Source organism: Squalius cephalus, assembly GCF_949319135.1.
Source record: "Squalius cephalus genome assembly, chromosome: 14".
NCBI classification, from domain to species: domain Eukaryota; kingdom Metazoa; phylum Chordata; class Actinopteri; order Cypriniformes; family Leuciscidae; genus Squalius; species Squalius cephalus.
In genome coordinates this window covers 21,907,603-22,024,256 of record NC_137135.1, presented here as the reverse complement: position 1 = coordinate 22,024,256, position 116,654 = coordinate 21,907,603, and the positions used below count along the sequence as shown (strand labels likewise).

The 116,654-nt window shown below is 37.2% G+C and overlaps 2 protein-coding genes across 4 annotated transcripts; one reads left to right on the top strand and one right to left on the bottom strand.

Annotated features, from left to right (window-relative positions):
• Nucleotides 1-11,013: 11,013 nt before the first annotated feature.
• On the bottom strand, nt 11,014-31,911 carry glrbb (glycine receptor, beta b). Of its 2 annotated transcripts, none has more exons than XM_079892840.1 (10): nt 31,506-31,911; nt 27,993-28,135; nt 27,545-27,651; nt 25,155-25,222; nt 22,590-22,816; nt 19,235-19,317; nt 18,746-18,886; nt 18,444-18,596; nt 16,112-16,383; nt 11,014-11,820 (listed from the first exon to the last, which is right to left on the bottom strand). In XM_079892840.1, the coding sequence occupies exons 1-10, from the start codon at nt 31,506-31,508 to the stop codon at nt 11,524-11,526; spliced, it is 1,494 nt and encodes a 497-aa protein (XP_079748966.1). In that variant the 5' UTR covers nt 31,509-31,911; the 3' UTR covers nt 11,014-11,523. The 2 variants fall into 2 exon arrangements, with proteins under 2 accessions (XP_079748966.1, XP_079748967.1); XM_079892841.1 differs by having other exon boundaries at nt 16,097-16,383; nt 31,506-31,910.
• A 4,989-nt stretch (nt 31,912-36,900) lies between these two features.
• On the top strand, nt 36,901-89,138 carry pdgfc (platelet derived growth factor c). 2 transcript variants are annotated; one of them, XM_079892856.1, is made up of 7 exons: nt 36,901-37,509; nt 37,613-37,679; nt 65,456-65,651; nt 75,403-75,583; nt 84,804-85,011; nt 85,110-85,330; nt 86,450-89,138. In XM_079892856.1, the coding sequence occupies exons 1-7, from the start codon at nt 37,507-37,509 to the stop codon at nt 86,561-86,563; spliced, it is 990 nt and encodes a 329-aa protein (XP_079748982.1). In that variant the 5' UTR covers nt 36,901-37,506; the 3' UTR covers nt 86,564-89,138. The 2 variants fall into 2 exon arrangements, with proteins under 2 accessions (XP_079748982.1, XP_079748981.1); XM_079892855.1 differs by having other exon boundaries at nt 36,901-37,679; nt 86,450-89,137.
• The last annotated feature ends 27,516 nt before the right edge of the window (nt 89,139-116,654 follow it).

The window sequence follows — 116,654 nt, the reverse complement described above, 5'->3', positions numbered from 1 at the left end:
TTGGTTTTTGTTTTGTTTTTTTGTTTTTCAAATATTAATAAGATTTTTAAACAAAATTGCTTCAAATAAATAATAATAAGAGAATGCCAAGCTACATACCCCATACATTTTTTATTGTCAATAATTTCAGCATTTTATTTATTTAATTTTTTTACGAACTCTGGGCATATAAACCACTTTTTATTCAACAAATATATAAAAGAAAGAAAGAAAGAAAGAAAGAAAGAAAGAAAGAAAGAAAGAAAGAAAGAAAGAGGTTAGTTATTTTAATGTATCCATTTGAAAATGGACTTGGCTGATAGATATTCTGGTCCATTTCCCCTTTTAAAATGTGATGACTCACTCAATGAGAACAGGCGATCATAAATGAATGAATATTTTATAGTCATACAAAAAGTGCTAAATGAGACAGATTTTATTTTACCATCCATATAGGCTAAATATAGAGAATATCTCCATGGAAGTACTGCAGTGTATGTAAAGAGGGCTGTATCTAGGCATTCTGGGCCTCTTACGTTTTCAAAATAAAATTGGAATTTATTGTGAGCCCCATAAAATTAGAAATTGGATCTGTGTGCCCTTGAGTCATTCCCACCATTCACCCCACTCGCTATATATCCTGTTCTAGAATACTGGACTTCCTAGATTTCAGCCAAATCTCTGATGTATAGAAGTTGCATTGCATTCAGGACCATGGACAGGTCCCTCTCACCTCCTCAAAACAAATGACATGAAAAGTGACCTGATTTGATGAGCCGAACATATAGCCACACTTCGTTATTTCTCTGGATGTCCATGTCTGTGATGAAACAAAGTATTTTGCATTGCACAGCTTTGAACCTCCTGTGAGACCAGTCATTTTTTTCACACTATTTGTGCACTCATATGTGTATATATATGTGTGTGGATCATTTGCATGATGTTTATTACACCTGTCCCAACCAATAACCCTAGGTATAGTTTGTACCTCTGTACTACAACTCTTTGTGCCATAGTTTTGCAGTGTACATCACAGCACACTAAACCCCTGACTGCTTTCATTGCTGAATATATAATGGCAATGAATCTACTAATACTGCTCACAGATATCTGATTGGATTTTGGAAACTGTTCTGTTTGCCTCCACCTCCTTTTAGCACAGACCACAAGCAACACCTTAATCATCATCTCTTACAGCTCCCCAACTTCCATGTCCCAGTTTCATTCCCCTCGGCCCAAGCTCCATACTGCATGAGTTGCTAAAACAAGATCCCAGGCTGCAAGGTCTTCCAGAGTTAAATTGCAAATATAAAAACGGAGCTCACTCAAGTGATAAATGGAAAATTAAATATTTCATGATGAAAAAAGGACAATGTGTTTATCTAAAGAAAGGTGAGGATAACCATAACCCAAGAGGGGGCTTTTAACCACATTTAATCATCCAGGCTCAGGTACAGTAACTTCTAACCACAAGCATATTTTAACTTCAATCAGTATGGCTAAAATTCCCTGGAAGATCTTATGTCTGAACTGAAAGACAGTTTAATATAACATGCTGAATCTCTGTAAACAATGCTATTTAGTCATCAAGCCACACAAACTATACCATGTTTGCCCAATATATGTCTTTGTAGAATTATGAATGACAAGCAAAAACTTAGTCTAAACTATAATTTGATCCATTTAAGCTTTAGTATATGTTGTTGTGCATGACACATTCATGCTCTCACTTTCTCTCTCTGTGTCTTCTAGCAGTCTTCAATGTCCTTTTTCATGCTCATGGCTGTTTATCAAGTGGGTCGTCCTCACATTAACACATTACTGCTCTATCCTCTCTTCTCCTCTTGGATAAGCCACCGTGAATCTACCCATATATGAGTAGAAAGGTCATGCAGTGGGCAAGGAGATTGGCTGCAGGACTAATGGCCATTTCGCATGGCATGGACCTAAGTGTGACACACTGACAGAAGTTCACATGATATAGCATGATTTAGCCAAGCTATATCACAGGCTAATGTGTTTGTCTTTCTGGCTTTGCTTTAGAAAATTTTACACAAGACATACATTGAACATGATATTGGACAGTTTGCTTAAATCTTATCAAACTCCAATGGTTATTATTTTAAAAAGAAATCAGGATTCTTTGATGAATAGAAAGTTCAAAAGAACAGGATTTATTTGAAATATAAATCTTTTGTAACACACACACACACACACACACACACACACACACACACACACACACACACACACACACACACACACACAAGTGTTATACAACTGGTACAATATATATATATATATATATATATATATATATATAGTACCAGTCAAAAGTTTGGAAACATTCTTATTTTTTCATGTTTCAATTCATGTTTTTGAAATAAGTCTCTAATGCTCATCAAGCCGGCATTTATTTGATAAAAAAAAACAAATAAAAAAAAAAAACGGTAATATTAATATTAGTAATATTAGAAAAATATTATTACAAATTAAAATAATGGTTTTCTATTTTAATATACTTTAAAAAATAATTTATTTCTGTAATGCAAAGCTGAATTTTCATCAGCCATTACTCCGGTCTTCAAACAATATAAATCTTTACTATCACTTTTTATCAATTTAAAACATCCTTTACTGAAAAAAAGTATTAATTTCTTTCAAAAAAAGAAAGAAAAAGTTGTTATTCTTTTTAAAATAAATGCTGTTCTTTTTAGACTTTTTATTCATCAAAGAATCCTGAAAAAAAGTATCACAGGTTATAAAAAAATATTAAGCAGCACAACTTTTTGTGTAATTTGACACAAGCATTTGGTAATATTTAAGCATATGGACCTCCCCCCATATATGTGTGCTGCAGACTGCAGCTGCTCTAATCCATGGTGACATGACATTGAGGCCATAATCAGCAGTGTCACCCATGCAACATGCAGCCATACTGGTCAGAAAGAGAGCGACAGTGAATTGGGGTTTAGAGGAAGAGATGGAGAATGAAAAAGACAAAAAGAGGGAGAAAAAATGAGCTCTCATCATCCATTTCCTCCACACATTATTCCGTCTCATTCCTGCCCTATCCAGTTCTGTCATGCCCCCATTTGAAAGATGGCAGCCGTTTCAAACACCAAGACCAAATTTATGCACACACTATATATTGTGCGCACAAACTCCATATCAAACCTTATCATCAGTCTCAGCTCATGATAAAATTTGACCACTCTGAATTCACTCATGCGTGGATAAGAAACAATGACACTGTAAAATTCTGCATTGGGAACATTGCTTCAAATACAATTTTTCCAGTGCCACCCATTCTGATTTACAGAAAAACCTTTGAATGAAATATTGCCAGTTTATCATAAATACCTAATGACTTCAGCCATATTAACATCAGCTAAAGATATGTAACTATACACTCTTAGAGGAAATAGTTCTATATACTGTAGAACCTTAATGGGTCCTGTCAGGCACTTCATATACTGTAGAACCTATGCCTGTTGCACATTGTACGATTTTTGGCTGTCCCAGATGAAATTAAGATGACCAATCATAGCGATTTCTGTGGTCATGGCTCCTAAACTGTGCATGGTCCTACATCATACAGTGAGAGAGGTTCAAAGACGGCCGTTGTCATGGTCTTGCGGCCAAAGAAAGCCTGCAATAAATTTCTGACAGTGTCAGAAATTTAGCATGATCATCTCAAAGTGCTGCGTCCCAAAATCATATACTCTCTTGAATAAGAACTTATTTTGAATAAGTAATTACTTCACGACTGTATGAAGTATGTTGTAGTATGAATGGGTGTAGTATGAATGAAATCAAGACATAGGCTATTACTATGCTGTCATTATCATGTGACCTACCAGCATCAGTGCATGGCTTTATTGCCATTCATAAATCCTCTCCTGGGGCCTCATGGGATAGTAAAGTGTCCATTGTATGCACACTTCAGAATCCCGACGGACGAAGTGGGTCATCTGGGTACTATTTGCCTACTCTTTTATGAGTACTGTGAATTTGGATATACTACTTTTGTCACATACTGTTTTTTGGCCTACTATGCGCTACACAGTAGGAAAGTATGCGATTTCTGATGCAGCAGTGTGTTTGCTGCTAGGACCTACGTCTACTAACTAGCCAATAAAAATGCAACATGAAATGGCGTATTGATCAACGTGACATTACGCTAAAACTTAAAGGGTACATATCATGAAAATCGGACTTTTTCCATGTTTAAACGCTATAATCGGGTTCCCGGTGCATCTACCAACCCAGAAAAAGTGACAAGTGACAACCCAGTAACTTTGTTTTGGTAAGCCTTTCTCTGCACGCATATCAAAAAAAATAAGCATCATTCTACAAGTCACCATCCTCTAACCATCATCTGGTTCCCGTTGTTCCACCACCACTCTGCTTTTAATAAACACTGTGTGCTCCTAAACCTGTCTGTCTCCTCCTGTGTTTGTGACAGAAGACCAGAACATCCTGCAAAGTCCTGTTAGAACCAGCAGGGAGCATCCACCGGATCAGTTTGCCGAACCTGTGCAGGCGGTTCAGCAAACTCTCTCCTCTTCACCACCCGCTCCTTCGCCACCTGCCTCTGCCAGTCCCATGGCCTGACCAGCGACATACGACGGTGAGGCGGAGGATTGCAGCGGATTCCTTTTACAATGTTCACTATATTTTCAAATGCAACCACAGCTTTTCTCCACCGAACAGGCGCGTATCGCCTTCATGATTTCCCTGCTATATGGATGTGCACTCCATTGGGCCCAATCCCTCTGGCACGCCAAAAGCCATGTCACGACTTCATTGGCATCCTTCATCAGTCACGTCCAGGAAGTCTCCGGTCAAACTGCATCAGAATTATCCGTCCATGATCGCTGTTCAAACCTCCACCAAGGTAATACTTCTATAAATGCTTCTGCTCTGCAGTTCCGCACGTTGGTGGCATGTAGCTGCTGGAATGAGACGGCCCTGTTGACAGCCTATCGCCAGAGTCTGAACCCGGAAGTGCGCCACCATCATTTATGATAACACCGTCGGTTTGGAGAGTTTCATTCAAAAAGCTGTGCGTATCTCTCAACGTCATTCAGCCCACTCATTGGATTAACCCGCTTCGCATCCTCCGCCCATCTCTCATCTGTCGCCCTTCCACCACTAGAACCCATACAGGTAAACACTTACCATCTGTCCAACACTGAACATCAAAGAAGACTAACATAGCACTTGTGTCTGTATTGTGGGAAAGAAGGTCATATCATCACCAACTGTCCGATACGACCACCACGCCCAGCGGTGAGTACCATCCATTTTCTGCCCAAAGTTGCACTTCTCACTTGCACACCTGTCCAAATTCTAACCCCAAAACTTCTCATTTCAGCGCAAGCGCTCATCGACGCCGGGTCTACAGGGAACTTCATCTCTCATCAACTTCTCCAAAGACTCAACCTCCAGAGGAAACGCTGCTCACAAGAATTAGCCATTTACACCATCCTCGGCAAGCCGCTGGGTCGTGGTCGTGTCTGCCACTTCTCGCCCACAGTCATGCTACGTGTCGGCTGCCTGTATGAGGAGAAGATGCAGATTCTTGGTGCTGGAAAGATCCACCGCTGACATCATCCTGGGCCGCCCTGGATGATCCAGCATGAACCCACCATCAATTGGAACTCTGGAGAGATTCTACAATGGAGTGATTCCTGCTTCCAGAACTGTCTGTCATCTGTGATCAAACCGTCTACACGTCAAACCTGTCAATATCTCTCTAAATCTTCATCCAGTCTCCAGTTGAACTCCACCTCCGTCGAAAGCCCAGAGACTGAGAGTAAAACTGAAATCCCTCCAGAGTACCGGGCATTCCAGGATGTATTCAGCAAACGGTTGGTGACCCGTCTACCACCTCATCGGCCATGGGACTGTGCCATCGACCTGCTGCCTGGGGCGACGCCACCTAAGGGTAAAGTCTACCCACTGTCCATCCCGGAACAGAAGGCCATGGGGGAGTACATTCAGGAGGCTCTCAAAGAACGTTTCATCCATCCATCGACATCCCCTGCCGCATCCAGCTTCTTCTTCGTGGCAAAAAAGGATGGAGGCTTGCGGCCGTGTATCGACTACCGGGCCCTTAACGCACAGACTGTTAAATACAGTTATCATCTTCCTCTGGTCCCTGCCACGTTGGAACAGCTCCGTGGGGCTCGCATCTTCTCCAAGCTGGACCTGCGGAGCACCTATAACCTCATTCGGATACACGAGGGTGACGAATGGAAGACGGCGTTCATCACTCCGGCAGGCCACTACGAGTACCACGTAATGCCGTCCAACTCACCCTCCGTATTCCAAGGCTAATATCTTTCCAGTTCCTCGGGTACATCATCGACCAACAAGGTATCCAGATGGACCAGAGGAAGGTGGACAACATCCACAACTGGCCCCAAACTGTCATCCTCAAGGAACTTCAACGCTTCCTTCTATCGAAGATTCATCCAGAATTACAGTCTCCTCAGCTCACCTCTCACCTCACTCCTCAGGAACTGGCCCAAGTCTCTGTCCTGGAACCCCTTGGCCACAGAAGCCTTCCAACACCTGAAGAATGCCTTCACGACCGCTCCAATCCTGCTGCACCCTAATCCAGAACTCCTATTCATGGTCGAAGTCGATGCGTCTACCACCGGGGTTGGAGCGGTGTTATCCCAGCGGCAGGGTGAGCCTCCTTGACTCCATCCATGTGCCTTCTATTTCAAGAAGCTGTCCCTGGCGGAGCAGAACTACGACATCAGAAATTGTGAGCTGCTCGCAATCAAGCTCGCCTTGGAGGAATGGAGACACTGGGGAGCTCGGGGAGCTTAGGGAGCTCATCACCACTTCGAGGTCATCACCGATCACCGGAACCTAGAGTATCTCGAGAGGCCAAGCAGCTCAACCCACGTCTATCCCGTTGGGCGCTATTTTTCACACGGTTCGATTTCACTGTGACCTACCGACCCGGTACGAAGAATTGCAAGGCGGATGTACCGGGCGGCCGCCTTGAGTACCTGATCGACTGGGAGAGATATGGTCCAGAAGAACGCTCATGGGTGTCTCGGGATGACATCCTGGACCCGTTGCTACTCACCCAGTTCCATGAAGATCCCCCTGACCGTCCAGCCCCCCGAGGTTGTGGCCGACCCCGTCGCAGAGTCCGTCCGCTGTCAGGAGCCGGCCATGGAGGAGGGGGTACTGTCACGGAGTCAGCCACACCGTCACAGCCCCAATCATCACTCAATCACCAGGACCCGCCCACTTGTTCACAATCACTCGCTGCACCTGCACTCCCTTATCTACACACCCTTTATATGCCCAGTTCACCTTTCACTCCTTGTCTGGTCTCGTTGCAGTATATACTGCTTTATGTCAGACTCCTTACCAATCTACTCACCAGAGATCGTCTCGTCCTTTATCCAGTCTCCTATCCGTCTTCCATCCATCATCCTGATCCAGATCGCCTGTCTTCGTGTTCACTCGTCACCTACACAGAGAATTCATTTCAGTCATCGCCAGCTAAGTCACCATCATCATTCTACAAGTCACCATCGTCTCACCATCATCTGGTTCCCGTTGTTCCACCACCACTCTGCTTTTAATAAACACCGTGTGCACCTAAACCTTTCTGTCTCCTCCTGTGTTTGTGACACAGGCATTAGGGGTTCCTATTATGGATCATTTTATGCATTTAGTTTTAATTTTTATAGTTTTAATTAATTTTATTTTTAATTAGTTCATGTATCAAACATCTCGCAAAATCCTTTATCACAAGAAAAAAAAAAACATTAAATAATCTGTTAAACATCTATAGAATTATTCATGGATAATCACATCATTCCTTTTCTTAAAAATGCTTTAAATGCTGAAATGCGAGGTTTATCATTTTATAAAATGATTTTTATTTGAACATTTAGTGTGTTAATCACCCAACCGACAAATTTTGTTCATTTAAGACCCGACTGTCATTGTTAATGTTATTATTTTAATATTTATGCAAACAAAAATAACATAGAAAACAAATTAACAAATAAAATGATCAGCACTGTGTATTAGTACTTTTTGAACATTTCCAGACCATTTTAACCATACCGTGTTAATTCTGATAACCACGATAATTGTAAGTCCCTATAATCGTGAAATGAAATTTTCATACCATTTCATTATAATGAAGGGTGTTGGGTGTGGAAACTGCAAGGAAGAAGAGGCAGTCATTCCACCCCCACCCCACCCCACCCAGTGTGTGTTCAGGTTGTATTAGGCAGTAGTATATGTGATATAGGTTACAGAGTGAACTGACCTGTGGGGTGGGAGGACAGATAACCAGCAGGAATCAAGACAAGCTGCTTGAAACAAATGTGTGAGACAGCAATCACGGAGAAAACGCAGAGGCGAACGCGTGTGGGTGGGCTTGGAAACACATGCTGAGTAGTGTCATGCTCAAGCACACAACTGCAAGCTGAAGCTGCTGAAAATAACTTTGAAACCTCTGAGACACATTTCTGAAAAGATTTTACCTTTTCAATCTGGCCTCAACCTTCAATCTTCGACTGTCAATAGACTATATAAAATACATAAATGGAATAATTCTTGTGATGCAGGTGCTTCTAAGCTAGTGTCAGGTTATATGAGAATGTGCTGTCTTTTTATGTTTCGAAGTCTATATAGAAATCTTAAAATATGTATTTTCTTCAAAAGACAAATAAAATTGTATCTTCATTTTAAATGGACAGCAATATATTTTAATCATGTCTGGAGAAAAAAAAAAAAAAAAAAAAAAGATAATTTATTTAATGATCTATAAGCCTTCCACATATTTATACACCAATTATATAAAACTACTGTCAGTAAACCATAGTAGTATACAAATGAACTAGATCAATGCATTTCCATTCAAAGGGATGGAAACTGATAGGAAAAACATAAAAAGATCCTGTGGCCCCCACTAGTGTATAACATTAATATCACAACCTTCATCTTTCATTTTAAATAGCTGACCGTTTATAATTTGCTGTTAGCCTCCCAGGCATTATTTCTCCTTGCAACGTGCTGATTTGTGTGCACAATCATATTTTTTTGTGCTCGAGTTTGGGATTTGTTGTTATTATTATTGATATTTAGCAATAAAATGTGTTTATATGAAAGGTTTAAACCCTACAATGATGCCATAGTATTTATTTTTTATTTTTTTATTATTAAGACGCCATTTTAAATAGTTTTCTTTAGTCTGTTCATTTGTTCGGACAGTTGCACCACCTGACATTTTGGGGGTTTAAGATAAAACATAAAATATTATGTAAATTTTAATTTACTAAAAAGTAATTCTAACTAAATATAGGTTTTATATAATAAAGTGATATAGCCTATGTCATGAATTTATCAAATTATTTTAAAAGGAAATAATGCACTTGGACACAGAGTGAACCATTTCACGAGGGCTGCTTTATGAAACTGATATCCATATACTGTAGCCTATTCAAAGGGTTCCACCTCCATGTTAGTCTGTCTAGTTGCACAAAGAGCGGCGCTACCACAGTAATTAGTCAAATGACTGTGGAGGAGGATGCAGAAGGAAGAAACAGGCCACATATCAAGTAATTGCCAGATAACTGAGAGCTTCATAAGTCTGCGAATAGTTTTTTCACCACTCTCAAATGCACATTGGCATGATTTTGCATATAGGTTTACTGAGCTTTACTTCATGATTGTCTCTTTTGTGAGTTAGTTCATAAGTTGTACCCCTAGGGGGCTCTATAGTGCATCTTAACATTTGGAAGTCTGAGGCTTTTGATAAACCCTAAGTTATACTAAAGTAGGCTACTTAAAATACACAATGGCTAATCAAAAACATGTTCAGATGATGGTCTTTATAAGGAAAGAACTGGCTGAGATGACTTCCTCCAGCATCTAATGTGACTGCTTTAAAGGTTTCAAAAGCAAACCTGGCTCCAGACACAGTCAAATATATCAGCGAAATCACGCAGTTGCTGTCTCTGTGTCTGTTGCCATAGCAACTAACTAACCATTCGCTCTGCAACTCTGTGTATACCACCACAAAGATAACATGGGGGTTGTGGTCAGGTTTAAGACAATTTTCCTTTCAATTGCCCTTCCCTTTTTATATAAACAACTCCAGGTTTCTCTTAGATTTATTGGCATGGCCTATTTGTTGTGTGAATGTGGCAGGGAGGGGTGGGGCATTCTCCATTCACCACGCTTCATTACATTCCAGACAGATTTCATATTCCAACTAGTGCAAAGACACCCGTGGGTCAATCTGCCAGCATATTTCACAGCATAATGAATACTGGTTCTTGGGTTGGGTGCAGGAACAGGCCAAACCATGACATCCAGAAAGATGTGTAGCCTATTGTGTGTCTTCGGTCTCAAGTACATGCTAGGTCAGTATAACACATTAAAAGAGCCATTATATAGAAACATACTGATAGTTTTCAGCTAAATTAACTATAATATTATGATTTATCGCCACAACACTGTAAACAAAAAAAAAAAAAAAAACTTCTATTTTTATCAGACACTAATGTTGATTGAACTATATTGATATCCGTTTGGTTTAAATGATAAAACATTTATGCAGTTTTTTTTTGTTTTGTTTTTGAGACACCATTAGCATTATCAGGGTTTGTTCAATTGAACATGTTCAAACTGCTAAGAAGTTTTTGGTTAAGTGGACTTCAGAACCACCCGTTTTGAAAACGTTTCCTAAAGTTAGCACAGTAGCTTTTTCAGTCCCTTAACTTTCAACAATAGTTAATGTACTTGCAGAGGACAGTGTCTGTTAAGCATTTACAAACATTATCTAATAAAAGTACTTAAAAAATTTAGGGATTTTTTGAGGGTTTCATTTAGGTACATTCTTGAAAATCATTATATATATATATATATATATGTTTTGTTATATATATATAACATATGTTTTTATTCTATAAGTTGCCTTTTCAAGATACGATGAGTTTGAGAGAGGATTTAGCAGGAAAGAGAGTCATAGGTCAGGAGGTCAGCTGAGCCATTGGGCCATTTATTGATGGATGATTCACAAGCACAGGAGATGGGTTTTTTTATATATACATTTGCTTGTAATTTCTGGAATGCTTGTAATAGAAACATCATCAAAAGACAGTTCTTATGGCAGTGTTTTTCAGTACAAATGTCTCAGCATCATCTTAACAGCTGATGATCTGTAGGTTAAAAATAATATTAAATGTTTTAAATATAATATATTAATATCCATATATTCCATTTTCACATGCAAGTTAATAATTTCTCTCTTTTTTGTGCATAAATATAGTCTGAAAATCAAACATGTTTCAAGCAATGCCTTCGCTCTTTTTTTATAAGAAAATGTTGCTTTTGTTTAGCAATACTGTTTCTTCCCATAGTTTCGCTCTGCACACCATTGGCATAACTGTTCCGTTTGATATCTGGGGTAAAAAATTATATGGACCGAGACGTTACGAAGGAGAGAAAAAAAGTTAGCTGAACAAAAGCAGGTTGAACTTTACACAATCACAAATACACAGACCAGTAAATAACATTAAAGAATAGGAAGGTGAAAGGGAAGATCGCACGGGCATATAGATCTACACGCTTAGCTGCCGAGGGGATGACAGGTTTAGGAGGTGGCGGCTTCTTGTTGTTTTTGGCTTGCGATTTACCCAAAGCAGCGCCGACTTCGATGGGTTTGCCGTAGCAGTCAAAGTTTGAGAGTTCAAAGTCCCGTGGCAGTGAGCCTACGATGCTGAAGTCATTGGAGCGCAAATCTGACTTGGAGGTGCATACCTTTTTGCACCTTGTCTCTGTAACCTGAGAGAGATAAAGAGGGAGAGAGTGAGAAAAAGATGAATAAAGAGACATGTCAGATCCCAGCAACATCTGGTATGATTTTTCCTGAAACAGTATAAGGATAGTTCTCCCTAAAATGAAATTCTGTCCTCATTTCCATTCATTTCCTCACCCTCATGTTGTTCCAAACCTGTATGACTTACTTTCGTCAATGAAAACCAAAAGGAGTTATCTAGAAGAATGTCCAAGCTGCTCTCTTCTATACAATGAAAGCAGATGGTAACCAACAAGGCTGTTGGTCATCAACACGACTTCCCAGTTCCCACCCACACAGTTTGTTCGAAGATTCAGTCTCTCTAAACCCCTCCTTTCCACAAGCATACTCTGCTCTGGTTGGTCAGAAGGCCCAGTCTGTTGTGATTGGTCTACCACTTACACAGAGTGATACAAACAGTAATGATGGCATCGGTTTTTCCGTATCAATTCTAGCGTGAGTCCTGATCCTTTTGAAGTGCATGTAAAGTGGATTTCTTGATCCGTGAAAGTCTTCTTGACATGACGACAACACGAACCAAACTCTTCCAGGCCTCAGCTACAACTACAGTGTTTGAGGGCGGGTCAAAGTAGTCATTGTTCACGCGCAGCCAATGAAAACCACAGGCTGGCAAATTTGTTACATTGTTACATAGGTATGTAACAGGAAGTGGGTCGTGAACTGAAATGACTCATTTCAACAGTTCAGAATCGATTCTTTCTTTAAGCAGGCAATAACTTTATTTGTCATGCACTTAGATCTCTAAAACTTTGCAGACCTTTTACATTTGCAAACAGCTATATTTTACACTGCATGATAGAGGCACTTTAAACACTGAAAGAGTAACTGATTTACATTAGTGTTTTCCAAAGTGTGAATTAGGGTTATATACAGTATGAACAAGAAAGAAAGAAAGAAAGAAAGAAAGAAAGAAAGAAAGAAAGAAAGAAAGAAAGAAAGAAAGAAAATCATACTGGTTCGGAACGACATGAGTGTTATTGATAACAGGACATTTTAGACTGAACTATCCCTTTAATTTCACACTTAGGTATTTTCATTTATATAATTAGGAAATGAACAAACAATAGCTGGCAGGCGGATCATTTATGCATTATGATACTCATTCAGGCATCAGACATGGACAACTCAAACCAAATCTGATTAAATGTTTCCTGCAGAACTGTGTCCCTCATGTAGAGGCACATGCACTATCTATCTCTTTCTTGTAGCATTTTCCTTTCTCTTGACACTCTGAGGTGCTGGGAGAGGGAGAGTTTGAGGACAGGCAATTATTTTGGGCTCTTCCTAAAGCCCTAACAGGGCAGAGGCAGTGTAGCATGGCCCTCCCACGCAGGAACAACAAGAGAAGAAAAGAAGTGGTGAGTAGAAACACCTACCTCGCATCAAAATAGAACAGGACAAGACAAGCATTAAGAACTGATGTGACATTGCACTGATTCTCTCTCTCTCTCTCTCTCTCTCTCTCTCTGACTAACAGAGCAGAGGGATGTCTGGAGTGATGTCTGATGGTCTAATGCCAACTTGTCTGTTGTATTAGTTCTGAATGTGTGGAAAGGGGCAGAAGCCATGCAGTGCTGGACCGTACTACTTCCCACTGGGCACACAACACTTAAATCCTCAAACAGCTTGATATATTTTCTAGTGCAGAGATTTAGGAAACTGTCTGTCAAATACAATATTGGAGCTTTCATATCCTTCTAATAAATATTGTCTGCTCAAAAGCTTTCAGCATGTCTGAACAGCAATTACATGGCTGGAGAAGCAATGGCAGAAAACAAGCCTTGGGACAATTCCAAACAGCTCTAATTCAGAGCAATGAATGAGGTTTTCTTGGAGGTCAGTAATTTTCAGGGGTTGTGCAAAGAGCAGGTGGGTTAATTTCGGGTCAGATGTTCTTCTGCTGTCAAGTTCCAGTCTGGGAGTAAATGTGTGACAGTGGTTGCAAACACACTGCATCCTTAAGCCTCCCTCTGGGGCCAATTTAAAGCTTATAATAGACTTCAGCAGACCACATTATTCAGCCTATTTCTCCTGTCTGTCAGGCAACCCTTGCCTTCAAGCTCCTCTTCCAATTGTTGCTATAAAGCTGTCTGTTTTCTGAAGAACATGAAGTACTGTGATTATACCACCTACACTTTTGCATGCAGACCTGACATTAGCAGTGCATGATTTTAGATTATATAACTACAGGGACAGTAATGCAACTGAACATAATAAAAACAGAATTTAAACAATGATCTCTTTGTACAGGCAAAATTACCCATTTAAACATAATGTGTGTCCCCATGTGCTGCTTAACGTGTGTCTCTATTGTATGCTATCATGAAATAAAACATACTTGGAATGAATACAGATGTGTCACATTTGTATTTCAGAGTCGAAAATATAGTAAACAAAATAAATAATAATTAACAGAATATCATATTTACAATAAATTATTATAATATATTTAATTGTATATTAATGTTAAAATATTTACACTACTGTTCAAAAGTTCTGGGTCAGTAAGATGTTTTTTTTTTTAAGTAGGCCTATCTTATGTTCACCAAGAGTGCATTTATTTGATAAAAAAAAAAAATAAATAAATAAAAAAAAAACTATTATTACAATTTCAAATAATTGTTATTATAATTGTGTAATTTGAATATTTTTTTAAATGTATTTTATTTCTGAGATGGCAAAACAGAATTTTCAGCATCATTACTCCTTCAGTCTTCAGTGTCACATGATCCTTCAGAAATCATTCTAAAATGCTGATTTGGTGTTTTTAATATTTCCTAATATTATCAAAGTTGAAAACGGTTGTGCTGCCTAATATTTTTTTTGTGGAAACTCTAATGATGGATTATTTGATGAACAGAAAGTTCAAAAGAACAGCATTTATTTGAAATAGTCACATTATACTGTGACTTTTGTCACATAGAAGTGCTGAATATAAGTATTAACTCATTTAAACTTTTGAACAGTAGTATATTATATAAAATATATAATTACATACATAATTATATACATTCTTTAAGTATTTTTAAATGTACAGTACAGGCCAAAAGTTTGGACACATTACTATTTTTAATGTTTTTGAAAGAAGTTTCTTCTGCTCATCAAGCCTGCATTTATTTGATCAAAAATACAGAAATAATGTAATATTGTGATATATTATTACAATTTAAAATAATTGGTTTTCAATTTATTATACTTTAAATTATCATTTATTTCGGTGATGCAAAGCTGAATTTTCAGGATCATTACTCCAGTCTTCAGTGTCACATGTGACATCCAGTCAATCACATGATCCTTTAGAAATCATTCTAATGTTCTGATTTATTATGAGTGTTGGAAACAGTTCTGCTGCCTAATATATTTGATGAATAAAAGGTTAAAAAGAACTGCATTTATTCAAAATAATAAAAACATTTTTTTAATATAAATCTTCTTTATTATCACATTTTATCAATTTAACACATCCTTGCTGAATAAAATTATTGATTTATTTAAAAAAAAAATAAAGAAAAAAATTACTGACCCCAAATTACTGTCCAGTAGTGTATATTGTTGTTATAAAAGATTTCTATCTTGAAAACATTTGCTTCTTTTTTTTTTTCTTTTTTTTTTTTTTATTCATCAAAGTATCCTAAAAAAGTATCACAGGTTATGAAAAAATATTAAGCAGCAGAACTGTTTCCAACTTTGATAATGAATCATCATATTAGAATGATTTCTAAAGGATCATTTGATAGACTGGAGTAATGATCCTGAAAATTCAGCTTTGCATCACCGAAATAAATGATAATTTAAAGTATAATAAATTGAAAACCAATTATTTTAAATTGTAATAATATATCACAATATTACATTTTTTTCTGTATTTTTGATCAAATAAATGCAGGCTTGATGAGCAGAAGAAACTTCTTTCAAAAACATTAAAAATAGTAATGTGTCCAAACTTTTGGCCTGTACTGTATAAAAATTCCCTAAAATTCTATATGAAATCAAAAATTCAAATGAAATACTGCGACATCACCAGGATACAATGGTATCCTGGTATTAGATGGTATTAGATGGTAAAACAATGGTACTTTAAGGTTATGGTCGATGTTCAAAGAAGTGATATTGCCGTGTCCAAAAACTATAGTGTTATCATAGTATTATCACTACCAGTGGTGCTTTTTATTAGTTTTATGAATTGTGTCAGCATACTATATATTCATTTTGTTTAAATAGAGTCAGCTGGTTGTTTCTGACCTGTAGCGTACTGACATGTATAGGGGTGCTTCCCATGCCGTTGATAGTGTTCTTGGCAGGGGTCTTTCCCTCTGCTTTCTCTTTGCTGGCAATCTTTGCTCTCTCCGCCTCCAGCCGTTTAGGGCTGTTAAGCATCACCTGAACCACAGCATATTCGACCAGAGAGGCAAAGCCAAAGAGCAGGCAGGCAATCAGCCAGATGTCAATCGCTTTTACATAGGAGACTTTGGGCAGTTCAGAGGCCAGGGACGTGCACTCAGAAGAGAGCGAGAGCACTGATAGTATCCCTGCAGACAAAGAGAGGGGTCATTAGATCACATGAGCTGAGGCGAGATGAGCTTAAACATTGATCTTAAGTTGTTCACACTAGAGCAGGCTTTACAACATAATGTGAATGCATCTGTGACAGCATTGATTTGAAAATGCCATCCATGTATTATAAGTTCTTTGCAAATTATGTTAATTTCCTTCTGTTTATACATTACAGTTTAAAATCTGGTGTCGGATGTTTTGATGTTTTTGAAAGTCTTTTAAGCTCACCAAGGCTGCATTATTTGATCAAAAATACAGTAAAAATAGTTATGTTGTGAAAACAGCTGAGTTGCTTAATATTTTTTGTGATGCATTTTGGAAACCATGGTGCATATTCTTTAATGAATAGAAATTTCAAAAGTACAGCTTTTATTTGAAACATTAAACATCTTTATTGTCCCTTTTGATCAACTTAATGCATCTTTGCTGAAAATAGAAAATATTACTGACCCCAAAATTGCAAATGGTATACTTATATCAATACAATGCTGCTTAGAGAATTTCATCTATTTTATTAAAGATGCATATATTTATTTCAAAATATTTTATTTTATGAGCAGGCTCACATGGAATCACACAGAAGCACATCCCTGTCCCGTATGTGTTTGTTTACTACACATTTGAATTTTATTTAATAATAATTTATAAATATTTCAATCTTACAGCTTATTCTCATATTTTATTAAAATTTAAATATTATTAACTCTTTCCCCGGCAGTTTTTTTTAAGTTGCCAGCATTTTCACAAAAATGTGGCCCCCAGAATATTTTGTTGTAAGAAAATTGTCAAAAGAAATAACAGAGCCTTTTGCTTTTAAACAAAACAAAACAAAACAGATATTCTAGATTCATGCATTCTTTTATAATCAACACTTGAATGTTGATAAGTTTCATAAAAAAAGCAACATTTTAAACTCAATTTTTTTTTGATAAAGACTTTGTCCAAATCGGATTCAGAACGATGATCAAAACAGACGGATCAGATCGAGTCGATCAACACCCTCAAAGCTTCACAGTCATTACCTCTTCGTTAAGCAGTTTTGATTTATATGCTATCGAATGTTTGATGTTTTCTTCTATCGGTCGTTCTGCTTCTTCTTCGCTTGTTTGTGGATCTGGAGATTATGTACTCTTTTAGAAGATACATGATAGCGCCCTCTAACGTATAACAGTGAAAACATAGATTGCCGGAAAATTCTGTCAGTGGCGGGGAAAGAGTTAAATATTTAAATTCATTCAGCAGGTTTCCCCACAAAATCTGCAAAAAAAATATCTGTAGATTCCATCTAGGCCTGTGTATAATCAAAATGACACACACATACAAACCAAACACTCACAAACTGCATTAACTGACTGACCTGAATTAGTATGGGTTTGAGACCATGGACAGTGGTTTTTTGAGATGACACACTTGATGTAATCACGTTATACTGTGACAAGGACAACAATGTGGACAGAATGGTGGTGTTACTGGCATCCCCAATGGAATCGCAGATTGTAACCAAATCACGGCAGAGGATTTGCAGACATTTTGTAATGTCCACCCATGAAACAGAACTAGCACAAGGAATAAGCGTGTTCCATGAAAACAGTACATGCATTTATCAGCAATATCAGGCTATAATTGGAAAACACAAGAAATTGTCACATTTCACGGCATCTTGCGTAATCTTCATCGTATCTTGGATAATCTTCTCTCACTGAACTCTGCGGTTCTAATAGCGAAATAACGCCTGTGGGCTGCAGCTGAGGCGGATGGAAATATCCTGGACGTGCATTACATTTCCTTGGAGATGCCTTTAGGTAAGCATTTGATGAAAAGAAGCTAGTGTAGGGGATAAAAAACTATCACCCTAAACCTCCTGTACTGATGTGAAATCAGCGGCATTGAAAAGATTCATTGGTGGATGTTATATTGGTGAAACCGTGGAATGAAAAATGTAAAGGATGGGGTTGTTTATGGGGGAACAGGACTCCACAGAGACATGAGATGAGGTGCTGATGCTTGTGGCAGGACTGATGATTGGAAAAAGTACCCAGAGGCACACGGGCAGCGCTGGCGTCAGGGTTGATCCAAAAGGAGAGCCAGGAGAGGACGACGATGAGCAGGGTGGGAGCGTACACACCCATCATGTAGAAGCCCACCTGCCTCCTCAGAGTAAAAATCACCTCCACACACGTGTAGTAGCCTATCATTCAACGGTTCAAAAGGTTGCTTTAAATGGACAACAGGGTACATTTATCGTGGAATCACATCTAATGGCTACCTCTTCAACTAGACCAGTGAGAGAACTTATGCACACATTTAGTGCCATTCATAAAAAGTGAACACTTTTACCTGTCCCTGCGTAGAACTTGGTGCAATTTCCATATTCAATGTCTTCTTGTTTAATATCGAACTGAGGCAGAGCAATCTCTTCCATCTGTACAGGGTCACCAGACTGCCACATGAACTGAAGGTCATCTGTGGTGTAGCCGACTGCACACACACACACACACACATTAAAATGAAAAATAACACTACAAATAACAATAATACCTGTTATGCTAGCTTCATACGTCAGAGATTTAAATGTATGTTCTAGGACTTTTGAGTCCATGAGATAAGGATTTTTTTTTTTACAATATTTAAACACACTTTCACACTTTAAAAATATGAAATAAATTTTGAATGATATATAAGCTAGACAGTCTATATATATATATATATATATATATATATATATATATATATATATATATATATTTTTTTTTTTTTTTTTTTTTTTTTTTTACTGTATTATTTTCTTCTAAATACTACTAAATTATGTTATTCATATCCACATACAGCTCTCAAGCTGCATTTTGCATCGCTGGGTGTCCATGGGGAAGAGAGTCAAGTCCAGTGGACAAGAGAGGGTTACAGACAACCTAAAAAGAGAGAGAAAATAAATTTGAGACAATGAATCATGCAGCAGCTTGGTCAGTTTGAATCAGGGTAGTAATTTGGAATGAGGCATTTTCTTTTTTGATCAACTGTATATGGACACCTAAACATCATACACATTTGAGCTTGTTAAACGTTTAATTTCAAAACCATAATAAGAAGTCATATAAAATAATAATGAGTGAAATAGAAAAATAACAGATTCCACTAACTGCATTTAAAGTTCCATGCTGAAATGTTCACTTATATGAATATATTCAGCAACCTTGCAAAGACTATTTTAGACTATCACCAGATTGCATTACTTGAAAGTCAATCAAAATTTAACCGATTTGATAGATGCCACAGACATAAAATGTCTTTCCCAACAGTAGAATAAATTCTTCATGCAGTTCCCTTTTTGTGCACAGCATGCACACCAAGGCATGTTTATTTAAAACACCATTAACACATGAAAGCTTTTTGGTTTTCTCTCATAATCCGACAAGCACAGTCTCAGATGCAGCAAAGAGCTACTTTTTACACCAGCAAGGCCACACAATAAATGAGTGCACAGCAAGCAACTGAAGCACTGTGCCAAGTTATTTTTGTAAAGGCCTGGGAGAGGTTAGAGAGAATCATTGCTTCCCTGTAAGATCTGTTTTTCTTTAAGATGTATCTTTACGGTGTGTTATACAAATTATCTGAGAGGAAGAGAGATAGAGAGAGACAAGGGTTAAGATGTAAGATGGGGTCAGACGGGAAAACACAGGGGGACAAACAAAGATACAAAATAAAGATTCCCCTTGAAAATAAACACTGCATCCATTATATTATCCTGCTCCAAACAATATTTAGTTTCGAAAAAATGAAATGTCTATGTATTAAGCAGCAAAAAGCAGTTTCAGGGAAGGGGACTTATACTGTATCCAATGTCCAAAACTGAACAGTTTGACTAAAGCATATAAAATAGGGCATTATTCTAACATAAAGAAATATATATAGTACAGTATATGAAATGGCATATGTTTGATAATTATTTTATATGTACTTGTTTCATACAATTTGGTGTTTATATATATATATATATATATATATATATATATATATATATATATATATATATATATATATATATATATATATATAGTTTAATTGGTGTTACGTGTTTCCTTTTCATATGTATAGTGTTATAGTGTCATTCTGACATTGACATTTCTGAAATTATTTTCAAGATGACCTAAAAATAAATACATAAATAAATCTTTGCACAAAGACCAGTCAGAATGTTCCAAAATAAAAATATCAAATAATGTGTCTCCAGTATACTGGACGTTCGGAATGGAGAGGTTATGGGGGAAAAGTGATAAGAAGGGCTATAAGGTGTGTCAGTTTCATTGAGAAAAAGAGATAAGATATAAAAAATTAATGTATATGCAGGGAAGAAGTGGAAGGTCGATGGACGAGTAAAGGCAGAATTTGTTTCAGGGAGGTATAATATGAAATAAACACTCTTGTTTCTTTTTGAAAGACTCTCATTAAGACAGTAATCCCTTGCCACACACATACCCAGAGAAAGAGCAAGGCATCCTGGGCCAATGCCAAAAGTGAGAAAGGGCTCACGGAAGACCACCCAGCTCATGTGATACGGGTGGCATGGAAAAACACTATGGAAATACATTTGCCTCAGACATAACAGAACAAAACGTGATGCTCTTATAAAAACTTCCCATCCAGACTGAAATGGCTCTGTGCCAGTGTTTAGATTTTATCTTTACCCTAAACTGGACCATGTCCAATGCACGGCTGGCAAGGTGACCACAGAAACAACTCACATTTGTTTGAAGCATTACAGCCTGTGGAATTGTTTACCGTTATAAATAACTGTTTGTTTCAATCCGTGCTGATAAATCTTACGTTTAAAAAATCATATTTCCACAGCACAGGGTTTGTAAAACACAGCACTCTGTTGACAGATCTACAGCAGGTGTAGTCACTGACTGCTAGAAGACACTGAGAGCTTCATTCACTCAGCAGGACCTGTAGATAAAGCCACGGAAAGATAATGACAAGAGGTGTCCACCACTACTAAAGGACTGAACTTTCACATGGGATCAAATAGCAGGAGCTGTAATTTAGGTGTCAGTGGTGAGGTGAAACTCTAGGGTCAACAGATGTATCGAATCTCCAATTCTCAGATCACTTTAAGTCCCCTGAGGTTTATTAAACGCATGAAGAAGAGCTCAGAGGAGGGTTCGGTCACTATGTTACCTGTCTTTCAAACATGCCCTAGTGAAAAATAAATATACCAAAATGCATTTGAAATACATTTATTTTATGCTAAGTATACTACAAATACATTTACATGTAAAAGTCTGCTAAATAAGAACAACTAATTTTGTACTTAATGTACTTTAGCTATTTGGAAGTAGTGTTGAGGTCTGACTAAAGATATATTTAAGTATATTTGATTGTGCTAAAGTGAAACAACTGTAAGTATATTAAATATCTTGCATTTAAAGACTGATAGTATATAGTGATCATACTATCCTTACTAATAGTGATATTAAAACATATTTTAGACATTAAGAAAAGTGCATTGTGCAATAGAGAAGTACTACAAATAAAGTTTAATCATAATATTTATTCAAGCTAGTCTCAAGCAATATTGTCAGTAAATGGATTTGTAGTATACTTAGAATGAAATAAATGTATTTTAAATACATTTTGGTGTTTTGTATGTTACTTTGATTTTATATACTTTTTAAGACACTTATTTTACTTGTTTTCATTGTATCAATTAAAATTGTTGAAACCTGTTTTTGCCTCAGAGTAAAAAGATATTAAAAAGTAATTTAACTTGATTTCTCATAACTGTTAATTTATTTATTACCAAGTTTGGGGTCAGTATGTTTTTTTTGTTTTTTTTAATATTTTGAATCAGCAAGAATGCATTCAATGAATCAAAAGTGATAGTAAAGACTTCCATCATTATTTTAAACTTTATCTCATAATTTTACATATTATTTCTCGGAAAAAAAGCTTCCATTAAGTTATGAACCTGGCTGACGCATTCAATTTAACACCTTCCGATTAAACTGCATGGTAATTTGTTCCACTTTAAAGGCCTTGACATCTGATAAACTCTTGTGTTTGCTTTGTTTAGATTGCGGTGGTAAATAATGTGAGTAGGTGTTACCGGCATTTAGACCTCATTTGTCACCATCCACAGAGACAGAGGTTGGGTGCTTAGCAGGAAGAGAGCATTAAACTTCACCTCATGCTGATGAGTACGTCTCCGTTTCTGAAGATAAAGAGCAGGATGTTCTCCTGAGTAACGTCGTGGAAGTTAGCACTCTTTTCGTTGGCAAAGAAAAGATCGGGTTTCCAAAGGCATTTGAACATCGTCGGGTCAACGGTGAGCGAGTCCGACTTGTAGTCCTGAGGAAGCCGGAGTCTGGGGTCATTCCAGCGCTGTCTCAAGAAGATGTTGACACGATAGTCCTATAAAATACAGGCCGAAAGATTTCATAAATCTGTTGAACTGCATTAAACCTGAAAAATCAACTATTTTGTGACTACGAAAACTTGATTCTGGGTGGGTGGGTGCTAGTTAGGAGGGCTGACGCCTGTCTTTGTGTTACGTGACAGGAACCGTGAGAAGCCTTGAATTGGACACAAAAACAGCACATTAGTTCTTAGAGTGACAGAGAAGCCCAGGTGTCTTAGGAAACGCCATGGCAACCAGCATTTCTCACGACCTCTGAGTGATGTTTTAAAAAACGCTTGTCTCTGAAGTATCTAGGCTCCAATAATGGCTGGTATTGAAGTCGCGCAGCTGCGGAGCTCAGAGCTGCTCCTATTTACATTTCCAACTATCGCAAACATCAGAGGCATGCAACGGGTGCTGCAATGAGGGCTCACGCTGTATGTGAGCACCTACACTGGGGAAAACACAGGGTTCGTTAAGTCAGATTGGCCCCAGATTCCCTGCCGGCTTGCGTGAGCAAAAAGGCTTTGAAGTGGCATTTTTTTAGTGGAGCTTGTTTTGCTAGCGCTGATACTGTGAAGACAGATGACATGCCAAATAAAATGGCCACACTCCAGCTGCACTACTGAGTCAAGTGAATTTAGTCCCTAAGTGTTTTTGCGTGTATGATTCACATCTTGGTATGTCCTGTTTTTCGTTCAGGATGTATTACACACACCATGGATGGCATTGTGTCATATTAACAAGTGTTGTTTTGTTGGACTTGTCCAAATGTTAATAAAGTGCTACATAAGCTGTGGTAGGCAAAGTGGTCTGCTTCTTACTAGTTGGGTCTCTGGAGAGGTTATGAATAGCCTTTTTGTATTTATGTCGTATGCCACCTGTGCATATTAAGGTTAACCACAGCAGAATGATGCAACAACAAAGTGGGACTTCATTTTCAATGCCTGCTGTCACGCAGTGCTCCTGTAGAACTGACTGCAAATTATATTCAACCTATGACACCATGCAGTGCTGGGCAGAAAACACAGTCCTCTGATGTCTTTCCAAGGGAAATATTTTCAGTAGAGGTGATCTGAGACACTCTGGCATGATGGGTTGTTTATGGGTGTCACTGCTCATAAGGAGCCAGGCGTAAGATTGTGGGGTCTGGAGCTGATTTCTTTCCCCTGGTGGAGTGTTAAGTAAACACGGTGGGCCCAAAATAAAGCACACAGTCATGAATCCAATCATCTGTCTTGTAGGAGTTTCCCCTGACAATCTGACATTTTGGAAACTACACTTTTTATATATATTTTTTTTGTTGTTGTTGTAGAAAATGTTTTAGACTTATCTGTGTTCTTTTGTTCTAAATTATTGATTTCAACATCAATGACATTTAAAAAATGTCATTTAAAAAAATGAAAACAGCAGAATAAAACTGAGGTTGAAGTCAAAAGTTTTGTTTAGAACACTTCAAAAGGTTGTCTGCATCCGAAATCGCATACTATATAGTAGGCGAAAAAAACTGTATCGTGACAAAATAAGTATGTCTGAATTTACAGAGTATAGGTATAAAGTAACCATATGACCTACTATTTCTGGCGAGATTCTGAAGTGTGCATCCGATGGACACTTTACTATGCCATGAGGCCACAGGAGAGCATTTATGAATGGCAGTGAAGCGACCCAGGTACATTTCAAGGACACAACGCTTCTGACGGTGGTAGATCATGTGATAAGGGCAACATGGCGAATGTAGAATGTCCAGATTACATTATAGAACATACTTTTTTAGCAGTCGTGAATTTCTTTTTCAAGATAAGTACCTATTCAAGAGGGAATGCGATTTCGGACACATCCATTTTCTAATCAAAAATTATGAATAAGTTATATGACAAATGCCAACTTTACAAAGAAATTGACTGATAGGAAAGAACTTGCCCTGACCGTGATTTTTGTCATTACATTACAGTGCAAATATTTCTGTTTTAAAACGGCAAATGTCGAGGAAAATCTGAAAATAAATATATACACTATTCAAGATTTAAAAAAGAAAGAAATGAATACCTTTACTTAGCAAGGATAAATTAAATTGATCAAAAGTGATAGTATAGACTATCATTTCTATTTTAGAAATGCTGTTATTTTAAGAATCCTTACATTTTATCAAAGAATCCTGCTAAATTGTTAAATGTGTCACAGTTAACAAAAATATTAAGCAACATATTAAGCAACATAACTGTTTTCAACATTGATAATAATAATTATAAATGTTTCCTGAGCATCAAAGCAGCATATTAGACTGATTTCTGAAGGATCATGTGATACTATATTGAGTATTGGACGTGTGTATGTGTATGAAAGTGATACCATAGTGGTCTCTTGGATGGACCCAAAGCTGTTGATGAAAATGTTCACACGATCCTCAACAGGAATGCCTAAAAACAAAACAAAAAAACAAACAAAGTGGGCATCTCAGCACATCAAACACATCTATCAAACAAGACGCCCCAAAAGTCATTCTAACATTTTTAGCAGTGCACTTTCTCACGGACTATTATGGGTAACATTAACTATTTGGTTTATACCATGAAACATATGTTTGCACTTTATATGTATATACTAAATGGAAAGCATGGCATTATAGGAAAATCCTCCAACTACTCCACTGCTATTCCTATTCCCAAGATGATTATGTTGACTTTAATGACTGCCAGGAGCTTTCATCTTGCTCAGATATGAAGAGCAGCTGGCTGGCCATAGAGACTAACAACACTGAATCATACAGTGAGCTCTTAACACTCAGACCACATCAAGGCCCACGTTTACACTGAATGCCAGAGAGCAGGAGGCTACAGAGCCTCTTTAAAACTCACTCTTTAAAAACTTGCTTCATTATATCTGGAACGGCTGCCAACAGTAGCATAACCTAGAATTAAGTATCTGCCACAATGTATATACAACAATAAAACATGATTTGTTATTTAATAATTGTACTTAAATGTAGGCTATTTATTTACAGAAGGGCATGCAAAAAGTGCAAAACTAACAAGTGAACAAGAAAAGGACAAATATCAGTAAACATTACCAACAGAAGAATACATTTACACTAGCAAAGAAAAAAGCTTTTAATGTTGTCTTGACAAAGCCTTATATATGAGACAGTACTGTATCTTGTTAAAGGGTCATGAAACCCTAAAACACATTTTTGAGATGTTAACAGATATGTACAGGTTGCACATAAATGAAAACAACAATAGCACTCATTATGTTTATTATTAAGGGAAAGGTGTTGTTGTTGTTGTTGTATTTTTTTTTGTTTTTTTCTGAGCTATTTCATTCTTCCGGTTAAAAAAAGCAAAGTTGAACTATAATGCCACAAAAAGTGAGGTATTTGCATTCATTCGAAATGGTGATTAGCTGCCATGGCCAGAGAGTACGCTTTTACGTCATCAGTTTCTCTGTACTATTCAGGAGAATAGATTCATTTAATCCAATCACTGCGCTGTATTACGCATGAGATCGCATTGCATCCCAAGGGTACTCTATTGGATTGAGACATGGTGACTGTGGTGGCCATTTGAGTATAGTGAACTCATTGTCATGAAACCATTTTGAAATTATTCGAGCTTTGTGACATGGTATGTTGTCCTGTTGGAAGTAGCCATCAAATGACGGATACCCTGCGGTCATAAAGGGATGGACATGGTCAGCAGCAATAATCAGCTGTGGTGTTTTAACAATGCTCATTTGGTACTAAGGGGCCCAAAGTGTGCCAGGAAAATATCGCACACACCATTACACCACCAGCAGCCTGAACCGTTGATGCAAGGCAGGATGGATCCACGCTTTCATGCTGTTTACGCCAAATTCTGACCCTACTATCTGAATGTCGCAGCAGAAATCGAGACTCATCAGACCAGGCAACATTGTTCCAATCTTCTATTGTGCAATATTGGTGAGCCTGCAGGGTTGTATTGTGTGAATTGTATTCTAAGTTTCCTGTTCTTAGCTGACAGGAGTGGCACCGGTGTGTCTTCTGCTGCTGTAGTTCAACATGTTGTGTGTTCAGAGATGCTCTTCTGCAAACCTTGGTTGTAACGAGTGGCTATTTTAGTTACTGTTGCCTTTCTATCAGATCGAACCAGTCTGGCCATTCTTCTCTGACCTCTGGCATCAGCAAGGCATTTTCGCCCACAGAACTGCCGCTCACTGGATATTTTCTCTTTTTCTGGCCGTTCTCTGTAAACCCTAGAGATGTTTGCACATGAAAATCAAAGGAGACCAGCCTGTCTGGCACTAGCAGCCATGCCACATTCAAAGCCACTTAAATCACCTTTCTTCCCCATTCTGATGCCTCAATTTGAACTTCAGCAGATCGTCTTGACCATGTCTACATGCCTAAATGCATTGAGTTGCTGCCATGTAATTGGCTGATTAGATATTTGCGTTAACAAGCAGTTGAACAGGTGTATCTAAAGTGGCAGGTGAGTGTATATGTAAGGGATACTACATCCAGCCGGTTGTTATTGCAGAATAAACCCCGACAGGGGGATCAAAACTTTCACAAAGAAAAAACGTTCCTAGCAAGCTTATAGCACTGACCTCAGTTGCTCGAATGAGCCTGTGTTATCAGTTTTTACCGGTTGTTATCGAGGAATAACATACCGCGGATGACGCGATTAATCAATCAGAATCCAGTATTCCACAGAGCTGTGTAATAAATATAAATTATGGCACTGCAAGGGTAGCCCACTGACCTTTGAAGTTGGGTCGTATTCTTGGGTCATAGGTGACCAGAAGTCTATTAAGGATGTTGCTGGTGGAATTCGCTGGAACCCGTGCCAGATCCTCTGATGACAGCTGCCTGAAGGGACCAGAAACAAGGAGTGTTAGGGTGCAGTCTTTAACAACAACAAAACTACTTCAAGTAGTGCTCATGTTTAAAAATGCAGCCATCTGTTTATTAAAAAGTCGTTTCATTTTTGTGAAGGACGGCATAATAAAAGTCATCATGCATAGTTGCATAAAACCATTGTGACTCTGAGGGCTTGTGAGTAGTGAATTACGTCATTTGCCACAGTGTGAAGTACACACACAACATCAGAGCAAATTAGCTGTTTCTATAGTTCCCTGTTGAATAGTCAGAAAGTCAACATAATGTATTGCACCATGTTGCCATAAAATGTTGAATGCAAATACACTTACGAAGGACAGTAAACCTGTTTTCCTTTCTTCTTTCCTTTCTTAGCAGATTTTTCTTTGGTGAATCCTCCTTCCATCCAGACACAGATGATAAGCAACAAGAAAATCACCTTTAGAGCCTTCATGTTACAACAACTCAACTTAGCCTGGAAGACAAACAACATGTACATTAGTTCGCAGTAACCAAATCACAAGTACATACGGTATATTACATACATTATACTGATTTTTTTTTTTTTTTTAAACTGCATATCATTGTCAGTAGGCATTGTCAAGAACAACGCATTTGCATATTATGTCACTATTTTACAGTTAGAAAAAATATTCTGATATTATTGTCTTTGTTCAAAGACATTTTATAAGCAGAGCACCAATATTCCCAGGCTATCAATGGATAACAACGTCCTCTCTCAGAGGACACACGGGCTGTCTTAGAGACTGATGGCCTGTTGGCTCCGTGTCCGCTTTAAAAATGGTTATGGGTGTCTGTCACAGTGGGTGGTCTGACAATGTGTTTCTACAGTAAAGCACATTGTTTCCACAAATTATATAGGACAATTAATGAATTTATTATCAAAACTAATAATTTTGCCCCATGTAAACAGTGCTTTACAGATACATAACCATACTTGGTATCCTTGCATGTACATCAAAAGAAAATGAATTTAAGATGTATTTAAAATAACTGAATTTAAAATGCGAAGACACATGCATGCCTAGTAGTTTGAAATATGCCAAACACTGATCTATTCGACATTGTACACATGTAGTCCTCCTGTAAAACACAGCCATCGATGAGTGTCCAAAATGTAGAGGAGAGGAAGCAACTGGAAAAATCAGCATGAGGAATTCCCCTCTGAGGAACACTGCCAGAAAACTCCCCTGTCTAGACTCTTCCACCCTCCACCTCTGGAGGCCTGATTCTACGCCAGTGCATTGATCATCATCTTAAATGAAACAGGCCAGTGTTCATGCACACTCCTCCAATCTCTCACTCATTCCATCTCTATTATTATCACCAGATGCTTGTTTCTCTTTCACATCTCTCCAGATCTCTCAATCTCTTTCTCGCTCTCATTCCCTTACTTTTCACTGATTCAGCGGTCATGGCAATTTGAGTTTAATGTTCCTCCTTGGAAAGACACACACAAACACTGTAGGTCTACATTTGAAGAATAGAAATTCAAGTAGAGGATTATAATGTTTAACTATAGAAGACAATTTAAGGGAAGGAGAGACATGGTTCTGCTTTATTTCCACAATAGACTAAATCTAAGTAAACTTGACCCTTCATTTGAAACACCCCTCCTTTTTGGCTGTGTGCCCTTAGTAAGTCTGACTGCTTCATTCACAGCTCACTCATATTATGCCCTTATACGAAGTCTTGATTTTGTTTTTGGGGTGTACTAAAATATGTTTTCATGCTTGATTGTTCAAGAAAACGCATTATTTTTTAACATATTTTGCATTATTACAGCTCCTCTCTATCTCTAGTCTGGTTGAATGCATTGTTTTCGATGAAGCTCCTCCTTCTTAAATACGAAATGTGCTGTAATTTGTTAGCTGGCCCAGTATGTTGTGATTGGCAACGCTTAGCGCGTGTTCAGGAAATTTGCTGAACGGATTTCAAGCACAGATTTGCAAGCACGGATTTCACAGGACATTTCAGAGTGGTGTGGTTTTTTTTGGTATTTTTCTTATAGATATGATGTTATCCACCATTTAATCATATTTGTTGGAAAACTAATAGTAATTGATCACAAAATAATTTTCCTAAGGGGTGGTGAACAGTCTTACAAAAGCAAGAGCTTACAAAAGCTACAGTAAACACTACATCAATACTGTAATGTTAGTTAGCAGGCGAGTGGAGGCAAAGCTTTGCCCTTCGTTTACATCATAGCTTAGCAACTACATAGAACTTATAATTAGAACTGTTAATAAAAAACACTGTCGCAAAGGAACTGTCGGGAAAACACTTGACAAAATGGGAACAGCTACGTCTTTCAGGAGAAGCTATTATGCATATAGCCTGCATTGTACACTCTGGAAGCAGTTCTCCGTAAAATGTGCAGGGCACAAACAAACAACGAGGTTATAATTTTCAGGAACAGTGTTAAAAATAGTCACCCTTAAATAATCGTCAGCCTTAGGACAAACTTTTCCGGGGTGGAAAAAACAGCGACAACACTCCTCATCTTCTTTAGCGCAGCTCAACCAGACAACACATTACCTTAGTAAAGTTACAAAAGTATAATAGGACCACTTTAAAAAAAAATAATTTTTCATATCATGATCTCTGACCTATAACAAAGATCTTATAAAGGTCTATAAATTATGTATTAGAGGTAGCTGAGGTGGTGTCATGATTCCTGTCTTGTGTGGACTTTTGTTATTTTCTGTTCTGTGCCATGTTTTGTAGTCCTTTGTAGTTTTTCTTGTTGATTAGGTCATGATTGTTCCCAGGTGTGTCTTGTTCGCCTATCTCCCCTTGAGTGTATACCCAAATGTTTCTCATGTTCTTTGTCTGGTGTTGTTGTCCTTCTATGGATGATATGTGTGCGCTTGTTGTCAGTTTTGTTTGCATTCCTTGACTGTGTCTGCATTTATCAGTTTTGCCTGGGTTTACTTTTATTATGTTTGTTTGAATAAATGTCTGCTGCATCTGGATCCCTCTCTCGTTCTTCTGAAACAGCCACCGTTACAGGTGGAAAATGCATTCAATTATGTCCAGTATATTAATTTAGGCCTGCTGTACTTCACACAATATGCTACAACATAAAATCAGAATAGGTATAAACCAACTGCTAATCATATTTATGAAGGTTCAATATAGTAGTGCAAAGATAAATATTTATAAAAACACTAATGTGTTTGTGGCACGGTCAATTTATTAATGAAACTGAATAAAATATAAATATAAATGTATTTTATAACAATATTTATAATATAATACTAAATACAAATTGAATATATAAGTAAAAAAAAAAAAATTATATGCACAATTATATGCCTATTAAATACAATTACAAAAAAATATAGATATAGAAAATTGTCCACTTAAAAAAAAAAAAACACATTCATTATACGTTATGGTTATCATTTTTCAGTAGTACAATAAAATTAGAATTAGGCCCATATTACATAATTTTAGCCTGACAGATGATACCTATATTGGAAATCTCACCACATTCTCACATTGTGCTTATATTTTATGTTCATGCAAATGCGTAAAGGTACAATAACGACCTGTGGATGCTTTGAGCAGTTGAAGAAGTTGCATTCAAGCGTGATAGGAAATAAAGCAGGTTACGGCAGCATGGAAGAGGGAAAACATAGCAACAGCATCCTCCATGACGACGAGGGGGTTGGGATGATGATGATGATGGTGATGATGATGGGGGAAATAGTACAAAACAGAATGACAGCAAATACGCGCGTCGCACCTTCCCATTCATAATACACATTTAAAACGTCCGATCGCGCTTTCTTTAAAATATTATGAGTGGTTTCACTCACCATTTCAAAATAGTAACGGTTGTTGTTCCACAGATTCGATTCGGTAGAGCTGACAGTGCAATCTATCAAAGAGCCTTCAAAACAAGTCGCCGTCTGAATCGCATTCTGATAGTCGTTCCCTCAATCAGCGCGAATCTTCGTTCATTACGACGGCGTTTCACGTCAGTTTTTTCTTTTCTTTTTCAAGTTTAATAACCTGAGCAGAATATATATTCCCGCTGTCCTATTGCATTGGTAAAGGGTTGCCAAGATGGAGACTTGTGTGTGCACATGTCATGCAACATGCGCAGTAGCACACTGTACGAGGACAGAATTAATCACACATCTTCCACAGTATCACTGGAATGCAAGGCCATCACACTTGCTCTGCCATTTCAGCACAAGTAGCCTATATAACCCCGAAAATGATTATCACATGCAGTATTCTTTACTGGGTCTGTAGAGTGCTTGAAATTGTGCCTCTGTAATGAAAAAAAATAAAAAATAAATAAATAACAGAAGGAATGCATGCAAAAATGAATTGAACACAAGGATGTTTGTAAAATGGAATAAATGTAAAAAAAGAATGAATGCGAGAAAGAAAAATGCAAAGATGAATGCAAGGCCAAATGCAATAAAGAATAAATGCATGCAAGAAAAAAATAATGCAACAAATAAAGAAAAAAACTAAATAAGAACTTTTGTGTATTTTTTGCGTATGTGTAAATAATTTAAAGCTTAATACTGTATGCTATACATGTTCATGAATGGTGCCTTTTTAGGCTAAACCAGAGTACTAAAGTAACAAGCAAAGTAAAACACAAGTGTGCCAGCCAACAGACACAAGGTGTGGATGTCTGTATTTTTAAGCTTATCAAGACATACGTTGAGGTTGCCCTGGGTGGAATGTAGCCGTCAGGTACAGTCCCAAACTGAGGCCAAATACACTCTCATTCTCTCTGAGCGAAGTCAAACACTATTACTTCCTCATAAGACAACTCAAACATTAAGATGTGAACCAAAAGCAAAGCTCAGACACATTTCTCTCCCATGCAGATACTCTCCAAGGGTCTTGGGTGAATGGTGTTTGGATTAAGTGAGAATGAAAACATAGACATTCACAAATTTCCACAGGGCACACTGGCGTTTAGCAGAGGTCCAAAGACCTCAGGCATTGTTCATGTGAATTATACGCAATACGATACCTCCTTCATCAGCTTTGTCAGGACAATGGACTTCTTAATCTCTGTTTTTTATTGTAGTGGAGTAGAACGTATTAATAATGCGTGCACATAAACTAAATTACTGATTAATAGCGGTTGAATTAAAACCCCAATAATAAATGACCAAGAACAAAGGGAGGCTTGTTTTCAGAAAACGTTCAATGTTTGGCCAAGAGCCACCTAGCTGACGGACAGTGCTGCACCGGTCCAAAAATATGTCAGTACATTCTAGCAAATCGAATGTGGTATTATATCTGGCATGCAGACTCCACTTCGCTATCAGTCTCCACACAGTCGACACATTCCATGTTTAAAATGAAAATAAAAGCAGTCATAAGGTGAAGGTACCACTTGGCTTTCTCAAAGACTTCTTTTTGTTGTACGATGTTGTGTAGCTCTCAAGAGGTGACTGACAAGCCTTCCAGGGGTCTGAAGGAATATCAGGAAGACCCAGATGGAGAATAACTGGGACTCTGCAGTAGTCATCACATATAGCCACTAGAAAGAGTGAGAAATAACATCTAAGAAAGGGATTGTCATGTTTCCAGGCAGACAGGAAGTTGTATAGAGAGGTAAAACGGTCTTCCTACAGTGAATTGTGACTTTAAAGAAGTTAGTGTTGACAAAGAATTGACAGAAATGACAGGAAGTTTATTAATAAATCTGTTAATCACAGATATATGTCTCACTTTCCCCTGACAATGTCTATTTCAAGGATTTACACTGTTTCTCTTGCCAAAAAAAGCTGTGCTAGCAACATGACTCATCCTATAGACTCTCATCTCACTCGTTCACTTTACAACATTTTTATCTGATAAAATCTATCAAGTTTATCTGTCTAGTGAAGTACGGAGTGTGATAATTCCTTAGGTCATAATTGCAGCTTAACAAGAGATTGTTTTAACTATTACTTTCTCTTTTTATGTCTCTTGGAACAGACCCAAATGAATCAAAGTGAGCAGGTCATTACCCTTTTTCTCACATTGGAACAGAACCAAATCACAGACTAGAAGCAATTTACAAGCAGAGAATTTACTCACCTGACAAATTACATGGAACTTTAACAGCTACAAATGTTCAGTGCAGTGCAAATAGAGATCAGATGTTAAATACAACAGGATTTAAAGAAAACTCTTTATGGTTTTACAATGACGACCATGTCTGCAAGCCAAAATACCTTAAATATGACAAATAGCCTATCATAGTGATTTGAAATCTTTAACTGAAATAAAATAGAAATATTAAATGAGAAACTGAAACGAAAATTAGAAATGTTGCCTTAGCAACTAACTAAAGCTGAAATAAAAATTAAAGCTGAAGTGCTAAAATGACAAAAAAAAAAAATTTGAAATAAAAATAATTTACAAAATAATAACTAAAATTTTAACTAAAATAAAAAAAAAAGATCATTTAAAAACATTAAAAATACTATAATAGTGTTAAATAAATAATACTAAAATAACACTAAATTTGACAGAAAATCATCAGAATGTTATTGTCATGTCCCTTACTGGTGATGCATATCCTGTTCTTGCCAATCTGACGTGTCACATCCTGCATGATGGAGACTGCACTGGACTGAAGGTGACACAACATTTGTTTAGTTTAGTTTCCTCTATGACCTCATTGCAAACAAACAAAGATTATGTTTTTGCTAATGCTACTGCCGGATGCTAACTCTGTGTTTGCTGGCCAGACAGGCTTTGACCACAGTGACCTCTTCATCCAATCCACAAATATCAGCCTTGTTTATAATTTCATATCTATTGTTTATCTATCAATATCAAAGTGACTCACAGGACCACCATGGAAGCATAAAACACTGTAGTGTCTCGAACAAGGCAAAATAGCAATCTGCTGAAACCCCTCCCCCATATACAGACAGAGGGAGAGATTCTTTCTGGCAGAGGTGCTGACATCTGCTGTAGGGTTTGGGATGGAATATGATACTCTCCCATAGTCTGCACATGACCTCCAGTCTGGCAGCACCACATACTGCACCTTTCCATTTTCTGTTGCTGAGGGATCCATAAGCAATATTTCCTGCATGCCTAGAGGTAAATACTTCTACAAAAAAATTAAAGCATTATATACTGTACCATTTTAATGTACACACACACACACACACATATTTTATTTAAACACAATATCAAATATGTGTGTGTGTGTATATATATATATATATATATATATATATATATATATATATATTCACATAAATGTGTATATATACACAAACACACAGCCAAAGACATATATACTGTATATATAATATATATAAATATGATAATAATATATACACACACATATTTTATATAAACACAAACTTTTATGTACATGCGATTAATCGTGATTAATCTATTTCACAGCACTAATATACACCATCTATATCACCACTATAGATATGTCACACAATACAATAATTTGCAACAATAAAATAACAAACTTAGAAATCTGATCATGTCAGCTATATTGAAATCTTCAGCTTCCACATGCTCCTGGTCTCAGATTTTCCCCACATCTACTGAAAGTGAATTGCTTTGCCATTGCATCATTTGTCTGGGATAATCATTTCAATGTGTGCCCTTTCAATTGTTTAGTCTGCTATAGAAATCTACACCTAACAGGCATGTAAGGGACACGTTGACAACAGGGAGATGAGATTAACCACATGAAAAGACCTTCATGAGTTGATGCTTTGAGTAGGGAGAAGGAAATAACTTACACAAGGGGAATAAGTGCAATGTCTGCAGCTTTGATTTGACAAATTAAGAGGTCTTTAGCGTTTCCCTTAAGATGCTTTAGGCATTGTTCTGACTTCACAATGATGAAATGCCAAACAAAATGATGAAAAGATTTAGACATGAGGACCGACACAGGCCACAACTTGTGATAATAATAGTGTTAGGCCTTGTTCCAAATGGTCACATCCGTTCAGGAAGGCAGCCTTTCCATAAACATGTGAAGCAGTCATGAACTAATGATTAATGTACCTTCAAGACCATTTGCAGGGCAACCTTAAATCGGCCAACCAACAGTACAAATGAGGAAAGATTACAAGTCAATTTAATTGAAAAAAAAAAAAAAGTATCTGCATCCAAATTCCTGTACTTCCAGAGTATGTACTGAATGTGATGACAAATTTACTTCCCATCCCATTGATGGAGTATGCGTTGGCAATGCAGGTGTGTAGTATGAATACACCCATGTTGTCATTGTCCTTTGACCCCTAGGATATTTGACCTATGATGTACTACAACAACTGTGAAAATAATTTACTCAAGTGTTTTTAAACAAGTATAATTTAAATTAAGAACAACTTTTTTTGTGATCTTTACAGATCTTTCACATATCTCCCCCACTTTTATTATTTATTTATTTGTTAAATCTGACAGCTCCAGCCGTCTCAGGTATTTTCAGAAAATACACATATTCGTACGTGGGGTCATGTTTTCCACAATATCTGTTATTCAATAATGCCAACTCAGCTGTGTACACTGTAACCTATGTATTTAACACTGTATATTCTGTAACGCATGTTTAATTATGCTCTGATCGCTTTATTTGTAAATGGTAATCTATGCAAATTTTGTCTTTTCTTATGTTTATTTACAGTCTTATAGACAACAGATTCACTTCCTCTGGTGCCATTGTGTTTGCGACATTGTGTTTGCGTGTCTACTATTTAAAAAAAAAAAAAGTTGCTGCTTTAAATTTTTAAGTACAATCAACTTGGAAGTTTGTCATTTCAACTTAAATTACATTAGAATGTCTTGTATAACTTTCAAAAGTTGAAAATCGCTTTACTTATTTTGATGAGTTAAAGCAATGTAAAAACACATGTTGTCATAACTTATTGATCATATACTAACTTTTTGCAGTATACTCATACCAATACTTCGTCAAGCCATCCTTTTATTTATTTAATTATTTATTTATCTTCTGGACAGTTACACCACATAAATAATTTTGACTAAGCGCCACAAAATGTATACAAAAGAATTTAAATGAAGAAAATATGTTCATCAGAAGTGTTTTTAAGTGTATATAATGTATTTTTGAACAGTTCATCGTTGAGAAAGCCAAGTGGTCTCTCTCTCTCTCTCTCTCTCTCTCTCTCTCTCTCTCTCTCTCTCTCTCTCTCTCTCTCTCTCTCTCTCTCTCTCTCTCTCTCTCTCTCTTTCTCTCACACACACACACACACATATATACTTGTGTGGCGGTGGATATGTGAGAAATATAGTCTTTCACTCTAAAGCGACTGGAGCACCAGCAGCAGCTTGTGAATGGTCCCCGCCTCTCCGGGGAGTTTCCTCCACGGGGAACTTTTACTTTATGTGCAGCACCTGTTGTGTCGCCAGTCGGCCGTCTGCGCTCGCCTAGCACTAGGAGCCACCTCAAGACATTAATTTCCTTCAGAAAGTCGGACGCGCAACGCTACAAGTGGCGTTTTACCCAGAGTCGGTCGCGTTACTCGAATGGACTATAGTGTTTGCAAGGGAAACTCGAACACTTTGCAAACAGGCAAAAGTATGTTTCGCGTCTAAGCAGATCTTAAATTACAGCCGTGCACGTTTCCAGCTGCCCTCTTGAACACTCGTGTTTAGGCGAACAGGTGTGCGCTCACTAAGTTAACAGCAATTAATGCTCTTTGCTCAGATGCCTCTCGGGAAACTTTCCACAAAGAAGTTTTCGCTGTAGAAACTCTGCCCGATCAGGATTATGTGGACTTTACTTTACGCGTGCCTCTTACAGATGTGTCCAAAGTTGGATACGCGTCTCACGAACAATATTTCTGCATGGTGATTGAAACAACACATACTAAGTGCCTATAAGCACCGACAGCCACCATTAATCCAAATGATTCCAATGCTTCTCTTGATTCTTATATCGTCTCTTCATCAGCATGAGTCGGTGGCGGAATCGAGTCACATCAGTAAGATTCACCACGCCAGCACTAAAGAGCAAAATGGTAAGTTCAGAGAGTCATCTTTTTCTCTTGTTGGGGTGTGTGAGACTTCTGATAATTCTTTACAACTAAACGCATTGAGTTTACCTTTTCAATGAATGGCCATGGCAAGCCTTTTTAACTTTTTTTTTTCTTAAAACTAACTAATCTTTTTCATTTTACTGAAAAAATATAGCTAGTAAGATAAATGTTATTCATATTAATCTATAATTTCTTACACCAGTGCATAATATTTATGTAGTAGTAAAGCTGGAATACATACTTATTGGGGTAGTACTAGTAAAACTAATCCAGTGACAATTAGAATACATACTAGTGATAATTTATATCTAACCCACAGAGAAAAATGGTTACATTAGAGACTATTAGCAAATTATCAAATGCTGATGTCTGATGAATAATTACTACCAATTAAAAAAATATACAAGTCACTATTGGATTACCTATGTAACAGAATAGTAGCAAAAATGGATTAAAGTTAGTTAAATTGATTACATGTTAATTGATTACATGCTTGCCATGGGATGTCCTCAATTTATGGGGTTCACACAGCATTATGCTTAGTAGGAAGTTGAAGTTACCTTTGGCTTTCATGTGCATGAAACGCACATCTGTATGTGTGTTTAAGAGGAAAAAAATCTCTGGGTAACTGAGTCCCCAGGGAAGGGTTTTCTCTCTGATCGCAGAAAGACTCCATTCATGAAGCGTGGGGTGCCCTGGGGCCATGCAATTTGCTTTCCTTTTAATCCCACCAAAACTCACAGGTGAACTAAAGAAAATCAGAAATGATAAAAAATGTAATAAAGCAAAAGTTTCCATTTAACTTTGCTCTGAAACTATAAGCTCAGTGTTGTAAGGCAGGCGTTGGTGGGGACAGGCAAACTGTCGCTCATTGCGCACCATTAACAAAATGTAAACTACTACTTGTGTTGACTTAGGCGAGGGAGCGCCCCTTACTGTGTCAGGGGTGAAGCAGAGTGGAAACATCTTGCATTCAAACGGCTTCTCTGGGCCCAGTATCAGAGCTTTCATTGTGTTATCATTCTTTCTCTAAACTGTGGAACATGCAGAACATGTCTAATGGGAAGCCATGTTTATATGGAAAATATACTTTCTTTTTTTGGAAGTCTATGAAAGTACGAAAACCTTCTCAGAAGACTAAAATCTTAACATCTTTGTCTATTAAAAAGGATGGCTTAATTGAATTGGAACCTCTGATGCAGTACGTCCTCCATCTAGTCCCCTCAGGTCAGAGTTGTGTGCCAGGGAAGACCTTTGTGATTGCCATTTGATAGGGGTCTTTGGCTGTAACGCCACCTTTATTCCCCAGTGACTTAAGAATGGAGGTGAATTGGTAGTGTGCTCTGCCAAGGGTTTCTGAACGGAGAGTCTTGTTCTCTGGCTCTCTTTAATTGTCAAAACAGTAGATGCTCTGTGGCAGCCATCTCTGGTTGGTGTTGATTGAGGCAGTTCTTCACCACTGATCTGAGGCTGGTTTTATTTTGCAGCTGCAGTGTGAGGTTAAGGTCAGGTTAAAAAGCTACTTGACCAACTTTTTCAGGTTAACCTCAATAGAGAATTTGCCAGCCCACAGATCACTGAGCTGTTCACCCATCTCAAAGGCTTTTCTGAACACTTTTAAGTTATTTTGGTTCAATGGTTTTCATACAAATTGATGCGAGTAGGAGGATGTAGTTGAGGAAGGAGGGTGAAAGATATTTGCTGTGCTCCGTCCACACCAATGACTCAAATGGCAATACCTGCATTGACCTGACCTTCAAAAGTTGATTCATGACATTATAACTGACCGTTGCTGAAGGTTAGTCCATTTACGGTAGAGGCATGTCCTTGGTGTTGCAACAAGGGCTGTCAATTGATTAATCAAAATGCAAGTTAATCTTTTATATCGATGTTTTCCGTAAGCCATATTCAAACTCATTATTGTGGTAAATGAGTAAATTAAATGATAAAAAAGTGGCTTTAGAAATCAGTATAGTTAGGTGGAAATAATCCACAACAATCCATTTTATTATCAAAATTGGTAAGGACTTAAAGTCCCTGTGAACGAGAAGTTGCAACCGACTTCAGTGTTGTGACGTATTTCCAAATTCCAAGTGAAACGGAGTATTGAGTAGAGGGCAGGGTTTTATTTTACTGCACCTCCTCTCCATCCCTTAATCATAGCAGACTGACGATTGGAGGGGAGTGGTTAAAGTGAACCCTGGGTATTAAGACTTGTATAGCTTAATATAATGTAAAAAATGATGTCTCCTAATGAAATATGTACTTGAAAACCCATGAAAGATTTGCGTTATTTAAAAAATCCACATCGTTTAATACATATTTTGGACAATGGGGGGCGCCATTATTTTAGGTGCGCAGTGCATTCTGCATCTGATGTCAAATTGTTGCTCTCGCTGAGCTACTGGTGCTATCTGTTGCACCCTCTTTAGGCCATGAATGATCAGCGACTAGTCGACGTCAAGCTTACAGCATCATGGCAGTCTGTTCAACCTCAACGACCAACACATTTTTTTTTCCTGCATATTTTTTAAATTAGTTTTTTAGTTTTTAATTGTTCACCACAAGACTAGTAATGTGCGCTAACCAAATATAGGGTACATTTTTATTTCATAATAACTTTAAGGGTCTTTCACGGTGCGTTCTTTCATTATATGCACTTTTTTATTTGATCTTTTTTTTTATCTCGTCTTTTTAGACGGTGTTAAATTTAATTTGATTTTATTTGCATTGCATTTATTTGCCCCATGATTTAATGAGTTCTTAAGTTTTAAAAACATTGGCTCTTTCAATATGAACGACTCATTCTATGCTGCATATTCTCAGTAAATGTGGTTTGTCAGGTCAGAAGACATGATAAATATGTACATTTTAATGATTAGCTGCACTATTTTAACATGTTAAATTGACTCATACAAGGACTATAGCGCTTTGAATCTGAGAACAGAACATTAATGGCTGTTTATTTTGCTTAAAATCCCCATTTATTTTCATATTCCAACATCTGAATGAGCAAGATTTCTGCCATCTAAATTTATTTTAGACTTTAGTGTGAAATTATTAACGTATAACAGAGGTCTTACATGTTATTGATATCTAATTTTATTATGTTAGTGTTATCAGAAGACATCTAGATGACATTCAAGCAAAGAATTAGAACGAATCCTGAAATGGTGAGTAGTTGCTTATTAACCCTTGTTGCAACAGAGTCCTACCCTACTAATGACAGAACTACAAATACTTGCACCATTGTCCGTTAGCAGTTCACATATTTAGTTGTGTCCATAAGTCAGATCTATATCAGTGGTGTGGGTTCAGAAAGCAGCTGCAGTTTTCTAATGGTGCCAGATTATCCACCATTAATCTGCTGTAACCCCTGTGACGTCCCAGGCAGAGACGTGTGAGAGTCAGCCTCAGTAACAACTGAATGCCTCTCAAGGTGCTGCATTACTGGATTACTTAGTTAGGAATGGGGTTAATGTGATCCACCAACTAACTGCGAAATGCAGCCTGCCTCACGTATCTGACAGTTAAGTGGTGGGTGTGTAATGATTAAAGCAAAATTGCTTGAATTATCACAAGAAACACTTCACTGTGCACCTAAGAGTTTAAATCTAGTGCTTAGCATAGCTGACAGGAAGAAAAAAATTGTTAAGTTCATTATGGTGCTTTATACATGTTATGCAGCTTGAGGGTTTAGTTCACCCACATTTGAATGTCGTTATTCACACCCTCATACAGTGTTGTTTTATTTATTTTAGTATTGAGATACTATTACCTTTTATTAATATTAAAATTTTTAGTAAATTTCAGTAATTTTGTTCTTTGTTTTTGTCATTATTTTTATTTTAATATGTCCATATAGTTTATTATATTTAGATTATTATTTTTTTAGTGCATAAAAGTAAACTGAAAATGAAAAAGAGAAATATGGCTGAAATAAAATGTTACATTTTTAATAACCCTGCCCTCATGTCATTCCAAACCAAAAGACATATTTTTTGTTTTTTGGGCATACAATAGTGGTGTAACGGTACATGTATTCGTCCCGAACCATCACAGTTTCGGTGCATACAGTCAAGACGACAAATACAGTCAGTTACAGGTGATCCACACTCCAATCCAGAAGGGTGCGCGTGTGGCAATGCAACACTCTTTGCTAACCACCGCAACAGGAAAAAGAGCAGAAGAACAGCGCATGTGCAAATCACTTGACCACTTGAAGTCCACTAGATGCATAGAATGCATCTTTCTGCTCTTATGGACAAAGGAGTATACTGTGCACGAACATTAAGTATTGGAGGTTTGGGCTTAAGCTTTGAATGTTTAAATATATAGTTTAAGTGGAGCAAATTGTAAGATTTCCTGATTCACAATTTTTATTTTTATTTATTCTATTTATTTTGTACTTTTATAACATGAGATGCTTTTCAGTTTAGTTCTTTATACGCCCTGCAAAAAATGACCTATGCAAGAGTGCATTCTGTCTACTACTAAGTTCTTAATGCACTAAAAGAGGCTGTACTGAACCAACTAACTCAGGGGGGACTAAATGCTGCTAGGTGGAACAAATTGCAATGTGCACTACTGTCTGTTCAAAATAAATAAGAAACCTAGCATTGTAGATTTGTTGCTTTTTCTGGTAACACTTTAGTTTAGAGTCCAATTCTCACTATTAACTAGTTGCTCATTAGCATGCATATTACTAGGATATTGGCTGTTTATTAGTCCTTATAAAGCACATGTTAATGCACATGTTATTTATTCTGTATGACCTTATTCTACATCCCTTAATCCTAACTATTAATAAGCAGTAATTAGGAGTTTGAGGCAAAATTCATAGTTAATAGTTAGCTAACGGTGAGAATTGGACCCTAAACTAAAGTGTGACCATGTTTCCTATTGTACCGAACTCGAATTGAACCATGACCCCATGAGGTACGTACCAAACTGTGACATCTGTGTACTGTTACACCCATACTATAAATGTTGTTTTGAACTCCATTGATTTGAACTCAATTTATTCTGTTGGACTTGTGGAGACATCAACGAAATTTAAAGCTACATACTTAATCCATTCCTCAAAGGAGTAATATATTGTTGGTATTCCCTTTGTTAAAAAAGGCTTCAGAAGGAAGTGGTACCCAGAACTCAGAAACTGTGTGGCAGCTGGCAGTGTTCTTGCTTGGCAAACCTCTACATTACTAGCTTGTTGTGTTAAGTAGTTTCCATGGCATTTCAAGTTTATAGTGTGATTGTGAATTGTGCATACACTGTGGGTAGCAACTGGCAAACTTTAACAAAAAGGATTTTCAATACCCCGTAGTCCAATGAAAAAGAGAACTAGCTTTCTGGTAACTTAAACACACACACACAAACACACACCTGAGACAAATGACACCCTGTTAAAGTAAAAGTTTACCCCAGTCCTTTTTTACCAAGCCTTTCTGGCTGTAATACTGTAGGTATTGAAGTTTGCTGTCAATCGACACGCTGTACCCTGCCAATGCCAGAGTTTCAAAAGCTCATTGGGGACCGTGCTTTTTCATTGAAACCTTTCAGACTTAAGGAGAAATAAAGCACTGGGAAGCTGAAGACATTATTTATGCAATACTGTGCAGTTTGTTTAAAGGTAAGTCTCTAATGTAACCCATCTAAAATAGAAGATTGCTTGGTTGGGATGTCCATGTTTTTGCTTTCAGCACACTTTAAAGGCAATGTGACAGATTTGGTAAGTAAGCAAGTCAATGCCTGTCTGCTGTTTGTCATGATGGACAGTGAGTGTACATTCCTAACCCAAACAGAGCTCCAATTTAGAGGGATCAGCAGCAGGGCAATGGAGTTCCTCTGTGGAACTGGGTCATAGCCTTGGATTCCCCCCCCCCCCCCCCCCCCCCACCACCAAATGTAATTTCATGGCCTTTCTGTCCCCTGTGCTGGCACCTGTGCAATCATCAACCTAATACCCATAATCCTGTGAATGATCTGTCCTCTTGCTTGTATGAGGTTAAGAAGTTTGTGTGCTGAAATGGTCATTGCAAGACCTCAGTAGTGGTGTCCATCTACCCCAAGGAGAAATGGCTCTGCTAGCCCTGCTTTGCCCTTAGAATTCGGTCTAATGTAGCAGATGATTTTATTTAAAACAGTTTACAGTGCTTTGATTAAGTTTTTGTCTTCTCTGAGAAATGAACCTATGACCTCTGTGTTTTCTAGTATTGATAGTGGGATTAGAGCAGATAGTAGAATTATTTTATGTTTAATAATATTCTCTGAGGTCCACTTAAAATGTTATCAATATTTTTACATAAAAAAAACATCCAAATTTAGAAGTAACAAGCTGTTTTCTATTCTTTTTTGACCCTCTCTTTCGAACACTCCATTTTGATGGGCATCATTCATCATTCAAGACTTGGAAGTAAAAACCCACCGCTATGATTGGGTAACAGTTTTGCATATTAAACTTACTTCCAACCTCCCCACCATTAGACGTGTGGAATTGTTTTGAAAACTTCCGTTGTTGAAAAATATGTCGTTATGAATGAATTTACCATTGTTTTTCACACTGTCATTCTTATAGGCTATTCTTAGTTCATCCTTTTTGATTGAAAAACGTATACACGTTACTTCGAATGGCTTAGATCAAAACGATAACCAAAGCAGCCTTCTCTATGTCCTTCCATATCCGAAAAAAACATGTTAACCCCATAAATGCCAAAGCAAAGGAAAGAACAACAAATTACAACTATCAAAAACTAGTCACATTTTGACTGCGGCATTACAGTATAAATACTGTGCATATCAAACAATCTGTATCAGACAAAGCAATAGTGACAAATGGTAAAAACATTGTTACTCACACCTGTGTGTTGCGACATTACTGTCAGATCCAATGTAGTTGGCACTACATCTTTTATTTTCAGTCTCTCTAAAAAGCCTGTGTCAAACTTAAAAGCCTGACGTGATTGACTTGAGCCTCATTAAAATAAATTTCATCCATGCTTTCTTAATGTTATAGGCTCAGAAGGATGGCAATGCAACGACTGTAGCTGCATCACATATGATGCACTATACACTATGTACTTATGCACTATATATTTGTTTTTTTTTTCTGCAGAGGCGGAAGTCTTTTGTCACACTATAATGTACTGTGACAATCCAAAACTAGTAATTTTCTGAGCTTAGTTTCAATAAAAGCTGATTTTGGAATAAAAAGGAAGTTTTGGGTTCTGAAACTTACAGGATATTTTTGTTGTACAATGACCTCTTGTATGTCAAAAGATCAAGGAAAATGTTATGTTGTTAAATGTTTTATGTTTATCTATTCACAGAAACAGTAGAAGACATTTAGTCCACTGCTTCTACTGTAAAGCAAAAAAAAAAAAAAAAAATAGGAATCAGATTTAAAAGACTGTAATTGTGCTACATAGCTGCTTCCTCCTGTCTGCTTACCTCTCATTTTTGATGATTTATGCAGTGATAAGAAATAACGTCTAGGAGTTCTTAATGCTTTCTTGGCCCCAGGCAAGTCTAGTTGTAATGCTGAGCCCAGATGCTGCTTTTGACTTTCAAAAGCAGTAAATCTCAAATTGCATTGACAACAAATATGATACCCAATGTTTTGGCTATGGTCAAATGTGCATAACCACAAAGAGGTTTGCTTCTTCCCCAGACAAAGTTTTATCTTTGAATCACCGTTTTCTTGCAAATGTGTAAGTACGAAGTACGTTAGTATATATATATATATTCATCAAAGAATACTAAAAATGTATCAAGGTTTGCACAAAAATATTAAGCAGCACAACCGTTATCAACATTGATAATAAGAAGAAATGTTTTTTTTTTAGCACCAAATCAGCATATCAAAATGATTTCTGAAGGATCACGTGACCCTGAAGACTGGAGTAATGGCTGCTGAAACTTTAGCTTTTGTCATCTCAGAGGAATAATATAACAGTAATATTGTGGAGATTTCACAATACTATGATTTTACTGTTTTGATCAAATAAATGCAGCATGGTGAGCCTAAAAAAACTTCTTTCAAAAACTTTTAAAAAATCTTACCAACCCCAAGCTTTTAAACACTAGTTTATATGTATGAAAACAATGCTTTAACGAGCCAAGTTCCAGCACTGACCATGACTTGGGCTATCTGCACTTGTCTAGACTGGAGGAGCTAAACATTGCAGCCTCGGGTCTAGCTTAACCTGTGCCATGAATGCCTGTCAATCACTCCCTGACAACAACACTTCCTCAAGCTTTTACTCATCCCTCACTTTGACTCTTTGCTCCCTTTTTTATTTATCCTACCTGTCACCCCCAGACAGTTTGAGGATGGACGTATCTGCACTTTTTAATAAAGAGTCATGCCCTCAGACAACACTTATCAGATGCTAGTGACTTAATGCAGAGATTATAGTATAACAAATACCTTCTAATGTTGTACAGTATAGTGAAAGTTAAGGGATTTGTGTGGAATTATTGTTAAGTTAGACTGGGTTTAGTCACCCCATCCAAAAATGTGCCCCCCATAGTTTAATCATGTGTACCGAAACAAGCAGATAACCTGTAAATGTTTCTGAGGGCTAGTGCTCTGCCGGAACAGATAATTCTACACTCTTAGGCGTTAACTGTCTGTGGATATTGGCTGTTTTCAGAGCAAACCGAATTCCAAAGGCCTTAGACTTTTGGCAGCAGGCAAATGTGATGACTTGACCTTGGTTCCTATCTCTTCAAGGCATGTCTACATACCTTGGCAGATGTCAGCACTTGCTGTCAGAGAGGTATTTTGGAAGTGCCCTCTCCTTTTTCAGTCTTAACTTATCTTGCTTTGTCTCTACTATCTGTGTGACAAAATATATGTATATGTTTATATAAATTATCTAATGTTTTCTTGTCTACTACTACTACTACTACTACATTCTCTCTCAGACACTGTGCATTGTCCTTTAGAGATTATACCATGAGAATCTATTGGGCCATATTATTAAGTATCCATGCTTTCAGTTTTCTAACCTCATTTGTCTTTTTGCTAGATTGACTGATTTGCTTGACATCTGGAAATATACTTTGTGAGTGTGAACAATATGGACTAGCTCACTAATTTTCCTTTTTTTTTTTGTTTTTTTTTTGGGTGTAGTCAGAAATCATACAAAATCTGTTCCAAAATACCTTTCTCGGAAACATGTTAAATGAAATGACTGATTCATGGAGTGAGTCTGTTTTGGACAGTATTAATAGAAAAAAACTCACATCAGGCTCTAGATTGCATTAATATCCAGGCATTGTTTTATACGACATACAGTAGCTTGCATCTGGAAGAATAATTATCCTGGCTGTAATAATTACTGAAGTGACAAGTCCAAAGTCTTTTGTAAAATTTTACCAATATCCTGTCTTGTTACCTTGGCTAACCCCTCCTATTTGAGACTTGAGTCTGAAATTCACTCATTACAGCATGGCTCCTCAGCATGTTTATTACTGGGGTAGGGAATCACTGGATGATCTCCAGCCCACTCACTAAGACACACTCTATTAGCCAAATGATATGCCATTATGACTGGTGTGTTTGTGCTGTGGCTTTGAAATGAGGAAATATTTTGCTGTCAACACCACGTCACTGTGGTGACATGACCTCCATCAGCCTTTCTCAGAAGGTCTCTGCTGACCCCGGGCTGCTGTTTTGCTCGACAGATTGAGAATCCTCAGTCCTCTGAATGGTGTGAAAAATTTCCAGTGGCCACTGAGGATTCACTGAAGCCAGACTATAAATGTACATTTCTATGTTAGCATATTAACTGTTTTAGAGAAATTTCATGACTGAGAAATATTCGGATTATGCTGTACTATCGGAGATGTGACCTGGAGGGTAGTGCACGAGGTCCAATGTGTTGCACGATGGAGCCTATGTGCAGGCGATCAAAGTTTGTCTAGTTTTCGAAAACCACCCACCCCACCGCTCTTCTTCCAATCATGTCCTGTCTCCTCTTTTATAGTTTCTGCCCATCTTGGTGTCCATACAAGATGGTGAAAAGAATTCTTAAACATAAACTTAAAGGTGACATATTATGCCCCTTTTCACAAGATGTGATAGACACATTCTGGGGACACCATAGATTTATGTGTAATTTCAGATCAAAATACCCCCCAGATCATTTATTATAGCTTGTCAAATTTGCTTGTCACCCTTTTTGGGTGTGAGCAAAAACGCTCTGTTTTTGTGTGTGTCCCTTTAAATGCAAATGAGCTGCTGCTCCCCGCCCCCGTTCAGAAGATGGCCGATCCTTTAAACGAGTTTCGGATATAACAAAAAACCATGCGAATAATCTCACTCATCCAAAATCTCAGAAATAACCAGTAGGGTAGTGCAGCCTTACGATAGACTCAGGAAGAGGTTGCAACTTTTAGACTGCACCTGGACGTTTCAGAATGGTTAGTGGGTACATTTATGTAGTTGTTGTGGAGTTACATTGATTCATCAGTTTCTGGGGGATTTCCATTGAAAATAACATTAATCCACTGCTCTCTTGTCTTATCTGTGGCTGGGACTCTAAATAGTGTTCTATGCTCGTCTGTCCAGCCAACGACAGAACAGTTTGCATGCTTTGCTCGATCGTTTACAATTGCGCTTGAACTGGTTACTGTTGTCGCTTGTGAAAACCAAATGGCGTGCGGTGGGTGGAAACGTGCAGATTAAGGCATGGTAATATTATAATAAGATGCCCTTCCTACGTCAGAAAGGGAGCGAAATCTGATCGGCTTATTTTTTGACATGCCTGCAGAGAAAGGCTTACTAAAACAGAGTTAATGGGTTGTCACTTTTCACATTTTCTGGGTTGGTAGATGCACCGGGGACCCGATTCTAGCACTTGAACATGGAAAAAGTCTGATTTTCATGATGTCACCTTTAAATATAAAGCCCCACCCTAAACATAATTGTAATAAAAAAATCACCATTTTATCAGTGCTTTCTCTGGGAATCAAACCAACTTTGGCATTTCTGGCTATAGCAGTGGTTTCTAGCCTTTTTTCTTTCGTTTTTTATTAGTATTATTAAGACCCCCTGTTTTTCACAACATTATTCAAAAGCCCCATGACTTTTCTATTTATTCATGATTTAGTGAATAGCTATTAAGTATAAGGATATTTTTACTCACAATTTCTACCCTGTAAGATGTTTTAGATCATGACATAACTATAAAAAAATTATATTTATTATAAAAATGCCTGTGGAGATTTGAATATAAATGACATTTAATGTCATGACATCTATAATTTACACTTTTAAAATTAGGCTACATTTTCAGGGCTTTCAAGGCCACATGAACCCTGTTTCTTCAAAAGATAAAGTATTTTTGTTGTTGTTTTGGCTTATTTTAATGCTTGTTTTGAATCATGTCAAGTCATTTTGTGGCCCTGTCCCCCTGGTTGAGAATCACCAAGCTACAGGAAGGGGATGAGAAGGCCCAAAGCAGCCAAGACCACACCAGTTACTTTTCACCTGCTATGTATGGAAAAGAGTGCTTTGCACATTCAGCTAAATAACCATGTTGTATTTCGTGGAAAAGAATATGAAATGAGGATGAGTAAAGATAAAACCTTTTTTAATTTTTGTTCAGCTATCCCTATAACATTGTCTATTTTTAGAAAGGCCATTTATGATAAATACAGTGTGTTTGATTAGTAATTGCTCATGCAGAACTTCTGATTTCTCTGAAACTGTAATCAGATGTGTTGGAATGTGGCATCCAACAGCTTCATCGTTATTCTGTCAGCGGTACGCTGCTCGCTGGTGAAATATGGACGTTGTGTTATTTGAAATCAGGGGAAAAAAGTGGCAGCACACCTGTCGCGATACTCGCTGGCTGAACACCAGTGCCCCCACGCCGAATAGATTGCATTATGTTTCCTTGCACATGCTGCGATTTGATATACGACAGTGTGCCAGTCGCACACCCTAGTGTGTGTAACTCAATCACACATAGTATTCGGAGAATGTCTGGCTTTTTGCCGGAGCACAAATAGGTTCTTCGCACACACTTACACAGATGCTGGTGTCAGGTGTGGCACTTCGGTTCTCCCTGGAGACTGAAGATCTATTTCCCACCCTACAGATGGAGGAACAGCAGCAGGCTGGCTGTCAGCTAAGATGGACTCCGGTTGTGATTTATAGCTATAGGAATGCAAGGCCAGATTCAGGAAAATTCGCTTGGACTGCCACTGAATCTTTTAACGTATTGACTTTGTAGTGCCGTAAGTCTAATTCCTTCAGGCAATGCTGGAGCCTATAAGCTGACTTTTTAGTGGTTTTGAATGACTCTCGCTGTCTTTTCTCATCTGATAGTGCTACATAATCAGTCCCAGCAGATGAAGGATGCTGAATCTGCATTTACAGCCCCATTAATTTAATGTCCAATCCCTAATGGGCTGTTAAATTCTCGTTGGCTTGTGACGTAGTAGGACCATGGCATTGATAAGTGAAATGCATGCTGCTACTGACAAAAAGGCAGCTTCCATGAGCTTATCCACTGAATCAAACCCTGAGGTTTAGTCTGGGTGTATTTATAATGAACCATGCTTTTTCTTTTTTTCTCCCTCTATCTCTATGTCTTGCTGTAGTATATATTTGGCTGGTGGGTGGGTAATCAGAAAAGTGCATCAGAACAACTGAGGTGAGAAAAGGTTGGGATAAATCAGGCTTATAGCACCAAAAGTGAAATTGTCTCACCCCCCTTGCATCGGACATCTGTTCAAAAGCCTATTAGCTCCTCGGAATGACAGCACTAATTCAGGCCGGAAACCCCAGCGGCTAATGAGATGCCAGACACAGCTTTCATTCATCTCTGTGCCACTGCTGAGTGTGTGTGCATGTTTCACATTGCATCACTCACCAATTCAAGAGATGGTCTCTGTCCCCACACCTGTGGCTGTAATGATGGAATTTGATTGTTAAAGTGACTTCTTTCAGATAATTTGGCAATGTTGCGATTCCGTTCTCCTGCAATGCACCTGTGCTCACCTCATAACTAAACACCTGGTTTATATGCCCATACTTGCAGAAACCAGGTGCAGTTTCATGCTGAAATGTTCTTTAAGGTATTTATTTTATTTCATCATGGATGGTTTATAGTGTGTTGTTGTGCATATTTCAATCATGACATGCAGGATGCTTTTGAGAAATAAGGGTATTTTGGATTTTTCTTTTTTTTTTTTTTTGCACAATTAATCAGAAAGTGAACATCATCCGCTTTCAACTCTTCATGGCCCCTTTCACTTGATTTGAGATAGATGAACACAATCAAGACCAGATTAAAGAGATTAGGAGATTTAAAGCAATTATTGGATGGTCTGGAATGCTTCTTAGTAATGCAAGCAATTTAAACAAACCTGTGCTTGTATGTATAGAAATATTGACTAAGAGCCAATTTCTTATCAAAGTCTTAAAGTTTTAAATAAAGAAGCTAAAAGTAACTTTGGCAGAGTCTAAGGGTACTTTTACACGACAGCAATGTACTTAATTCTAAGCGGATTTATAAATAACATCACTGGTTCATACATCTGTTCTGTTGTAATTATAAATCATTTATCTTAATACACTGAAGTGGGAATTCAAACATTTGTGTTTCCACAATGTGTAAATGTTTTTTCAATAAAGAGTTGGAAACCAAATTGATGAATTAGCATTTTTCCTTATGTCCTGTTTCCTGTTATCCTGTTGTTTTTACAGTTTAATTGGGTGTTTTGGGAATCTATCAGTCACACATGATTGAGAATTTGTTGTTATCCGCTAACACTTACAGCAAGCTTCTGACAGATCAAGGCACTCTGATGCTTAATGGTGTGTGGAGGCTGTTAAAATGCAATGAGACACAAAGTGTTTAAGTTATTTATATAAACGCTTTTATCTGTTATTCTGAAGTAGCAGATTCAGGAAAACATTACAATAAAAGTAATCCAAGCTTTTATTATTCTGTCCATAGGTTTTTAATTGGCCTTAAATCATTTTCTATTGGTCCGCTGTGCACATTAGGGAACCATTAATGTGCTTTGCATTGTGTGATTTACATACATTTGCTGTATAGCTGTGCCAAATGTGTTTCAAATGTAATGTTGCAGATTGGATCTGTGTGGAGAAGAAAAAAATCTACTTCAGTTTCATGGAACTAGGAAATCACCCCTCAAATGTACTTTATAGCCTACATCCATCAAGACAAGTTCATTTGGTTCATTGTAAAAGTCTGAAACCATCTTCCAGTGGTATGCATGCATGCTTGAGCAAGCAGGAGTCAGTGAATGTGAACACGTGTGTTTTCGTGTATGTTTAGCCATTAGCTGGGTCGGATTGTTAAATGCTTTTAGCAGAGTGACTGATCCTCACTCATGAATCGGGATGCTTATTTTGGTGGCTGTATTTAGTTTTCAGTCTTTAACAGCTATTAGGTATTTGCACCACTAGGGATTTAATGGTTTATTTATTTATCTGCCTAGAAATGCATATATTTTCTTTGGCTTTGCATCTGATATGTTAAACAAGTAGCAAACAGCTGGGCATTGCATGTCTCAACGTGTGATGGTAATGAACAGTAAATACGGTATTTAAAGCCCTGATCTGTATCTTGGCTGTTTACCTTATAAATACTCAAACTCCTGAGTCCTGCTATAGTACTGTTGTTCTGCTCATGTCCTCTAATAAAGAATTTAAAAAAAAAACACTTTAAAAGACGCCAGTCATTATACCATCTTTCTTATCCAAATCTTGTCAAACATTTAGTGTGGTTGAAAAGATTTGTAGTAGATTAGGGAATGGTGATGGAAAAAATATGAGATTTTTGCATTCTCTCAAAGTTTCTCTGGGACTACAAACCGTTTGCATGATAATGTAAAAGCATTGAAATGTATTTTTCCCCATCATTTTTCCCATCACCCAATGTCCCTTAAGGGGCTCTATAGATTACAGAATAAATGCAAGAGCTAAAAATAATTTCAATTTGTTACAAAACTACAGCTTTGTTCGGTTTTATCGGAATTTCCTAGCCATAATCTATATGCTTTCTATTCAAATTGACTCCCTATAAGCGGGATGCTTCAGTAATCTGACCATAACAAAAATAAATAAATAAATAAATTGTCATTTGTGTCTCTTTAGAATTGGGATGTGCAAAATGTAAGGGATAGTTCACCAAAAAATGAAAATTGTAATTTACTGTCATTCACCCTCATGTTGAATGGTCAACCAAACCCATATGACTCTCTTCTGAGGAACACAAAGGAAGATATTTTTAACCAAACATTTTTGGTTAACATTGACTTCCATTGTATAGACAGGAAAAAAAAAACAGACATTTCTCAAAATATCTTGTTTCACAGAAGAAAAATGTAAACGGGTTTAGAATGAGATGAGAGTGAGTAAATGACTTTTTGTGAACTATCCTATAATCCTGAATAATTATGGCCCATCAGACATCAATTTCTTTCAGGGCTGTTTGCACGGAATGTTCTTGGTTTCAAAGACAGCTAGAAATGGAGTAAAACATGGAACAGACTGTAGGGTCTTATACAGCAGTGTTTGTCCTTTATGAAGACTCCTATGTGAATTTAAAATGTGTTTTGAGATGAATAGTGTTACTGGGGAGAGTTGCATTACTGCAGTAAAGCTTATGAGAGCTCAGTCTCTCTCACACACGCACAGACACACATTCAGCTCCCAAAATCACAGATGGGATTACAAAAAGCCCCACAGCCATTCCACAAGAGAACCAGCACAGCTGTGGTAGAAAAAAAAAAAACCTTTAAAAGAAGATGTCTTGTGTCTGATTTTGGTGTTTGGCCAGATACACGTGTCTGTTTGTAGTGGAAAGGTAAGAATTTGCTCTTAGTACCAGCAGACATGGAATTCATCTATTGTGGCAGCTGGTGTCGTCTCTAGCCAGCGATTTTTGCTATTATATGAAAGTTTATCCTCAGAAGATTTTCACTCTGGCAGGTCAATATGAGATTAGAGGGGTTTCGAGACATAAATGTGGCCACCCACCCTGATGAGAATGGATTCCCGGCTAAGCATGAGCTGGTTTGTGTGGTGAGAACTCGGCTGACACATGGCCCTTAATTAGCTCAGTCATTTATGGACTAGTACTACTTCTGGGTATAAGGCATTTCCAGGCATGTACTTTTTATTTTTATTTTTTTGGTTTAGAACTGGGGAAAAATGTCACTCTGGTCCGGCGGCCAGGGTTTTATAGCGCTCCGAATACCTTGGTCCAAAGTGGGCCAACTGGGGCTTGAGGACTGGTCATGAACAAAGTTGATCTGAGTCAGGAGAGGGTCAACACCACTGATCAATTCTCATGCTTCATAACAGACTACCTGCTAACATAAGCATTTAACAAATTTAATACAATTTCAGTTGAACTCACTTTCAGACACCAGCGAGTGTCTAAAATAACTTCTGATTGCGTTCATATGAGGAATCTGATCACTGTATGAGGCAGAAATATACATGCGATGCTAAAGGCTACTTATGCTTACCATTGCCATAATAAATGCACATGGTTATGGAAAATACCAGATACTGCTTAAAGAACTTAAACAAATCATATGATTATAAGTGTATTTATTTGGTTTCATGTTTCATCCATCTCTTTCCTGCGCCTTTGTTGATACCTGACTTCTGCAGTGCATCCGCATGTCATAAATTATACATACTTCTGTAAACTTGTATAACTCATTACTCCTGTTTTCTGTCCGTGAGCTCCCTCTGTTGCTTTGGCTAAAAGGATAACAGTATAGAGAGGGACGATATCTCTCAAGCGTCCTCAGATCGCATAATTTTGTGGAAAATGAATAGAAATGCTCATTCTTTCTAAAGAAATGTGATGTAAATGTATGATAATGTTTCTAAATGTGTAAGCCTTCAGACTTAAAACCCTTAATGGAGTTGGTTTGTGCATTTCTGTGGTCACAAGTAAATGGAAGCAGGTAGAAGCAGGTACAAGTATGTGTGTTCTCTCATTGTGAAATTATGATAAATATGGTTTGATTCAGCATGTTGATGTGCAGTCCTGACACAAATTAATAAATAACTGTCACTGTAAAACAATTTATAGTGTCAATCATATAAGTAAATACCAAATTCTACAATATAGCTAGCCAGGCTTTCCCCATGCTGATGATATGGGGTTGTGCGACGACGTTCTATGGGCGAGTTTTAGGGTAGTGCTGTGGGGATACTGGCCCGACAGTGGAAATGCAGCTTGATACTGGCCGCTGTGGTTGTCTACTTGAGGTCCAAGGCTATTGGTCCCTCCTGGCACATTGCTAGCCCTGGCTCGCACTAGCCCGACAGTGGAAAAGCGGCTAATGTTGCACAAAGCAATGCACATTTTAAAATCAATCAAACAATAAAATAGGCTGACATTAGGGCTGCATGATTAATCGAAATGAAACCGCACGCGATTTGGCAAAGGCTACGATTATTTTATCGCTCCATCTGAAACCCAGAGGGCGCTCTCGCGCAGAAACTCAAATGACCCGCCGCAGAAGTAGACAACACGTCATTCCAGGAAATCATACAGTACTATCACTGTAGCTGAATAAACAGAAGATTGAAATGCTTTGATTTATTAAATGTTGTCTTGTTGGACAAGAGGTTCATAAATGCTTCTCATGTTCGAAAAGATGTTTGACGCATGTTGCTTTTTCAAATGCACGTTATAAGCGACTTAAACTCGCAGTGCTTTCAGATCAAGCCGCGGATCACAGAGCCTGACAAGCTGTGCATGAACAATAATCGCAGCCTTTGCGATTTCATAATTAATCATGCAGATGATAAATTATCTTTGGTTAATATTAATTTAATTAATAATACATAATATAAATTGTGTCATTTCTTTATTCAAATTTTTAAAATCCCAATTAGGGCCTACATTTGTTGAAGGATTGTAGAATAAGAAAGAGTTGCTTTTTTTCTCAAATTAAGTATTTTTGAATTTTTCTTTTTTTTTTTCTTTTATGCAGTATCACAAAATGTAGACTGATATATAATTCTGGTAAATGCATATTAGTTATTGATTTCAAAATATAAATATGTATGTCAAAATATTCCATATCAGTGCATTTATATTTTAGATTTTGAATTAGTGACTGAAAAAAAAAGCACAAATTTTCCTTAGCACTGTTTTGCAAGTATCTGTTCTTCACAAAGTGTTTGGTGTAACAGACCTTGATATGTTATTAAAATTTCCACCGCCAGTTTATAAAGTTGAATTGATCAAAAATGTTATTAGGCAGTAAAGCAAAAATGTTTAAAAGCACCAATAACAGGAACACTTCCCTTTATAAGGAAGGATGCGGTTAAACTGAGCCTACATTTTATGAGAAAACCCAATATCTACCTGTCATAGATACACTATTATTCTGATTGCTGACTGTCTTCTGCTGTTTCACAGATGATGTCATGTCTAATTCAAGGCCCTTCTGGTTAAAGCGAAGTTACAGAGAACCAAAGTTGTGCCTAACTATGTAAACAGAGCTCTGTGGTGAAAGTAAGCATGAGGCAGGCAGTTCTCCAGACATCCATTAGAGAATAATACACACACGTGTTTTGCTTAATTGAAGACCTCACCAAATTCTTAAAGGATGTGGTCTACATGCAATATGAGCAAGTGTGTGTGTGTGGCCAGAACCGCAAACACAAGTATGCAAGCAGCTGACGTGTCGGAAGTTTAATTTGAGTTCATTTCACAAACACAAATGGAAACACTTTATTTGAGAAAAGCCACAAAGCTGTTTTTTTAGCCATGTTTGGTCCTACTATTGTTGGCTAGATTTAACAGGGACATTTAAATTATTGTATCTTCCCCTCATCCAATGTAATTCAACTCAGATACTATTGTTTTTAGACTAGCATGGTATTTAAAATAGCAATGAGGTCTCCCTCACTTTCCCTTGACATGTGTAATGTTAAAATGTTAAAATGTCTCCCAGTTTACGTTAATAAGCAGAGACAACTGCTACTTGTAATAAGTTTAAACTATTCAAACTTTGTCTGAAATGGAGAGTTAGGCCCAAAAAAAAAGTGGAAGTAGTGTTTGGGAAACCTGTCTGGAAGAAAAAGTTTTACAAATTCCTTGTTGCCTCTATGACGCCAAAATTGCACACGTTTAAAGGGATGGTTCATCCAAAAATTAAAATCATTTACTTATTCAAACCTGTATGACTGATTTTCTTGTGCATTTTAATTTACTTTTAAGTCCTTACAAAAGTTAATGTGATCCAATGTGGTTTGGACCCCAATGTTTTTCAGAATATATTTTATGTTCCACAGCAGAAAGTTATACAGGAAGGGATGACATGATGGTGAGTAAATGAGGACAGAATTTATTTTTGGTTGTGAGTTTCTCTAACAAATTACAGTGATTTTTATACTTGACAAAATAATAATAAAAGTGCCCCTTACTATACTCTTATCAACTTTCTGTGTTTTAATTTTACCCACCAGACATAATTGCTTTTTACTTCGGCTACAAAAACAAGTCTTCAAAGAACAGAGGTGAACTGTAGATCACCATAATGGCTGTGGGAATCAGCATGACAGTGTGTCTCAGCTCCACATGCTTTTATTTTCCCAGTTGTTACTGTTAATTTTAGAACTGGCATAAAGCGTGAGTAAAGTGGTCTTGAAGAAAAATAGTCGCACCATGATGATACCTGATCTTATAATCATTTTAACAGTGATGAGCTCAAGCTCACAGTCAAGACGTTCAGAAGTATAAACCACATGAAACATTAGAAAAAGCTTATGAAGAGAGACAGAGGGAACAGTCATGCTAACTTCAGAATCAAATTTCCTGTTGGGCAAGTGCTTCTTAAACACATTCGTACACACTCACATTCACCCACCCACCAAGTGGGTTAGTTCAGTGTCGATGTTTGGCCATACGATAGCATGTGCGGATGTTACGGAGCTCTCAGAGAGGACGTGTTAATGGATGAGCCTCATTCTGTGAGCTGTGGAGAGGGAAGGTTTTGGTGGCCTGTTAGGATCTTAATCAGGCCTTGCTGAAGTGCCTTGTGGGATTCTGTTACTCCGCATGTGATGACACAACAGCAACCTTATGCTCACAGCATTTAGTTTATCCAAGCTTCGCTTGAACTTGCCCTTTACCACAATTTATTTGTAAAAAGACTGAGACAAATGTACAGTACAGTAATTAGTCATATTAAATAACCACTAAAATTTACTTTTAAAAGGGAACATTCACATGTTGTTACAAAACCTGTTTAAGCAATTTTGTCCTGTGTAACACAAAAGGAGGGTGGACTGAACTGTCTCTTTTAGAGTTCAATAGCACTATGAAATGACATGCAACGTCTTTGTTGTATTTCGTGAAAGATCATTATTGGGGGAGGTACTTGTGATTGTAGAGGAGGTTGGAGTGTGTTTTGTGACCTGTGTTGAAAAGGACTTGATGTGTGTGATGGTCAATGGCATGGGGTTCAGTCGTGATGCCAATCACTTGCCTATTGATTTTGACCTTGACCGAAACCTTGATGTTTTTCTGCAGATTGCATGAGATGCTGGAATAAGTGAATGGATTACCAAAATACAAAATAAAAAGGTCTGATGCATTTACATGAATTTATCTAATCGGTTTAAGATTGTGAACATAAACACTCAATATGTATTGTAAAAAGAATTCAATATATTAGGGAAAAAGGTTTGCCACTTAAATTATGCTAAATGGTCGACAGGAACCAAACAATTCATTGAGTCAAAGCATCAAACTCCTGTGGTGAGTCTCCATACGGAGCATCTGCACTGCAGATTGAAACATTCCAAATAAGTCGACGCTTTTGAAGCCAAATTATTTTTTAATGGTATGATAAATTCCCATGCTGCGTTCCCCTCACTTTTCTCTCCCCCCTCACTCTCCTTTTCTATCCTTTTCTGTGCTTCCCAACTGTAAACCTTAAAGCAATAAATATGAAAAGGCCAGAACTGGAATTTACAGCACCTGTAGTTACTGCCGCAAACCCTTAATCATGAGCAGATGTAAGAGCAACTTAAAAGCAGGGGGGTAAAATCAGCATGCAAAGGGGGGAGAATGGTAAGCGTGGGGTACAGTTTCACCAGCCGGCTGCAGTCAGCTCCCGACATATGGGGGATTAAAACACAGACAGCGCCTGAACAAGTCCCTTGGAATCAGAAACATTAGCACTTTATGTTGTTAAATGCTGTTACGGGCACTAGCGTAGATGTCTAGCATGAACTTTCTAGAGTGAAATGAATACGGACATCAAGGCCTTCTGCCAGACAACTGGGAGATATGAATTGAGTGAAATGTAGTGCTATTATGCCAAATTTCCAACAGGAGGTTTGAAAGACTTTTTATGTGCTCGATTGATTGTAATGCTCGTTCTTGTATGCAGTTTCTGAACCCCAAACATATTACAACCTGATCGGAGGGGACTGCAAAAAGCAGTAGGCTGGAGCTTTGATTTAAGTGGGCTGCAACAGACTATTCAAAAGTAACTAACTTTTTCCTCACTGCATGTCTCTTTGATTGAAGACTAAATGTTTAGTGTGCTTTTCTAAATGTGCATTGTCAAATTAAACGTAAGTAAATTACATTATGATCTATCCTGATGCTCCAAACCTATGACTTCTGAGGAACATATATTCTGAAGAATGTCTCAGTGTCTATATAATAAAAGTCAGTGCATGGGGTCCAATGTTTTTTGGACCTCATTGTCCTTCAAAATACCTTTCATTCCTTTTGAGTCTCATTTGTGGTCAATTTTAGCATAATTAATTGTTACATATGTATGATGCAAATAATGCATCATACAGCGTTTGAGGAATATGTTTCTCTCTGTTTTTGTTTTTATTTATGCACTTGCCCACATGCTGACGCATGCACTCTTGAATGTCTGTGCCGTCTTTGTTTCTACCGCTGCCAGGTTAATATTTAAACTCCAGGCTCAGTCAGAGGTCTAACATGTGAACAAGGCACAATGGTAGCACTGTGAGCCCTTATTTATTCATGCTCAGCTTCCTACCTTAATCAGTGTAGCGTTCTCCTCAGGAGAGAGGGAAGAGGGGAAAAAAGAGAAGTGGGTCAAGGAAAAGTCATGTTTGAGGTAATGCACCCAAGGGGCCACCCTCTGATCATTATATGACATTATTTAACCCAGAGATGAGGTCATCTCAAAGCACAGACACAGAACCTCTCTAAATCCCTACTAAGCCTAAATTTCAAAAATCAAACAAGTTTTAGTGACAAGGCTGAGGTTCAGTATCTAATGACATCAAACACCCTACATGAAGTGCACAAATACAATAACGATTGAACAAGCATTACAAAACTTTAGTTTTCCTGTTCCTTATATTTTGTATTAAGCTGTTTACCTACAGAAATTCCTCACGTATTGTTTAACTTCTTTTTTTTTTTTTTTTTTTTAAAGAAATTATGTCCGGATTGTTTCTCAGAGGCATGCTGCGGTTTATAATCACGCTGTTCTGTTTTAAGAGCTCATTCGTTAAACTGATTGTAAAACGCACTGTTCCTTGTTTAAGTATCAGTCATAATTTATGCTGCGAGCAATGCGGTCTTCTTACTTTTTTTTTAATGGGAAATCTTAATGAAGAACAGGCTTTTATGATTCTTTGGTCAGTAGTCTTATTGTGATTCACTGAAACAGCACAATGTAAAGTGGTTTGTTGGAGTTTTGAGGTGCAGAATTCAGTCAAATTGATTTTACAAAAAGCAGGGTTGTACAAAATTGTTCTTTTTTAATAATGAGAGAATGTGCTTTGAATTGACCATGCACCTCGGGAAATTTAATTTGAGTAGGATTGACAGAAAGAGTTTTTATGAATTGGTTTTAAGTGCAGTCACACAATGGAGGGTTTTCCAATTTTTCAACAAAACAATTAGATCATGTATATCAGATCATATGTGAATTTGTAACTCATATTCTGCACAAAGTTTTTTGCTGGTAACTTGGTAAGTTAAATGTTAATGTAAATTAATAAATGTTGCATCCTGTTTGCCACCTTGAAATTGAAATTTTCATCCCAATTTGAAAAGGGATAGTTCACTCAAAAATGAAAATTCTGTCATCATTTACTCTCCCTCAAGTTGTTCCAAACCTGTATGATTTCCTTTCTTCTGCTAAACACAAAAGAAGATATTTTAAAGAAGGTTTTTAATTAAACAGTTGCTGGTCCCCATTGACATCCATAGTATTTTTTTTTTCCTACTATGGAAGTCAATGGGGTCCATCAGTCGTTTGGTTACCGACTTTCTTCAAAATATCTTCTTTTGTGTTCAGCAGAAGAAATTAAGTCAACAGGTTTGGAACAACTTAAGGGAGAGTAAATGATGACAGAATTTTAATTTTTGGGTGAACTATTCCTTTAATTTGCAATTAAAGTGTTATTCTGAATTGGATTGATATTCTTAAAGGGGGGGGTGAAATGCTATTTCATGCATACTGAGTTTTTTACACTGGTAAAGAGTTGGATTCCCATGCTAAACATGGACAAAGTTTCAAAAACTAAGTTGTACGTTTGAAGGAGTATTTTTGTTCCAAAAATACTCCTTCCGGTTTGTCACAAGTTTCGGAAAGTTTTTTTCGAGTATGGCTCTGTCTTACGTAAGATAGGGCGGAATTTCCTTATATGGGTCCTAAGGGCACTTCTCCAGTAAGATCGCGGCCGCGCGCGCACTCGTAGACTAGAGCAAGAGAGTGAAAGCAGTTCGCCATCAAAGCGCCCTGCCCGGCTTTTGGGAAGTCAATGTCACCAAAGAAGTGTGTTTTTGGTTGCCAGGGCAAGACAACCCTGCACAGATTCCCAAAGAACCCAGCGTTAAGGAACCCGTGGATGGAGTTTGTTTTCCTGAGCATAAACGGAGTTGTGTAACTGTTAGACTGTTTGTTCCCTGCATTTCGACGATGATTGTTTTATAAACAAAGCCCATATCGACGGATTTGCAGATAGTCTAATGCTTAAGGATTGAGCAGTCACAATGATAAAGGTTCGCGGTCGTGCGTTGGAACCGGACGGTGAGTAAAACTGTTTGTTGAACCAATGTCTCTGTGTGTTGTCACTAGCTTGGCGCGTTAGCACAGCTAAGCTTCGCCCACAGGGCCCGCCCCCAGCCGCTCGGTTTTTTCCGGAAAGACTCGGTACAGTCTATCTTTCTGTTAAAAATGTAATAAAACTAAAGACTTTTTGGAGATATGAAGGATGCAATATTACTCTATAGGTACTCAAGATTAACAGGAGATTGAGTGAAAATGAGCATTTCACCCCCCCCCCCCCCCCCCCCTTTAATTTAACTGTGAATGATGCAGAGCTGACTGAAACCCATGAGGCTGATGATCCATGTCTTTTCCAGTAAGAGACCAGCTACATCTGCTCCTGTTACATTAGCGTTTTGAGAACAGGAATGCACCTTTTCCCTCCTTCCAATAACTTCTAACAGCTTACAATCATAGGCCTCAACAATAGAGGGCTTGCCTTAACACCAGAAACCTAAGAGAATTATAAACATTAATACAGAGCTTGACAAGAAGCTGTCAGTCAGCTGGGCAAATGCTGCAACATGCTGAGGAAAGGCCCTTTCTTTCTCATTTCAAGGGACTTCAAAGACCTTGGCAGCTGTAGCCAACCCTGATCTGTTTATATAACTGAATCCATAAAGGGTTTAGGCTTGTGCTGCAAACAGATCTGAGGTGTTCAACACTGTTCCACGGGCCTCAGGCTCTTTTGTTTGGATATCTTTCACACAAAATGCTCCTCAACTCCGGAGAGCATGAGCGATCTTGCTTTGCCTCCCTAACATTGACAAAGGTGTCTATTCTTAAAGCGGGCAATAGTTTGCGGGGCATTCCAGCTTTCTGCGTGTCGAGCGCAAATTTTGGTATACTCATTTTTCTTTTTTTTGGGACATGCACAAAGTTTGTCTGTTTAAAAAGTGACTTGTGTATTGTCTTTCACATCTCCTCCCCAGAGTGCATTTAATCACAACATGAGAAAGAGACATCAAAGCAGCCCCTGTCATGTTTACAGAGAGAAATTATATCAGTTGTCTTTTCTTTTTTCCACTCTAAATTTTTCCTCCTGCCTATTATAAACAAGTCACACAGAGTCTTAGTCAAACATATTGAATTTTGATGATCTAAACAGATTCTTTTTTATCTGTCTCTCTCTCTGTTCTGCTCCTTCCTTCGGTTATGGATGTCAGAGTGATCGGATTGCTATCTCTTGTGGTTGCTGACACACCTCAGGGGTTAAAGCTGTTCCCCAGAACTTTCCAAAACCCCATTGGTTCAGTCATTACTCTTCCAGTGACTCCTGAAACATCATTCAGCATTAACTGCTGCTTGTGATGGGACCTGTCATCCAGACTGTGGAGGGATAAATAAGTCATTTGCCAATCCTTACATATACATGCATGCATACATACAGAAGATAGGAAAAGATCACATTCATGGTGGACATTTACCAAAGCTACCACCTCAAATTGCAATTTATGTCTCATTTCCAAACCTGTATAACTTTATTTCTTCTGTTAAAATACAAAATATATTTTGATGAATATATTTGTTCATACAGTGAAAGTCAACATGTTTTGGACCCCAGTGAGCTAACAAGATAATTATCCATTGTTTGAAAGGAAGCAATGATAGTTTCTCATTCGTTATGTATTGATACCTGGAAATGCAGCATAGAAAAATGCTGGGGGGTTTTGTCATACTTTTGAAGATGAATAGTTCTGGTGTTGCTGCTTAATTCATATAGACAGGGAAAAGCATTACAGATCTTGTATCATCACCGTAACAGACCAGGATACCTATTGACACTGGCTTTTCCACACAACTTGATGGAGCCGTGTGTGTGTTCGAGGATTGGAGTGTGAAAGAAAATCTGTGTGCATTTCCCTTGGGTGGGCTCTGAATGTGACAGGCCTGTAAAACCAGCACTGGTTTTGCATTTCAACAGCTGTCTGTTTGCATCAAACATCTTTTCTTAACCTAGTTCAACAACAGGATAAGATAGATTTCAATCCACTTTCAGAATTCAATAACATTTTATTGGACGGGAAGCAAGCATCCCATTCTAAGAATAATTTCTACCTAGTTTGAAACATATTTTCAGGCTTGTTCTTTATTAGTTCTTTTTGCTGTGATGTAACTGTTATGAAATGTTGGCGAAAGTGCATCAGCACATGTAGAAATACTTGTAGGCTTTTCTTACCCCACTTAACACTGGCTTTAACGTCCTTTTAAAACTCGGTTACAGACAGTTTTTTACTCTAGCTTAGCCAGTAATTCACACTACTTTTGTGAAATGTGAAATCTGAATGTTAAGATTATACACTTTGAAACATTTTGATGTTATATTTAATGGGCAACCAATCATAAACACCTCAGTGGTTATCTTATTCATTCAGTTTTGTACATTCACACAACTTTTTAGAGTTTTTGTGTCTGATGGAAATCGTTATTGTTGAACAATTATAGCAAATGACCAGACTTAACAAGTGCAGATATGCATGGCGCCATTTGCACTGACGAGCAAGTGGTTTTTAGAACCGATTGTGTTCTTGTTGCATGTTGTACTTGTCCAATCAATGTGTTTAACCTCATAAATATGTAAATAAGCATATTAACTCAGCGTTTACAAATGCAGAGTGTGACATAGAATCCTGACTATAGGATTAATTACGAACCCAGAATAACAGTGTGAAATGTTGATAAAGAGTTAAGAATGACTCTGTTTCAAGTGAAAGGCATGTTGGAAGTCAGCACTGTGTTCTACAAGCTCATTTTCATTCCCTGGCAAAGGTAGAGGTAAAAAATTTTTTTTTTTTTCTTTTTTTGTGTGCTGTATAAAGGAAGCCATTATAGTTTTTTTCCTCTAGGGAGGAACAACTCTGTAAATCTTGTCATATCAGTAGCAAGTGAATCAGTGTGTAATCATTTCTGAGCTTTAAACACCACTAAAGTTTTGGCATACCTCTGTTGCCCTGCAAAATCAGAATCACTGAGCTCAAAAGTACTTCAATCTTTTCTTCTTCACCTTGCATTTCTCTGAACTGTTAAACCATCAGAGCTCTAAGAACTACAATTGATTGTAGCAGAACAACTTGATAGCCTTCAAGTTTCCACCACCCAAACAATGTTTTTCAACCCAGCTTTAATTCTTATCTTACTGTTACAACTAGGAATGCCATTTCAGCTGTCATGTCACTATAAATAACACTTTATAACTACTGATTCATCTTTCTTATATGGATCTATAATTGAAAACTATTATGGTGAAGCAACATCAAAGCACAATATTGCTTGGATGCACAGATGTCCATTAAACGTATGCTGTGTTAGCAAATAGTAGAACATCATTCTACTGGTTTTATGGTGTTTATTGCATAATCATTTCCATAAGTTCTCTTTTATCACTCCCTTAATGTGATTATCAGGTTTGCAGTCAATCAATGCTCAATAAAAAAAACAGAAGAGTTTGGTTCATCCTTGCTTTGTGGGATCAATTATTTAGTAGTATTCACACAGTGCACCGCATAATCTATATTATTTGTGATGCATTAGAAGCTAAATCCAGTTTGATGTTAATTTGCATAAAGAAAAAAGAAAAGGACTAATCATAAATGACTGTATGACATGTTCTTTCTCCGCTCTGGTGAGTTATGCAGGTTCAAAAATGTACTAATAAACCTTTCTTTTCTCTTCTGAAGGAGTGCATGAGTCTCAAAACGAGAAGGTCCTCAGTGTTACTGGGGATGGAATTATTCAAAGTCCTGAATTCCCCAACACATATCCCCGGAATACAGTTATAGTGTGGCGGCTGGTGGCAGTTACAGAAAGTTCCAGGATCCAGCTGACCTTTGATCCGCGCTTTGGCCTGGAGGATGCAGAGGATGGTATTTGCAAGTAAGAGACTCTGACCCTTTGGTCACTTGCTAGACCTCACATGCACAATTAGAGAAAGACAATATCTAAAAAGAACTAGACTTTACTGTTGAAAATGAGTAAATCACTGAGTAGACATTACAAAAACAATAATTTGTTGTTATTCATTTCCATATCTTTGAACATAATGACATATAGTCCAGAGCAATATTGTGTATTATTAATTATTAATGAAGGTGGTTGTTCAATTGGAAAAACTTAAATGTATTAATATTTATTAAATATTTATGCATTCTATTTTAATTTGTGAATTGTTTTTTACTAAATTCATAAGACTGTTTTGGTAATCATTATGACTCTTATGGACTCAGCACTTTAATTTTACATTTCAAAATATTTTCTGTGGTACCTGACAAATTAAGCTTTTTTTTTTTTTTTTTAATGGTTCTTCAGGGCTGTGACAATCTAGGACAAGCCAAAGCTGGCAGTTGATTTAAACAGGCGGGTTTCAATATAGCATCAAGGCTAGACCGAAACTGTAGAGAGGAGGTGATTTAGAAGATTTGAGAGCTTGAAAAATTCCCAAGTGTTTCCTTTCATGCGACAAATCAGCACTACTAAACAAGCAGCATCAGGCATCCATTGCACTCTCTTGACAGGGTCAGATGTAAGATAAAGCACCCATATACAATGAAGCAGTATAAGTGTATGTGGGGTGGGAGGGGGGATTACAGTGGAGATGTATGTGCTTGTTGTGACCACGTCCATTTGTTAAGATTTAGAGTCGAAAGGAAGCCATTTGGGAGATTGGCTGTGCTGCAAGAAGGCTGATGAATAATGAATAGCCCACCCCTAAAGTGATTATGTTCTGTTATATATTTATTTTCTCCATGACTGATACAGTGACATAAAGAACAGCCCTTTCTGCTTTGTGCATATTTAGTTCCAAGTCTCCTATGTAACTCCATAGCATCTGTTTGAGATTCTGGAGGCGCATACTAAACCAGACACTCACACACAGCTCAGCCAGCCAATCCACATTAAAGACCCTTTCAATTATGGGCTAGCTTTCCTTCCTTCCTTCCAGGCCTCTGTCCATGCCTCTGTTTTGCTTTATGGTGCAATCGATTGTAGACGTGCACATCTGTGCATTTTTTACTTCCCAGAATCATGATGATGACCTTCCCATAGCTGGTGGTTTCATGTGGAAAAAATGCTTTTAGGCCTCTGCCAGTTATTGATAAAAAAAAAACAATGTGTTTTTTCTAAGCATATTCTGTCTTAATATCCTCTTGACTTGTGGACACAACCTGTGAAAGGTTCCTCATTGTCTGCAAGCCTCATGTGAAGTGATTTGTGACTGTGCTCTTGTACTTAAACAAGTAAATCAGTAAAGTTTTTTTATTTTTTGTTAATAATAAATTAGATAATGTGTTTTGATACACGCTTATCAGCAAACTGTCTCGGGTTACGAATGTAACCTTGTTTCCCTGAGAAATAGCCATACCTTTCTCAAATTTCTCAGCAAGCTCCATCTGAGAGCCCCATGATCTCAGTCTCCTACTTGTCTTATTTGCAGCAGGTCCTAATCCAGATGATTATCCCAATTCCCTTAAAAAAAAGGGACAAATGAGAGTGGAGTTTCTTCTTAGAGAAACTCTTGCAAATGTTCGCATTCAGCCCCCTTGAGGACTGAGCGATGCTCCTTGCCTGATCAGATCAAGCACAGATTGTGTGTATCAGCAGGTATCAGATAGGGGTGACACATACTGTATGTACCCACTTCCTTAAAGCTTTAGCTGCCATTACTGCCTTCAACACGTCACAAACAAACAGCTCTTGGGGACTTTCCCCATTAGCGTCCTAAGACACAGTGTGAGTTCACATTCAAAAGGGAAATCTGGAGTCTTGCCAGCTGTGTGTATATCCTAGTGTCTTCATGTTAACAGCACATTAACACTGTTTCGGTTAATGGACCCCGTATTTTATCCATCGGCAATTGGTTGGATGGTAAAACATGGGTGTAACATAGAAGAATGGAGTAAGATCGAATGCTACTCCTCTATCCCTATAGCGTTTTGCCTATTGGTTAAAATTGTCCACCAGCATGTGTGAGATGTCAGCAGGAAAGCAAAGTTATTTTACAAGGATTAAGTATTCGCAATAAGACCAGGAATATGTTAGCCTGGTTAAAACCAGACCATTCTCAGTAGTAACTGAGTTATGGTCTGGCAAAGCTCCTTTAATAACTAATTTCCAAAGGGGCGTCACCAACGGACGTCGCTCAAATGCCTCTGGGCGCAATTGGATAGACCTAAAACTTCTAAAACCAATCAGAGCGATCGGCATCGTGTAAAGCCATATGCGGTGTCCCTAAGTTACACTACGCCATAAAAGTATGTACTTTTTCTTCTTTTTTTTTTCTTTTTTTTTTTTTGTGAAGAAAATGTATTTACTTTTGAATGTGTAGCAAAAAAGTAGGCAAGCTTTGGGACATACTACTTCGTCATCTTTATCGGACGGATCTGTCGCGTGCATCCTGTCACTTAAAGTGCCCTGTCAATCATCTTGTCACAGTTAAAATCCTCTATTAAATCTAATTTAATTTCCTACCGTTTCGGCGAGAAATGCCAGTGGGTCTTTCATGGAGACTGTCCTCATGTGTTTGCAATTTGAATATAATAATGCATTTAAAAGTTGGTGCGCTTCACCAACGGAGTGGACGTCGCTCAAATGCCTCTGGGCGCAATTGGATGGGCTAGACCTAAAACCAATCAGAGTGATCGTCATCTTGTAAAGCCCGCCTCAACGTTTCTGATTGGTGCCGCGATTTCGAGGCCATGGAAATGGGCTTGAATGAGCTCTTTGCCAGACTACTTGCAGAGCAAATCTAAATCTTTTTTTTTTTAAATTTCATATTGACTTTAAATTATAAATATGCTTTATTCCCTCCTCATAGATATATCGTACCGATAGGCGAACATAACAGCACCCCTTTTTTAGTTGCCCACATTGATGCAATGAATTTGTGCCTGCTTGTCCACTTTGTTTAAATCAGTAGCTGTGGCCTTGAGGAACGTGTAGGGTTGGAGTTGGATTTTTGCCGTGAGTCGGAGTATATTTGACCTGGAAAGAGTTTGTGTGTGTGTGTTTTTCATCTGTGTTCATGTATATGTTGGCATGCAGTGACTTGGTCTGTATGATTGCACCAGCAATAAATTATTAAAGTCATTATTGAACACTATGATGGCACATGCACTCGTTCACAGCTTTCACATACAGTACATAGTCACCAAAGGCACTCCCCGCCCCCCAAAACACACACACAACCACATTCACCATGCAATGTCATTGCTGTCCTCCTTTACTGCTTTTCAATATATGGTTGCTATAAATATTTTAAAGGCATTAATACGCATTGGTATGATGATCTAATGCCAGTTAATGAAGAAAAAAGATCCCTTCTGTTTGGATCGAATCAAAGCAACTGGGCTGGAATAAACTGTAATAAAGCTGCATGCTGAATCATATCACGCTGCCTCCAGCAAAGCCCAGCCCAGAGCCGACAGGCCACTACAGACAGCTCTCATCATCCTGTGTGTTTGTTCAGACCGATAAGAAAACCGGGCCAGATTTTCTGTGCTACTTAGGAAATTTTACAATGTTGGTTCTGTCTTTGATGAAAAGCTGAAGAGTGTTGAAAGGACACATAAGAAATAAGCTTGTCAACGCAACGATTAGGAATTTGAATTGTGATCAACAGTACCCTTTTTAATGTACAGGAATATTTGTCATTCAGGTTTATGTTGAACGATTCCTGTGAGAAACCTGAAAAAAAAACTGTTTCCACAAATTTTCAACCTTTGATAAATCAAATCAGCATTTTAGAATGATTTCTGGAGGATCATGTGACACTGAAGACTGGAGTAATGATGCTGAAAATTCAGCTTTGCCATCACAGGATCAAATTAATTTTAATATTCAATAAAATAGAAAATGTATAAAAAGTTATTTTACATTGTAATATTTAGCAGTATTACTGTTTGTACTGTATATTTGATCAAATAAATGCAGCCTAAGAGCATTAGAGACTACTTTCAAAAACATAGTCTTACCGACCCCAAACTTTTGAACATAGTGTATCTTTATTAATATCTTTCACAATAATTTCTAACATAACTTCCTTAATGTGATTACTTACTCATCTTCTCGGTTAATAAATGAAGGTAAAAGATGTTAAGCACAAAGTGCTGTGTTGCTTTGTGACGAGCTATTAGCTGAAATCTCATTGTTCCTTGTTTTTTAAGCATTCAGTTTCAACATTCCTGTCTTAAAAATGATTCAAAACACCCAGTGCTTGTTTTCTGATGTCGTGCCATATTTTCTAAAAGATATCTGCTGCTCTTTCATGCTTCTGTCCTACTTGAGCTTCTGTGGAGTGAATGTATGCATGTAAACCTGGTAGTAGTGAAATCACATTACATTATTGATGAGCCATCTGCCTAAATTGTCACTGGGAACGAGACAAACCCCTCTGCTTTATGTTCTTCTGAGGTAGAAAAGAATCATGGGCAGAGAAAAATGTTGATAGTATGTTATATTCAGTAGCTAATGCTTGATATATGGACACCTGTTCATTGGATTTATTGTATTTGTTATTTATATAAGTATACGATTGTGTGTCAGAAATGCAGGTGTCCAACGTCCGTTTAACCAGCAAGTGTTTGTTTTTTGTGCAATGCGCGATGACCTGTTGTTTTTATTTAATGTGGTTTGAAGCATTAGTGTCAGGCTGGGGAGAGAGCAAACGATGACTCCAGAAAGCCAAACGGTTGAGCTAGGACATGGAGAATAGGGAAAGTATTTCTGTCCAATCAAATTATTACTACCAGGCTTTGGCTGCGGCGACTGAAACCAGCATTTATTGAGCACTGCAGGAGCATTGAGGCCATGCAGGCAGGGATAACACAACCTCAACGCTGCTGTTTTTTCTTTCCTTTATTAAAAAGAAAATGCTCAGGCCACTGTGTTCAGGCCAAGTTGCATCAAAAGACTGTAATTTAGAGCCCAAAAGAGGGCCATGAGAGACATTAGGGGTGAATTCACTTAAGTTACACTACTTTAGCATGTGGTACTTGCACAATCTAGTTCAACCAGATGTGCGAGTATAAGTTATAGAGAGAGATATTGTACCCAATGCAAATTTGTTTTTGTTTTTTATCACTATACACACACTTGCATGAGCCTGTCTGTGAATATGTAGCCTTGTGTCCAATTTGTAAGTTTCCCTTCTGTAAATTGCAGTCATATTGGGAAAACAATGATTTTGTGAACATCTTTGCATCATTAACATAATTCTGTTAGTGAACGGAGTGCTAAAACAGTTAATAGACAGTTTAAATTAATGATGCTATTATTTCAGCAGGTGCTCTTCATTTCTTAGACAGTTTCCCTCTGTGTGCCAATGTGAATTTGCTGTATGGGTACTTTTGTATAGATGTACAGTATATGCTTGTAATGAAAAGTTACTGTATAACCAGTCAAATCTGAACCGGTTTAGGAGTATTTTATGTATTTATTTATGTATGTATTTATTAATCATATGATTAGGTGTGATTTCCCCCAAAGTAGATGCAGAACAATCCTTCAGTTATGATTTTGGATAGCTGAGTAATCCCAGAATCCAATATGTTTTTAGACGTCATAATAACAGATAGATTTATCTCTCATGTTCTCTGTGGACTGCAGTGCCATCAGGGTGATTGAGATAATACATTTAGCCATGCTTCGGTTTATAGCTTATTCAGTTCATTGAATGCTTGTGAGAATGGATTTCTAGGTCACAGCTATTGTGGCTTATGAAAAGCCTAATCCGTTAGCATATTAGCTTGAGATCAAATACAGATAAATATAATTTATGAGCTTACATGTCTGTAGTCCTCATTTAATCTTATTCACTCTTCACTTTCTCCCAAGCTTTTTAGCACAATTTTTCTCTCAGTAATCCTCTTTCTCTGTTTTTCCCCTCTACTTTTCCCATCTTTCCTCGTTACCTTTGTTTAAATGCCTGTGTAATAGTGTGTCTGTAAATAGCTTAGTTGGCATAGTTCCCTGTGTAGGCCTTCAAAGCATTGGACCTACATTTAGATGCCTCATAGCTGTTAGCCTTCCCTCACACTCGATGATAATGGACAATGATGAATTAACTATATAGTTGTGACAGAACAGTGTGAACCTCCCCTCAAATCATCTCTTGCTAGCCGTTTCCTCGGGTTCAGGCACGTTACAGAAGCTGCCTGGTGGCCAACAGGATTGACATGGTGCTGGATTTATTGCAGTGGCAATGAGGCACAGTTAGCTTCAGGTGTGCATCATCACATGCTGTTGGCAGGACTGACGTCACACCAGGGCTGTGTCCAAAAACTTCGGCTGCTGACTTGCTGCCTCACTGCCTTATCAGGCAATGACTTTGTAGGCAGCGTTTGCGCACAAAGGTACCTTTAGCTTTGGTGATAACCAAGTGAATATTTAATTACTACAATAGTAATGTCTCTCTAGAAATGACATCAGAAGTGGAAAACATTGGTCAAAAACAGACATTTACACACAAACTGACCACCAACTGCAAATTTCAGACACCATCTTTATTTTTTAGCTCAACTGTCTCAGAATGGAAAGCAGAGGATTGTGGGATATCAAAGGCAGCGAAGGATGCTGCTTTCAAAAATCGATCAGATGAAGGTATCTCAGGAGACAGGAAGTGAAGCTAACATTGGATTTGGACGTGCCATGATGCCTTCCAACCATTGAATGCATCCTCCGAAGGCAGCACTTTTAAGTTTTCGGATGCAACCCAGATCCTGTCATGAGCCTGTACTTCTGATAGGAAGTAAAACAAAAAAAGTCATAACACCATCAGACACACAAATGGCCTTTATCCTTTAACCTCTGTTGTGGCAAATGCATCTTAAAGAGAAAATTTCTTCCACACCTCCTTGTGCTGATTTGATGGACATATTAAGAATAATTCTACCTTGTTTTCATATACACTACTGTACAAAGAATTTGGTGTCAGTAAGAATTTTGTTGTTTTGTCTCTTATGCTCACCAAGTCTGCATTTATTTGATCAGAAATACAGTAAAAATGGTAATATTGTAAAATAACTGAAATATTTAAAAATGTGATTTATACCTGTGATTCCTGTCATTACTCCAGCCTTCAGTGTCACATGATCCTTCAGAAATCATTCTAATATGCTGATTTGGAGCTCAAAAAACATTCATTATTAATATTATTATCAATGTTGAAAATGGTTGTGCTGCTTAACCCTTTAAGGTACTACTCAACCGTTTGGTAGACCCCACTTTAAGTCACTATATTTAATTGAAAAATGCATCAAGCTTAACTCAACCTGAATGAGTCATCTCTATTGTTTGGTGTAGTTGTGCAATGCTAAAAAAAAATCCACTAGATGGCGCTGTGTCTGAGCAGCATGCCGTTTTATTGTTCCTTCAAACAGCATGTGACACAGCAAAAATTTACTCATCCTTTGATGACGCATATCGGCGGGACTTTTAAAGGTAAAACTATTTTGTTGACATATTATCGTTTCAGAGGAGATGTTAAACAGAATTTTGTAACTTAATTAAACAAAAATAAGTCTTATAAGGGTCAAATAATTTTTTCAAAAAATGCTCTACCAAACGGTTGAGTAGTCCTTTTAGGGTAGAGAAGCTAGCTAATGTTGGTAAAATTAGCTAATGTTAGTAAAATTAGCTAATGTTGGTAAAATTGGCTATTTACAATGAACAAAAGGGTTAGTGTTGGTAAAATGATACATTTAATATTATTAAATTACATATTTGATGAGAAATATTTGATCAATATAGTATCTCAAGATAGTATCTCATGGGCTCAAGATACTATCTCGTGGGCTCAAGATACTATCTCGTGGGCTCAAGAAAGTAACTCGTGGCCTCAAGATAGTAACTTGTGGGCTCAAGGTAGTAACTCGTGGCCTCAAGATAGTAACTCGTGGCCTCAAGATAGTAACTCGTGGGCTCAAGATAGTAACTCGTGGCCTCAAGATAGTAACTCGTGGCCTCAAGATAGTAACTCGTGGGCTCAAGATAGTAACTCGTGGCCTCAAGATAGTAACTCGTGGCCTCAAGATAGTAACTCGTGGGCTCAAGGTAGTAACTCGTGGCCTCAAGGTAGTAACTCGTGGCCTCAAGATACTAACTCGTAGTCTCAAGATAGTAACTCGTGGCCTCAAGATAGTAACTCGTGGCCTCAAGATAGTATCTCGTGGCCTCAAAATAGTATCTCGTGGCCTCGAGATAGTAATTTGTGGCCTCGAGATAGTAATTCGTGGCCTCAAGATAGCAACTCGTGGCCTCAAGATAGCAACTCGTGGCCTCAAGATAGCAACTCGTGGCCTCAAGATAGCAACTCGTGGCCTCAAGATAGTAACTCGTGGGCTCAAGGTAGTAACTCGTGGGCTCAAGGTAGTAACTCGTGGCCTCAAGGTAGTAACTCGTGGCCTCAAGGTAGTAACTCGTGGCCTCAAGATAGTAACTCGTGGCCTCAAGATAGTAACTGGTGGCCTCAAGATACTAACTCGTGGCCTCAAGATAGTAACTGGTGGCCTCAAGATAGTAACTGGTGGCCTCAAGATACTAACTCGTGGCCTCAAGATAGCAACTCGTGGCCTCAAGATACTAACTCGTGGCTTCAAGATAGTAACTCGTGGCCTCAAGATAGTAACTCGTGGCTTCAAGATACTAACTCGTGGCCTCAAGATAGTAACTCGTGGCGTCAAGATAGTAACTCGTGGCCTCAAGATAGTAACTCGTGGCCCTCAAGATAGTAACTCGTGGCCCTCAAGATAGTATTTCGTGGGCGTGGCCTCAAGATAGTAACTCATGGCCTCAAGATAGTAACTCGTGGCCTCAAGATAGTAACTTGTGGTCTCAAGATAGTAACAAAATCTTGAGGCCACGAGTTACTATCCTGAGGCCACAAGATAGTTATAATACATTTTTTTTGACAAAGTGGGACTTGGGGGGGCTCCGTACTAATCAAATCTTGGTTGAACTTTTGCACCAGCACACACACACACACACACACGCACACACGCACACACACACACACGCACACACGCACACACACACACACACACACACACACACACACAATCTTGATGTGTTTGGAGCCATCAATAGCAACCATCAGATTTTTTATTGGTCAAGAAATTGCACTTAATATGACTTGTTCTGAATGTTGTTCTTTTACCTTGAACAGACATCTCAACCGTTTGGTAGAGCACTGTATCTAAAATACTGTAGGATCTAATTTAAAAAAAAATATTGATTGTTGTTATTGTTATCATAATTGAATAAAAAATGCAAAGAAATAATTTTTCCTTCTTTGTGGAAACTGTGGAAAACTTGATGTGGAAAACTTGATGTAACTAATGTTACATGATGTACTAAATTAAAACTGAAATACAAATTCATTACTACACAGAAATATAAAAAAATTAAATGACAAAAAAAAAAAAAAATTACGAAAACTTTTAAAAACAATTAAAATGTGTAAAATAAAACCGAGTTTAAAATAATAAAAATATATCTATCTCAAAAAGTATCATGGTCTCAATTATACTAAAATAACACTGATCCAGATGGATGTTAATACCAGGTGTAAACAGGACCTGAATGCTAGTGATTCATTAATCTCTGTAGTTAATCAGTGTGTTTGCTGTTGTAGGTATGATTACGTGGAGGTGGAGGAGCCTGTTGGAGGGATAGTGTTGGGTCGTTGGTGTGGCTCACAGATGGTTCCAGGGCCCCAGATATCCAAGGGGAACCAGTTCCTGATCCGCTTTGTCTCTGATGAATACTTTCCCTCAGACCCGGGATTCTGCATCCGTTACACTTTGCTTCAACAGGTAAGAAATTACTCGCTCACCTCGTTCTTCTTTGTGTAATGCTTATGCAACATTTATTGAGAGGGGCCGGCTACGTTTTAGTTGAAAACCTTGTTAATCCCTAATGGCCCTGTGCTAATTATCTCTGCTCCTGATTAACTTAAATACACAGTTTGCAAATGATAATTAGGTGCTTATGAGAAATACAGTGAGCTTTGTTGAATAGAAATAAAATAATTGAAGAGAGATGTACTTGAAAAAAACTGGGGCCAAAAAAGTTTATTAAAGTTAAAGTTTAAAAGTTAAAGTTTATTACAATGCATCTGTTGCTGTAATCACCATCCCCTTCCTCTGAAATGACCTGGCAACCTTAAATGGCACTTACTAAGTTGGAAATTTCAAGTTCTAATCGTATTCCTACCTCAGAGACCTTCTCCTCAATGTTTCACTTTATGTGGTGGTGAAAACCACAGCGGGGCGTGCTACGGTGTTTTCCACCTTGGCCATGGTTCAGTTTCCTCCCTTTAATTTACACCCTGACAGGCGTCACACGGCACATTTGAAAAGGATTATTCCCCTGAAATGATTTAATAGACATGCTTGGCTTTGATGTGTGATGCCTGTCAAAGTTTTATGACTCCACTTTCCCTTGCATTTGTTTACTGAGCCTTCAGAGCATGTCTGAACGCTTTGCTATGTTGCGCGAAATTTGCTCTCATTGTATTCCAGTGAACAAAGGTGTTCTTTATCTCCTTTTGGTAGATAGCGGCTGCATCTATTCTGCTGAAATGTAATTATTGTAGTGTTGATAGTGGTAAGATAGGGCACCAAAATTAGACAGGACAAATGCGGCTGTGGATGATTAAAAGGCAAAGAAAAATGCATATGGCACTTCCATATGCCATTTCCTTCTAATCTCAAAGTGCTTTTTCATTGAAAGTGCTGATGCGGATCTGCAAGTCTTTTTCAGAACTGACCTGCTGTTTTGAGAGCCGAATGATGATTGAACTGAATAAGAATAATAATAAGAAATGTTTCTTGACCAGCAAATCAGCCTGGAGTAACTGAAAATATATTTTAAAAAGTAACTATTATTTTATTGTATTAATATTTCACAATAGTACTGTTTTACTGTGTTTCCTAATCAAGTAAATGCACCCTTGGTGAGCATAAGAGTTTAAAAATCTTCCTGACGTTAAACGTTTGAATGGAAGTGTAAATGTAATTCATATCACACATTATTAGTAACTAATTTTAGTTATTATTTTGCAGTGTGACATGAAGGAACAAGATGTATCATGCCAATGCAACTTAATGCGTCATCACCACACTGATTTAGAATTAAGTTTTGAGTGATCAATTTTTTTGTTTCCTTTTTGCATGACTGAGTGTAGTGGCCAGTGAAGAGCCCGTTTTCCTGCCTTCTCTGTGGTATAAATGCAATTTAGTTCATTTCTGGCTTCAATGCTGAAGTCCTAACAATAGTGGATGTGTAATGGTGTGACTTTAAGGAGATCTTCTGAAAAATGGCACAAATCATTGCATGGAAATGGTACACTTAGTTTTGCTATTTTTAGGGGGTTTTCCCCCTACATTACATTTTAATGTTGGCTTTTAGATATACAATTAGGTATGTTTGTATGTAAAATGTTGTGTAAATGAGTACATTCTCTCTTTATACTAGGTGGTGTGTTTTTCTTTGAGCAATGCTCTATTATTGCAGAGGAGGTGGTGTGTTATGGCTGGTTTCTGGACACAGAGCTCGCATCAGAGAAGGTGTGGCTGAATCGAGCTCTATTTATAGTGTTTGTGGAGGAGGATGTCAAGCTAGAACCTACAATTCCAACACTGACTCCTTCAGCCCTGACTCACAGTGTGCACAGTTTTTGTTTTCTTGCTCACCAAACATTTGTATTTAGGAGTCTTGTGGACGGGAGTTGAATTTTGAGCATTGTCTGTCTGTGTGCAAAAGTGTTCGAAATGTTGTGTTATAAAATGTCTGAAAGTGTGTGGAAGATGATCTTCGACAAACCAAAAATAAGTAATTTGCACTTTAATTAAACTGTTTGGCAGTTCTATAAATATTGCCATTTCGACATGACAATTATGTGAGCGTGTGTCTTGTGATACATTGTTAAATGCCAGGTAAATTTCATGAAACTCCTTTTCTAGCTCTTAAATGCTTACAAGAGCCTTTAGTTATTTATCTTCAGTGCTGTTAAAGTCAGCTTCTCTCTGGTATCATGCCTTAAAATCTAGTTTAATTTGCACATCATGCACCACCTGCTGTCAACTAAATTGTAAAAAGACAGCAGTGGTGTTAATGACACTTAAATTTAGTAGGAATCTTCCTTGGATTCCCTTACACAAAAGGCTCATTTAAGTATGTCTAATTTTGGTTATATAAATATAATCCATATCACTGATTGTTGAGATTGAGGACAAAACATGTTTTAGAAGTTAGTTTGTATTATTTCATAATACATTCTTATAAATGTATATATTTGTTATTACTCCGCTAATGAACCATGTAAGGGAAAAGGGTTTTCGGATTTTTTATTTTTTTTAAATGTACATTTATTCACTCCGTCAGACCCATTAAAAAGCATTCTATTTTAATTTGATACATCCAACAGTGTAAAGTCTTCAGTTATGTAATAATGGTGTTTAGTAGAGCTAAATGAAAAAAATCTGAATGGGTTATTATGAACAATTGAGTTCATAAATTCCTTAATTCGCTACCCTCCTTTTTAATATTAAGTAACATTAAATTAAAACAGGTAAGACACACCCAAATTTAGGTTGGTCAAGCAGCATTTTTGCTGTCCTAAACGGAAATTGTCACTTCTTGTCTTTGCAAACCAAGTAAACTTGAATTAGTGCCAAATATTAGTCGTCACTAATCTGACGCAGACTTGCGGTAACATACGAATCTGTTTAATCTACTTGGGAAAACAATTTCAGAGCAAGTCAGAATAAAATCAAATGGAACAATTTGTTATGTCAGGTAAATGTGCCATGCCAATTTCATAATCAGTTTGAAGATAATCAATACAATAACATCAATATGCTCAGAGATAAAGAGTAAAAGATGTAGACTAAACCTGACATTTAGAAAAATACATAATCCTGAAGTATTTGAGGTCCTTCAAAATTATGGGCTGATCTGAGTTACAGAATTGCCCCGAACCTTCTTCAGCATCTCCCTAAATACTCAAGCCAATACTCAAACCTCTTTTCAAATGTAAACATGAGTTCACAATGGGAATTTGCATTAATCACCATCCCAAACTTACTGGGGATAGATGTTGATTTACATGGGGGGCACACCCACAGCAGTTAACAAGATATCTCTAAACTCTCCACACCTTATTACATTTTTTTTTTTTTTATATATATATATATATATATAATTATTTATATATTTGTTTATTTACTTATTTCACGGACATCCTAGCACCCTTTTCCAGCCCAGTTTGAAAACCCCTATATTTTTTTATATTTATATTTATATATATTTATATATATATATATATATATATATATATATATATATATATAATATAATATAATATAATATAATATAATATAATATAATATAATATAATATAATATAATATAATACGTCAGTAAAATCTATCAGTGAAACTATTTATCAACAAAACCCAACACAAACCGATAAATTGGATAAGGTCAGACAATTGCAGAGATCAGCATTCCCAGTTTATGTGGCATACAGTTATTGTCTGTTGAGCAACACCATGCATTGTGGAAGGGTTAATTTGCCTCACTTCACAAATCCAGTGCACTTCTCATAAAACACTTAGTGGTGTTGTTATAGTGTTTACCACACCTGTGTTTATAGCTCAGTTTTTTTATTATTTATTTTGCTGTCCATTGATGCTAAGCAAAATAATGTGTGCTTCAGATCTTCTGGTTTAAGGTTCTGCATTTAGTCCCTTTATGACACAATTTAGGGAAATGAGTGGCCTAGCTGGCTGGCTTTTGGCTTTGTACACCGTGGCAACGGGCTGCCATGTTGGAACAGCCGAATTCTGTTTCTCTGTGGTCAACCTCAGCTACTGGAAACCCGGGATCTCGGGGGCAGCTCTGCACTTTTTGTTTAAACAAGCAATCACTCCCCTTCACCACTTCCACCGAGAGAAGGGGGAAAATAAGCCCCAGCTGCGATTCTCAGGAAGAGATTTTGGGAACTGGTAAGGGTTTGAGTTAAGAGGTCATTATAACAGCACCTAGCTCTGGAAATAAGAAAAGTTTTGTGATTCTCACGAGAGTCAGTAACTGGACTGCTGCTTTTAGCTCCCAGCTAGATTTCATAGATGTTTTCCTCCTTGAACCAACCTGAAAGATGCCTTTTGCATGTGCTTACTGATTTCTGCTTTGTACCATCTTAAATATCTAGGTCAGTCATGAAACTCTAGAGGGCGCAGGCTGAGGTCCTTTTCATGCAATCTACAAGCAATAATATCATCACATGGCACAAACTGACTGGCCTCTGATGATCCTGCAGCCAATATTATTGCTTCCTCAACCTTTAAAGGGGTCATGAATTGAGAAATCACATTTTCTTGAGCTTTTGACATAAGAGTTCATCATACTATAAGAATATCCTGTAAGTTTCAGAGCTAAAAAGCTTGTTCAGAGCTCCTTGTTAGTCCAAAAACAACTTCTATTGAAACCAAGGTCTGCAAATGGCTCGTTTTGGAATGTGCCGATATTTGAAAGAATGCCTCTGCAGAAGATCAACACCTACTTCTACATCATCCCTTCACTGGTGCGTTAGTGAGATGAGAAGATAAAAGAAATGCAGGATCACTCTACTAAAATAACATTACCTTCTAAAGGTTCCTAATGCTAGGAAAGTGCTTATTTATTTTCAACTATGTGAATGTCTCAGAAGAGCAGTATTAGTTTGTTCGGGACATTTCACTGTGGATTCTTTGATAAATCAGTCCCATTTCAGCGCAGGCTTTGCAAACAGTAATGGACCCGACAGCAATGGCACAACATGCAAGTAACCATGTTAATTGTTACTGTTATAATCAATGTCTACACATGCTGTTTACATCATGTTTGAACTGTTAGTTATGATGAAAGTGCAGATATCATGCGCTCAACAGACAGTCTGACAGTCTGTCATTGGCTACAATGTTCATCGCTGCAACCTTTTGATCTAAATATAATGATATAATCAACACTTTTCATGATTAGTTAATCTCGACAGTTTTTGAGAGTTCCACGTGTAATACTTATTTCATATTCAAAATGCTAGCCAATCAGCAGTGGGCTTTTACAGTGAAGTCTCACAGCAGACACACCCCTTTCAACAGGGTGTTCAAATCAGAGGGCTGAAATCAGGGTAGAAAATGGCCTTTTATTTCTAAATTATGAAAATTTGTATGTAAAAATCATACTAACATTATAAGTGCACCTCAGGAAACATTATAAAATAATTGAATTTAGATTAAGTCCCTCTGAAACTTTCCACCTGCCTAGATCTGCTAGAGCAGTGGTTCTCAAGGTGCCCGCCAGGGGGGTATACAGGTACTGCAGGGGGTGCAGGAGATCCGCAGAAAAGGAAAAGAAGAAAAAAGATAAAAAAATCGGCCTTGGCATTGCCATGAATGACGGTTGGCTCTCTGCCTTTATAAAGCCACACTGAACACCAATTGTCTGAATCTTTCTTCTTCAGACCATTAACTTTGCAACACCTGAACAAGTCTGACATAAAAGTTCCTCACCACAGAAAAGACTTTCCTCAGCGGATGGCATCACAAGCTGTTATTGTGAACTCTCCACTCCCCTGCCGTGTTCTGGCTAGAAGACGTACAAGAAGCTGAGGCGTACAAGGCGGCCGATTATATATTGTTCATACAATGCAGCATCACTTGCCAAGCAGAGTAACAGGTTTGAGTCACATATGGTTGCTGAGGCAAAAACAAAGTTCAGGACAGACTTTTTTTTTTAAACCATTTTAAATTGGCAACAGCTTCTCTTCAAAAGAGAGAGGTTTACATGCAGTGTGAACACCGTATGCACTTGTACTGTATATAAGAACCTTTGTATTTGCCACTTGTTTTTAAAGTAATTGTAGATGGTGGTTTTGTTGGCCAGAACTTTCCTCTCAGCAGCAGCAGGACAACCACAAGTATTATTGAATTACATAAAGCATATCATTTCAAATACAATACCTATTCAAAATTTAGAGTTAGATATGTGGAAATTTCTCTTCTCTTCTTGCAACCGCTGTGTATGATTGGCATGCCACCAAGCATGGCCTTCACCAAAATATGTCCACAGTGTATCACCCACATTTTTGAGAGACCTCTGCACTGTTATTTGGTTTTCTACAGAACTGACTGCTCTTATGTGTGTTCTGACGGGCTACTGGCAGACATCTGAGTCTGTACTCTCATGTCCATCTGTTAAGCCATTTTCCTAGTAGTCTAACAGAACCCTACAACCTGCAAGCAATTTGAAACATCTTGGTGTCAAGCTGCAGAACATAAATGAGGCCATTATTTTTCAGATAATATTTTACCTTTAAAATCAATGCATCTGTTATAAAATTTGATGACATAAAAGAGGAATATGTTGGAGGAAAGGTGCCTTAAATGTGACTGTGATTTATGCATTTTTAAATTCCTGGATTTTTAAGTTCTTAGTTTTAAATGGCACTTAGTATTTCCTAATTTAAAAAGTTTAACCAAAATAAATTAATGTCTGAGTGTGGATAGTGCATTTCTACAGTGGCATCAGTTACTAAGGGCACCCTTAAATCATTTTAAAATTCAGATTATGCCTGCATAATAGAATTCTAAATTATGGGGAAGGTATTGTCTTTTTTTTCTATTAATATGTTAAATTTCAATATATGATGCTATGTTTTATATCTGAAAGTCTCCTAAATGTCTTATCTTGTTAGCAAAGTTGCACAAGCGCTGTTTTATCCACCTCAGAAGGGACGTTTGGCTGTGGCTTTAAAGACCATGGCTCAGAGGATCTTTAATTGACAGGTTGAAAGAGTGCCTCACATTCACAAGCTGTTAATGGTTTCCATTCCCCACCACTGACCAGCGCCAAAACTGGAAGCCAATTTTCAGCATTGAAGGACAGCTGAATGTACAGGTCATTGTAACTGCTCTTGAGCAACAGTAAAATTACAACAAAAAAAAAAAAAAAAAAATTGTGTGCAGTTGATTTACATCTTTAGCGATTTATGACTAAAGATATATTAAAGTACACAACACAATAATTTTAGTTCACGTCAGGCGCGAGTGAAAGTAATGGTGACTTGCAGTTCAGTAAGTCAGATGTTAATTCACTATTCATTATAATGATACAAACAGGTCACTTGGGAGTTCTTGAGTCCTGAACAATTCAAAGGACAATAAAATATTTGGCTCATTAGAGTCATACATTTGTGAATCTGACTAAACTGTTTGTTTTTGCATGTGAACAAGGCAAAGAAACAACGCGCTGTATTTGTTTTATTTTCAAGAATCCTATTTTACTCTTCACATTCATGTGGGTTTATAAGTATTTTTTGTGTTTCTTAATAAATAAATATATATAGTAAATATATAAGTGACATCAAACTAAGAAGTACTAAAGGTCTTTCATTCCTTGCCATAATGCCCACATACAGTATTCTTGTACTGAGAGACATTTTTCCAGTGCTTGACCCAGACGCTCTCAATCAATCTGTCTTGGTGACCTTATTTACACTGTTTGTGGCATCAATGCAATTTTTATCATTGTAGAAATCTCAGGCCTTCCATTGACACTTTGTCCTTTACACAATGGTAACCATGCCAACTCACTCCTCACTTGTTACCTGGTTTTAGAGTGCGGCATTGGACGTGTCATTCACAGGGGGATTATGTTAGTATGCCTGAATTAAGCTTCTGGGAAAAGGACATGCTGACAGATGCCACGGCACCCGAAGCAGTGGAGCAGAGTTGAACTGAGTGCAGAAATGTGGCTTCCTGCAGGTTGCCTAACACCATCGGTATCAGTGTTGCTGCCCTGGCACACATCTTTAATTGTGTGTTTGAGTTCAAACAGGGTGGACAGGTTAATTGATCCTATAGATAAGCCAGTGTCAATCATTAACTCATCTAGCAAAACCATGCAGTGTCTTATTAACTGATAATTTGGTAATACATTTATTTTCATATCTTAATTTAAATATTCTTGCTATTCGAGCTATAGGAAATTTACTATTGTCTGTAGAGAAAAAAACTGGGTCCAACAAGGACTGAAAAAGTAGTGGAAGGCCAAAATGTACCACTCCTCAAGAAGTGTCCAGCCTTCACAACAGATACTTAACTAGTCTTCAGCTTACAGCACAGCTCAGTGACATGTGTGATGCACCATTCCACTGCCAACATCCACTGTCGCTAGAAGGCTCAGAGATGCAGGGCAGATGAGCAGAATTTCCTGCAAGAAACACTCCTGAAGGCTACAAATAAAGCAAAGTGATTAAAGTGGGCGAAAACACACAAGAATTTGTCAGTGAATGACAGGAAGAAAGTTCTGTGGACTGATGAGTCCAAATTTGAATAATGTATGTAAAACAGAGAACAGGAGAGGTGTTAACAGACTGCCTCACACACCCACAGTGAAACATAATATACAGTTTATATACTGTATGTATGTTCACTGTCCAATTCTTGTGTATATATATATATATATATATATATATATACAGTGAGGAAAATAAGTATTTGAACACCCTGCTATTTTGCAAGTTCTCCTACTTAGAAATCATGGAGGGGTCTGAAATTGTCATCATAGGTGCATGTCCACTGTGAGAGACATAATCTAAAAAAAAAATCCAGAAATCACAATGTATGATTTTTTAACTATTTATTTGTATGATACAGCTGCAAATAAGTATTTGAACACCTGAGAAAATCAACGTTAATATTTGGGAATTTTCTGCATTCTAAATAGACTGCAATATGCAATAATATGTAATTTCAGTTACTCCTTAACTGGAGATTATGCAAAATCAATCTGCTATTAAGTGATATGTTCCTTGGTTTTGCTTTGTTTCCTCTCACATCACAGCTAAGCATGTGAAATTAAAGCATTAAACAATTCTAAAAATAAACCAGGCCTCTGCAGAACACTTTTAAAATCACCTGTTAAAAATAAAAAGTCCCCTATGGAGTGGCTGCCGTAGCACTGATTTCTTGTTTGATTGTGTGTTCAGAGGCAGTCGGAGCCCGAGGCCCCTGCAGTGATGCCTGCATGGATGCAGAGTGTGGATGTTCTGAGGGAAGCTGTAGCTGGCTTCAGCACAATGGAGGAGGTGATGAAATACCTGGAGCCAGATCGCTGGCAGGTGGACATGGAGGACCTCTACAAGCCTAACTGGCAGGTGGTGGGCAAATCGTTCTTCCATCAAAAGAAATCCAGGGGTAAATATCCTGAATTTGGAAGTACTTAAAGTCAATTGAAACATTGGAACATACTTTTTTTTTTTTTTTTAACCTGCCGTCTATTTTTGTTTGCGTAGGAATGGTGGACCTGAACCTGCTTCGTGAGGAGGTTAGACTTTACAGTTGCACTCCACGGAACTTTTCTGTCTCATTGCGTGAGGAGCTGAAAAGGACGGACGCCATCTTCTGGCCCAGCTGCCTGCTGGTGAAGCGCTGTGGAGGGAACTGCGCATGCTGCTCTCACAACTGCTATGATTGCCAGTGCTCGCCTACCAAAGTGGTCAAAAAATATCATGAGGTATAGCAAAGAACAAAAGGCCTTCCATTACTCTACATTTCTTTTACTTATAACTTCTTATATGAATAAAAACGATGTATCTCACGCAACATTTCTGCTATTTATATCTTAATGTCATTGTGATGTTGATGTTTTCAGATTATGATTAGTGCATGTCCAACAATTAAACATTAGCATTATACATACCAAATCAAAGGTTTTTTGTAGGCTTTATATGGGTCTTACCTCTAACCCAAATGAGGTATAATACTATAATTACTTAACTTATTGTCTATAGGGCCACTTACTTAATTTATTATTTCTAACAATTAATAATAATATAATCTATCTGTTCTCCAAACTGCTTGTCCTATGTAGGGTCATTGGGATGCTGGAGTTTGTATATTTATAAAAAAATATATTTATATATTACAAGATACAACAATTTGTATGGTCCTGTCAAGCAGACAAAAACATGAACATGATGAATAGGACATGTGGCTTTGCATGGTTAAACAACGTACAGGTATTATCACTTAGGGTGTACTCACTTTTGTTGCCAGCTATTTTGACAATAATGGCTGTATGTTGAGTTATTTTCTGAGGACAGTATACTGCTATAGCAGCACATTGACTACTCTAAAATATATCCAAGTTTCATTTCTATAGTATTGTCCCTTGAGAAGATGTGAGGGGTGTACTCACTTTTGTGAGATACTCTATCTATCTATCCATCTATCCATCTATCCATCTATCCATCTATCTATCTATCTATCTATCTATCTATCTATCTATCTATCTATCTATCTATCTATCTATCTATCTATCTATCTATCTATCTATCTATCTTCTAGTATTTGTATCCATTTAGATGTATCTATTATTCATGTGTTCATGTTTATTATATATTTATATTTTATCTATGTTTAAATGCATAGTATATGAATATAAATGCTTGTGGCACATTTAATTTGAGTTGGTTCTAAAATTGATTCTGACTTTAGAGAAAATGTAAGTGTAAATCATGATTTGGACATGGTTAGTGAATGAAACAAAGTGGGTGTAAATGGTAAAGTTATTATATGTTTAAGTGCTTGAATAATTTTTTGTGTGTGTCTATATTTGTCTGTTTTTGTGCAGGTTCTGATGCTGAAACACAGGGCAGGGAGTCGGGGACTGCAAAAGACTCTAACGGATGTCCCCCTGGAGCACCATGAGGAGTGTAGCTGTGTCTGTAAAAATGACTCAGACTAAAGCGGTCCCACCGAGAGAGAGCTACACTGGCCCCCCACAGACTCACCCAGGAAAATATGTCTTGCTTTGTGCATAAATGAGCGCGAGTTTTTACCCTGACGTTGCAAACTAATGAAACCCAGCGCTGGATATCTTTTTATCTTGACTTATCTAAGCCTGCGGTTCCACTGGTTTTGGGCTCGCAAACCATAAAGAATTGACCCATGAAGAAGAAGAGAGCATGGAGTATTTGGAGGAAAATTGGACACGGTCTTGCTTGTCTGTGTGTATGTGGAGGTTTGTGAACAATGTGCTTATGTACATTTGTGAGAGGTAAATTGTGGTTTGTTGCAGGTTCAGAAAATGAGGTATTCCAGGATAACTAGAGAGCCTGAAGTGAGGTTGCTATTACTTGGGGGAACAAGTGGATTTGGCATGTTCTTTTACATCATTTTTTTCTTTACTTATTTTTTTACAACTTAAATCTCAAAGGACCTTGACTATGCATCCACTTTCAGCGATCCAAGGACATTTTTTGAGGTGGCATGAACATTCTCCTCAATAGCATCCCAAAGAAATTGACTAAACTGTGTCATAAACCAGTATTTCGTCGCCTACTCATCTGTGAAATGAAATTAGACATTTTCATTAATAATTCTTAAAGAATATTCCAGGAAAGATAAGGATGTCCATCTGTTTTTAAACCAGATCTGAGCGGTCATGTCTGCATTTTCTGCTCATTTACCATGAACTATAGACTCTTATGAGAATGACTCCATTCAAGAGAGAACGCTAAAATACAAAAGTGAATCTTGTGTAAATACATTTCAAATTGTGATTTGTCAACTTTTTCTATGTCATTATTGTTTTTGGTACGAAAATATTTTTTCCCCTTTCATAATCGCTGTAGTATTCTCAGTATTAGTCACCCTTTTGTAGAGACATTCATTCGTGTTGTTGTTGTTGTTGTTTTAATAGAGATAACTGAAAAGAGATAAGATCGTTATTTTGACTGGAGACAAAATATTCTGAAAACTATTAGATGTTCATGTAAATAGACTTTTTAGAAGTTAAAGGGACATAGAACTGCCAGTAACATATTCCACTACCATTAAACGGTTAACTAAATTGTTGTGGTTTTTCCAAATGGCACTTAAAGCATTGGTTTGTTCAAGTAATCTGCAGTTGTCAGGGAACCTATAACTGTGAACTATTAACTGCAATCTGTCTTCATCGATTGAGAGCGTAATTAGATGTAAAAGACGTGTCTCTGCATTAAGACAGTGATCTCTTACAGTTACATTACACATTTAATTTCCTTGTTTTGTTGGGAGGGGAATGATCACAACTGCATGGAGTCGATTATGTGAATGCTGAAACAATATAACAAACCATGACACTGGTGTAAAATGAAGACAATGTGATTTATTCACAAATCATCATAAATTCAGTTTTGATTTACTGGAAAAAGGAGCTGAGCAAACAAGACATGCAGCATTATTCACATATTTTTAATCCGCCTTAGATGACCTTTTCGGCTGTCATTTTGTCAGACTATTATTCTTTGATGTAATATTTTTGTGGCTTGTTTTCATACTTTGATCACAGATTCCTCACACTTGGCAAACCAATTTAACAAGCCACCCACTGTAAGCAGGCTTTGAGATCATCTTTAAAAGAAGAAAGGCTCGTTTTTTGTGCATTCTGACAGAGGGGATGAGAATCTGCATTTTGTTGATGTGTCATGTGAAAGTGAGAGAAGTCCCTTGATGTTGTTAAACAGCACACAGAAATGTAAATCATGAGGTTTCTCTTCATGGGACTCATTTACGGCTCTGAGAGATGTTAAAGAATGATTGTAAAGGGTGTTCCTCATCATCTCTTGATGGTTTACATCTTGAAATGTGTGTGTCAGTTCGGATCATCGTCAGATCCCCTGTACATTGGAGTCTTAAAGTGATGTGAAGTGTATTCTTTTTTTTCTGTTAAAATACTTTCTTCTAACCCATCTTAAATTGGAGAGACCTAGCCATTCATGGGTTGATGATGTAAACAAAAATGTAAACACAGTGGTTCTGTTATGTTATCAAAACTCTTGCTTTGTTAAAAATCATATTTTTGCAATATAGTTTGGTCACGTTAGTTAATACTTTAATACTTTGTTAGAGGTCATTACTAGGGTCTGGTTTCACAGACAGGGCTTAGATTAAGCTAGGATTAGGCCTTCGTTCAATTAGGACATTTAAGTAGCTTTTATAAACGTACCTTAGAAAAAAACGTTACTGTGCACTTTGAGACAAATCAATGGCACTGATATATTTTAAGATATGTCAGTGCAAGTAGCTTTCAGTTAAAACAGCTCAAACATGCATTTTAGTCTGGGACTAGGTTTAAGCCTTGTCTGTGAAACCGGAAAGACTCTTAATATGAATTAGCACAGGTCTGCATTTTCTACAGAGGCTAGGGAAATTCACTGTCACAGTTAATTGTAAAAAATGATGGCTGCAAATTTATGAGATTGTCTGGGAACAAAGCATTAATGTATTTAACCAGATGTGCGTATATGAGCGTTGCACTGTGGGCTTGGTCTTATTTAGATAATTACAGGGTATGTGTTCTGTGGTTCTCCAGGAACTGGCTGTGGTTTCTGGGTAATGTAATGACCTGACATCTGAGTGACATTAATCAGTGATGATGACAGTTTGCCTTTCCACTGCTTGTGTCGTTGTGAAGCAGTCACGTTTTAGATAAACTAAAATCTTACACTACTGTTCAAAATGTTTGGGTTTGCTTTTTAAAGAAGTTCACGAATGCTGCATTTAATTGATCAAAAATCAAATTAAAAAGTAATGGTGAAATATTTTTACAATTTAAATAAAATGTATATTTTAAATGTAATTTATTCATGATTAAGCTGAACTTTCAGCATCATTATTTCAGTCTCACATGGTCCTTCAGAAATTATTCGAATATGCTGTGATTCAACGCTATCTCACGACCAGTGATTAAAAGGTGGCTAATTCGTACGTTCATATGAATTGGGCAACTTGTAAAATATGTACGATTTAGCAAAAATCGTACGAATTAGCCACCTCGTAAAATTCGTATAAAAGTATTCATTTCTTTAAACACAAATATTACTGATCCTAAACTTTTGAATGGAAGTGTATACACAAATTCATACGATTTGTCTAAACCCACGTGATGGGTAAGTTTAGGGGCGGGATCAGGGATAGGTCATTCGTTCGAATTCATATGAATTGGGCAACTCGTAAAATATGTACGATTTAGCAAAAAATTTACACCTTCATTTCTTTAAACAAAAATCTTACTGATCATAAACTTTTGAATTGTTGTGTTTACACAAATTATTTATTTATTTTTTACATCCTGACTAATACAATCTATATATTACTTTTAAAATTGCACAATTCTACTATTATGCCTAATCTTGCCTGTTTTATACATGTAACTTTGTGCACTCAGTTTTAGATTTATAAAAATACACAAGTAACAGCATGCCCACTGAAAAACATTTATTCCAAAAGCACAAGTCCAAGCTGTAACTGCACTAAAAGTAACAGTCAGATGTGGTTTGATTCCCTTTAGCACTGAATATGCATAACTCATAAGCAGGGTCTGCAATCTCTTTCTAGAACATTCAGTGCTTTTACCGCACAAAACATTACAGTCACATTGTCTCACACATCATGTGTGTGTGTGTGCGTGCGTTAACAAGCTTATTCCGAAGGGGCAGGGAAAAGGCCATTTGTCTTGGAAAACCTTAATCTGTCATGTCCGATTAGAACAGATAGAGGGCAAAGTGTAGACTACTGCATTTGCCTCTAGTCTTTGAATAATGCATGTACTTCATAGGCCCGTATACGTATTCAGGGTCCTGGAAGGTTAATACATCTAATGCTGTTTTTATAATCCAAACTAAGTTAATATAAGTGAGCTTTGACTTTCTGAAGTGTTGATGTAGACAAGATGGCAGAGCGGTCAAGGCCACACTACACTGTGTGTCGCACATGTGAGTGAAAATCACATTTTCCTCAGGTGGTGGGTTACAGTTTGGTTCAATCTCAAGGAGCTGACAATTTAAAACTTGAAAGTGTGGTTCCAGTCCTGCTACATTATCAGTTAACTAGATTTGCATTTCCTGAAATGCCATAATGGAAACAGCTAAAGATTAAATGAATAAACCAGTTTTTAGATGTAGCCTACCTTAGTGTTTAAAGTTGGCATAAAACAGAAGTTGCGATAATACCTTCTTTAAGCAGCACAACTGTTTTAAACATTGGTTAAGAAGAAATGCTTCTTGAGCACCATATCATAATATTAGAGTGATTTCTGAAGGATCATGTGACACTGAAGACTGAATAATGATGTTGAAAATTCAGCTTATCAGAAGAATAAGTTGCATTTTAAAATATGTTAAAGATAAAAACAAATGTAAAAAAAAAATATATATATATATATATATATATATATATATATTTATTATTATTTTTCTCATGTCATTCCAAACCTGTAAGACTTTTGTTCATCTTTGGAACTCAAATGAAGATATTTTGAATGAAATTTGAGCTATTTCTGCCTCTCCATTGATAGCTACACAACTACCACTTTGATGCTAAAAAAGTTCATAAAGAGATAGTAAAATGAATCCATGTGAATTGAGTCCAAGTCCAAACAGTTAATTTTCTGAAGAGACACGACTGCTTCATCAACTCACACATCAGTTACGGTAAATGGAAGCTCAGGCAGTTTGCTTGATGCGCGAGAACCAATGAGGTTCTTTCTCATGTGTTAAGCAGCACGTTTGAGCTTCCGGAAGAACCAATGAGGTTTGTTCTCATGCGTCAATCAGGTTCGATTGAGCTTCTGTTTGTGTTTGCTGATCAATGTTGAATTGATGCAGCGTTGTTTTATGTGAATAAAAGCCTAAATTTAATCTGTTCATCATATAAAGCCTCAAAGTGGTAGTTGCGTAACTGACTATGGAGAGTCCAGAAAGCTCTCAGATTTCATTAAAAAGATATTTGTTTTCCAAAGATGAAAGAAAATTCTTACAGGTTTGGAACGGCATGAGGGTGAATAATTAATGAAATAATTTTTGAGTGAACTAAACCTTTAAATAGTTTCTTATTAGCTTGCATATTACTAGCATATTGGCAATAATGTAATATACTGTATTAATGCCTTATTCTGCATCCCTTAATCCTACCCAATACCTAAACTTAACCACTACAACAACTACCTTACTATTAATAAGCAGTAAATTAGGAGTTTATTAAGTCATATTAAAAGAGAATATGTGTTCTCCAAACTAAAGTCCTTCGTCCTTCAGATGAGAAACCGAGGTCCTGACTCTCTGTGGTCTATAAAAATTCCAGGATGTCCTTCGAAAAAGAGTAGGGGTGTAACTCCGACATCCTGGCCAAATTTGCCCCTTGGCCTCTGTCCATCATGGCCTCCTAATCATCCCCATATACTGATTGGCTTCATCATTGTCTCCTTTCCACCAATAAGCTGGTGTGTGGTGGGCGTTCTGGCACAATATGGCTGCTGTCGCATCATCCAGGGGCATGCTGCACATTGGTGGTGGTTGAGGAGATCCCCCCCTTCCATGTAAAGCACTTTGAGTACCCAGAAAAGCGCTATATAAATGTAACAAATTATTATTATTATTATTATTATTATTATTATTATTATTATTATTAAAGTGTGATCAGAAAAACTGATTGGACACCAAAGGCTGAAAATATACATTGAAACCAAAAAATTTTTTTTTTACATGTTTTAAATCTATTTGGGCTGGATAAATTGTGGAAGCTCAATGTTTAAATCTTAAGGGTTTTGAAAAACTCTTAATCAGAATGTTTGAGGAATATCAATGCAGCGTTGCCTTTAAGCTCTGCAATAAAGATCCCACATACATAGTAATTGCTTTGTGTTAACAGTTGTAGATCAATAAAGTGAGCTTGGGATGATTATAGCCTGGGGTTTAAGGATCTCTGTTAATGAGAAGGTCTTAAGTCTGATGAAAAAGAAGCGAAGAAAAAAAAAAAGAGGTTTGCTTCTGAAACAAGGCAAATGCAAATAATGTTAAACTAAAAACAGGAGAAGCCATAGTTTGATAGTTTATAATTGCTTGTGTATCTAGAACTGTTCAGTATTTTATTCAGTGTGTGTGTATATTATATATATATATATATATATATATATATATATATATATATATATATATATATATATATATATATATATATATAGGCCTATATATACTAAAACACTCACTATGGAACTGTGAACATCTTAGTGGCTATTTATACTGAGACATATCATTATGCAAATGAAAAAAGAAAAAGAAAAAAAACATTGCAGATGTAAGGCATCTTAATGTCAAAAGCATTAAAGGAACGTCATTGCATTGCTACTTTCTTCATATGTGACAGAGCAGCTTCTTCATAGACCTATACAGCCTTGTTTTGCAATGTGCTGATGCATGTTCTCATGCGCACGTTCTCATAATAAACACTGACCTGTGCAGTCTATAGAGGGCTGAGCTGGACCCGCTGGGAATGAGCCAAGGCTACAACAATGTCCTTCACTCAAAGGGGTCATTATCAAGAAATGCTGACTTGTGCCCTATTTATACCCCCTAGCTTAATACTGCTTAATTAAAAAAAAAAAAAAATTAATTCACACAAAATCTTCTATTTTGAGTGAGAGAGGGAGAGAAAATGACCAATCGTTTCGTTATAAGACCCTTACTCCTCAGCTGGGATCGTGTAGAGCCCTCCGAAGCTGCATTGAAACTGCAATTTGGACCTTCAGCCCGTTGGTCCTCGTTGAAGTCTGGAATGTTTTCCTCAAAAAAACATAATTTCTTTTCGACTGAAGAAAGAAAGACATGAACATATTGGATGATGTGGGGGTGAGTAAATTATCAGGAAATTTTAATTATCACATTGTTCAAGTAGCAAGTTTCTCCTAAAGCCTATTTCAATGTTTCTTTATTGTTTACACTTATATTGGCCTGTCAAACCCAAGATTTCAGATATATTTTTTGTTACAGATTTGTGTAGTTTTTGGTCAGCATTCAAAAATATTGAATGGGAATAATGTGATTTGATGTGCCTGTAACATTCAAACCCGAAAAATTCTGAAGGTTCCAGAGTTGGCAAAAACATGTATTGAAAGAGAAATATTTTAGGTTATTATTATTTTATTTATTTTTTAATAAAAAGTGTTTTATTACAAGGCATACCTAAACTAAGTGATTGTGCTGGAATTTATGAATTCAAAGTCAAAAGTCATTTTTCAAATGTAATGACCCTGAATTTTTCAGGGACAAATTACTCACAATTTGCAAAAATATGTTTACCAAAAATTCTTTTTGATCTTGAATAATACCATAACGCTTCACTTGCCCTTATGTCCGGCAAGGTAATGCATGGAAAAAGCGGGTGCGAATAAGGTGCCTGGTGCCTGATCTCACATTCACACATTATCTTCCCCATATGACCCTGAGGCTCAGAGAGGTCAGCCTCACTCACTCCAAAAGATTCATGGGTAATCAGTCTAGAGGAAGTCCCTGTTGAGCTGAGCCTACTGGACGCTTACAACCATCTGACACTGACAGATGCTGTTTCACCCTTTCACACAATATGCATAGTGCTGACCAGAGACTATGTACTCTGCTTACCCTGCTGCTACAAATTTTAATAAAAGTAACTTTCAAAACTAAAGCGAATGACTTAGAATATTGCATAGCGAGGACACAAACTCCTCAAAATGTATTCACTACACTTAGATCATGAAAAATAATATCACAAAAACACACACATAAAGAAAAAGAGACCCTATGTGAACGTATTAGACTGAGATAAATGAGATCTATATCATATTTATTATTCTTTCCAAATAGGAACCTCCACTCAACCACAACTTCCTTGATGGTATTTTCACTCCAGGCCATCATTTATCCCCTTTGCCTATTCCACTGACATGACTGGTAAGGAATTTATATTTACATGTGGTTCTAACTGCATGTAAAAACAAAAGATAGGCAAAATGGCTTTTAATGGGAAAGGGACAGTAGGTCAAATCTGTCTCCCTAACAAAGTATATAAACATTCACAATAAACACTATATTATTGGCCATCATTATAAGCAATATATACTGTATATAATACAGTTGGATATTATATATATATATGTATATATATATATATAATATCCAACTTTATTAGCATACTTACAGTACACACACATAAAGCAATCTCAACTGCTTGGCACTAATTTCAACGCATTTATATAAAGTTGGGTACATATAAAAGACAAATACAACAATTAGTTATGTCTTTCTATATCAACAAATACTGTATATTAATAATTATTAATTTATTATTATCATATATATATATATATATATATATATATATACAGCGGGGGAAATAAGTATTGAACACGTCATCATTTTTCTCAGTAAATATATTTCCAAAGGTGCTATTGACATGAACTTTTCACCAGATGTTGATAACAACCCAAGGAATCAGTACATACAAAGAAACCAAAACAAATAAGCTCAGAAATTAAGTTATGTGTAATAATGTGAAATGACACTGGGAAAAAGTATTGAACACATGAAGAAAGGGAGGTGCAAAAAAGCATGGAAAGCCAAGACAACAGCTTAAAACTATTAGTAATTAAAAAGCAGTCCAGCCCCCTGTCCGTGCAAATTAATAACAGCTGGTTCAGTCCCAACGGCTGGCCTACAAAAAGGTCTCATTGCCAAGGTGTCACACAAGACACATCTCATGATGGGTAAAAGCAAAGAGCTGTCTCGAGACCTTCGCAACCTAATTGTTCCAACACATAATGATGGCATTGGTTATAGGCACCATTCTAAGCTTCTGAATGTTCCAGTGAGCGCTGTTGGGGCCATAATACGGAAGTGGAAAGACAATCATTTCACCATAAATTTGCCTCGACCAGTGCTCCTCGCAAGATTTCTGACAGAGGAGTGAAAAGAATAATCAGAAGAGTTGTCCAAGAGTCCACATACACACAAATATATACAAATACAATATATACACATTATATAAACAAAAACTTATGTTAGATGTGATTAATCACGATTAATCGATTTGACAGCACTAGTATATAAAATATAATTATTGTTAATATCATCATTAATAATTTATATTTATATATATATATATACAGTTTATATACAGTATGTTTGCTTGTTTCTTTATTGTTGACATGCATTATGATGATAATAGTTATTTTGAGCTATTCCAGCTGGATGCAAAGAACCCTACACAAGGGTTCACATTTTATTGAGAACTTTTATTGACCTTGGACTGTGCCTTGAATCAGGTCTTTGTAACAACGGAGAAAAACATACCGCACAGTGTAGCTAAAGAAATCATGAGAAGGTGGAGCTGAAGGGGCATGTGCCTGGAAAATGTTCACTTCTTCAAGGAAAAAAAAAACCTTCATTATTGAGTTCGACTTTTGGACATCGCTGTCAAATGAGTCAGCTTTGCAATTACTCATGCTTGTATAAGAACAATGTTTTCATCAGACCACCCAAATCCATGGAGGTCATTCTAGAAGCAGCCCAAATGATGAGAACATAGTCCCAACCCTTCAGTTCTCCTTCTCCTGAATTGTGAGGGGGAAACTGCCCAGAGAACACCTGAGAGACAGAATGCTAGAAAGCAAGTGACCCTGTCTTAACGTTGTGTAGTTTGACCCTAGCTGTCTTGAATTCATGTTTTAGCCTGCAAGGTACCCGGCATTACAAACAGACCATCTCTTTGTTAGTCATACAGACCTAATGGCGCTGGAGAATGGTGCAAGCCTCCTCCATTTTCCCCTCATTCCTCTTTGACCTTACTGAAAATAGGGTCACAAACCACATGTGAAGACTTCCATATTACAAGTCAGCAGTCCACAAAATGTGCCATTCACATCTAAACACCAATTTCCAGGCTCTCTAATCCACATCAGTGATGTGGTTGTTCAGAGAAGCGAGAAAAAGGGGGAAGAGAGGAGAAGAAAAAACAACAGCTGGGGTCAGTTTACTCTTTAATGGTTGAAGGTTTACAAATTTAGGAAACCACTGATGCCTAACACAGTGGAAGGATCTCATTTTGAAAAGGAGAAGTTTCCGCCCTTTTCCAAGCCAGCTCCTGGAAAGTTTTAACTAGACGTCCCTCTTCATTAGGAGACTTCCCTGTGAATACACCATGTGCATTCAGCACCCACTGCCCCAGCTAGAGTCTAATGTGAGGAAAATGTCTGTTTGTCTTGGCATGGGGACGAAGCAGTGCATGGCATACATAGGGTGTTAGTCTGCTTTTACAGCTCCCGTTGCTCTTTGTAAACTGCCGAAACGGAAGGAAGGCTCTTAGTAAATCCCTTCAATCCCCCGGTGTTAGAAAATCTATAATATTTCCTCCTTTCATTTAAAAAAAAAGTATTAGGTGAATATGACAGCCAAACTGTTGGAATTAGTTTGGGGAACAAGGAATGTATTATAGCAGGATCAATAATGTGTGTAATAAAGAACGCTCAGGTCAGGCATGGCCAGGCTGTGACGGAATCTGCTGACCTTTTTCACATTTTCTGAATATTTGTTATATATAGCTAAGAGTAGCTACTGCACTCTTTAATAATTAAAAGCATCAATATGATGATAGTATGATAGTAAAAAAAATGTTAAACAAATACATGTTTATTTTCTGATTGAATGATAAATACTGTGATGTTTTCTGAAACTCTATTGTAAATTGAATCTAAATGATGTAAATTCAAATACAAACTTTGCAAATGTATAAACACTTATTTAAATTATGAATCCAAGTAAAAGTAAAATGCCCTCTCCTCTTTATATAACACATAACTTTTGAAACACGTTAGTGTACTTACTGTTCTATTTATTTATACTTAATTCTATTACACATACTGTACTTCATTCTAATTGGTCAATCGTTATATTCAGTGGTCTCGCAAATGAAACCGGATCGACTTTTATGTCATGTATAACACCATGCATCTTCATTGGTAATATTACCGTAATATTGTTACAGTGTTCATTGATTATTTTGTACGTTGTAATGAATTATTTTGTCTTAGCAGAAGCTTTAAAATATAAAGAGGAAATATTATAAAATATTTTCTCAAATTATTGAGTAGCCATGTAATAAACAGCATAATACAGTAAGCCTATCAATATTGTGAATGAAACGGAGTGCTGAGTGGTTTTATACATTCTCCCTTACTTATTGAATCTTTGCTTTACCAGCTTATTCCTGACCAAAATGGCAGCATTATCCATTTTTTTTTTTGTGATCTCAGTCATGGCTTTGGGTCAATGTACACCCATCTCTTGCTCTCCCTCTTTCTCTGTGGGAGTCTGAACAGGGTGGAACTTGCTTGACTTCACTCAGATGGCCTCTGTCCAAGGCAAACGGTCCAGATTCTCCAAGGCAGGGTGCTGCTCTGGGATGCCATTGACCTAAATCACTGGTCCGCTCCATGGTAAGAGGTTACAAAGCCTCACAATGCCTCTTTGAATTAGTTTGAACACTAGCGGAGTCTTTAGCTGATGTATACCTCCAAGCATTTGACAGCCTCGCCTTCTTACACTGTATATCGGGGTTGTGTCCAATTTCACCAAGAAAGAAAAGTATCATATAAACACAGTGTCTCAGAATTTCAAAGCATCTGTTAAGAGTATTTCTGAGCTCTTTGAAGATAAATTGCAAGGCTTTGTAGTGAAAACTTTGATGGTTTCTACAGATTGGATATTTGGAATATTTTTTATAAGTTCTTTGTAAAATCAGATGCTTCTTTTCTCTGTGCTGTCTCACATAATACCTCTTAGCACACTTGATTCCATGGTCTTTTATTGCAAATCAAACTTCTTAGTCTACTCTCAACAGGCCTTTGAAGTCTGTATTCCATTTGTAAGATCAAACAGCTCAATATAAAAGAATTACCATGAAGTCATGATAAAAAAAGTTATCTATGTGTGTTACCTAACTTACAGCAACATACCTTAGGGTTTGGTACGATGGTCACAGACATTCAAACACGTTTTTTGCTGTAGGTTTGGTCAGTGTTCAGCATTTCTGGCACACATTAAAGCTGTCGGTTCAGCAGTGAGTTTGTAATTAATGCTATACTATGGTCTCTTTTGCCCGTCTGGAGCTTCTCTTTCCTAAATTCTTTCACTTTATTTTTATAAGAAGTCTCATGTCGCCAGCGTGACACAACTCATAACTATTCAGCAAGAAAGCCCATAACAGTCAGGTATAAATTATCCCTTTGTTGGCTTTGAAACTCTTTGTCCAGCAGTATCAGGAGATCTGATAAAGGACTTTTAGAAAAAAAGATTGCAAATTGTTCTCCAAAGTAGGTCGACCCTCCAAACTGGCCTTAAGACACAGAGAGTTATGAGGAAGTTAACAATGTCCCCCAAGTCATGAGAAAAAGGTAATATCTCATGTCAGCTGTAGCCAGTCAGACAGCCTAATGGCAGACATTTATTCTGGGTGGGAAAATAGTCTCATTTCTGCTGGATTTATGTTGACTGCTGGGAGCAAGTCAAACTGTGCTGTTTTAATGCAGAGTCATATTGCATCGAGAACAAATAAGACAAATGGACTTGGGTGCATAGTACACAATTGGTGGTCATTATGCTCCAAATTACACCATTTCATATGACAGAGTCATAATGCAAGTGAAAAATATGGCTGTAGAAGTGGTGCAACACAAGCAGCATCAGAAAGATGACATTAAGGATTGTGTTTTCCTTTTATAATTTTACGTTTTGGGGACCATGAGGGAAACAAAACATTTCCTCCTTTCAAAACAAGTTTTTGAAATGAACAGGTTGCAAAGACGTCAAATTTCCCCTGACAAGCAAATGGCACAAAATGGATGATTTCTTTTTATCCTAGAATAATCAGGCACCCTAATTGTTCTTTGACTCCCCCCATCCCCACCAACCAACCAATTCCCCCTAAGGAGAAGATGGAAAAGCAGGATGTGTCAGGGATTGTGTGAGATCAGACTGTTTCAGGCTGTCAGTGTGAGACAAATGAGTCATTCCAAATCTTATTCATGTTGATGTGAAGTGGAGGTTTGATGATACAGCTGATGGAGGAACTCTCAGAGGAAGACCCTGGTTTCTACTTAAAATACAAGCTGAAACCCAGATCAGATCCATGCATGTCACTTTGATTCAGTTCTCGTGACAATCAAAACAGTATATCATGTACAGGTCAGCCTGGAGACGGTTGGCTCTGAGATTTAGTTAAAGATAAAGCACTGCTCAGAAAATGTCATGGGGTTGTTTATTGCCACTGAATTAAAATAAAATGGATATTTTGGTTTTGAAATAAAGAAATAGGCCTACTTTTTGAAATATCTTGTAGGGGTCGTACAATTTCTCTTATGCTCAACAAGGCTGCATTTTTTTTTTATAAAAAAAAAATACAATAAAAACAGTAATATTGCAGAATATTATTACAATTTAAAATAACTGTTTTCTATTTTAATGTATTTGAAAATGTAATTTATTCCTGGGATGAAAGCCATTACTTCCTTTAGTACTTCAGAAATCGCTTCTAATATGCTTGTAAGGGTTGCTCTGTAATGGAGGCACGAAGATGATGAAGAAGGTAAATACGAAGAAGATAATTTATTAAACCGTTAGGATAAGTACAGACAACAACTTGATAATGATGATCGCTGGGAGGTGCAGGTAATGGTAGAGGAGGTGCAAGTGTGGGTCAAGGTAAGGAGGATGCTGGGAACTGTAGTGCGGACAGAGACTAACAGAAGACAGTGACAGAAACAGTGATGGTGACGATGACAGCGACGTTGAAGATGATGAAGGCAGTGACGGTGAAGGTGATCGTGACAATGCTGATCTGGTGCTCAAGAAAAAATGTTTTTTTATTATTATCAGTGTTGAAAACAGTTGTGCTGCTTAATATTTTTGAGTAAGCCAAGACAATTGTTATTGACCCCAAACTTTTGATAAATACAGAGATCTTTATTTATTTATACCATTTAGCAGTCTTAAAACTGCTAAAAAATGTTAACTACAGGGTGAATATAAAACATTTTTACATTAACAAAACAGTATTGGGAGTTATCATAACACAGCATGACTGTGCCCTTTACTTGCAGCAATTAAAGAATAATCATACTCATTATCACTTCTTGATGAAATATGTTAATGTTTCATAAAAATGATTCTGGTGGCATTACCCCAGGGAAAAACACTGTGGTTCAATATAACACTTTTTTTGTGTGTGATTGGTCTGTATTAGATAAAAAAAATGTTTTAATTGCACAGCCATGCTAATGCTGTTCTTTTCTGACTGGAAAATGAAATTGCCAGAAAAGCGTGCAAGTGAGGGCCAAACCTCAGGAAAGGAGTGAGGTGAAGTATAATTTATAAGATAGTGTGAAAGAGGATGCAATGAATGGGCTATAAGAACATCTGCATCTCCAGCCTAGCCACAGCGTCTTCCCAGCATGCAATTGTCTCAGATGGGTTGTTTCACTTTCACCATCCTTCATTTGTTGCCCAACTGCTGAACTTAACTTATGGCTAACCAGCTATTTAAATGGTCTTTACGGTATTTTCTCTTCTCAAGCTGTTTAAATGTGCAGCACATGAGACTAGTTTTTGATTCTCATTCTTTTCCTCTCTCCTCTTACAGAGCTCTAAGACGCCCACAGCTGGATTGCCTATTTCCATTAGAGGTGCCGTGCCAACAAGTTATGAACAATGCCAGGGCTGAGGAAGATCAAAGTGATGGCACTCCTAGGGCACAGGTCACCAGAGGAACAGACTGCGCACACTTACAATGAGACGTGTAGGAATACACCTGTGTTTGTTTGTGTGTGTGTGTGTGTGTGTGTGTGTGTTCATGTTTTTCTATCCCGGTGGGGACTTCAACCTGAATGCACACAGACTCATGGGGACTCGTGTCACAGTGGGGACCTAAACTGAGGTCCCCATGGGTAAACAAGCTTATAAATCATACAAAATGAGTTTTTTTTGGCAATGTAAAAATGCAGAAAGTTTTCTGTGATGGGTAGGTTTAGGGGTAGGGTTAGTGTAAGGAGATAGAATATACAGTTTGTACAGTGTGTGTGTGTGTGTGTGTGTGTGTGTGTGTGTGTGTGTGTGTGTGTGTGTGTGTGTGTTCATTCTCTTTGATTTTAATACAACCGATTAACACTGTTCCCTGGTGATTTTCATTTAGATCAAAAGAGTCTAGCCCAAACAAAGCATCTGCTACAAAATACCAAAACAATTTCCATTTCCCTCCTCTCAAGCTGGACATCCTAGCAGATCCACACACCCCACACCCAGCTAGTCACAGCTGCACTATTTGTATATGTTTCAATAACTTACTATTATTATTTTGGCCTTTTTACAGATTCTCAAAGAGAAACAGGAAACAATTGGAGAGGGAAATGGAATTGGGAAAGGACCACCAACCTAGCCTCAAACCTGAGGCGCCCGAACCTCTGTAGCACCATAAGCCAGAGCGTTGCCCATGCAATAGCATACTATTCGTACTATTTTTACATTACATAGTATGTACTGTTGTCCGTGCAGCAAAACAAATCAGTCAGATGATATTATCAAAGCTAACTTAAATGCAGTTTACAGAGAATGGGTTTTTTGCAGTTTTCTGTATCTTTGCAAGTGTTACCAAATACTTTAATTGGAAAGTAGCTAGATGCTAGCATAGCCTATCCTTGATATCCATGTCAGATTTGCATTCTGCTTAGTGTCAGCCCTTCATGTTTGTTTGCTTATCTTCGACTCTCTGTGCTCACATACTCTTTTAATACAGCCTCATTCCCAATAAAGCTGTTCTCACTTTGTAATGAACCAATAGCTGGAGGCGAATTAGAATGCATGTTGCAGAGGTTCTTTATTGTCAAGGACAATCAAAGTCAAACGATCCAAGATGACAGGCAATAGATGTAATCAAAGTCCAGGCTAGGTTCAAAACACAGAAAGGCAGGCAGACAGCAAACAAAATCCAATCAATAGACAAATAGGGTAACAACAGACAATGGCAAGAGAAAACTCTTGGTAAGACAGATCAACTGGCATATTTTGCAATGTGCTCAGTGAAGCACATGGCTTATAAAGCTACAAACAGGAAATGAGAATACAAACAGGAAGTGCCACTAAATCTCATGTGATGGCTCCCTCTGGTGGAGGGATGATCTGGTCATGGGCTGAGGTGTTACACGCTTGCATATAGTATTTTTCTGTTTCTGTTGTCAGACAACAGAACGATTATGGAACAGTGACTAAAATACTAAATTGTGTTTTTTTTTGCCAAAATTACCAAATATATTTAGATATAGCCAAATTAATTCACAAATCATTAATAATAGTTGCAGCAATAATGAGAAAAACACCAAATTTGTAAATAAATAAAAAAACGAAACTGGCAACACCATGGGCAACACTGGTCTTTGACTGTTGCACCGCATCTTGCTGCTCTTTCAGTATCTTGTGCATGAGCGGCACGCTTTTATGTTGCAGCGTCAAGTTAAGTGTTGTTCAACATTTAAAAACTTGTCTCGAGGCATTGCATAGTTTCCCATTATTTTCTGCTGTATCTTGCATCATTTTTACAAGCAAAAACACATCTATGTGACTAGCCCGTTTTAATATTTTCTTACACAATAATAGTCTTGGTTTGTTCTTTGGGCCCTTTATCTCACCCCTGAAGACATTTTGTTTATTATTTTTCCACAGTGTATTTCTTTTCACAAACAAGATCCAAAGCCATTTTCTATAGACCTTATGTAGCCCCGCCCCTTTTCAGCGCTGCACTCATTGTCTTTTGTCTTCCGGTCTGTATTTTCTCATGATAACTTTTGTTAACTTTACAATAAGTAAATCCACTTCACCAGCTAATTACTCCTCGACAGCGATGCCATGGAGATATACAGAGCGAATGAATGTCTGAATGAACAAAATTGAACACCATTTTAAACTAAAAACGAAAAACTTTTTATGCATTTTGGCCGTTAATTTACACGTCTACGGCGTTTTGGGTGCCTGAAAACACAAACGTTTGAAAACGGGTTTCAAAGTGCAAGTTTTTGAAAACTGTCTCCATTTAAAAAACAAAAACGTGAATCTGTGAAAACGATGACATCATGCACATGCCTATAGTGTTGCATTGCCATTTACTGGCCTGGCAGCATAATACAGCGTTTTTAGTCGTTTTTTTTTTGCGGATCCGTGTGAATTGGGATCGTTTTGACAATGGTGTCGTCTGTACGCAGAAAACTCAAAGGAAAAACTTCTCAGTTTTAAGCATATTGTTGTCATGTAAACATACCCTAAGATTTCATATATTTATCTCTTGTAAAAATCAAACTTGAAATGGCCTGAAAACATGATGACTGTGCGGGGTCACAATCAGCTTTGTGAAATTTAAGGTAGGTCTACATCTTTGTGTCTTTGACGGTGTCCGACAATAAGTTGACTATTAAAAAGAAATAGCTGAACATCCGTTCACAAACAAAACATCTTGTTTAACCCTTAAATGCATGAAAGTTTTGCCAATCATTAATACATTTTAGGGTCTTTAGCGACCCGGACCTATATCTAACACGGATGGATCTCTACCTCTCACAATAATATAAAACTCTCCTGATATAACAGTAACAATTACAGAAGAATAAAATAAAACATATTTTGGTACCTTTTGGAGCTTGGAAGGGTTCAGTTTGAGCAGATGTTTTATACTGTTAATGTGATAATGTTTTATCATTGTCCTCGTCAGAGCACATTTCTTAGTTCATTCAGCATCTGGCACATATTCACGATCTCAAACATATTCCCACAACTATCATTTTCAACATCTTCAAAATCAATATTTTGATCGCTCACAGCTTCTTCACCAGATCCATCATCAAGAGACAGTGACACTAATGTTTTATTGTGTTCAGTACTTGCTCTGCAGTAAATCGCTGAGCCATTTCAAGTTTTGCTGATAATACTTCCTAAGTGTTTGTTTTCTGCCTGCGGTAATGAGTAAAAGGTCACTTCATCATTGTGTATCAGACATTGCTGCCTTGTGGAATAAAGGTGAATTACACTTATTCAGTCTTCAAAGATTCAATTATTATTGTGCAGGAAAAATATACTTACACTGTTACAAAACTCGGGTCATTGGCGACCCTATTAAATTTTTACAAAAAAGGAATGGGAAAACAGCCTTGTTATATTGTTTATAAAGAATTGAATGAGGAATACTAAAAAGGTTGATGTCTAACTTTAAAAATGAATGAGGAGGAGGGTAGTGAATGACATCCCGGGTCACTAAAGACCCGAGGTCAGCGTTTAAGGGTTAAATTATTACTGCCTTTAGTTATTATTTTGGAATAAATGTGAACACCAACTTGATGAGATTTATACTTGGTTTTAATAAACAGAATATTATTAACATTGTTTATGTAAAAAAAACAAAAAACATTAAGTGTAACTGGGAAATGAATTTACATTTTATATATATATATATATATATATATATATATATATATATTTAAATAGACTTTGCCTCCTCATTTCAGAACCCCACTGCACACCGCTGCTAGAAAGGCACACCCACCCACCATTTTTTCTTTCATGCCAACCTTCCACATACGTCTGCTCCAAGATAGTGTTGCTATGGAAATAAGGCATCCCTTGCAACATAGAGCCAAGGGCATGCTATGAAAGAATTTATTACGCAAAACTCACCATTAGACATGCAATAACATGAGATACTCATTGTAACATAAGATGCAGCTAATATTTGTGTTTCTGATTCTGTAATCTCACTAAATTATTCAGTAGTTCTATTGTATCCGGCCTATGCAGTGCTATGGAGCATTTTCATTGAATGATATCTTGAAAATGATAATGAAAAAATACCTTGGATGTTAAATCTTGATTACACATAATTACCAACCTTGTATCATTAAATCCTCCTAATTATTTCTTTTCTTTTAAAGGGAACGTCCAAGGTATGATTAGAGATTTGAGAAGGGAGTTAGCCGCCTGTGGCTCTTGGCTTCTTTCCCTCTCTTCAGTATGAGATGAATGATTCTGCTTCAAAGGCAGCTGTGAACCTACTTTAAGTAAGGAGATGATTTCTTTTCAGCACGACCCTCATAATGCCAAACCTAAAGTATGATCTTCAATGGTCAACTCATTTAGATTGGCATTCCTGTCCTTTTATGCATATACAGTAGCTCAAAACTAAAGGCTCACAGTCCATGCATCTATTAATATGGATTTAATTGAATATTAGATATCAGAAGAATAGATTTTTCATTTTGGAATACTTTCTTTTCACAGTTGTTTTTATGGATTTATGGGACTTAAGGCCCGTTCACACCAAGCACGTTAACTATAAAGATAACGATAAAGATAACTATATATGCGTCCACACCAACGACCGATAACGGTCTTTTTATTCTAAGCACGCGCGCGCCCGGATGATCCAGATCCATTTTAAGTGCGCGAGACCTTTAAATTAGAATGATTCTGATTGGCTGTCAGTGTTTTATCGTTCGACAGCTGGAAAAAAATCGTTCTGAAAGTGATCCCAACGATATCGTTCCTCTTATCTTTATCGTTATAGTTGTGGTGTGAACTCTGTTATTCTTTAATATGGAGAACGATTTTTAGAATTATATCTTTATCGTTATCTTTATAGTTATCGTCCTTGGTGTGAACGGGCCTTTAATGTTGCCATGTTTTACTATATTATAGATATGCCTATTAATTCTAATGGATTTTGTTTGTGGTTTGTGGTAAATATATCAGTTTCCATAAACTGACTCACTGTGAGTACATTAACTTTACAAATACAATTAGTTTACAATTAGCATTTAATGAGACTTGATGATGGAAGCTTTATTCTTAATTTGTCAGCTTTATAAATCTCTAGTCTTCATGACCCCTCATTGGATCAACATTATTAACCTCATCTGTCACAGCTTAATCTAGTCTGGGCAGTTTGTCAAGTATGCACAGCCAAATTAATCTCTGTGAGAGAATAATCTGTCATTTTTATACAGTGCTGGTCAATTTGTGTGCGTCTTTGGTCACAGATACAACCATTAGTTGCTGATGAAACAACTTTGGATAAATGCAGTAGCACATACTTGTGTGAAATTAACTGCATAATTAAATTACCTACAACTGTATGTTAAAGTTTTTGCTAAGAGAACTGTTGGGACAGTTACAATGAACAAAACAATCGGCCAATCAGCACAACAACAGGCCTATTAACTGTAATATACTGATATGCCATTCAAAAATAACCTCCCTACAACGTTCCTGCAACAAAACCAATGTTATGGTTGCAAAAAATAAAACCTAAAAAAAAAAAAAATCCTAAAACATTATTATGTGGTTCTCATAAACACAAAAAGGAACCAAATAACGTTAGGGGAACATTCTGTAGCTTAATCTAAGCCATGTCTGTGAAACCAGGCCTATGTTTACTAGGATACTCGTAAAGACGGGTGTTCAAGCGCAAGAAGACGTGTGTTACGTTTAGGCAGGGACGAAGAGAGGTGAGAATGCACTTGCAGCCGTATTTATTGAAAACAAAAAAAAAGATAATCCGAATACAGGGTCAAAACCAGGATCAGGAACATAAAACATAGTAAAAGACCATTAACACAACAGCTTCGCACAACATGCAAAGACAACAACCGACAAACCAAGACTGAAACACAAGGGAATATATACACATAACAAGAGGTAAACAAGGCACACCTGACACTGATTAATCTCTATGGTAATAAACAAGACAAAAGGCAAACAGGAACTAAACAGGAACGGGGAAGTAATGATATACAGAGAACAGAAAATACATTTCAAAATAAGAGTCCCCAACAAGGAACCCTGATACAAGGATCTTGACAACGTGTAAGAAAAAATGCAATGCATATTCAAGCGCTGTCTAGCTTTCTGGGCACGTACTTCGAATGTTTGAGCACAGTAAACTTCTTGCCCTGTAAACGTCCTGTAATAATGTAGGGAACCACTCATTATACATAAATCACATAACAGTTCAAGTTTTTACTTACATAAACAATTTAGTTTTAATCCAAACGAGGCATGCATGTGTGCAATCAGCAATCAAGAGCGTGCAACAGATGTGCGTGTCTATACCATCAGTTAAAGTTAGTAATATGTGCCTCGTTTTACCTTCTTTGCTATTGACATATCCGACCAAACTACAAACTTTCCAGCGATGTCTGTGAAAAAGGGATATGGCTCAACAAGTTAGTGCGTCTGTGCCGCTGCGCGTTCAATCCACTCTGCATTTAGTTTATCAGCTTGCTCACAGCAGCTGTATAGGCTTAAATATTTCAATTGTTTATCATTCTATTAATTCATAGACATCCTTCTCTGATATATCCATTCTGCTCTCTGTTTGCTCTGTTGTCTGTGTTTCTTTGTTACAAGCACTGTACTGTACGCGCTGCGTGGTATCGGTTGTTGGTATCAGTATCAGTGCCCTAAAAATCATTAGGCTTTACTTGCAAAATATACTATCACACAGACAGTATTATCACACACTGCAAAATCACCCTGAAGATCAGGTAGAAGATGTTTTGTGATGTGATATGTAAGTTGACCAAGGGGCAGATGGACAGATAGATGCTGCACATCTTTAAGTTGGCAATTATGGTGCACATAATTGAAGCCTAGAATGGCAGACACAGAATAAGTCAGATAAGGTCTTCTGTCTCAGTCCAAGGTCAATAATGAAAGCAGCTCTCCCATTATTTTTGTCTTAATTCTTGAATGAGTGTCAGATGTCAATAGTACAGTATAGCACATTTTATATTGGTGGTCCAGGTTTTGACCATGTTATTATGGTTAGTGAGTATAGAACTTTTTAAAGGGATAGTTCACCCCAAAATTAAGCCCTTTTCATTTGTTTAACACAAAAGAACATATTTCATAATGGTGGTAACTAAGCAGTTGATGGGCCCCATTAGCCGCTTTACCACTGTTGGGTCGGTGCGATCTAGGGCTTTCCACAGGCCTTGCTGGGCTAATAGCCTTGGACCTGTAGCACCGAGCCCAAAACCACGCTGCGTTTCCACCGTCGGGCCAGAAGCTCCGCAGTCCTTCACTAAAACCCGCCCGTAACACACCTCTCTGGAACAACGTCACACAAGCCCTTCATTTCACCAACAAATGGAAGTTTTATCAGAAAACGAATCATAAAGAAATCACTGGACTCTAAAACGAACATGATAAAAGCGGCCGTTTGTTGGCATTTTTGTTGTTTACTTAAAGATTTAAAACGCAAGCATCGATGTTTTACAATAATAAGTGATACATTGATCATAATGAATTAATTTGTTTCAAGATTGCACATTAGTCGCACAGACATGAGGTGGTATTTACCGTTATTTCACAAAAGAAAGAGGACACATCTGTCTCATCTGTTTATTTGTAGTCACAGGACAGTATGTTTACATCACATTTAGAAAGAATGATCATTTCTACAAATTTTCCACCAAAAATATGACCTGAGGAGCTTTAGCACTCTTTCCAGTGACAGTCCCAATACAGTTATATTTTCAGTCAGAGAAATATAGGAAGCTCCCGAAAAACCGGAGTTGTTTTATTTTATGACATATGCAGAGCTAAATGGCCCAGAGGAAGCCCCGACAAGGCCCGATCAAGCCCCGGAAGTGACAGTGGAAACGTGACTGGCCCTGGCACACACTAGCATGCCCGCTTTTGGCCTGGCAGTGGAAACTCGTCTAAGCAAACATAAAGTTTCTCTGGGAATCCAAACCATTCGCAAGTGAACGTAAATGTATTATAGGATAGGAAGTATCAGTCGGTTTTAGAGCAGAATTCAGAGTGCTACAGTATTGAACATTTTAAGTCCAATAAGTCCATAAAAATGAATAAACAACAAAAAAATACGGTCAGATTAGGAAGAGAGTGAATTTATAGAAGCACAATTTTATGACCATGTTTGCTGTGATCATTCTCTGAAATCCTATTTAAATGCAAGTGCTTCCGTCATTAATCAATCCGTGTTTAGTAACTGGAAAAGGGATTTCAAAATGGATTGAATATTTCTTTTGTTTGCCTATGCCACTTCTGAATGGATTGACACTTCTGTCTATAGTGCCCTGCCCAGGAGAGATTGATCGGGCAGTCTGGATAATAGAGTTCTAAAATGAAAGGCTTTATTTCACTCTTCCTGCCAAAGGCATTTCTGAGTCTGGCAGGGCATCAGCTGTGCTTTACAGCCACTGGCTATTTCAGGGCCAGTATTGTTACACAACCTTATCCAGAGATATGCTTGCCCTCTTTACTTCAGGGGATATGGAGCTCAAGTAAGACACCAGGCACTGTACCATTGCTAGAAGCTACACTTTTATCATAATTGTAGACTTTGTCACTCATATCTGCAGTATCCTTCGGCAAATCTTTATGAACATTTTGATCCAGCTACATCTAAAGAATATCTGTGCTAAATTTAGATTCTTTGTTTTAGGGAACATTGAGCTCTAAAAGTTTTAATATCACAGGCACTTATTATTTTTGGTAATGGATTCAGATGGTTTGCTTTTGGCTGGACCTCAGTAAAGGACAGTTAAGGACGGTTATAGGTTGCTCGGCACATTGTCAGGTCTTACATTAACTCTGATAAGGAACAATGTACTCTTGGCAGGCACAACTTTTGATGAGTTTGAAATGTCTCTTCTGACTTAAAATGGTCTTTTACTGTTACGAACTGCTCCGAGACACGAAGGTTGAGATCCAAATGCAGCTTTAATTAAGGGGCAATCCAGACACGTAATCCAATATACAGGCAATAGGTCAAAACACAGGTAGGCCGTCCAAACAAACAAACAAAACAGGCAGGGGTCAGAGGCAAAAAAGTAATCCACGGAACAGGCAAGAAATCCAAAAACCAAGAGACATGAAACCAGGGAAAACGCTCGGAAATGCAGTGCAACAACATTCAAAACTTCACAGTGAGTGAACATGGTATAAATAGGCTGAGACTAACAGGGTAATGAGACACAGGTGAATGCAATCAGTGATGATGAGTCCGGGCAGTGAGTTATGGGAAATGTAGTTTGTGAGGGAGTGATAATAGTCTGGTGTGGAGTGCCCTCTGGTGGCTCTCAAGGGCACTCCAGCTGGTGACCGTTACATTTACATTCAGAAACAACGGAAAAATAGACCGTTACAATGAACAATAGCAACAAACTTCATCAACACTATTGTAGGTTATACCGATATCTTCCATTCTAAAGAACAGTAAGAAATATTAAGAATGTCTAGTTTCCAATATCGTAATTGACAGTTTGTGGCATTCTACCTTATAATTCTTTTTATTTTATAAATAATTCAGTTTTGTTTTCTAGATTCTAACTCTGTTAAAATAATCAACTACATATCAACAAATATGTTTTGTATCCTGAACATTTTACATTCTTTGTCTGTTAGTAAGTGGTGAAATATGTGACAACATCTGCATTCCTGGAAAGTAGAAATTGTTTTTATATTATTCAAATAACTTAACATTTCCATACTTTTTAACTTCAGTAGATTCACATTTAAGTAATGGTACAGCTTTTTGAGTAAAGTTATGTTCATCTTATCTACACCCCATTTTTCTAGTGCATGTATACAGAAATTGTTACAGTGCAAGTTGCAGTTTAATTATAACTTTTTTTACAGTGTAACTGTACACTTGTTACAGTTTAATCAACTTTAATTATACATTTGTTACAGTTTAAGTGTAATTATACATTTGTTACAGTGTAATTATACATTTGTTACAGTTTAATTAAGTGTAATTATATATTTGTTATAATGTAATTATACATTTGTTAATGACAATTTTTTGTGTAATTATACTTTTGTTACAGTTTAATTAAGTGTAAATATACGTTTGTTACAGTGAAATTATCTGTTTGATTCAGTGTAATTATAACTTGTGTTACAGTGTAATTATACATTTGTTACAGTGTTATTACACATTTTTGGTATAAATATACATTTGTAACAGTGTATTAAGTGTAATTTTACATTTTTACTGCGTAATTATACATTTGTTACAGTGTTATACATTTTAGTGTAATGATATATTTACTACCGTTTAATTAAGTGTAATAAGACATTTGTTACAGTGTAATTATACATTTAATATAGTGTATTAAGTGTAATTATACATTTGTTGTCACAATATAATTCAGTGTAATTATAAGTTTGTTACCAGTGTAATTATACGTTTGTAAGTATGATAGATTTTTAATGTAATTATACATTTGTTACAGTTTAATTAAGTGTAATTATACATTTGTTACAGTGTAATTAAACATTTTTAGTGTAGGGGAGAGCGGGTCACAACCTAACGCAGCTCTAACACCCTTGTATTAAATACTTCCACAGATGCTAGCATGACGGAACTTAGTGTATTTACTAGTTGGCATATCAACACTATAAAGAGAAAAAACTGCGCCAAAACACTGACAATTTTTTTAACCATAGCAAAAGTAAATTTCTTATCTTAATTTTGCATCTCTTTTTTGGTGTATATTTTAAATTAGACAAATCTGATATTATTCTAATCTCCAATATGTCATTTAACAGTTGATATGGTTCTTTAATGCTTCGCTAACCAACAGAAGACACTAGCAGGGTTTAAATCCCACTTTTGCAGGTGGGACATGTTGTAACACTACGTTACAATGTGCCCCTATTAGAACTATGCCATTTTATTCTATACTTTTATGAATTCTATTGAGAAAACATGAGAAAAAGGTGAATAAAGACTGAGAGTCAATGTTCAGAAATGATCAATTATTATTATGTTTTGAACTATGTTGTATAGCTGTGTTTTCCAGTGTGTTAGTTGTCAAACTCAAAGATTATTTCATTTTTAATTATTAAAAACGCCATTATTTTATATGAAAAAGTTAAGAATTGTATTTTATTGAGAACATATTTTACTTTGTCTTGTATATATATATTTTTTATTGGATCAGATAGCATTTTAAGCTGTCATAGGGTCATGTTACAATATGCCCCTCACACGTTACAGTGTACCCCACCCATGGGGGATGTTGTCACATTTCACTTCTATTTTTTCTGGGTAAAAAAAGTATACACTGTATTAATAAAACAAAACCACATAATTGTACTAGACATGTGGGAAATTAATGTGGGAAAAAATAAATACTCTGAACCATAAGTAGATTTACACAAACTGAGAAAGTCAAAAAGCGTTAGGTTGTGCCCCACTCTCCCCAAATTAGTTTGTTAGTTTAATTAAGTGTAATAAGACATTTGTTACAGCGTAATTATACATTTGTTGACAGTATAATTCAGTGTAATTATACGTTTGTTATCAGTGCAATTATATGTTTGTAAGTGTAATTATACATCTTTAGTGTAATTATACATTTGTTACAGTTTAATTAAGGGTAATTATACATTTGTTACATTGTAATTATGCATTCTTTTACAGTGTATTAAGTGTAATTATACGTTTGTAATCACAGTGTAATAATAGTTTTTGCAGTGTAATTATAACTTTTGTTCAAGTGTACTTATAGGTTTGTTACAGTGTAAACATATTTTTACAGTTTTATATTACATTTTAGTGTAATTATACATTTGTTACAGTTTAATAATATATTTGTTACAGCATAATAATAGATTTGTTATAGTGTAATAATACATTTGATACAGTGTTATACATTTGTTACAGTGTAATACATTTGTTACAGTGTAATAAAACATTTTTACAGTGTAATTATACGTTTGTTAAAGTGTAAAAATACATTTGTTAAAGTGTAATAATACAGTTGTTACAGTGTAATTATAACTTTTGTTACAGTGTAATAAGACATTTGTTACAGTATATGAAGTCTAATAATACGTTATTATCACAGTGTATTTATGTTTGTTACAGTGTAATTATAACTTTTGTTACAGTGAAATAAGTGTAATTAAGTGTAATGAACCAATGACAACACAGAACACATGGCAGAGTGCCAGGGAATCACATGACAAGACAAAAAACATGACTGACATGAAACATGAACCAAACCCAAAACAACCTGTGACAATCAGCATGATGAATATATTATATTAACTGGAATACACTGTATACTGAAATGGATCAGAGAATATGACAGATCGTGAAGCTGTCCATAACTTTTAAAGTTCATAAAGTTTACACACTCTCACAAACACTCTCGTTAATGCGACATGAATCTCTTGCATCAAATCTGCACTTTGTAGTTTATGATGGGAGAATTCGCGAGTTTCAGTCAGAATTCAGTCAGAGAGCTCGCGCGCTGAACAAAACTCTTCGTTTCAACAATGACTAATATGAATGCATCTGATTGGCAATCACATTCATAAGCTCAACAGAAACGTTTGTGATTGGTTATTAACGCTCCAAAAATAAATCTGATGGAATGCCGCAGTCGGATAAATCGAATGAACGATAAGCATTGTAGTTTGATCAACCAATATTATCACTTAAGTTCGCGTATGTTCAATTATATAACAATTTGAAACAAATTTTCATGACTTTTCCAAAACTTTCTGAGTTTATTTATTCTTCCAAAACTTTTCCAGGCCTGGAAATTGCTATTTTAAAATTCGATGACTTTTCCAGGTTTTTCATGAACGTACGAACCCTGAATGTGCAACATTTAACAGTGACTGTTGGTGATAGTAGTTATTGGGGGGTAAATGTATTCTCAGTGCAGAGGTATGACAGTGATGAAGTATTCCTTTCCTCCCAGCTGGCTTGGCAGCATTGCTAACACCTGGATGATCAAACTCTTAACTGGGTCATCTCCACGGGGAACATCACAAGTGGCCACTTACCTCATTAGAGCTCCCTCTCATTTTTGAGCCTTCATGTTCATCTCTCTTTTCCCCTTCCACAGCACTGTATTGACAGTCAAAAGCAAGTTGTAAAATAAAGGGGAAAAGGGGAAATAAGTTGTAAGGATTCTGAAATCAGCCTAATACTGTTGCAGAACAGGGTGTGAGTAGCAGGCAGACAAACAGACGAAGACTCAGAAGATGAATATCATTCCAACACAAAGTTTAATAAATCCAGGCAAGATAATCCAATAAGGGCAGAGAAACACACCTAATGGGAACGTGACTGAACAGAGAATGAATGTGGGGGTTCAACTTATTCAGCAACGTTTCTCTATTTACGACATGCTCTATTTATCTTTATTTTTCTCATCGAGACATGCATGAGTGAGTGGCGTATGTATGCATCTTCCACAGAAAACCATCCCGAAAGGTCTCAAATATAAACATTTATAGTAGGCTTACAATAGCGAATCACATTTTGATTCATTATTTAAAAAAAGTTACATAGTGTACCTATAAAATTGGGAACCTATAATATTAGTGTGTGTGTGTGTGTGTGTGTGTGTGTCGGCACACGCTACTAACTTTTCATTACTGTCTACTTTCTATGTATAATAGTTCTATCGAATAACATATTAGACAGGACTGTTAGATAGATCGTAAACTAATGAACAGGGAGAATGCGAGCACTGTTTGTTTGCTCAGGCTCTGGGCGCCGTCAAAATAAAAGTCACAACAACAAGCGTGGCTTACGTCACTTCAGAGTTCCTACTGGTGGTGTGAACGCAACCAGAAAATGCTCCTAGGGGAACCATTAGTTCTCGGGGAACCACCCTGGTAACTATCTGGTGCAAAAGCCCCTATTGTTAGTATGGAACATGTAAGGAATAATTGACGACGGGCCATTGAATTATTGGACGTTACACCTCGGGTGTGCATTATTTTTCTAATAATTCATTGGACCGGAGTGAGTTATATTGTATTTCAAGATGTTTGTCAGGTTTTCACTAATTTCTTACGCATCTCATCCCAAGCCTCCATTGCTAATTCCAAAACGTAATTCTAGAGCTAGTAACAGAGACTTGAGCCACTGGTAACAGTCTAATGCAGTTACTAGAGAGAGAGAGAGAGAGAGAGAGAGAGAGAGAGAGAGAGAGAGAGAGAGAGAGAGAGAGAGAGAGAGAGATTAAGCGTGTGTGAATTACCTCAATCTGTGCGTCTCTCAACAGTGTTCAGCACCAGCGTCTACTAATAGCGAAACTACGTTTATCTGCATATAGTGAGAAACGTCATGTAGCTTTTAAGTTGCTAAACTATTTTACTGATAGAATTGTCAGAGCAGCGCTGACAACACGCGAGTTTGTGTTTGTACTGTATGTGTGTGCGTTTGAGTGGGAGAGAGAGAAAAAGATTTGCAATTATCCATAATAACTAATAAATCGTTTTTATTGTTTTCTATATTTATTTGCTTGGTCAGTGGGTTTTGGTTCTTTTGCTGTTGTAGGCTGTAATGACCTTTGAAATAAATAAAATCATTTGGTGAAGTGATATGGAACTGTAATGCGGTAAAGACCTGCCTGGAACTACTTTTCCCTAAAAAATAATTGCACCTTAGAACATTCGTCAACCAATAAGACTCAAGCATTCAACAGCCCCGTATAAGCAATCAGAATCCCTTCCTTCTTTTAAAACTTCAGTTCTAGAGGTTGATCAAAGGCTCGCAGAGATGAGGAGCGATGTGGAGCTTTTCTTTGTCCTCTCTCTCTCTTTCTCTCTCTCTGCCTCTCCTTCTCTCAGGGGCTTTTGAGGATGATAAATAATGGAAGTCATATGTAGCCTAGGGCTACACAGAACACAGCATCTGTGAAATCAAGATTCCCAGTTCAAAAGATTAAAATGTGGAAAACACACCAACATTAATGACTGTGTGCATCAGTGTGTGCATGCGTCTTTTTCACATGCTATTATTACAATCAACCTGTGAATGTTTTGACTATATTGTTGATTAGCCTATAGATTAATTAATCAACTGGGATTGTGAAATGTGATTATCTACATCAATCTTATTATTCAACAGACAGTTCTATTATCTTTCAATGCCATGAAAAACCTTTCTTTCTT

Bases quoted from the DNA above. Each gene is read 5' to 3' on its own strand.
- glrbb (XM_079892841.1), bottom strand. The intron at 19,318-22,589 runs GTGAAGTTTAAT...CTCTCTTTTTAG, and splicing joins GACGTACTCATCAGCATGAG to GTTGTCTGTAACCCTCTCTT. The intron at 18,597-18,745 runs GTAAAAGTGTTC...GTTGAATGATAG, and splicing joins CAAGTTCTACGCAGGGACAG to GCTACTACACGTGTGTGGAG.
- pdgfc (XM_079892855.1), top strand. From the start codon at position 37,568: ATGATTCCAATGCTTCTCTTGATTCTTATATCGTCTCTTCATCAGCAT. The intron at 75,584-84,803 runs GTAAGAAATTAC...TTGTGTGTTCAG, and splicing joins GTTACACTTTGCTTCAACAG to AGGCAGTCGGAGCCCGAGGC. The intron at 85,331-86,449 runs GTATAGCAAAGA...GTTTTTGTGCAG, and splicing joins TGGTCAAAAAATATCATGAG to GTTCTGATGCTGAAACACAG.